This window comes from Polyodon spathula, chromosome 12 (assembly GCF_017654505.1).
Source record: "Polyodon spathula isolate WHYD16114869_AA chromosome 12, ASM1765450v1, whole genome shotgun sequence".
NCBI classification, from domain to species: Eukaryota; Metazoa; Chordata; class Actinopteri; order Acipenseriformes; family Polyodontidae; genus Polyodon; species Polyodon spathula.
In genome coordinates this window covers 23856489-24000667 of record NC_054545.1, presented here as the reverse complement: position 1 = coordinate 24000667, position 144179 = coordinate 23856489, and the positions used below count along the sequence as shown (strand labels likewise).

The following is a 144179-nucleotide window of genomic DNA, read 5'->3' as shown; positions in this document are numbered from 1 at the left end:
AGTTACCTGGTTCAGTTTTGTTTCCCTTTTTGTGGATCGGTATTACGTTTGCAATTTTCCAGTCTGTCGGTACCACCCCTGTGTCAAGAGACTGCTGCATGATCTTGGTTAGCGGTTTGTAAATTACTTCTTTCATTTCTTTGAGTACTACTGGGAGGATCTCATCCGGCCCAGGGGATTTGTTTATTTTAAGAGCTCCTAGTCCCTTTAACACTTCTGCCTCAGTTATGCTAAAGTTATTTAAAACTGGATAGGAACTGGATGACATGTGGGGCATGTTGTCAGTATCTTCCTTTGTAAAAACTTGTGAAAAGTAATCATTTAACATATTTGCTATTTTTTTTTCTTCCTCTACGATTTTGCCATTTGTATCTCTTAAACATTTAATCTCCTCTTTGAATGTTCTCTTGCTGTTGTAATATTGGAAAAACATTTTGGAATTGGTTTTAGCTCCCTTAGCAATGTTCATTTCTATTTCTCTCTTGGCCTTTCTAACTTCCTTTTTGACTTGCGTTTGCAGTTCTGTGTACTCTTTCTGCGTACTTTCTTTTTGGTCCTTTTTTAATGCTCTGTAAAGTGCCTTTTTTCGCTGAATATTTTTTTTAATTGATCTATTAAACCATTTTGGCAATTTAGTTTTACATTTAGATTTGTCTACTTTAGGGATATAATTGTTTTGCGCCTCTAGTACTACATTTTTGAAGAACAACCATCCTTCTTCTGTGGGTGTTTTCTCTATTTTACTCCAATCTACTTCTGTTAGTCTCTGTTTCATACCTTCATAGTTTGCTTTTCTAAAATTGTAAACCTTAGCTTTAGTCATTTCTTTTGGGGATTTAAAAAACACTTCAAATGAGACCATGTTGTGGTCTGAGTTTGCCAGTGGTTCTCTGACCTCTGTTTTAGTTATTCTATCTTCGTTATTTGAAAAGACTAAATCAAGGCATGCCTCCCCTCTAGTGGGTGCCTTCACAAATTGTGTTAGGAAGCAGTCATTTGTCATTTCCACCATTTCTATTTCATCCTTCGCGCTACCCACCGGGTTTTCCCATTTTATTTGGGGGAAGTTGAAATCCCCCATTAGTATGGCTTCTCCTTTGCTACACACATTTCTAATGTCATTGTATAACAGATTATTGTGCTCACCGTCTGAATCTGGCGGTCTATAGCATGCTCCTATTATTATGCCCTTTGAATTTTTGTCTGTTATTCTGACCCATATTGATTCGGTTTTATTTTCTTTGTCCAGGTTTAACACCTGGGCTTCAAGACTGTTTCTTATGTATAGCGCTACCCCTCCTCCTCTTCTGTCCTGCCTGTCTTTCCTATACAGTGTATACCCACAAATATTATATTCGTCCCCATCACTCTCAGATAACCACGTTTCTGTAACACCTATCACATCATAGTTACCTGTTAGTGCAGTAGCTTCAAGTTCTAGAATTTTGTTTCTGATACTTCTAGCATTTAGATAAATACATTTAATGGTTGTCTTACCTGAGTTGTTGTTCTTGTTTTGATGCGGTCTCCCTTCTGTTTTTTTGTTGATTTCTCCCCCCTTCCTTTCTAGTTTAAATGCTTCCGAACCTGCTCGAGGATCTTTTCTCCGAGTAGACTAGTTCCCTTGTTATTTAAATGCAGTCCATCCCGTCTATACAGATAGTCCTCGTTGTAGAATGTGGTCCAATGATCAAGATAGGTGAAGCCTTCCCGTGTGCACCACGTCTTCAGCCATTCGTTTTGATTAATTATTTCCAGCTGTCCATATGGTCCTTTGCAAGGTGCCGGTAGTATACCAGAAAATACCACAGTTTTGGTTTTCTCTTTTAATTTCCTTCCTAGCTCTCTGAATTTGTTTTGCAGGGATTTTGGTCTGTCTCTTCCAATGTTGTTTGTACCGATGTGGACGACTACTACCGGGTCGTCTCCTGTTCGTTCTAGGAGCCTGTCCACGTTTTCAGTGATGTGCTTGACCGAGGCTCCCGGAAGGCAGCACACTGTTGTAGTAAGGGGGTCCAAACTGCGAATTGAACTTGCTGTGTTTCTCAATATGGAGTCCCCAACAATCATGACCTCCCTTCTTTTTGCTGTCTGGTCACCACTGTCAATAGGGTCCTGGATGTTGTTCCTTTCATTCTCTTGTTGTTGGTTCTGCTCATCAAAATTCTGAAGTGACTCAAATCTGTTGGTTGTTTTGATTTCTGGTGGTTGTGTTTGACGAAGTTTCTTTTTTTCCCTGCTTCTGCCTACCTGAACCCAGCTGTTCTGACCTTCTATCTCCCTGGTGGCTTTCAGTCTGTTAGGGGTGATGCAGACTTCCATGTATTGTGGGTGTGCCAGTTCCTCAAGATCCTGTTGCTGTCTCACTTCTTCCAGCTCCATTTCTAGCATACTTACTAGTTTATGCAAATCCTGGATCGCGCGGCACTTTAGGCACACTTGGTTTAGCTCCGCTGGGTTTTCTCGGATTTCCCACATCAAGCAGGTGTCACAGATTACTGGCTTGAAGACCATGTTGAGTTTTTTTTTTTTGAAGTTTAGTTTCTTCTGCAGCTGTCAACCTGCTTTCAAACTGCTTCGAAACTGCTCTGTACTTTTCCACGCCTGTACTTCTCCCACTCGCTGTCGCTGGGAAGACTGCCTCGTTTAACTGCGTTGTTCTGCTGTGCTGTTGGCTCCTCCCCTCGCCCGTGTCTCAAAACGGCGCTGAATTTGAATCAGCTGCTCCGAGTTTCACCTTGTTTGTTATCAGAAAAACACACGCGGCTGTTTGACTTTGAGCTGCTGCTGTGTTTCCCCAATGTCCTCTGTTTTCTGATTAAAGCAATTCAAGATGCAATTTCTCCTTTCTGCTTCGAAACTGCTCTGTACTTTTCCACGCCTGTACTTCTCCCACTCGCTGTCGCTTCCACTTGCTGTCGCTGGGAAGACTGCCTCGTTTAACCAGCAACCCTGAACAGACTAGCTGCTTTCTTTAAATACCCTGCACCTGGCTCTAATTTACAATGATAGCCAGGTGCAGGGGATAATTAATAATAAAACAATAAAAAAAAAAAAGTGCATTTGCACATTTTTTTTTTTATTTTTATTTTCCTCAGCAGGGAGGAATTATCCCACTCCCTGCTCATATATATATATATATATATATATATATATATATATATATATATATATATATATATATATATATATATATATATAATAAAAACACATTTGCACTGGTGGTGAAAATAACAAGTTAGATTATGATTCCCCACAGCAAATGAAATCAGGGATATGTATACATAGGTATACATATCTGGGGATCGGATTATCCAGATCTGATGACATTTGGTGTTATCATTATTTAATGGAAGTTATTGGGAGTATCAGATTCTGGGGGTATATAGAGGTGTCTTTGTCGCTACGTCACACTTCTAGTCTTACCCCTTGAAAATACAAGTAGTTATTTCACATACTATAAAATCATTTTTATATACTTGATACTAAAACTTAATTTGCTTAACTAATGAAACATGGGTATTTAATACCACTAATTATCAACTTTTCCATCATAGCTCTGATTTTGAATTTACAGACAGGGATGTGTGCTACTGACATAACTGTTTGGTGATAAGGACATAAACACACATTCCTGGGCAAACATCCCTTGCTAAGTCCACTTTATTAGACATAGCTAGTTTCATAGACTCCTGATTAGGTAAGGCAAGGTAGATTAGTGTAAGCAAGGCTCAGTAAAACACCCATTGTATTCTAATAACTTGGTACTTACTGATCCTTTTTGAAGCAGTGTGTTTTATAGATGGAGGTTTGTTGTAAAGTAAGAAACACAAGCTTATGTTGAGCTGGTACAACAGCCAAGGCAGATCCTGATTTTGCAATGTTCTAGATGTTAGCACGTAAGCACGTAAGAATGTTCTGTGGTAGCCTTTGAAGAGTAGCAGAGTTCAAACTGTCTGATGAAGGTGTTTGTCAGGGCCTATTTGTAAGCTGTGTGTAATGATGTGTAACTAGACTGAAACTGCTTGTCTGTCTGACTTTATGAAAAAAAAAAAACCTATCGCCAGAAGTTAATGCTATGATCTGACATAGGATTCCTGGAGATTCAGATAAATGTTAGTCTGAAGCAATGTGGTGGTTAAATGTTTAAGAAAAATGCCACAGTTAAGAAACCATCATGAAAAAATCTCCAGAGATCTTCGCTAGAGGTTACTCCCCACTACCCACCAGAAGCAATACGACAAGAGAAACTGCAGCAGTGTGACAAAATGAGTAGAGCCTATACTGTTGAGCAGTAACTTTCACTCCTCAGGCAACACTGAAGCAACACAAAATAAATAGAATTTAATCCTATTTTTTTGCGATTTGTTGCACGTTAACTTGGGCAGAGAGCAATCAGACAACAGCTTCAATGAATGTGGCCCAGCAAGGTGAAGCAGTATCCAGAATGACAGAGGAAACAATAATGCCATGGAAAAATGACAAAGATCATCAGAAACAGATTTGAAAGCTAATATATGGGAGTCTATTTCAATGGCACTGGATATGCCTTGTATGTATGATTTATTGCTATATATACCTTCATAATTATGACAACATGCTGACGAATATGTACCAGTCTTGATCATGGTCAATAGATCATTTGTCAATAGCTAATATTTATAGTTTTATTGATATATCATTTTTCCAATCTGTCGTAACACCACGGTGTCGCTTTTGGTGTGTTGTCATGTCTCTGCGAAAGTATTTTGTCGCCCAATAAAAAAAATCACATTGCGGCTGGTGTGTGGCAGCAATTATGGTTTTGCAGAGCACTTAAATTCTATTTAACCTGCCCATGAGTGCATCTATCTACTGTACATATAATGCTAAACAAAAGTAAGGAAAACTGGGTGGAATTTCTAAATGACAGCTTGATATTGTGTTGATACCGTAAAACTAAATCAAAGTAATTTGGTAAAAATTTAAAATCAAACAACACGTAAATATACATTTTTTATCTAAAGGAATATCAGTTCCAAAATGGACATGTCAAAGAGTATACCTTGAGACAAAGAAGTTTCTCACTTAATACTACCAAATAGAAAATAAGAAAGATAAAGTCATTACGTCAAGTTCTATATCAAGCTTCACATGAAGGACAAGGGTCTGGAATTTTGACAGCCATCTTTAAACACTTCCTATTGTTTAGCTTGGTGAGATGATATTGTTAAAGGAGGCTCTCAAATTACAAAAAACAGATGCAAACTTCAAAAAATGACTATTCGGATGAGTATTCTATATACATGGAAATAACATAGGAACGTGGACCAAATATATCCTATGGTTAGGGCTCTTCGTTTTTGGTTTTTATTTTTGGTCACGTGATGTCCCTTGAAAGTTATACTGAGGTGACTGTTTCTTAATTAAGCTCTTGGAAAAGTGTTGATTGTGAAACAAGATCACTTATTTTTTCTCCCATAACTTGCAGCTCCTTATTTTTAATTCAAACTGAACACAAATGTTCAGAGTTCAGTTAAATTGTTTTTCCCAGATTTAAAATCTTAATCCTTGCAAAAATGTTGCAAATGTGTTATAACCTCATTGCAAAAATAAATTATAACCTGTTTTGCAAATAATAGTTTCCACTTAATTAGGAGTAATGAAATCAATTTAAAGTCACTTGCTGTTTGCTTTCGGGAAATCAATTTATCTTCACTCACTGTTTGCGTTCAGGGAATCAATTTTTTTTTACATTTTCAATTAAACAGAATCATACTCTTAATCAAGTTACGGCAGAAAAAACAAAGGTGAACTTGTTTTACAATCAGCACTTTCCCAAGAGTGTAATTAAATGTCAAAAATTGAGTCTGCTCAATGGAAGAGACATGACCAAAAATAAAAACAGAGAGCTCTACCTGTGATGTAGTAGTTCCATGAAAGTGAAATAACTTCTGGAGTAAATGTTACATTTTTGTCCGTTACTTGTAGGTAAAATTTCCATGTTCTTTTGTTTTTTAGCAGATGCCCTTATCCAGGGCTACTTACAATTGTTACAAAGTATCACATTACAAAATATCACATTATAAAGTATCACATTTCAGAAGACCTTGTCCTTGGAAGAACAAATCCTTTGAGTGGCAGAGTTTTATTTACTCAGAAACTCGTGGTCTTTATGGTGAAATATGGCAACACTATAGACTGCAAGATGAACACGTAGTAAGATGTACACAGTACATGGAGCATTTGCTTTTCCAGATAAAGTGAGAACTTATCTGATGTTGGAAAGATAACCTTGAAACAATCTACAAGTGTAAACTACTCAAACAGTCACTCTTTTATGTTGCTCCAACACCAGTGTATATTGACCGGAGAGTTTGTAATGGTGGCTGTACTGTAATGCTGAGGTAGGTAGGTAAAACGGAGGTAGGTAAGCACTAAGTGCATTTCCTACAGTACTTCCATGCTGCACATTTATTTGACTGCATTATAAACCATATACAAGAGATGAACCTATCACAATACTGTGATCTTATCCTGGGTGTAGTACAGACATCATTCTGTGCAACAATGCTTATCCTGTGTGTAGTACATACATCATCCTGTGCAACAATGCTTATCCTGTTTATACAGTAGTATAGACATCATTCTGTGCAACAATGCTTATCCTGTGTGTAGTACATACATCAACCTTCTGCAACAATGCTTATCCTGTGTGTAGTACAGACATCATTCTGTGCAACAATGCTTATCCTGTTTATACAGTAGTATAGACATCATTCTGTGCAACAATGCTTATCCTGTGTGTAGTACAGACATCATTCTGTGCAACAATGCTTATCCTGTGTGTAGTACATACATCATCCTGTGCAACAATGCTTATCCTGTCATCCTGTGCAACAATGCTTATCCTGTTTATACAGTAGTATAGACATCATTCTGTGCAACAATGCTTATCCTGTGTGTAGTACATACATCAACCTTCTGCAACAATGCTTATCCTGTGTGTAGTACAGACATCATTCTGTGCAACAATGCTTATCCTGTGTGTAGTACATACATCATTCTGTGCAACAATGCTTATCCTGTGTGTAGTACATACATCATTCTTCTGCAACAATGCTTATCCTGTGTGTAGTACATACATCATTCTGTGCAACAATGCTTATCCTGTGTGTAGTACATACATCATTCTGTGCAACAATGCTTATCCTGTGTTTAGTACAGACATCATTGTGTGCAACAATGCTTATCCTGTTTATGTAGTACATCATTCTGTGCAACAATGCTTATCCTGTGTGTAGTACAGACATCATTCTGTGCAACAATGCTTATCCTGTGTAGTACAGACATCACATGTAGTGTAGACATCATTTCTGTGCAACAATGCTTATCCTGTGTGTAGTACAGACATCATTCTGTGCAACAATGCTTATCCTGTTTGTAGTATAGACATCATTCTGTGCAACAATGCTTACCTGTGTGTAGTACAGACATCATTCTGCACAACAATGCTTATCCTGTGTGTAGTATATACATCATTCTGTGCAACAATGCTTATCCTGTGTGTAGTACAGACATCATTCTGTGCAACAATGCTTATCCTGTGTGTAGTACAGACATCATTCTGTGCAACAATGCTTATCCTGTGTGTAGTACATACATCATTCTGTGCAACAATGCTTATCCTGTGTGTAGTACAGACATCATTCTGTGCAACAATGCTTATCCTGTGTGTAGTACAGACATCATTGTGTGCAACAAACAATGCTTATTTATACAGTAGTATAGACATCATTCTGTGCAACAATGCTTATCCTGTGTGTAGTACAGACATCATTCTGTGCAACAATGCTTATCCTGTGTGTAGTACAGACATCATTCTGTGCAACAATGCTTATCCTGTGTGTAGTACAGACATCATTCTGTGCAACAATGCTTATCCTGTGTGTAGTACAGACATCATTCTGTACAACAATGCTTATCCTGTGTGTAGTACAGACATCATTCTGTGCAACAATGCTTATCCTGTTTGTAGTATAGACATCATTCTGTGCAACAATGCTTATCCTGTTTAGTATACAGTATGTGCAACAGGCTTGGCAAGTGGACAGAGGCCCAGAGACATGCTGTTCAGAGACTGCAGTTCAAAAAATATATACTTTTATTATGAATTAACGTAAAATAAACGTGCACAAGGGCAAAACAAAGATGTTTAAACACAAATACCTACAACAAAGAAAACATTCTGTGCAAAACTTACAAAAATAATGGTTTCCTGTGTGTAGTACAGACATCATTCTGTGCAACAATGCTTATCCTGTGTGGACATCATTCTGTGCAACAATGCCTTCACTGGATTATCCTGTGTGTAGTACAAATCATTCTGTGCAACAATGCTTATCCTGTTTATACAAACACCAGAACCCCTTTTATTACAAAGTAAGACAAAATAAACGTGCACCCAAAGTATGTTTAAACCCCACAAAGAAAACAAAAACTTACAAAAATAAGGTTTCCAGGCTGGGCAATGCCTTCACTGGATTATTTTAAGACATCATTCTGTACAACAATGCTTACCTGGGTGTAGTACAGACATCATTCTGTGCAACTGTAGTCTAGACATCATTGTGTACAACAATGCTTACCTGGGTGTAGTACAGACATCATTCTGTGCAACAATGCTTACCTGGGTGTAGTACAGACATCATTCTGTGCAACAATGCTTATCCTGTGTGTAGTACAGACATCATTCTGTGCAACAGTGCTTATCCTGTGTGTAGTACAGACATCATTCTGTGCAACAATGCTTATCCTGTGTGTAGTACAGACATCATTCTGTGCAACAATGCTTATCCTGTGTGTAGTACAGACATCATTCTGTGCAACAATGCTTATCCTGTGTGTAGTACATACATCATTCTGTACAACAATGCTTATCCTGGGTGTAGTACAGACATCATTCTGTGCGACAGTGCTTATCCTGTGTGTAATACAGACAACATTCTGTGCAACAATGGTGGAGAAAGTAAAAAAAAAAAAATTGTTAACTCTGCTTAGTTTCACAGTTCTCGTCCAAAATGTACAATCTCTTATACAACATATAAATTATAATCTATTAATTTATTGTGGAGATACAGTAAAATATCTTGTTGCCTTCTGGTACTGTCTGTCAAATTCACTCCAATAGAAATGCAATCAAAATATGCGACAGGGGTGAGTCCCAAGCAAGCATCAGTTTAAAGGTGTATTATACACATCTGAAATCTGCCTGCTATTCACTGTCTTTGGGATCCTTGGATCACACGGTACAGTACAGTTAAACACATGCCATAAAAAATTGGATCAATGATGAAGTCAGACTAAGACTTCTCGTTTCCAGTTCTTTCATTCATTGATCCCATGGTTTTCCCTCCCTTCTGAATCAAATGTTTTGAATGAGTTCCTCGAGATTAACTGGATGAGCCCAGTGATTTTCTCTTGTCTACCCTCCCAGGAGCAGCCTGGACACTCAGGCTGCCCTTAGTATGACTTCAAATTGCGGCACTGGGTCAAATTGCACTCATACAAGATGGGTTGACTTAAAGAAGTTAATATGCACAGTTGACCCCTTCTCTTATGGTATATAAATGTCTTCTCATAAGCATTTTATGTGAGCAAGAAGACTGTAAAATGTTGAGACAGCAGTCTTATACCATGAGACATGTTTTCTTTACAAAAAGAACACACTAGAGTTAGTGCTAATATATATCTTGTTTTATAATTTCTCTCTCTCTCTCTCTCTCTCTCTCTCTCTCTCTCTCTCTCTCTCTCTCTCTCTCTATCTATTATATTATATATATATATATATATATATATAATATATATATATATATATATATATATATATATATATATATATATATATATATTTCACAATATTTCAAACCTAAAATATTAATCTTAATCTAAGTACTAATCATAGATAAAGATAACCTGATCAAACAAATAACACAAAACATGTTACTTTATCATCATTTATTTATCCACAAATGATTCAACATTCAATATCCATGTGTGATAAAGTATGTGAACCTTTAGATTCAGTAACTGGTGGCACACCCTTGAGCAGCAATGACTTCAACTAAGTATTTCCTGTAACTGTTGGTCCGTCTGTCACATTGGTTTTTAGGAATTTTGGCCCATTCCTCCTTACAGAACTGCTTTAACTCTCTGACATTTGAGGGAATAGACAGCTCGCTTCAGGTCCTGCCAAAACATTTTGATGGGGACTTTGACTTGGCCATTCTAAAATGTGGAATTTCTTCTTCTGCAGCCATTCTTTTGTAGATCTGTATGTTTAGGATCATTGTCTTGCTGCATGACCCACTTTCGGTTCAGCTTCAGCTCATGGACAGGTGACCTGACATTCTCCTCTAGAATCTTCTGATACAATGCAGAATTCATGGTTGTGTCAATGATGGCAAGCCGTCCAGGACCTGAGGCAGCAAAGCAGCCCCAAACCATCATACTCCCACCACTATGCTTGACGGTTGGGATGAGGTTCTTCTGTTTGAACGCAGTGTTTGATTTTTGCCAAACATAACGTTTCTCATTGAAGCCAAAATATTCTACCTTTTGACTCGTTTGTCCAGAGAACATTGTTGTGGATCATCTATGTGCTCTTTGGTGAACTTCAGACAGGCAGCAATGTTCTTTTTAGAGAGCAGTGGTTTCCTCTTGGCTATCCTTCCATGAACGCCATTCTTGTCTTTTTCTGATAGTTGAGCCATGAACACTCATATTAGCCAAGGAAAGAGTGGCCTGCAGATCCTTGGATATTACTCTGGGGTTCTTTGTGACTTTGTGATTTTCCGGATTGTTCTTGGAGAGATTTTGGTAGGATGACTGCTTCTGGGTAGAGTGACTGTGGTCTTGAACTTTATCCATTTGTAGATTATCTGTCTGACAGTGGACTGGTAGAGACTAAAATCCTTAGAAATGGTTTTGTAACACTTTCTAGACTGATGATCATCAATAAATGATTTTCTGTGGTCCTCAGAGATTTCTTTTTAATTGTGGCATGACATGTTTCCACACACCTGTATGGTGATGACCAAACTCACAAAGTTTCTGATCTTTATATAGGATGGGACCTCCCAAACTCACCACCCTACCTAATTATTTAAACACCTGATTCTAATTATCCCCTTAATTGAGCTGATAAAACCAGGGGTTCACTTACTTTTTCACATAATCTGAATCTTAATTACTCATTATTTGTCTAATTCATTCATCATTTTGTTTCAAAAGACATGGAATTGGTTAATATAAATCCTATTGGATGTTCAAGAAGGGTTATCATGGTAAAACTATGGAATTTCCATAATTATCATCGGGTTGTGACAGGCTGACTTCAGTGGTGACATCAGACCAGAAGAAAACACACAGCACTGCGAGTGATATGGTGAGTTTGTTTGCTTGCACCAGTTTATTGCAAAACAAATAAAAGATTTAAACAAAAAAAACAACACATGGTACTTGATGCCAAAATAAACAGACAAACAAAAAGGACTAACACTTAAACAAACAGTGGACTAACAGACAAACACGGTGAGTCAAAACAATTCTATTTACACTCTCCTACTTTGTTTCCCCTCCTTCTCCACACCCGTTCAACACTCACCGAACACACAACCCTGAGTGAGTGAAACATGCATACATTTATGCAGCTGTACAGAGACTCGTTTGCTAATCAATCATTCAACTGGAGTCTCGGTACAACTGCACGTGAATTAAATTACTGCACTCCCCTGTCCACACACTATATACTTTTTAATCTGCACTTGGACTGATGTGCAATCCTTGTGCCTAAATACAAATGTATTCTAAATCAATTGTGCTATACAAACCCCTTTATATCCTGTGTACCAATGACTATACACCAACATTAACACACAACACGCAACATATAACACACAAATACATACAGGGGTGGGCACATCACCACAGGTGTTCACAAACGTTTTCTGGGCACTGTTTGTATATATAGTACCTACAGAAAGTCTACGCTCCCTTTCAAAATGTTTACCTTTTATTGCCTTATAGGCTGGAATTATAATCTTTTTTTTTTCATTTATTTATACATCCTACCCCACAACTTCCAAGAGAAAAAAATATTCTAGAAATATGCAGAAAATTAATTAAAAATAAAAACTGAAATAGCTTGGTTGGATAAGTGCCCACCCCCCTTGTAATAGCAATCCTAAATTAGCTCAGGTGTAACCAATCACCTTCAAAATCACACACTAAGTTAAGTGGCCTCCACCTGTCTTAAATTGTAGTAATTCACTTGATTTCAGGATTTTCTCAGCAGTTCCTGTAGGTTCCCTCTGCTAGGTAGTGCATTTCAAAGCACAGTCACAACCATGAGCACCAAGGCACTTTCAAAAGAACTCCAGGACAAAGTTGTTGGGCAGGTACAGTTGCATCATTCCTTATTGGAGATGCTCAGAAAGCCTATTACGATCTCAAGTCTGATTGTTGCTGAGGATTATGATCGACTGAAGGCTGAAATTCTGGCAAGGGCAGAAGTAACCTCTGTGGTGAGGGCTCAGAGGTTCAATGCTTGGAGGTACAATGAAAGCAAGCACCATGGTCCCAAATGTTCAACCTTATTCACCTGGCCAGGCTCTGGTTACAGCCTGAGATCAACACGGCAACAAGGGGGGTAGACGGCTATTTGCGTGCTCTACCCTCTGGGGCCCTGTGACAGGCTGATGTGTTACATGCGTGGGTAGTCACTGGAAAATACAGACACAGACACAAAGCATTGGTGTTGATACACCGCACAGGTGCGCAGATTTAATTTGAACAGCAAACTGACACTAGGGTACCAGCAATGGTAGCCCTAGTGTCACATTTAATAAAGAAATAAAAACAAAAACAAAAGCTAAAAATAAAAGGTTGCCACACAAAGTGCTGAGTGCTAGTCCCACTACAAGGAACATCCTGCTCCAGGAACCTACTACTCTACGGTAACCCTCACTGTACTGTTTTGGGATCCACATCCCCTAAGCTGACCTACTTCTGTTCTGTTGCTTCCGAAGTCCCAGCCTCCCAGTGACTCTGGGCTCTTCCAACGGTCCTGGCTGAGCAGAGCCTTCACAGGCACCGTCTTGCAGTTTAAAGTGACCCTTGGTAGCAGTTCCTGCGAGCAGATGCTCCCTGCATAGATGTAAACAAACGCAGTGCCCGTCTGTGTGTCAATGGCATTGCCATCGCCCAGAGTTGTAGCGCAGCTGCTTTTTGAGCTCTGCGCAGCATCCCCAGGCACGTCCCTCAGCCAATCTGAACCTCCCGATCATCTTAGCTCAGGGCCAGTCTGCCACTCAGTCTGGTTGCTTAGCAATGCGTCTTTGGCTGCGTGTCACAGCTGATTTAAATCACAGGCACACACACACTGTGTAGGAACCAGCGAACCCACTCCCTGTCACGGGAACAAACACTGGGCACCCACAAACACTGGATGACTTTGTTGCCCTCGTTGGCAACTGGCCGCCGAGGATCTGTTGTGACCACCTGTTTCCATGCCAACTGGGAGCCATGGGCGACCCCCATTCAGAAAGGACTCTGACACCTGGAAAGTGGGTTAGCGAGACTTTGGTTTTAAAAGGGGCGCTGAAGAGGGGTCTAGCACCTTGAAGGGACTTGGGAACATGGGGGTTGTTTCTAAGAAACGTGATGACAGGTATAAAAATGATCTGTGTTATAAATGCTATAGATATGGACACATTACTACAGGGTGTCCAACAGAAGCAGAACCAATGCAATGTCACCTGGGAGAAAATGATAATTGTGCAAAACAATGCAACAGGAAAGGGATTGGTGTACAGTGCAGCGAAGAGGATGTTGTGCAGGAAACTGGGGAACAGACACTTGGTGAGGGTGAAGAGTCTGGACAAGCCCTATTAGATCAGTGGACGTTACCAGGTTCACAGTTTGCAAGGAATCAATTTAATGACCCCACTTAATGTAAGGGAAAGAGTGGTAGAAATTAAGACACAAAGGGAGGGTGATTTTTATATTGTAAAAAATTATCTTCTGTATCAGGTGACTAAAATTTATGGGGTTGAAGTGGAACAGTTGGTTCCGCAGAGTCATAGGTTTACTGTTATGAGGCTTGTGCACAGCCATCTGTTTGGTGCCCATCTTGGCAAAGATAAAACAATACAACGTGTGCTGAAAAGATTCTTTTGGTTAGGTCTGTACAAATAAATACGTTTTTGTGCTTCCTGTCCGGAGTGTCAATTACACATGGCCTAAAACTAAATTTAGAGCCCCATTAATTCCCCTACCGATCATTTGGTAGCCCACTACTGAGATCGGCTCAGGGCCATGAATATATTTTAGTAGTCTTGGACTTTACTATGAGGTATCCCGAAGCTGTACCTTTTAAGAAATACAGCGTCTAAATATATAGCAAAGGAGTTAGTTTAGATATTTACTCAGATGGGGATACCTAAAGAAATTATAACAGACCAAGGGACCCCTTTTGTCTCCAAATTAATGAAAAAGTTGTGTGCGCTATTGAGGATAATGTGTATCACCCATAAACAGACTGTTAAGTTGAGCGGTTTAACCGCACCCTAAAAAGCATGCTAGGAAAGGTAGCAGATAAGGACGGGAAAAAATGGGATATGTTACTGCCATATTTACTGTTTGCTGTCAGAGAGTTACCTCAAGTATCCACGGAGTTCTCACCATTTTAACTTTTGTACTGTAGACAACCCAAGGGTATCCTTGACATTGCCAAGGAGACGTGAGAAAATCAGACTAGTTCAGATAAGAATGTAACTGAACATGTGTTAACAACGAGAGACCAGATTAAGGCAGTCACCCCTATTGTAAGAGACCACATGGAAAGTGCTCAGGCTAAACAGAAGGCAAATTATAATACAACAGCTCAGGTTAGGATGTTTTCTCCTGGGGCTAGGGTAATGTAAGTTGTTTGCACAATGGCAGGGCCCCTATGAAGTGATTGAGGTGGTCAGACCAGTAAATTATAAAATCCGGCAACCGGACCATAGAAGACAAGAACAGATTTATCATGTCAACCTGTTAAAGCCCTGGAAAGAAAGGGAGACTACTTTGTTGGCAGCTGCTGTAAATATCTTAAACGTAAATATAAATATGGGGCCTGGACTAGTGGAACAGCAGCAGAAGGAAGCAGAGGACTTGATAACTTGAAATAAGAATATGTTTGATACATTGCCAGGGAGAAAGGAATGGATTCAGCATGACATGGTGATAGCCCCGGGGGTGAGAGTACGTCTAGTCCTTATCGGGTACCCAGAGTAGACAAGCTTATTGAGAGGTTGGGTAAGGCTAAATATCTGTCCACTTTGGATTTGACCTCTGGTTACTGGCAGATTCCCATAACGCCATCATCAAAAGAAAAAAAAAACTGTGTTTATAACAACCTATGGCTTCTTTCAGTATACTTGGGTTATACAGAGCACCCGCCTCATTTCAGAGGTTAATGGATCGGATGGTAAGGTTGCATCTTTCCTACGCTTCCGCCTATTTAGATGACCTTGTCATTTTTAGTGAGGACTGGGAGTCCCACTTGGGTAAGGTAGAGGTGGTATTGGATACCCTTAGAGAGGTGGGGTTGACGGCCAATCCTGCCAAGTGTCACATTGGGCTTACAGAAGCCAAATACTTCAGATATGTGGTGGGCAGTGGTGTAGTCAAACCGCAGGTCAGGAAAGTCGAGGCCATCAAAAGTTTGCCTAAACAAATGTCAAAGAAACAAGTCAGAGCTTTTTTGGGTATAACTGGGTATTACAGGCGGTTTTTTCCCCGAGTTTGCCTCCATTGCAGCACCTCTGACAGTACTAACCAAGGGCAAGGGCACCAAATATGGTTAACTGGGGGGACAGAAGATCAGATATTTAACACATTAAGGAATGCTTTATGTACCGACCCGGTTCTAATAATTGATTTTAAAGAGCAGTTTATCCTACAAACAGGTGCATCGGAAATTGGCCTGGGGGCAGTACTGTCACAAGTGATTGAAGGGGAAGAGCACCAAATAGGGTATCTGAGTAAAAAATTGCTACCTAGGGAACAAAGGTATGCTATGGTCGAGAAAGTAAAATGGGCAGTAGAAGCGCTCAGGTATTACTTGTTGGGCAGAGAATTTACTTTAGTAACAGACCATGCACACTTACAGTGGATGAAGGAGAATAAAGAAAACAATGCAAGAGTAACTCAGTGGTTTTTATCTTTACAGCCTTGTAAATTCAAGATAGAGCACAGAAATGGATTAAGAGAATGGCAATGCTGATGGGTTGTCAAGAGTTCACTGCCTCTCGGCAAAAGTCACTGCAAACCATAGGCTTGAGCTGAGGGGGGAAATGTGTGACAGAGTGAGTTGTGGGATCTATGGTAAAGTATGTAACAATGCATACATAAGTAACAGAATGAAAACAATCTTATTTCCACAAAAAATAACTGTTTGTATACTGAGTGTTGTGTGTAGTGGGGTAAAATGGCTGCCATCTAAAAGACTACATTTCCCAGGAGGTCATGGTCAAAGTTAATTGTGTAACAGGACACAGCTGTGTCAGGTTCTGTCTGTATAAAGCCAGCCCCGAATCCAGTTCAGGGGAGAGACTACCAGGGAGAAGGTTCTAGAGTGAGAGATGGTTTCTGAAAGATTTCTGTAAGTGCTCCAGAAGAACTGTTTCTTTGTGGAATAGTTGTGCTGTTGGTTAAGATTACCAATCATTTTCTGTACAGGGAAACAGCCTAGCTGTCCTGTCCTAGATAGAGACTGGGGGTTAGTTAGCACTCCTTGCTGGAGTAGGTTTTTTTTTTTTTTTTTTTTTTTTTTGTTTTGCCACTGTACATAATAAACGTACGATACAGCGTTTCACTACAACTACTGTGTTTCGCGGATTTCCTACTGTGGGTTGCCTTGGCCATCAGTCACTGTACCACAAAAAAATTACATTACACTATTCTCTAGCTTAAAAGAAAGTCAAACTTCCCAGAATGCAAGTTAAACAGAATGGTCTGTGTGTTTATTATTTACAGTGCTTCAACAAAACATCCAAAATAAACAAACAAAAGCCTAACTCCTTAACAGAGTACTAACTATAACTGCAATTTTTCCTAACTAACAGTCTGGGCAGCTAAGCTGCTTACTGACTCCAAATACCAGGACTCTTAAGTCCTACCTTGCAAGCAAATAAATAAATAAATAAATAAATAACTCATTTCCTTCAACCAGCTCACTCTCCAACTCTCCTCAACCAACAGGTTGACCCTGCCCTTTTTAAAAGGCTCCCAATTGTTTAATTGATGGCAGCTGTTCAATCAATTACACAAGCACCTTGTCCAATTATGCCGTCTAACATGGCGTCCTGGGAACTGAAGTCCTGCTATGCCAGACCGGCAAGATTACATTTCCGTAAAAAGGGTACAGACTATGCATAATCCGTGGCCCAAAATATCGGCCCACGACCACAATACCCCACACTTCATTACTATATATATATATATATATATATATATATATATATATATATAATAATATATATATATATAAAAATTTGTCTTATATTTGTGTGTTTATGATTTTGCTATGGTGTGTTTTGGATCGACAGGGAGGGGGTTAAATTCCTCCCTGCCAGAAATGCATGTGAGCATGTGGATGGAGGCTTAGTTAGGTAATTGTTAATTTTTGATTAATTGGGCTCCAGCCATATACTATAAAAGTCAGGAAAAATCCTTTGTCTGGGCAGAGTTCGAGAGTACAAAAGACAAACAAATGTTACTGATGTCTTTTTTTTTTGTAAACTCTCTGGACTATCAAACCTATTTGTATTCTGTGCACTGTCTAGACTGTAAAAACCTATCTGTATTCTGTACACTCTCTGGACTGTCAAACCTATCTGTATTCTGTACACTCTCTGGACTGTCAAACCTATCTGTATTCTGCACAGGGGTAACCAATAACTTCACAAGCAACGGCATTCTATTTTTCCAACCATTTAATAAAAACAATGTCAATGGAAGAAAAATCCAGGAGAACTATAATGTCTTATAATGATTTTATTTTCTGCAAGTCACAGCATTAGTTTCTTGGAGAAGTGATTTGTGTTTTCAGATCTGAGCAACTCCCAAGTACATGTGGATGCTAGCTGGAAACATGAACTCCCCACCCCTGCTGTGCCATTGCATTCTTTCCCTTAAAACCATGAATACCAATTCATGCCCAGCCTCTTTCCTGTTATATGGGTGCCATGACCTCGATCTCATAGATTGGCTGCAGTCGATCGCCAAGGTTAAAGGAAGTAAGAGTGTGCAGTGTGTGTTCTGCATGCATTGTTCTTACAGTTTCTGTCCCTTGTTGGTGAGATTGGTGAGTTTAAAAGCTCTATAACTATGGACGCAGACAAGCCCTCTTTTGAATAGTAGTTAAGATGTTCACTTGCAGCATACGTGTTGGCTGGTTTACAACCAGCCTCTACCCTCTTACATATGCAACTTGAAAGTAAAGGAGCATCTGGGAATTGAAGTTTGATCACTTTGCTTTATAAAGCTTTTACAGTAAACAGGGGATATTTTGGATGTCGGCCAACTAAAATGTTTTTAATAACTTTTTTTGCTCTTTGGTAAAAAGCCCTGGTACAGTACATGTCTTTCTAATGTAAATACTTTACAAACTCAGAGGCAGATTTGTCAGCTATTTTAGGGCATATTGTTTCAAAGCTGTGGCCCTTTGCATGACTCAGAAATGTGTTTGTCCATTGTCTTCACCATTATGTTAACATATTTGGGTTAACTGGACAGCAATAATATAACCTCATATGTACATGTTTTATGGTTATGTAGCAGGGCGGTAGGAAAGCCCTGCTGTTTAATCATATTGTTTGATTATTTTTAGAACAGGGTCTCCCCCTCCACCCCTGTGTTATTGTGTATTTGTTTATTGTGTTATATTTGTTTATAGATGTCGGCGAATGCCGTGTGTTATTGTTTTGTAGCGTGGATGGGAAGCCCCATCCACATTAAAAACCTTGTGTTAATGTGGGGCTGTCTGCTAGTGCATTGTTAAACTAGCCAGCAGTCACACAAATTAATGAACTCGTGCAGATTGTGGCTGAGGGGTAACAGAATAATTACAAACTAGTTAAAGCCCTTGGCCACAGTATTTAAGCCTGCAGCTCTCCCTGTTCGGGTTGGCTGTACGGAGGCGAGAGCGAGATATTGATATTGACATTGACATTGATATTAATAACATAGGATCAGTGACAGCAATCTGCCCAGCCTGACCTGTGTGTCGTTTAGTATTGTGTTCAAGATTTGTCTTATTTCAAACCTTTTATCTTGCTCTGCGAGCAAGTGTTTATTTTTGTTTAAATATTAATTTTTGTATTCTTTAATAAAACGGCGCACGCGCCACTGCACCGAACCCACCTGTTGTTGTTCCTCCTTCTGGTCTGAGTCACCGCAACGTAATTTCCTGCCACAGGTTCCAAAACTCCCCGTGGTGTCCCATCATGTGACCTGCCTCAAGCTCATATCATAATGTTGCAAAATAATTTCAAGCAAGAAACCTCTCAGCTAGGCTGTGGATTTATAATTAAAATTGTGAGTGGGAAAAAAAAGATTGACCTTCAAAACCATTGTTTTGATTTGTTTTAGTTTTTTTCCCCAGAGCTGTAACAAAATAAAAGTGGCATTTTTTTTTTTTTTTGAGAAAGTCTTTTTCAAAAAGCATTGAAATATTTTAAATTAAGAACATAAGACAAATAGTCAAGTGATCAGATTCATATTTGTACATCATTAGGCTGCCAACAATCATAACACTACAAAAATGAATGATTAATTACAAACATTCCAGACTATTTTTCAGGTTAGTGAACAGTGTGGTTGATAGAAACTAACCCTATATTTTTTTTACAAACTGTGGCTCTTAACTTCCCGTATGTTCTTGAAGCAGTTCCTGCATTCTATTTCCCTGGGCCTCCCTGCAGCTTGTCTCTAGTCCTCAGCACCAATGGCCTCTCACAGGTTATCATCCTATAACCTGCAAAACATCCTGGGAATGTTCGGAATTCAAGATTCTTAAAATCGCACATGCTTCTTTTTATTCCCTGTACCAGGATTGCTTTTGTAACTCTAGGTCTTTAGATCAGAACTTTGCATACACTTTAACAAACACAAATGAGGTGCTAGAGTTTATCAGTCACTGATATCAGTTCCTTTTCTGTTGTTTTTAGCAGTTTAACTGACAACTAAATAAACAAAAGGGCAGGATTTTCCAGGTTAAAGTGAACCCTCTTGGGTAAAACGTTTCTACATCTTAAATTAATCTTAAAATAATAGTTTTTTGTTTTTTTATACTGCAACATAATGCTAGTGAAAGAACACACTCGCAGTCCTGTTTTAGGTACCTGCGGGACTTTATTAAGGCTGCTCATAAGAACAAGCTGCCCAGAACAAGAGCAACAGCAGGAAAAAGGTTCCATGCAATTGATCTCAACACTGCATTATGAGCCGGCTGCAATACAGGGCTCCAGACCAGAGCTACAACAGTGCACCCCCAGTGCTGATCCTCTTCACGGCGCCAATCCAGTTATCTGTAACACACGCTGGCTCCATTGTTTGTCTTCTGTAATCTTGACCCAACCGCCAACGGCATTTAGTCCTAAACACTCCCCATACATGTGGTGGCATGTGTGTGAAACCAACACGCCACTAAAACAAAGCAAACAACTGGGAATGATTTAGCATGTGCCCCCCTGACCATTGTGATCCCACCAATCCTAATGCATTAAGAGCTGGAACAACTGCATAGTATGTGGCCTAATTGAATAATTTATAAGAAAAGAAAACCACAGACAACACAGGAAACAATTAGGAATGGAAAAATAAATACATTAATGAATAAACTTACCGTAGCCGAGACCGAAATGTATTTTGCAAAAGATTTCAGGTATTTCTCTATTTGATTAAAAAAAAAAAAAAAAAAGCTATAAGATCTGGCAACACTGAACTTTTTACCCCTAACAAACCTTTGCAGGAAACAAATATTAAACATTCCTTCCTAACAGTCCATGCATTTAAACATTAAAAGTTTCGTTTTTGCTTGGCAGTGAACCTTGAACAAGAGATCTGTTTAGTCTTGAAAGCTTTAGTCTTAGATTTGACATTTCTTTGAATTTAAGAAGATTAGCATTATTTTTATTATACTGGTAATGCAACCCTTTATATTATGGAAGGGTCAACATTCCTACAATTCCACTTCACGTGCAATCATTGTAAAGCACAGTCTCATAACAACTTCAGTCCTATTTCATAGGGGAGCAATCATATACATGCATTAGTACATATATCATGAATGACAACCCACATTTTAATTCAACATTTAAAATAAAGTGCACAATACAATTGTGGCAAACTTACCCCCACCCCCTCCATTTTTATTTTAGTAGGAACTAGTTGCAGCATGAAAAAAAAAAGCAGGGGCCGAACCAAATTGAATTCTCTAGTTCAGCTCATTCCCTGGTTCAGCTCATTCTCTGGTTCAGTTCAGCTCATTCCTTGGTTCAGCTCATTCTCTAGTTCAGCTCTTTCCCTGGTGCAGCTCTTTCCCTGGTTCAGCTCATTCTGTAGATAAGCTTTCCCTTGTTCAGCTCTTTCCCTGGTTCAGCTCATTTCCTAGTTCAGCTCATTCCCTGGTTCAGCTCATTCCCTGGTTCAGCTTATTCTCTAGTTCAGCTCTTTCCCTGGTTCAGCTCTTTCCCTGGTTCAGCTCATTCTGTAGATCAGCTCTTTCCCTGGTTAAGCTCATTCCCTAGTTCACCTCATTCCCTAGTTTAGCTCATTCTCTATTTCAGCTCTTTCCCTGGTTCAGCTCATTCTGTAGATCAGCTCATTCTAGTTTGCTCTGTACTTGTTATAAAGTGGCTAGACTGACACATAATTACCATGACTACCAATTTATTTATTTTTTTTATTATTTTGCAATTAAGAAATATTAACACTGGGGCTAGATAGTTGGTGATACAATGTACAAAAAAATGAAAACATATCTGAAAACAAACAGAATGGACTGTTAAAGGGCACCTTCAAATCCATCTACCGAATGAGAATATATGAGTGCCCCGCTGATCCAAACTGACCAATAGAGTCATTACAGAAATATCGAATGAAATGTCAGAAGAATCCACCAGCTTTCTACAGTATCTTTATCCATGAATCAGACAAGATCCATCCAATGTGCAGGATAAAAATCAAATCAGTAAAATGAGGGCAACATGTTTTATTGCTGTAGGTTTTGCTTCACAAATCGTTCAATTAGGTCCATGACTGGCCATCGATGTGAAAGTAGGGTTAAATGTTACTGGACTGTCAACGTAGATAAAATAAATAAATAAATAAATAAAGAAGAAGAAGAAGAAGAAGAAGAAGAAGAAGAAGAAGAAGAAGAAGAATGACTTGCACAATCTTTTTTTTCAATTTTGTTCTCGATGTATTCCAACAAAAGTATACAGTTTTAAAAATGCTGTTTTGTAGGCTCATTTTAGAGAAGCTCATAGGCAACATTATTATAATAGAGGACTATATTTTGTAGAACGCTCATTTTAGAGTGCATATGCGGAAGGATACATACAAAAACACAAAATAAATAAATGTAAAATAAATGAAAAATTGTATTAATTGTGCTATAAAATTGATGTATAAAAGCAATCAGACCCTTACATATAATTCACCTTCAAACCAAATTTAGTACCATTAACTTTTAGGATCAAAAGTTAAGTAGAAGTAGTTGGTAATTTACAGTGCAGTCTCTTTGTTAATGATTAGTCATAAAGACCTGTTTACAGAGTGAGCAGGCTTATTCCAGCCTGGCCACAGTCCAGGTAGCAGCATGCAACATTTTCGGGGAGGGGGAGGAGCAGGAGGGAGACGATATGAGGGAAGGTCCTTGCTACTCTCACTCAATATTTCCACTGTAACTTCTTGTACTGATTAGGTCATGATGAGAGAACAGATTAAACGTGCCACAGCCATTGAGAATGGAGCGATAGATGTACATTCCTGAGGGGAGAGGAGATCAGACAGACTGAGCGGATAAAAGGAGAAGAGGGCTTGTTGTTGAATAATAACGGACAGTTAGTGCAAGCAAGTAATTTTGGAATGTCACCTGAAAAGACTGGGAAGATTATTCAGTATGAAGATATTCAAGATACAGACTGATGTTAAAAGCCATAACTTGTCAGACAATATCCACCCGGGGACTGTCTGAGTCACTAGTTCTTTAACAGTCAAAACTCAGAAGAGACAGAGGGAGACAACAGCATGAGCAAGGAGTTCCTGAAAACTGAAACTGCTTACCATCCATCAGAGCTCTGTCTCAACAGCAACAATAAGTAAGGATTATCAGCAGAAAGTGAAAAGCTGCTGTTCACTCTTTACAACATCTCAGTTTGAGCAAGTGTTTTAGAGAAAGTTTAGGGGGAGAAGACCAGAAACTAAAGCAATGTTTTTATGTTAGCCCTGAATCCAGGATAATTGGAAGAGATCCTATACACGGTTCTTGCTTTGAATTGGGTAAAACTTCATACTTTTTAATGGACAGTTAAACCAGTAAGCCAGTAACTTTTACTGTGTTTTATTACACGTTATCAAAACAGCAGCTGGATCTTCAATTTGAGCCTGGGACTGTATTGAAGCTTTCAATAAAATCCAGTTTAAAAAGTAGGCTAGTTATTTTATTGAACAGGTGATCATATTTCAGGTTTGAATAATTAAAAGGGGCATTTGAATCTATAAAGTCTGTTAGAATTGAAAACTAATAAGCTGCTTTAAGAGGATTGGATATTTACAATTCTTTCCAGAACATTTTATTCCAAGACCTGTTTTTGCTTCAACGCCCCTGTTCAAGACCTATTTGACCTTCCTGCCTTCATTAACTTTGTGTGTGCTTCAGTGAGTGTGCGGTCAACCTTTCAGACATTGGCAGCCCCTAATCAGGAGACTAATTCAATTGACTGGAACTAAAAGTAACAGCTTTGTCTTCTCTTGGAAGTCAGACCTCTGAGACTAAGCCCTGCAAATTCAATATCTGACTTGAGTTTAAGTTGGGAAATTGTAAACTGCTTGCATCTTATCAGCAGTTAAGTGGTTAACTACGAGGACAACAAAGTCAAGTTAAGGGTTAATCTTTTTTCATGTACTTGAAGTACCGAATTGGAATTAACTAGAAACTCTAGCAAGTCAAAAATAAGACTTCCCGTGATGTGACTTTACAGGCTTCCTTTTAAATTAAAAATAAATAAATACTGGTATATATTATTTAGCATTTTAAGATGTGCATCTGAGAGAAACCGACAGTCTCGACTCAAAAGTGGGAATTAAAATAGAAGCACGTCTAAGGAGTCTCGTCTCTGTTGAGCGTGGAGTTGCACTGAAAGTCCATGTCTGGCTTTGCTTCATTCTGAAGACATGCCAGAAAATAAACACTCTTCAGTCGTCAGAAACAGTGGCTCTCTCTCCAGCACAGCCTACCGGAGGATTAAGAGGTGCCTGAGCTTTAAGAGACGTGAGTAACATGAACACATCCCTGTATAGCTCTGTTATATTGGCAAATGGGTCTGACTCTGCTTTGGGCTTCAGGAACTCTATTTTATGCTCAATTAACCTGAAGCAATGGTATACCAAATCATTGGGCCTGATATATAGCTTTTACTTCATAATGAAACAATTAATAAACAACTAAGACTACTAGTTTAGAATCAATAAAATGTGTAATTTTTATAACACCAGGTTCGCTATGTAAGATCTTTTGTTTTTAAATCATTCTAGTATGTACATGTTCAAATACATTGGTCTATTTAATTGATCACTTGTAAATATAAAAAGATGGACAGCATGTGCAATCAAGGCAATTCCATTTTGTTGCATGGATCAACTGTAAATATTTGTTTTATGAATCCGTGATGGAGGTTCAGTCAAGGACATCTAGTTTTGCATAAAAAGCTTATTTATTCTATATCAAGTTGTGGCAAAGCTAGCCATTCCTGTGCTGGCCTTGATGAACCCAGATACACCTCCATCTTGGTCCTGAACTTGTAATGGCTTCACTGGAATCGATTATTCATGGAGTGCAATGGTCCTCCAGGGCTGGAATTGCACATCCTTGCTGTAGACTCTGTAATAAAGTCAGCAAAGAGGACTGTTCTCATTTATCCATATATATTACATTGACTAGATCAGCTACGGTGTCATTAAATAAATAACAGTCAGTGCCATCTTGGAAAAACCGAAGTGACACACAAATAGACATTAAAACTTGTAGATCCGCGCCAGTCATTGTACAACTCGCAAAACGTAAGATCACTGGGTGATATAAAAAAAAACAAAAACAGAAGTTTGTCATTATTAACATATGAGTATATGTGTACGCCACTCATTAATGGGTTCTTAATTTAGGTTGTAAATGATACAATTTTAAATTAACCAATGTTGTTATTTTTGAAATGTAACTTTGAGGTCAGATTAATCATTACCCCGACTCTACAATACACACAATGAGTCATCATAGATAGAAGCAAATGGAAGCACCAAAAGAGACTACCTTAACATATAAGCCCTGCAGCGGACACCTGCCTGCCTTCATAAGGGAACAGCCTGTCTCCAGAGAGGGGTTCACATGATGGCATGAATGCTCTCCCCCACAGTTCAAAGTGTCATACTGACTCCGTAGCCCTGTACAGACTGCACTTAGAGCACTGTGTCCAATTCTGGTCACCACAGTACCACAGAGACATTGTGGCCCTGGAGATAGTCCAACAAAGAGCAACCAGACTAATCCCAGGACTTAAAGGAATGAGCTGTGAACAAAAAAGAATGTTCTTATGTTCTTGCGTATAAACCCAAACACTGACTCTGTAATCACATATACATCCACATAGTGATTGCTACCCTGTATAAACACGTGTCTCCCAGGTGTTTTTGGGCAGAGGCTGGAGGATACAGTTCAGTATGAGCGACGGTACGGAGAGCAGCTGGCGCCCCTGATCGTGGAGCAGTGTGCTAAATTCATCCGGAGCCAGGGGCTGCTGGAGGTGGGGCTCTTCCGGCTGCCAGGGCAGGCCACCCTCGTCAAGGAGCTGCGCGATGCTTTCGATGCGGGGGAGAAACCCTCCTTTGACAGGTACCTATCTGTTCTACACCATCGTGCACATTTTGCATTGTTATTTTGTTCCAACAAAACCTCTCATGTGAAACTAGTATAGCCACCAGCTGCGCAAGAACAATGTGTTACCAAAGTATTCTATGTTTGTGGATAAACTGGTAGACAAAGAACTGAAGTGCATGTGTCCAATATCAGTCTCAAAGAAGTATGTAAGGTATTAGAGCAAGAACCTGTAAACTGCTTTAAAAAAACTTCCAGCGCACTGGAGTCTTCAAATAAATCCCCATGGTTTTTAAAAAGTATGATTTATTAAATGCATGCACTGATAGCTTTATCTGGTATGTATTGTATGCAAAGGTGTCACATGTACTTTCTTCAGCTTTCAATAGATGGCAGCATCAGACAACATAGCAAGACAAGGCGAAGTTACTGATGGGTAGTTTTATTAACCGTTTTTTTTTTCATAACCAGTAACTATTATTGACGTTAGCCGCAAACACCTGTTCACACTTCTTCACAATATGATTACATAATAAAACAAGTTAGCCAGTAACCTACATGCCCCCATTCACATATGTATGTGCTAATGGACTGACAGGCATTAAAAAATCCTTTACAAGTTGGATATATTCTCTAGACAGCGTCTCTGCTATGTACTGCTCACTGGGATTATGCATCCTCAATAAATTAATAAAAAAATGAATATAATAAAAAATACAATATAAAGATTACCAATGAGTACAATTAGGAGTAAGGAACTAACGTAAGAGAGAAATACAAATAATACTAACATATTCAAGCACAAAGCGATACCTATACAATCTCCAAATAGTTTGGCATTGTACTGTATGAGGCTAAAGAACAGTGAAACAAACCAAAGTGCTCCTGGGAAATAATTTCTTACTGCTCCTCCAATAGAACACATCCACACAAGGGCTCCACATGCAGTGTGATGCAATGTCCTCTCCTTTTATAACAGTACTGCACAACTTAGATCAACTATGCGTAGCTGGTGGCGTCAAACAGTTGATCTTTAACAAGTTATCTTAAGCACCAGTTTTTAGATAGATAACTTTAGACAAAACCGTTTTGTAGTTTAGCAAAGAGTAATAAAAAATGAAACCATTTGTTAATATGTTAGTAGGGCAGAAGTTAAACAATGACTTGAATTCTCACTGGCACTGAAATGCCCCTAAATTTCAATATCCATAGATTTAATTGTATACTGTAGTTAGGTTCAGCTATATAAAAAACCTGCATAATTTTGCACGGTGAAGCATAGGCAAGCATTGCAAAGCCCTGGGATGTATGGTAGCATAAAACACATACAAATCAGGATAAACTGTGGCAAATACATAGTTTAACCATAAAAAAACAGGGGGAAACTGAAAAAACTGCAGAGCAGATTTTCCATTCAGATTTTATAAGAGCTAGTTAAGTTAAAGATGTTTTAGTTTCAATTATTTGTTCACGACAACAGTATTTGCAACTTTACCTTAAAAGTCTGTCAAAATTAAAACATTTTAAAATATATTCATAGATTGAAAATCATTATACAGTAACTAAGGTGTACTAAAGTCAATAGCCAGAAAAAAAAGGTAATTATTTCCAACATCTGTTGAAAAAGAATGTTTTGGCAACATAGCAGGTGATGGTCAAGACAAAGGAGTTGGATTCAAGTTTGAAAAAAAGCACTCATAGCAAACTACAACAAAGAAAATGGCTACAGAACAGTATCAAAGGAATATGGAATTCCTAAATCCACAATCAGAGCAATAATCAAGAAATACCATAGAAAGAAGTGGGCATCCAAAGACAATTACAGGTACAGCAGGTAGGAGAATCTTCCGAGCAGCTAAAACAAATCGAAGATTAACAGACAAGTTCTTAAAAAAAAAAAAGATTTAGACGCATCAGGCATAATAGTGCATGAAAGAACTGTACAAAGGCACCTGAACACAGAAGAGTTGTATGCATGTAGACCTCGCTGCAAACCACTTAAAACATAGAACATAACATTTCCTAAAATAAACCGTCTTAAATAAGCCAAGAAATATGAACAGGAATCTGAAGGATTTTTCAATAGATTATCTGCTCCAATGAGTACAAAACAAACCTTTTCCCCCAAAAAGGAGCAGAGTGTTTGGAGAAAAAAGGGAAAAGCCTTCAATGAAGAACACCTTGTACCTGCAATTAAACATGGAGGTGGCTGGATCATGATATGGGGGGTATTTTAGCAGTTCAGACAGGAGACATTCATATGATTGAAGATCAAATGAATACAGCCATGTAAAAAAACATTCTAGTTTTGTAGTACAATGATACCATCTGTTCATAGGCTGATTGGCATTTATATTCTAACACGACAACGACCCAAACCATACAGCTAAGTCAACTCTGGAATTCTTGAAGAAAACGAAGATATACAATAAGTTCTGGAATGACCTTTGCAATCACCAGATCTCAACCCAATAGAAATGATCTGAAATAAAGTTGTAGCCAAGTATAGTGTATCCAATCTGAGCTGAAGGAAATATGCAAGACAGAATGGGTCCAGATTTCACCAACAAGATGTAACGTACTAGGTAAGAATTATCAAAAACATCTGAAAGCCAAAATAAAAGCGGCGAAAGAAGGACACACTATATACTAAAGCAGGGGTGCCAATACTTTTGTCATGAACAAATATTTGAAATTGTTTAAGTGATTTTTTTTAAGATTGTTGTTAAACTACCAGAACTGCCAATAGTTTTCTCTGAGACTGTATGTGTGTTCTAGCCTCTGATTGAGCTGAAGAAGGCTGGATCTTGGGAATTTGATGAAACTTTGCAAAAACATTTTCTTTCTACAATAAAATTAATGTAGGTTAAGCTGACCTACTGTTTTAAGGTACTGACATTAGCTGAGCTTTTAAAAGTGAATGCAGCGGCCCAATAGACAAGAACCACAACTGCATGCTAAATTCATCACCACAAATTAAAATGAAAATAGCAGTAGCACATTGATGCTACAGAACTCCAATTGAAGTCATATGTTGAGGAAAACCAACAAACCCATAGTTTGCATTTGTGCATGCTTGGGATAATTCTGGTTGTATCCCTCAGTTGATATCACATCTCCTGAGCATACTAATATTGACTTATGAAGTTCTACTTTGTTTCCTATTAGTGTCTATTTAATAAAGGCTCCCCTTGTTCCTTTGTGTTTTCAGCAGCACTGATGTGCACACTGTGGCTTCTCTTCTGAAGCTCTACCTGCGAGAGCTGCCGGAGCCACTCATCCCCTTCTCCAAATACGAGGACTTCCTCCTGTGTGCAAAGCTGCTGGCTGGGGGCAAGGAGCAGGTACCACCTGGTAGAAACTGTGGCAATAGTAACAATGAAAAGATGAAGAAGAATGAAGTCATAGTGTGAAGCTCCCAGTGGAGACTTCATGGTTGCTTAATGATTCAGTCTGTAATTGACATTTACTTATCTCCTTCGAAATAGTTTCTAGTGATTTTGTTGTATTTTGTGAGAAATAGAAATACAGTAATATATACTATGAATAAAGTTTAGTTAGGGGAGGTCTAAAAGGGCATGACATTTAGCAAAGGTGCAAACCCCAACAATAATAACCCCTGTTTATTAAAATATACTCATAATATAATATCCTATTATATTATATTATATTATATTATACACAAGTCTGTTCAACTTAATGATGCTTTAGTTCAGTCAATGGTGATGTACTTAAGTCTCAATACCCATATCAAACAAAATTATTCCCTTCCCATAATCCACAGTGTCTGATTATTTTAATTTCTTTAAAGGGGCTGGTGGAACTCAAGACTCTCTTGCAGCACCTTCCGAATGCAAACTTCTGCCTCCTACATTATATCTGCAGGTCAGTGGGCTCTATTAGCTGGATTCCTAACACCTAGACCAGCAACACAGAGGAATAACATGTATACCAAATCGAGAGTCTTATAGCGAGGGTAATCAGGCTTTTTATTAACATACAGAAAAAATTATACAGAGAAATTCACTACCACTAGAGTTTATGATTTAGCCCTAATACAGAGTAACAGATCATGTAAAATACTTGGGTATTATCTCTGGACAATTCATGATGTCACACATGTAACCCTCACCTCACACATTCCTTGACAAGCCCCCTCTCCTTATCTCCCTTTTCTCCAACACAGACTCTCAATATGTCTCGGCCTATCTTAACTTGGCAGCATTCAGCAACTCCTCTCTTAACAAAGAAAAGTTGATAAATCTTGTACAATTTACTGTCAATATGATCTGACAGTGAATTAACTGAATTTGTGAATTTTCAAACCATAACAAAAATAAGGGATCAATGTGTTTTTTTTTTTTGTTTTGTTTTTAAAGGTACACTAATGTAATGGGAAGTTAAAGTCGCATGGTCTTCCTATATAACAAATCCACATGGACTTCCTATATAAAGAATTCACATGGTCTTCCTATATAAAGCACACAGCATTTGAATCTCTTGCTTCTTTCTTGTTTTAGGTTGTTAGATGAAGTTCAGTTCTACTCCCACCTAAACAAAATGAGTGCCCAAAACCTGGCTACAGTTTTCGGACCAAACATTCTGCGCCCCAAGGCCGAGGACCCTGAAACAATGATAGGAGGTACAGAACGAGAGGATTTATCTCTGAATCTCACATGATGTGTTGTATTTTTAATATTTATCAAGTTGAGACAGCAATTAATGTACTGAATCCAATTCTCACCACAGCACTAGAGGGTCATCATGGTCCTGGAGAGAGTCCAACGAAGAGCAACCAGACTAATCCCAGGGTGTATTGACTGAGCTGTGGAGAAAGGCTGAATAACTGAATGTATTTAGTCTGGAACAAAATATAATCAGGGGGGCATAATTGAAGTCTTTAAAAATCTTAAAAGGAATGGACAATGATAGGATTTCCATGCAGTTTAGAAACTTCAAATCCCCTCTCCATTGTGGTCAAAATGTGACGTAGCAGCACTTACCACGCATGTTCCTCACGCTACGGGAAGTGCATAGCCAAAATGTATGGGTAAAAAAGGAGAGTAAAGCTGTGCAAAATAACAAAAAACAGTTTTTGCATGGAAGAGTGTCTGAAAGCTGTGCCTTATGTTCACGAGACTTCAGCAACGAAGATCCCATTTGTGATGTAATCTTGTGCAACTGTTATGTACTATAATAACTAAAGGCCATATCAAGCAATTTTTTATTATCTGCTGGAAGTAGCCCTGGCAAGCTTCCTTGACCAAATCGGAAACAATAAGCATACAGTACGAGGGGTTTAGAGACTGCTTCATTCAGGATTTTTTTTTTTTATCTGACATTTATTTGACATTTCAAATTATTGCAATCTGACTCATAAAATACTGAATCTTCTACATATTTAAAAAATGTAGCCCATTGCAAAAAATACATAAATACATACATAAATAACGAAGCCCTTTCCAAAGCACAGAAAGATTTTTTTTTTATTTCTTTGTGTTTTGTCATTGAATATCTGATTGCTTTAAGCCTCATCTTTGCTGTCCCTTAGCAATACGATACAATTAATGTTACACTAGCATTAATTTACATCGATCACACCAAGGCAACAAAAGTTACGTTTGTGCCCCAAAATGTATTAAATTAGCATAGTTGGGAATTCATGCCAGTGGTCTCCTGTATTATTGCTGCGGCGTAACAACAGTATCAGGCTTGAGTGACCATCTATAGAGCTGAAGTAAAATCTCTTAAACAAAAGTCATTGAGCAAGATTCATTTTAGATGAAGGAAAACATGAAAAAGAAAAAAAGTTGCTTCCACAAACTTGTTCAAAGACAAATGCAGTGCTTAACATTAGCTTGTTGCAAGACTTACAGAACGAAATTCCAGAAAGTTACAAAAAGAAAAAAGGTTTGACCTTATTTAACATGAGCCATGACTCATGCCTCGCTTACTCTGGTTAATTCTCTTCCTGTTCAAAATGGTAGCATTGTCTAAATATAAAACAGAAAAGTTAAATACATTATAACCTCTATCGTTTCAACCTGGCACAGTTACATAGAACAGGATCCAGACCCTAATTACACAGTGTGTTCAACACTGATTTCCAGGCAGTGGGGCCCAGTGACTTTGCAGCTGAAATTCCATGTCCAGTCCCTCCTTAAAAAGCCTGTTGCTTTGTGTGCTGCAGGCGGGGCTTCCTCTGACTAACCTTATGGGACACCGAGGCCTTGTTACCACCTCCAGATTAGCCATTGAGCTTGCACATTGCCTTTTAACTGGGTCTCTGTATGTTGGTCTTCCACAGGGACGGCTCTGGTGCAACAGCTGATGTCAGTGCTGATCAGTGAACACAGAACGCTGTTTATCAGAGAGACCAGCAGAGGTGCCCCTAATGCTGACAGCAGCCCAGCGGGACAGCGGTGCCGAGCCAGGATCCAAAAGGAAGACCCGACAGCTCCTCCTCGCGTCCTCGATGGCTCCCAAGGCTGTGAAATTGAGAACGGCCTACTAAATGTTAACGGAATCTGGGCACGACAGCTTTCATTGCCTTTCACAGCCAGGAAGGGATCGTCCAGAAATTTAAAACAGGAAGACCGGCCAGCCAGCTTACAGTCCTGCATACCTTCTACGGGCCACAGATGCCAATCAAAGATGGAAAACAGGGGGAATGAAGACCCCTCCCCTGGTGGTGTCAGTGATCATTTGTATGACAGTTATTGCCCAGGGTTGGCATGTGCAGTTGGCCAATTCTTGGAAACTGAAACAGGGATTGAAACAGGAGCTTCTTCCATTCCTGCTACAACAAGCTGTACCACAGCTGCCCAGAATGGGCCTATTCCAACAATCACACAAAGCAGCTGGGTTGATGACTGCCATGAAGACACTGACAGCTCAGCAGAGCGGAGGCTGAGCGATCCCCATGAAAGCACATTTTCTGTATACGACAATATTGACATTGCACCGTTACCAACTCCTCCCTCCCCACCACCACCAATATCTAACCTGGAGGACATGACCAGTGTGGGCAGCATCTCCTGGTCCAGCTCCTCCTGCGAGATCCTCCTGGAGGAGACTTCAGAGGCTTCCCGCTGTTCTTCTTCCAGGACTGCGGGAGGGGGTTCCATGGAGCCCAATCTCTCCTCCTCCCTATCACTCCGACCCTCCTCAGCACTCACTGACAATCTAGGGGCAGGAGTTGTGAGCAGTGGGAGCAGTGAAGTATGTTTGGCCATGCAGGACAATAACCCTGGCAATTCGCCGGCCACACATTGCCTGCTAGCTGGCCTCAAGCAGCAGATGGCCAGACAGAAGGCTGAGTATGAAGCTAAAATCAAAAGGTAAGAGTTTCTTGAACACTACCTTTAGCTAAAGAATCATCCAAGGTAAGTTAAATTGAAAAACATTGTAGGCAATGCTTTCCTCATCACACATTGCTGATAGTTCATGGTTGCATGTTTGAAGTTATTTGCAGTACATCTTATATGTCACCAATCATAGTACAGTCAAAAAGATTGTGGGACACTTCCCTTAATAACACTTCTCACAGTAAAAGATTAGCAAAGTGTAATAAAACACAGTGAAAGCCTGGTAAAGCACTGGCGAGCATTGTAATGCCAGGACAGGTATGGTAAAGCACAGGTAAGCATTGTAAAGCCAGGGCAGATATGGTAAAGCACAGGTAAGCATTGTAAAGCCAGGACAGGTATGGTATAGCACAGGTAAGCATTGTAAAGCCAGGACAAGTATGGTAAAGCACAGGTAAGCATTGTAAAGCCAGGACAGGTGTGGTAAAACATAGGTAAGCATTGTAAAGCCAGGGCAGGTATGGTAAAGCACAGGTAAGCATTGTAAAGCCAGGGCAGGTGAGGTAAAGCATTATAAAAACATGGCAAACCAAGGCAAAGTAAGTTAAGTGAATAGTGTAACCATGGGGAAAGTGTGAAGAAATTACTGTGGTAAAAATGTACAAGGGTGCCAGGACAGTTTTTAAATGAATCTGGATGGACTTTCCCAACTAATCCCTTAAGGACATCTACTATCATTCCACAGTCTATCAGATTGTCTTGTCCATCGTGATTGAAACTGACTCAAAAGGATGATGCAGTTTGTATACATTACAGAAAACACATCCTGCAATAACCAGTCTTGCGTGTCAACAGTCTATATATAAAAAAGAGTCCAATGCATGTCCAGTGCAAAGCATTTTTAATTATTTGTCCAATCCTTGCATTGTCTATTTGTCTTTTACTCAATCAAAACATGCTAGTTTGAAGAGGCACAACTAAAAGTTCCTAGTTAAAGCTAGCAATGGAATTAGTAGACAGTATTTCTTTAAATGAATAAGCATGTAAGTCCTTATCCTAATGCTTATTAAATGGGCAAAATACAGTGCGTCTCGCTTGAAGAGTATCTGATATGGAATATTGTTTATAGCTTCCCTTCTAACGTCTGTATTTGAGATGGAAGGGAGTGATGTAAATAATTCCAGTGGACACATAACAGGAGTAGCTCTATGCATGCTTCTGCTTTCAGCAATGCTGTATTTATAGCAGCAGCTGTTGTGTGGGAATGAGTTCTGTGACACTTAGAAACAGGCTTACCCTGCAATACAAAAAGCACCAATCAAATTGACTGGATCAAAAATGACCTCATTGGTGAGTATACAGTACTAGATCTAAAGTTTAACATTACTTATTATATTTTGGATTATACACCTCACATAATTGGCTCAAGTCAGGTAGTTGCTTTATTAACATTGGGACATGATAAATTAACAAATGTCAGTACTTCAGTGTGTACTAAAAATATTCTACTAGAGGCACTGCCAAAGATGTTGGTTACACAAAGAGCCATGTGTCAGCAGTATTACCTCTTACAAAAAAACATGTAAAGTTTACAAGAAGCATGTGCTGTCTGTACTGTTATATTTTTAAACATATTGCCGACTCTTGTCATTTTTAGTCACACATCGTGGGTCATAAATCAGCCGGGGCGATACACTTCTCAACGTTTACTCAGGAGTGATCACCAGGTGAAAAAAAAAAAACATCTCAGGAAAGCAGCGTATCCAGATCATGCTCCCTTCTGCCACAGTGCTGGGTTTCTGTTCCCACAATACACCACCCATTTCAATCAGAGCACCAGCATTGTGGCATGAACTGGATACACTGCAATGTTTAGAAGAAAAAGATTTCTCCTGTCAAACGTTCCCGAGTAAAGTTGAAAATAAGAAATTCCCAGTTGATTTACCTTTGATGTGTGACTAGAACGATAAGGGTTATGTTGCTGTGATACGGTCAACGCAGGATACAGCAAAGGGGGGTTTGCAACACTTCAGTTAGGAAATGCTTTTTGTTAACTTTTGATTTAAAACAGTTCCCTAGTTTATATACCTATGATGTGTGAATAAACCAAAATAATCTAAACTAACTGTGAATATGTTGAAAAAGAATTGCTGCAATATGGACGACAGCCAATACAGCAAAGGAAAGTATTATGTGTCTTGTAAACACTGCATGGTGTTCTGTAGCACTTTGAGACCAATGGCTTCCAGAGTGAGTTGTACATTTGTAATGTAATTGACAGTGTGGAGCAGCGCAATGAGGAGCTGGAGCTGGAGGTGAAGAACCTGCATTTGAACCTGGAGCAGCAGAGGAAGTGGTACAACATTGTGGAGATTAAAATGAGGAACGCAGAGCGGGCGAAAGCAGACGCTGAGAAACGCAATGCCATGCTGCAGCGAGAGATGGAGGAATTCTTCAACACCTTTGGGGATCTCACCAGTGAAGGGAAGAAGACTGAAAGAATTGTTCAGAGCTTTTGAAAACAAACAGACAATCCTTCACGGTCTCCAAAAGGTTTTTTTTTTTTTTTTTTTAAATGATTTTATACTTGATCTCAGCCCATAATCTTGCTAACCTGTAGCTCAAGACCTCATCACCAGAACACCCAGGCTACACAAGGAGGGCTAATGAAATACAGAACAAAGCTTTTTATGGAACTGCTTTCTCCATGCAGAAAGGTGCAACACCTAGAATGCCTAAAATAGCAGAATTAAAATGCACATGGCAATTTATCTCACAGCTGAGTGCTTGATGACATGTAATCACTAAAACCTTGGTAAATAAGGTGACTGCAATGTAATGGGTTTTGGTTAAATATTTTACATATTAATAATAAAAAAATATATAGAATTAGAATCTGGTTTGCTCTGGCTCATTACTTCCATAAACTGTGTGTAATCTCTGGTATTCCCATAGTACTGGATATTTTACATATAATTCAAGAATGCTTGTGTATATAACCAAAAGTGTAGCGTACAAATCCAAGGGGGTTTATGACGAGGTTGTATAATCATGCACTGGTGAGACCGGAATTCTGGTCACCACAGGACCAAAGGGACATTGTGGCTCTGGACAGTCTCACGAAGAACAAGCAGGCACATCCCAGGGCTGAAAGGAATGTGCTATGAATATAGGCTATACAGTACACCCTTGCTATGACATTATTATAACGAACCTAGTCCCTGGACCCCAAGTAAAAAAAAAGAAAAAAGAAAAAACTCAACTGTTGTGTCTTAATAAAAAGCATGTGCTGTGCAACTGCCTCGAAACGAAAATCATTTTATGTTGCAACAAAGCTGGAAACTGTATTGATCGTTTGAAAAAAAGAGTAACGCAGGCATATCTCTCATGAATATAAGGTGTTAAAAAGTGTTTTTTGGCTTGTTCAGCAACCAAGTGAAAAAGCAAAATTTATTTAAAAAAAAACCTGAAGATTTGATGAACTTTTCATGTCGGGTTGATTTGGAATAACAGCTCAGTTTGGGATTCTTACATGTTGGATTAAGATGTGGTGCACTTTGAAACGATTCATGTCAGATTGATTTTGAATAAAAGTTCAGCTTCAATTCAGGATTTTTGCTTGTACTGCACACATGAAATTAACAGGTACATGTAATTGTACTTTTATTTACAATCTCATCTTTTAACTTACTCCAACAGTTTAGCATTCATTTTGTTTGTCCTTTCGCTATAACAAACTCCTCTATATAACGAACAAAAGGCTTGGACCCCAACAGATTCTTTATAGCAAAGGTGTATTGACATATCGATATATATATATATATAGCAATATATTATATAGCATATAGTATATAGATATATATATATATATATCAACTTTGATACCTGGAGAGGAGGCTCGCAGCGCCTTTAGATTCCCACTATGAGCCGAGGTCATCAGCCCATATTTGTTTTATGACTAAATATGTTTTTTATATATTTTGTTTAAATGTAGCTGGCACAGAACAAATAAATAAATAAATAACTTTCTCACTGTGGCATAGAATTCACAGAGGAGTCCGTTGAGCTTGTGAACATTGTAGTTATCTACATCGTAGGGTTGGATTTGTTTAAATTTTATGAAGTCAGAAAACACTGCAAGCAAAGTTTTTATGATGATTTTAGTGTTTTCAACAATTTTCCTTAGATTTCCAACAACAATCCCCCACTTCCCCTCTCACTTATAACTAGACACGCTAATGAACATTATAAAAATCAAATGAGCAAATTATAGGTTGGTTTAACTGACGGAAATAAGATTATATTTATGGCCTATTATAATCATTTTGAATTTACAATTCCTTTTATAAAATACAATGCAAAATTGGAACCGATTCAGCTGCAGTAAATATAGAATTAATGTAAATTGATAATCAGTCACAAAAATGTAGGAATCAAGTACAGTGCCAAATGAGAGCTATAACAGGCCCACTATGAGAAAGACTTTAGAATGGTAGTCAAAGGCAAACAGAATGCTTGGTACAGGGTCAGCAATAGGCTATGATGAGGTTATATAATGCACTAGTGAGACAGCTCTTACGGTTCAGTTCTGGCCCCCACAATGCAAAGGAGCTAAAAGGAAGTGTTATCTTGATAGGCTGAAAGCTTTTACAACCTAGAGCAGGCATTGATTTAAGTCAACAAAGTTAGCATAGCTGAGACTAGGACCAGCGTAAACAGTGAGTGGAGACAGACTCAGGACAGTGGGTAGGAGGCACTGTTGTGTGCTTATGGAATAGGTTACCAAGCTGCATTGTTGCTACTGAGTCATTAGGTTTGTTTACACTGGCACAAATACTCAGGATTGAGAGGATAAGAGGATGGATTCTGGGCACTTTTTATCAGTGTAAACGCGTACGTACATACTCTGGAAAGATTGCAGAAAATACCCAGGGGGAACTGCAAGCTAACCAGCAACACCATCACAAGCAATTTCTGCCATAAGTTTTTAAGACAATTAATTAGTAAGTAATGCTATTAAATATTTATTGACACACATCCTATAACCAGTAAAATAAAATTAATTATCGCTCACCTTTCCACATTTCTTTCAAACTGCTTGCACTGGAGATATTTTCAAATGATGGCGCTCATTTATATCGTCACTACAGCAGGGCATCGGCTTTGTTTTTTTTCTTTCCCCCTCAAAGTATGCATGCTCAGAGTCTGCTCCTGAGAGAAGTACCCCCTGCTGTTTCAAGTGTAAATGCACCGTTCTGGTACAGACTGTCCCAGAATCTTGTCGGAAAGATTCTGCAACGCTAATGTAAACACACCTATTGGGATCCTTTAGGAACTAACTACTAGACTAAGTTCTGAGATCCATCAGCTACTGTAATAGAAACCGGACCATCATTGATGTGCCAAATGGCCTCCTCTTTCTTATGTCTTTCTAATTTTTCTGTACAATGTACAATTTCCAAACCCAACTTTATTTTCCACCAGTCTCAGATTTTTACTTTGAATGTAAAATGTTTCAAATGGTTTTATTTGATTTTAAGATTCTGGAATGTTTTTTTTTTTTTTTTTTTTTTTTTTTTCAAATCTATAAGCCTTTTGAGTACTCCAGGTCAGTGGACTATTATTCCCCGTTCCCACCTGGCACTTGAAAGCATTTTGAAATCAACCCTGTTTCTTTCCACAGGCAGCTGAGCTGGTCTGGGACGGACAGGCAGGCAGTAACTGGTCACCAATAATACATTTAGAATGTATATAAATGATATGCAGGCAGTCTGACCTTTTGAATATCAGCCTTTTTTATTGTCTTGGCAAAGACCCAACAAAGACTGTTAAAGGTTTTGTGGTTGCTATAGTTTATTCACATCACTGAAAGCAGTAACATACAACACAGTACAGGCTCTACTGCACCTGCTTTACAAACAGCATCACACAAGAGGAGAGGCAGGCTACACAAAGCATCAGGGCCTAATGGTGTGACAATGAGAATACTGTATTAGAGAAAACCCTTTACAGCTGCAACCCACATCGTGTTCAGATTTAGAAAACACCTCATACATTCCTTCTGTGCACTCCAAGAACGTAGACCTTTGCATATTCAGTTTGTTTACATGCCCCAATTGTTTTATTTATGGGGTACAAGATTCCAACATTCTAAAATCTACTTGCCATTACAGCACTCATAAGTCTCAAAGATAATTCAGCTTTAGTTTATATGCTGCAGTTCCCAAGATCTTATAAGGTACTACCCTTCTTGCAACCTAAAAGAATAAATACAAGCGTGCAGTTAATGTCAGGTAACCTTGTAGAATTGTATAATGTTTGAGCTTGGGTTATATGGGTCAGTTTTATGAAATGTATCAGTACTACCTATTGTGGTTGCAGGCAGTTATCTGGTTTGTGATATAAATACATTATTATGATTGTTATGCCTTCATGTGCTTAATTTATTGAATTGCTGATTAGTTTTGCCACCACAACATATGATTAAAGATATTTCCTTCCTCATTAAAAATCAAGTTCACCCTGGTGTTCTGACCTAATGATACAGAAAATTGTATAAAGATGATTGTATAAATTGGATAAAAAGATTGATTATGGATTTCTTATGGTAAATGCATTCACAGACAATAGTCAGGATATTCAATTTGAATCAAATACACATACCAAGATTTCACAATAATTATTTGTTACCATTCAGTGGGATTTAAGCTTAACATATGAATCCATCTAAGATGCATGCCGTTCTGAGGCTCCAGTTTTTTAGTCCTGTTTCTTGCTTGTAGCAGGCCATGTTATTCACCATGTGACTGCGCCTAAATCTCAGCTGGATCATGTGAAACTGACCCCACCTGCACTCTATCTGGGTGAGTACATGGCCAAAAACCCAACCTGCTCCCAGCTGGGGAAACAATCAACTCTACCGAATCCCCTATTTTGTTTTTACAAATGGTTTGAGTTGTTCTTATGATCTTTTTGTGCTGTTTTTAGTTACTATTTTCTGAGGTAATCACAAATAGAGTGTTTTTTCAGGTCTGCATTTTTTTTGTCATCCTAATTTATGGGGTCTCAAAGTTAATGAGGTCCACTTTGAACCAGGAATAATGAAGCTCAGCTCTGACTGTAATAACAACATAAGACAAGCAGCCTGGCAGTGAACTTTACTCCTCTCACACAATGGAAACCAATTTTTGGTAGTTTAGTCTTGTCAAAGTTACAAAAAAAAAAGTTTCAGACAACTCTCATTTTCATTGATTAGATCATGAGTTACACCAATGTAGAAAGTCCCAGTTCAAACTTGTTCAGATATTCTTTAAACATTCACAGTGCAATTTAACAGGTTGGCGATACTCTTAGAATCACATAAACGTCAAGTGCCCCATACTGTTACCATGAAAGCCGCTTCAGAAAGTGGCTTTACAGACTGTAAACAAACTGGAAAGCTAACAGGTTCTGACTTCTAATGAACCAGTGTACTGCATAAAAAAAAAAAAAGTATAATATGTAATACTCCTCCAGGAATCATAGTATAGTGTACAGCTGAACATGAATGTGGTATACTGCAGCTTCAAGAGGAGGCATTATACCTTCAAGTTCTGAAACAAAATTCCAACATACCATTACATTAGTACAGGTGATACAGTTCAGACAAGGATTCACACACACACACTAAATAGTTTATACAGTTGACTCAATTGGTCCATTTACATGACAGTTTACCTTGGACATATAAAGTTAAATAACAATGAGCTAAATATGTTGGCAGCGTGTTTTGTGCAGACTGGTATTTATTTAAGTATGTTATTTGCATATCCACAAATATTTAAATTAGACAAAGACATTAGACATGCTGCTTCATTATAGTCCCAAACAAAGGTGTATATTGAAAAAAAACCATAGATACCATTTTAATGATCAGTAACACTGTAAAGGGAAATCCATCATAAACTGATTTGAGGAAGGTGAGATTCCCAACAGTTAGCTCTCTCAATCCCATAAGTGAAGCTGTGATTCGTTAGGGCTCATAGGGAGTTCACACTGTAGCTGGATCTACTGGCAGGCAGTTCAGCAACAATTTTAAAAATTGGCAAACTTTCCACCGTTTTATCAAGGGGTTCACAATCATGAAGAGTGAAGAGTGAACCATTAAGCATGTGCTCCAAGAGCACTTCGGGTGGATGTCAAGAAAGCGTTACTGGGTACTGGGAATTGGCCCGGGATGGATAATCCACTCCTGCTGCACCCAGATGTTTTTTGCTTTTTTTTTTTTTTTTTTTTTTTTTTTTTTTACTGCTGTGTTTGCAGTGTTTCAGTCTGAGAAATCTAATTCTTGCTAATTCTGCTATAAACAGTAACACATCCCACAGGAACCTGTGCATCTTTAAGCAATTACCTGATGGAAAAGGTTAATAAAATAAAGTTTACCTTATCAAGTTTAGAGCAGATCAGGCAGTGATCGTATTGCTCAGATTGCTGGCTTGGTCATTTAAATACACCAGTATTAGGTGCAGGGCAAGCACATTTTTCCAACTGCACATTATAACTAGGAATCAAACTGATGATACTGCAGAAGCTATAGACAATTACAATATAATCAGCCATGGAAATGTGAGGACAATTTCCTAAGAAAGTAGCAGGACACAAATGGTTGGAATACACAGTAAAGCAGACCAAAGCTCCCCAAATACACCACAAGGGGGAGTGTTGCAGCTAGCAGAGAAAGCATGTCAGAAACAGGAAGCTGTACAGTTACAAATACAGGTTATCAACATTTTGAATATTTGTTGCAATTTCAGGCATTAGTTTTACAGTGTAGACAATTTTTAGTTTGGCTACATTTAAAGTTTACCATGTAAAGAAACACAAGCCAAGAATTACCTCAAATCACATTAATAATTCACAAGGTAAATAAGTCTCAATGTATCAAAGCTAATTCCAGTGTGGAATTTTGTCTAGCTTCAAAATTAGACAAAACCGCTTGGAAAGCAAAATCCACCAAAGTTGTTTCTAAGTTATTTTGTTACAATACTAGTGTATTTTGATTCCACAAAAATATGCTACTTTCACCCAGGAAGTCAATAACTTGGATAAGGTCTGGGTCGGTAGCTGTGTATTTGCAATCAACATTTTTGCAATCAACATTTGGCAATCGCATACATACTTATATAAGCAATACTTGAAAAACAGCTACTTAGTCTAATTCTTGCTCAAAACTGCCAACATTTGCTTCCAATGTTCAACAACATGCTCAGATATGCTCTTTTTCAGGAATAATTTCCACTATAATTGGAATAACAATGTTTCAAATTGTAAAGCCATCCAAAAAAGAAAATGAAAATCGATAATAAACATGCTTTTAAAACAGTATCTGGCCTATCATTTGCGTACCAGTTCCCTGTCGTTTTTCTATATAACATTGACTGCCAGCATACTTTAGGTATTCGGGTTAGGAGGTACACTGTATTAAGCCACGTGCACCACAGAAAGCGTGAGGCGCTGATGTCTGGTCTTAATAAGTAAACTTGGTGGCTGGAGTGATCAGGTATCATCACAGTAAAAGTTATAATAATATATGTTAATGGGAGAAATAAAAATGTATCAAATTCTTGGTTAATATCCTTCTAAATGTGAAATTGCCCTATGATGTCTTTTCATGGTTTCAGCTCACTCAATCTGCAGAATGTTTTAGTAACCATTATTATATTAAGTTTTTATTAACAGGTCTCTTGATGATTAGTAAAACATTCTGCTTAAGCAACAAATATTATTTAAGAGTAAAAGGAGAATATAAAACAAGGGTGATTACAGAAAGTATGACTATAATGCATTTTTGTTTTTACTTTACTTAATTAAGAGAGTCATATCAGTGCTAGGTTTGATCAGTGGAAATGCAGCCGCCGATTCCCAGAGTTCACCAGCTTTTCAAAGCAGTTCTGTCACCTGGTCATGTACTTGATCCCTGCGAAATGTTCCCACGCAGTCTTGCACAGACTTGGTTGTTGAAGGTGTGAGATTATCATGCATGGACTGTGAGAGTCAGCAGCACAGACATGAATGTTTAAGGATGTCTGGGCAAAGTTTCAATGCAATAGGTCCCCCACGCAGTATCCTTCAGTTGGCCTACACAAACAAGTCTATATTCAGTTACATATTAAACCATGTTGCAGGGGCTCCCCAGTGTGAAAAAAAGCGGTTGACTGACAGCACACGCTTTGGAGGACAGCATGTGTTCGTCTTCGCCACTCCCTAGTCAGCGTGGGGGTGGTAGCAGTGGTAAAAAACAAATGACGACTACTAAATTAAAAAAAACAAAACACAAGCTGCATGACTGGAGGTGATTAAACTCGAAATGTAAACAGCCTGAACAATCCCATTTTGCATCAGCATTACTTCATTCCACAAACAGAACCTCTTGCTTGTATTAAATATCATATTTATTTTGAATTGCATATATATATATATATATATATATATATATATATATATATATATATATATATATATATATATATATATATATATATATATATATATAAAGAAAACGCTATGATTATGATTCAAGACCTGGCATTTTATGCAGTTTATATATATAAACTGACAGGTCTTGAACCATAATCAGAGTGTTTTATTTTTCTTTATACTATTCCAAGAGCCTATTCATGTCATCAGTTACTAACTCTAAACCACGGTTCTCCCGGTGTCCTGTCTGGTTTTTCTTCCAACTGTACCCTAAATTACTTAATTGGACCAATTAATACTTAATTGGTCCAATAAAGTAATTTAGGGTACAGTTGAAATAAAAACCAGGAGGGACACCGGCCCTCAAGGACCAAGATTGGAGACCCCTGCTCCAAACCAACACAGAGGGTGTAGGAACATGTTGCAATAGACTTTGGAAGTGATCCAATGGTTGAAGTGCCTTTGATTCCCTCCCATTGCATTCCTTATGCCAATACATAATTTCTATTGTTGTTAAAATTGGTAAGGCATGGTCATTCTCCTTTGGAAATGCTCTTTGCATGCTTAGATTACAATTTTCCTATGTCTGCATCAATGAAGTGCTGGTACTCAATATGCAAAATGTTAGACTGGGTACCTGAGGAAACTTAAGAGAACTGATGGTAAAGAAAAACATTCATTCAACTGTTCTTAATCATTTTCAATTTACACTGCCTGTATACAGACTTGCAGGACTGAGTTCCACTAAATTATATGAGGCGTTTAAGTTCAAGTGCAGATTTACAGGATTGTATGTTACTCATTAAGGCAAGATTCATAATGCAAGGTTTAATGTTCTCAACAATGATCCAGCAAATTCTATAAAATCCCTATATTGATATGATTGACTATCCAGCAAGTTCTATAAACATATATATATATATTATATATATATATATATATATAATATATATATATATATATATATATATATATATATATATATATTAATATATATATATATATTTCCGTAAATGTAATATTAAAATTTTAGTTCCTGTAGGCAGGAGTTGTCCCAAACCAAAAAGTAACTATCTCACTTTACTCGACAATAGCAAATGGCAAAAGTTGTTTTTGTTAAGTGATAGATAAAGAAGCACGTTTTTGACCAGATAAGGCCAAAAAAACACACATATATATATATATATATATATATATATATATATATATATATATATATATATATATAAGCTACTGTTACAAAGAAAGCTACTGTTACAAAGATAAACGATATATAAGAAGTACAAGTAAATAAAACAAGTTTTCCTGCTGAAAAAAATAAACCTCACATCAGATAGGAAAGGATTTCTAAATTTGCAAATATGATAGAATAAAAAATGATTAGTAAGTTCTTTGCTTCATTTATCTACAATTGTAAGCATTTCTTCTCAGTTAATATTTTTCATAATCTCTTATCAATGCCGTAGTTCCTGTCTTAAATTTTGACAAGTAAATGAGGAAATTGAATTTATAAACTGAAGCACTGGCAAAGGGTCTGGAGATTTATGCTGCACCCCTCTAATTTTACCCCCAATCACCTAAAGCAGGAACATGAACTTCCTGGTTTTCTCTCAAGTCCCTTCGAGGAACTCATGGTCTGGGCTGGAGAACTGCTGTTACCTGTGGCAACAGAAGGGACAAACTAAAGTTCTGGAACGGTAAAGCTTCATTTTGCGTTTTTTGCATAGGTTCAAAGTAATCAAAATACACAAATGCCCCCATTTATGAGTGGATATGTATAACGACTGAATGTGGTAAAGGTAAGAGATTAGAAAATATTTTAGCAAGAATTCAACATTTTAAAGACAGTTCTTCAACAGAATTCCAGAAATGTGGTGGTAAGAGAAGGGTTATTTGGAGTATGTGAAATGTCAATGCCTGGCGCAGTAGCAGACAGGTCCAAAGGGCTGCATATCCTGAGGAAGTGTGTCTGCCCAGCACAGCTGCACTAACATCCAGCAGCAAAAAGGAAAGCTGCTTTTGCATTCGTACTGCATTCTGCTTTAATTACTTAAATCTAAACAAGATCTTAGATCATGAAATAAGTCTAATTGTTTCTCATTCTTTCCTCCTCTCTCAGAGAAGAAATGCTTATTTAAATAGCGAAGTACACATTTTGCATGATCACAATGCACATGCGTGCTAACTTTCCAGAAGCTCCCTCCTGTTACTGCTCAAAGATATCTTTGGATTTATATACTGCGCTCTCTTGTTTTTTCACGATTCGAGAATTCAGAATGTTTTTTACCTGGGGAAGATCTACCAACATTTAAAAAAATGTCACGATAATACAGTGTCTCAATTCGAATGATTCTGACAAGAAACAACCCCCTCAGACTGATTAAATAAAGTGTGTGTGTGAACAGAACAGATCTGAGACCAGTCTCGTAGAAGTTGTCTGGGGGACTGCTCTGAGATTGCTTGTAGTCTGAATACAACTTGAATCTCTATTCTGAGACTGCTTGTAGTCTCAATACAACTTGAATCTCTATTCCCAGATCAATTCAAAACTAAAACATGTGTTGTTTTCTGTCTTTGAAGCCCAGTTATTTGTTTAAAAACATGCATTTATACGACAATATGGTTTTACTTTTTTAAACTGTCAAGTGCACACATCCTGTTCCGATGCAATACATTCCGATGCATGTAAAATGTTACACACCCCCATTCATTTCCTTGTGGAATGATTTAAAAAAACACGTGTATATACAAAGATGCTATTCATCTACAGCCACAAAAAATGTGTTTACTTGCATGATTTTGTCTTACTTATCACTTACTTGTGATAATCAAAACCCTGCAATATTCAAATGTTTTTTTTTTTAATGTTTTGTAAAAAAAATTATTTGATTTGTAGATGTTACGTCTGTATTTGTATATGTGTGTATTTAACACACACAAAAGTGTCTGTCAAAGAATACAGCCCAAAACAGCAAAAGATAAACCCCCACCCTCCCACAGTTTTAACATGAAGTCAAGTGCTGAGTGTGTACTGTAATATTGTTACAATGTAAATGAAACTTCAGGCAATTTTAATCTAATTAAGTAAAGCATAGGCATCTCTTTTGTACAACATGCACAGAGACATATTTCACTTAAAATTATAGAACAACAGACACTTCTCAATTGATGGCTTGGTAGCACATTTCATATTTATAATGATGTAAATAAAAAAAAAGCTTTTAACTGCAAAAGCAGTTTGCCAAGCCTGAAACTGACAAGCATAACTGTTCTACTACATTTTCATATACAGCAAACATAGTACATACACAATATGGTTCAGCATAGTTTCCACAAGTGAACATTTAGGTCCAACACTGAAGCAAGAGCTTTAGTTTTGTTTTATACCCCTGTGTAAAGCAGTGTCTCTTTGGGGAGGGGGGGTTACTGGCATTCCTCCAGGTTCCCAGTCAGGGCATCGATGCTGCTGCTGTCGGTGTCTGAGGCCAGCGTCTGCTCTGTCGACATGGACGAGATGTCATTGATGGAAGAGGACTGGGAAGCAGTGGCACTTCTGTTCACTGCTGCATCTGCACCAGGGGAAACATACATTGTAATACAGGCTGAGGAAGTAGGACAGCCCTGCAACCTAGCATGTGCCAAAACTCGATCAAAGGTTAACAATGCTCCAGTGATTCACAGAGCAGAAATCACATTTCATATTTCAAGTGTTACAAAGCCCACTCAAGCCCACTTTGCTGCATCCTGTATTGACCATATCACGGGAACATAATCCTGACTGTTTTATTCACGCATCAAAGGTAAATCAGCAGTCTGATGGTTTTGTCTCCCTAACTTGCGGTAGCGCCAGAGCTACTGTGACACTTCCTCCAGAATCCCCAGTGAAGACTAGCGACTTTAGAAGTGAGTAGTTTTTCGAGATTTACGATTATACTGTATTTACAGTATAATCGTAAATCTCGAAAAACTACTCACTTCTAAATCTTTTGTAGTCATTTTTGTATTACTTTAGTATAAATACATGTTAATTTGGATTCATGTGTTGTTTTTTTCTGACTTTATGTGAATGAAAAGACACACATTTGCCCGTTTTCCCATTGGAAATAATGGTATTTTGAAATATCACTGTCCTGGTCACAAAAGCAAAGTTTGTGGGGAATAATAGCCATTTTCTATACTTTTGAGGCATAAGCAATTAGGAAATAACACTTACTACCCAGGAACAAAAATTGTGTTACATAGTGTTATTCTTACTCGTTAGCAGGTCTAATCAGCCCTTGTCCTCAAGTAGCCCTTAATGGTCGTAGTTTTTGTTTCTATGAGAAACTAAATATTTGTTTTAAACATGCAGTGCACATTTACTGACAGCCTGAGACTGCAGTGCAATTACAGTGGTGGGGGTAACTGTGGTTTGAGATTTAAAAAAAAAAAAACTGCTCTATGCTATTAACTGACTGGTCTATTCAAACCAAATCCACAATTTGAACAGTGCATTGACAAAATGAAAATCATATCCCTACTGTATCTATTCTGCTTGTGATGTTAAAAAAAAAAAACCTTCAGCCTTTAAACAATACAGTGAATGTTTAAATGTATGCTGCTCTAATTCTCTCCATTTCAATGTCCAACAGAAATAAACAAATCATTAAGTAAATTACCAAAACAAACCTGATGTCTCTTCTTTTGCAACCCCGTTCTTGTTTCTTTCCTCCCAGTCCATAACTTCTTTGTAGATAAGTTCTGAAAGATTGCAGAAAAACACACTGCACTTTCTTTCTGACAAAGTTCCCCAAGTCGTGTGCTTCAACCATACCATACTTCAATCATGGTGGGAATATGGGGGGGAGGAAAATGTTAAAGCCACACTGTATATTTCAGAAACCTTGGCAATTTGAACTGCTCAGTGTTTACATTACCTCCCCTTTGAAACCCACATACCGACCATGAGGAGTCTGGGAAAGACTCATTTACTGATTTGTATTGCCAATGCATTGCGTGGCTGTAGTACAGTATACTATTTATTACATATTTATTTATAAATCAGTACAGTTAGAGATAAACAAGGATATGTGAAAAGGATCTGCAACATTGCTATGACCAGTGGCTAAAACAATGTGCCAGTGAAAATGTACAACTGGGCAACAGCATTTACAGTACTAGACTTGAAGAATTATACAAAACTGCTGTGTACCACTGAAAACGCAGTATCTCCTGTCAATATACCCTTGTATAGGCAGTGTTGCTGGGGCAGCTTTGTAAAATGACTAAAATGTTAGGTTATTATTATAACCCTGGTTCCCTGAAATAGAAATTTAACCATTACTGATGTACGTGAAAGGGAACCAAAGGATATAACTGTTTTTAAATAGTCAGTGATCACTTATAAAAGTTTATCACAGTAAATGTAGTTATAGTGGAAGTGCTGACACACATCTCAAATTGAAGCATGCCACTCTTTCAGATCCGGCAGGACAGAATAATGCTATACACTGCAGATGATCTCAAGGGACATGTTGCCTGTTAGTGCAACTTTTAGAAGCAGATTTGCTTTTCAAAACTGTCCTGAGCACCGTCCAGGTCATATGATAAACTTTGGCAATGGCATCCAGAACTACTGCAAACAATTACAATATCTAAAAAGGTAAGGAAAAATTGAAAAATTAAATCAATGAAAATGTCACTTGAATCTTTACATAATCTGGTGAGTTTACTGCTGATGATTGAACATACCTTTCCATTGCTCTATGCTGTGTTCTCTCTCTTCCAACTGCTTATCAGAAATCTGTGGAGGAGGCTAAAAATATGAAATATCAAAATAATTGGCATAAGCATTCATTCAGTGAAGTCCTAATAAAAATGAAAAGCTGCTGAAATTATTAATTTCTAGCCCCACACTTTCACTTACAGTTACAGCAGTGAAACTAGTATGGAACTTGAACTTAATTCTTTCGCATTCTCTTTCTAGATTATTAAAACTGTCTAAGTGGCTGTGCAATGACATTCACTCATGCTTCAAGCTGCTGTGGTAGAATAATAAAGTAACAGCAGGCAGCAATAGGAAGGAAGTGGTAAAATACAATACTATTAAGACTAAATGCAAAGCATACTTACGGCGTCCGCTTCTGCAGGATCATACCAGACGTGTATGTACGGATGGCTTAACGCTTCTTGCACAGAAACTCTCTTTTCCGGGTCTATCACTAGCATTTTGGATAATAGATCTCTTGCTTGGCTTGCTATAGGAAGCAAACACATTTTAAAAATACAGCAATGATGCATTGTAATGACTAGTTGAGAATAACAATGCCCTTGGGTCTGGTGTTAAAAGAAGTTAGTAGTTTAAAGCAGGGCATCGGCGCACCGAATAAATACATTCTAATTGTTACACATGGAGCGTTCGAATTACAAACGAGAAATGAAAGACATATTAATGAAAGAGTCTTACTTTTCAATTTATCGTGCTCCGAGTCAGACGGGAAGGCCCAGTCAGGGAAGAGTTCTTCAAAGTGAACTCCTGGATACTGCGGTTTGTTCATCACGTAATTCCGGACCGTTTCCATCAGTCTGTTCATGAACTCTAATGAAGGTGTGCCTAGCACCTCGATTACTTTATTCCACTGATCAATATCTGAGAAAACTAGTTCAGGAAAACATATTGCAGTAGAATACACTATACAACAGGAGGCTGCGGTCAATACCATCTGTTTGTGCTTGAAAACGATCTGCAATTAAGGTTTTAAATAGCTTTGGGAGCTAGTCCAGCCAAGACCTTTGGGAAAGGGTCTGAAACACAGGACTGGCTGCATGAGTCATGTGATGGCTATATTAACCTAATAGTATTATTTTATATGACCTAAAATATACTAAAAGTATGCCAGACTAAGGGACTATTGAAGCCTCTAGTTCACTCTTTTATAATATACGGTACAGCAGCAAACAGTACATGGAAATACTGTGGAATGAGTCTAGAAAACAAATAATAAATCAATGACTTAATAAGCAAAACAATTAAAATTATAATTAAACTGTTACAATGCTATTCTTGCCTAGGATGTACTGAACAAACAATGGGGAGTTAGTAATAATGTTGCATGGTGGCAGGTTTACTTTACAGAGATCTGTGCTGAATGTGAAGTTCTCTGACTATCGCCCTACAGGTAAACACCAGCTACCCATTACTTGTTGTGAATTTACAGATCATAAAAAGTGAGTGACAATGGCATTGGTGACAGTCAGGTTCCAAGAAGGCCTCCCCTCACAGCTCTGGGAGCCCACTTCAACCTGACCTAAACAACCTCAGCCATTCAGTCCTTTGAAATAAATAATAATATTATATATATATATATTATATATAATATAATATATATATATAATATATATAAATATATATATAATATATAACATGCTGTATAGTTGTCAGGCTCTGGCTGTCAAAGTGTAAACATAAAATTAAAAATAAAGAAGGGGTTAAAATTTATAAAATAATAGTTTAACTCAGTGTAAAACTCTGTTTTTGCCTCTGCTGACCGCCTTCCAAATGTACCTGCTGCGGAACAAGGCTTTACAGGATTGCCATCTAGTGGACTTTGTTCACATTTACACATAATTAGAACCCACAGATTTATCTGCTCTTGATCCAGCTTGCGCTCTTTTTTTCTAAGCAAATACCTCACCCACCAATCTGACTTTTATGACTTCAAAATCCAGCACAAAATCCACCATTTAACAAAAAGCTTAGATGTTTTAAATGACAGACCATGCGACTTGTCAACATATACATATATACATACAAGGTACACAACAAAGGTCTGCAGTGTGTAGAGTTAATATCTGTATATTTAGCAAGGGTGTGGTGGACAAACATGGTACCACATCCACATTAAGATATTTAGCATACCTCCTTAGCTTGGATGCCAAATGCAAGTCCACTTTAGTAGCACTTTTGAATGAGAGCTATCTGGATAAGCAAATGTAAAGAATAAAACACAAGACATATAGAAACTGCTGTGCTTCAGATGTGCTGGCCTGGTTGTAGAATGACTGTGGAAGGATACGATCGGTGCCTTGAAATATCACACAGCCTTTAACCATTTCACCCATGATGCAACCCACTGACCAGATATCAACTGAAAATACATGAATAAATTGAATAAAATGATGAAAAAATACATGCTTTAAAAAAAAGCAAAAATAATGAAAACAACAATTAATTGAAATAAATCATACTGCCGTTATATTTTGGTAGCAATAAAATCTTATAACTATTATCTAAAAACTTGCATAGTTTCGTATCCAAATTATACAGACTATTTTGTGATAGTCAAACGGCCTTTGAAATCATATTGGGAAAATGCATTTAAAATTAAATTAGAAAATGATAGCTGGAAATTGATCAATAAAAATGTGTGTTCATCCACAAAATGTAAAACTGTTCAATCCAATATAAAATACTACATAATGTTTACTTTAATCCTTACAGATTATATAATTGTAAATTAATAAAAAATTATTTTTGCTGGAAATATAGCTAATACAATTCTGACTTACCACACTTAATTTGGTATTGCACTAAAGTTAAAAAAAATCTGGTCAGGTGTTTTCTTTCACATAAATCAGATATATAATACTCATATAAATATCTCTCCTGATCTGGCTATCCTGGGAAATAGATACAGTGCCTATAGAAAATCTATACCCCCTTTCAAAAATTGTGTTGCCTTATAGCCTGGAATTAAAATCCTTTTTTTTTTTTTTTTTTTATCTACACATCCTACCCCACAACTTCCACAAATTTGTAAAAAATTAATTAAAAATAAAAACTGAAATAGCTCGGTTGGATAAGTGTCCACCCCCCCTTCAAAATCACACACCAAGTTAAGTGGCCTCCACCTGTGTTAAATTGTAGTCATTCACATGATTTCAGGATAAATTCAGCAGTTCCTGTACGTTCCCTCTGCTGGGTAGTGGATTTCAAAGCAAAGACTCAACCATGAGCACCAAGGCGCTTTCAAAAGAACTCCGGGACAAAGTTGTTGAAAGGCACAGATCAGGGGGTGGGTATAAAAAAATATCAAAGGCCTTGAATGTCCACTGAAGCAGGGTCAAGACGATTATTAAGAAGTGGAAGGTGTATGGCACCACCAAGAGCATGCCAACAGGCTTTTTTGGCCAAGAATGGTCAAAGTGTGCATGTGAAACAACATCCCAAGCACTCCACAAATCTGGCCTGTATGGTAGGGTGGCAAGAAGGAAGCCATTAAATGAATGAAACGCTGAGTCACTGACACAACAAAATGTGATAAAAGTTCAAGGCGGTGCAGACTTTCTATAGACACTGTACTTCTTATCCATGATGTGGACTACTTCTTACTCTTAATTCTTGCTAAAATAAATGAATAAATAAAAAGCAAATTTTTGTACCTGAAAGGATACTGAACCTACACCCTTCTGTGGAAAAATCTGGCTTTAGAGGCAATAACACTTGAAAAAATACACTTCATTTATTTAGATAAATGGGTAACACTTTAGTTTAGGGATCCGATATAAGTGATTATAAACAATTTATAAACATGTTATTAATTATGCTATTAACAATTATATAATATGAATAGAAATAAGAGTATTATTATACACTTTTCTCATTGTTTTTTTGAGCTATTGTTTATAATCGCGTATAACGGATATAGTCTGTCTTTTCAGGTCTGTCTGTCCCTCTATCTGCTTTTATATGTCTGCCTTACCAATTGCATGGGGTTGCTTTGTTTTTGCTGTTATTTCACTCCATTTTTTGTGAAAGGAAAATCAAACTGTTAAGGTTACAAATCTAGTAAACAAAATAGGCACGTGTCTGACTCCTTTAAAGAGTGCTAACCTATATTTTAATATCCATGTTCTAACAAAAACAAAAAAGTCAACTGGTCCTTTACTTACACTGGAATATGCAGATCTTTCAAAGTGTGCTTATTCGTACCTAAATCACTTCACACACCGTATTCAAACTCGTTCTAATAATCTAACTGCAATCAAAGTGCACCTACTGCAAAGTTACAAGGATATACACATGTATTTATTTAACCTAGAAGAAAGACTAATTACAGGGGACTTGATTGCAGTCTTTAAAATCTTAAAATGAGTTACTTTACACACAATACAGTAACCAGGACTAGAGACACAGTTAGAAATGAAAGGTATAGAATAGGTTACCTAGCCATGTTAACTTGGCCCATTGTGCTGGATTCTTAAAGCATTTTCATGCAAACTATCAACTGTTTCAGACAGATTCACCCCAAACCCAAAAGATTCCAAACAACAATAAACAATAAAGACATACCATTCAGGAGTCTTAAACTCAATGTTACTTTTGTAATCTGTATTTTATCCTTTTAGGAAAAAAAAAAAAAAAAACCGCTCATAACAATTTGAAGTAACAAGTGTTGAGAATGAAGCTTTGAGAATCTAGCCAGTAAGTAAAGAGCTTCATATAAGAAAGGCACAATGATCTGCAGCAGAACCCTAGCAGTGTAACAGAACTGGAAGGTGAACAATCGAAGGTGGGTTCACAGTGTCTCACTGCTGTGGATTGTAATGGCGCTAGTTTTGTAACATTCCCAATTTCGCTTTCCTTGCACAAACAATGTCATATTAAAGTAAAATACGCAATCAATTGTTCTGCATTGCTTTAAGGTTGTGGTCTGATTAGTTATTCAGTGATACTTACGTGAAAAGTCTTTTTGCTACATCAGATTGGTGGTTTTCTAACTGACACTGTATATCAAAACAAACCAACACCCACAATTCACAGACTAGTCCCGCTCTGCACAGCCTGACAAAGTAATCCACAGGATCAATGTCACAAGGTGGGGCTATGCAATGTTAAGCCAGCCCTGGCTGATGAATGGAGTCATTTTGTTATTGTTTTGTCTTGGTTTCTAGAACCATAAGAAACAAAACAGATACCAAAAGTATTTTTATAACCTCAGTACTGATTTGTCAATAAAGGGAACAAAAAGAGCATTTACACATAAAACGGAATCATACAATGTAATGCAGTAATTAAAAAAAAAAAAAAAATACATTTATGGCAAGTATAATGTTGACATGGTTTGGGAAGACCGACTATAACTTTGGAACAATATTAGCGTCTACAGTGTTAAGACAATGGTGTTTGTCAGGTGGTAACTTTGTGCTGTAGAAAACATGACTCGTGGTACGAAAAAACTTGGAAGGTGGAGACAACAACTGTTGGACTACAATCAGCCAAGTGTAATATCTTTATAATACATCGTAGACCCTGATATTGATGTGATAGAGTCATATGAAATTCCATAGTATTAGTAGTTTGTATCTCTTGTATGAGATGGAAATATCGTCACATTAAAAATAGCTTTAGTTTAATTATTCTTATTTAGCTGTATATTATAAACATATAGGAAAGGGTCCTGTGTAAGAATATACAAGCTGATTTTCACCCAGTAAGTGATATTCAATAGAACTGTTTAAAAGTATAATGTCAGGTTTTTAAAGGGACACGTATACACACACGTTATATATATATATATATATATATATATATATATATATATATATATATATATATATATATATATATATATATATATATATATATATGTTCAAAGCAGCAGTGCAAATTGGCCATCTGACTATATTTGTGATTACATGTTTTGAACTGCAGAGTAACTGTAAGGATACAATCCCTTCCTGGAAAGATGATTTTGTGGAGAATCATTTCCGCCATTATGCACCCAACAGACCATAAATCCACTACCAGGTGTAAGTGTGCAGTTTGACAAGAAACACAAATCCACTTATCACACTGTATACAATCAGATCATTCAATATTGCAAAGTTGCCCCCAGTTATTTCCCAGAGTTTCTGCTTACCGTTTTCCTTGTACTTCATACCGAGGATGACTTCTGGCGCTCTGTAATATCTCGTTACTACATAGGGGGTCATCATAAAATTTGTGCATGCTGTTCTTGCAAGGCCAAAATCGAGGATTTTCAAAGTGCAATCTGATTTTACTACAATGTTACTCGGTTTCAAATCCTATGAATGAAACAATAAGACAAATAAAAAGTTTTAACAACATGCATTTGCAACATGCAATTGGTGTTAGGATGAACATGGACTTTATACATGTGTACATCTATCAGGAGTCAAATTCAACAAAGGTCAAAGAGAAAAACACTGTAGAATGGATTTTATTTATTTCAGACCATGTTAGTGAACCGGGGACCTCCTGGTTACAAGCCCTTTTCTTTAACCACTGGACCACACAGCCTCTTCTTATTAGCAACTAATGCATCCTATGAGATTAACAGGTTAGATGTGGACTCCTTAAAACTTCCACGTTTTCCACTTTTGTTTTAAATCCATAATGTTAATTGTTAAATTGTCTAAAATTGTGCAAATTGGATTAGTAGCAGAGATTTGAAATGGTCAATTTCCCTTTGTTTAAAAATGTCATGAATAATGTATACATTGCATGTGATCTCTGGAAAGCACTAACATGGCCTGTTTGCCTCTGAACAAATGTAAAAATATGCAATGTTTATCCCAGCACTATAAACAACAAATTCAGTATCAGCACGAAAAACAATCAAATGACAGGGTCATTTATGTAAATAGATTTCTCAGACATATACTGGTATTTAAAAACAAAGGACCATGGCTTACATGGCAAGCATTAATAACAATGTGACAATCCAGTATTTCAGATGCATGCACATTTTAAAAAGAGATGTGTATTACTGTTATTAACGAAGGCTTGCTATATCTAATCTGATCATCAAAAGAGGTACATTTAATCTAGCACATACACACACGATTTGCATTTCTATTTTTCAATAGTTTTTTTTTTTTTTCCACTTTGTGCCCTTATGTAGGGCCTTATGAAATCCTTTTAATTTATTTTGTTCTGATTTAGTTTTTTTTTCCGTTTTTAAAAAATGTAATTCAATGTTTCTGTCTGCTATCTACAGATCTCATATGGTCTAAATATTGCATAAACATATACTTTACAGAAACTGGATAGTTAAAAAAAAAAATTAGCCAGGCTTCATAGACAGCTAGTATGAAGCAACATGATGGAAGGGAAGCTTTAGTGCACCATGCATTTCATGACAATTTGAAAGGTGACTGAACTCTATTCTGTGTTTTCAGGGAAATGGCACCATTGGCTAAACATTTCTTTCCCACATTTAAATCTTCAATGGAAAATTGAAACAATCCCTTAACTCACACCTATAAAAGACCCTGGAAGTAATATAATCTTCAAAGGATAAACGAGTTCCTGTTATACAGCAATCAGCAGCCCCCATAGGGTGGTTCGGGGCTGGGATGGCACACTGGTTGGAACCAATGTTTAGTGTTAAGATTGGGTTGAGTGACTTTAGTAAATTAACATTCCAGAAGAGAGGGGGTCAACAGGGAACTGTCCTTGTTCTATTGGAGCAGCCAGGAGGGGATGAAGAAATGTGTGCAAAGGATATAAGCTTTGGACAATTCATGTATTTCAGAGCACTGACTCATGTGCTTGTGAGCAGTGTCTCCTGCATAATGTAATAAAAACAATGACTGCATCAAGTTTCTTTATTTTACCATCTACTTTATTTTTACTCAAGTTACTTTTCAGCATCAGCTTTTTAAGCTTTTAATAACTAAAATTGTGGTTTATACTGCTTGGGAGCCTCACTGATTCTCTTCATACTTGATGCGATTCTTTGGATGGATTTTGACATTAAATTATCTTTGCAGGTATTTGCTTTGGTCCAGTCAATTGAATGTTGACAGCATTTGCAGATCATCATATCACCTGATTCGTAGAAGTCATTAGGGAACTGACTTCCTTGCAACTCTGGTGTTAGTTTTTCATTCCTAAGCTTTTTAGCTGTGGATTCTCCAGTTGTAACAGGGCTCTTTGACATTCTGATAGCTGTTACTTGTGCGGTAACTTTACTTGCAGTGCAGTGAAAAGCGCACTTTAAGTTGCGTTTCTTAGCAACATAGTTAATGCCTGCCCCGCAGCCCAGTAGCTACGACTGCCTCCCCTGTACTGTACAAAATGCGTGCACATTTAAAATACGAAAACAGCACTGGACTCCCCTTTACTCTTTTGAGTCCGTCCGTGTTCTCGTAAACACGGAATTCATAGGTAGTGAATAGTAGTAAAAGTAGTAAAAGTAGTATACTGTACAATAACACTGTACAGGGCAATATTGAAAACATTTAAATGTAGGAGTTATTTGCACAGTAATGTTGTTTAAATGTAGAACAAAACATACATTCTTTTGACAAGATGTACCCATGTTAATAGTCAAATAACCAATTAGACTGCATGTACTCACTCTGTGTATGATGCCAGCTGAATGGAGGTGTCTGATACCACACAAGATCTGATAAAGAAGATAGGACATTCTCTCGTGATCTAAATCCATATGGATAACCTGACACAAGCTGGCATCCATAAGTTCCATAACTAAATACCTAGACATTGAAAGAAAAACAGAGTTTTCATTTATACTCATTTTAAAAGTATCGCTACACTCTTTTTAAATTTATTTTGTATTTATTATTATTAATAGTGTGTGGGTGCTAACATGAAGCCAGATAATTTGGTTTCCTGAAAGGTTCTTGGTTGCATATCAGTTCAATTCTTGCAACTAAAGATTCTTCACTCAGAATAGCAGACTGTTCCAGTCCAGGCAACATATATTTAGTTAAACAGAAAAGTCAAACAGTCTTAATAAGCCCATAGAAACATATTCAGACACTCATGAATTAGTTGTCTTTTAGGTTCATTGACAAAAAAAATGAAAAAGTGAACAAAAACATAGCATCCCTTGTACAACCAATTTTATATATCCAGTCAGACACACCGACATCTGTGACATGTTAAGAGACAAGATGTGTTAACTCCACTAACTGTTGTTTTGCAGTTTAAAAGGTGTCTAAAAGAGTATTTAAATATACAGTGGATAACTAGATGCAAAAATGATATCAGTGGAATTGATTGCCCCACTCTCTATAGGGATTCCAGGTAGGAATATTCTACGATATACTCAGTAGAGAATCTGTATTTCTTGGGATAAACCTGACATTATAAAGGCTTTACTTTTAAACTGCAGCACTTACACCACATCAGGAGGCCTCCAAATCTGATAGCAGTCTATATAATAATAATAATAATAATATAATAATAATAATAATAATAATAATAATAATAATAATACTTGTACCTGATTTATCTGGATACTAATTACTCCCACTGTCAAATTTGGCAATATTGTGTTGAAATACACATTGCTTTTGTTTTGTTTTTCTTCACTGGTCTCTGGCCCCATTTATTTATTTTTTTTTAAATCAGACGGCTGGTTTTACAGACCATGAGTAGCTCTACACTTGGACTACCTAAATTAACATTACATATTCCAAGACTAGTGCTAACCTTGGTCTCTGAAACCAGCTGAAGATAAAACGTCATGATGTACTTACAAATCCTGGAATTCTTCAAGCGACTTCTGTGGTGTGAAAACATTTAGCAATCTAATAATCTGTGAAATAAATGGGGCAAAACATTCAGTCAAATATAAATAACTTTGTATTACTGCGTAATGAGTTCAGGTTTTGTGAAATTCAAAGAGGACTACTTACATTTTTATGGTTGACACATTTTAGAAGAACAAGTTCTCTATAAGCCCTCTTTGCATGGGTTTGATTCTGAAAAGGACGACTCAGCTTTTTGACAGCAACAGGTAAACCAAGTACTGTATCAAGTGCAGAACTGCAAAAGAAAAAAAGAAAAATTAATACAAATACACAAGTGAATGGTATGTCTTTGCATACTGTTATGGTAGATAATTAAGGACCTTGTAACCCGGGCGAGGAGCCCTGTACAGTATTGTTTGTTTATTTTTAGAACAGGGTTTCCCCCTTCACCCCTATGTTATTTTGTATTTGTCTATAATGATTTATTTATTGTATCTGACGGCTTGTTATTGTTTATTTGGGATTTAGTAACGGCATAGACGTATGTTTTGTACTTGTGTTGCAGTGTGGATGGGAAGCCCCAACCACATTAAAAACCTTGTGCAGAAGGTGTCCATCACCTGCATTTAAATCTGCAGCTCTCTGCACTTCGGGCAGGTGTTCAGAGAAGGAAAGGGAGAGCGAGAGAAGAGAGAAATTAAAAATTTAAAAATATATAGGATCCGTGAAGGCTACTGCCCAGCTGGACCTGTATTTTGTGTTTGAGATTTATTTTTGTTTAAACCTTTTTTGTGCTCTGTGAGCAGTATTTTTGTGTTTAAACCTTTTATTTATTTTTAAGTTTAAATAAACGGCGCGAGCTGCGCCTTCTGAACTGCAGTACTTGCCAATTTGTTTTGCTTCCTGCATCTGGCCTGACATCACCACTCACATCCATCCTGTCACAGACCGTAATGGTGTAAACACAATCATACTGAAGTGTCATTCTGGGATCGTGATCGGGTAAACACGATAAAAAAAAAAAACACACTTAATTTATGTGATTAAATATGACTTTTTTGTGAATTTTTATAGGAAGAGAGTCAACTACAGCCAAAAAACCCTAGTCCTGGGGGAGCATCCCACTGAAAAATGCTTGGTCCTTAAAGGGTTAAAGTTATACATTTAAAAATATACATTGCACTTTTTATTTATTTGTTTTATATACTGTGCCTAATTATTATTTCCCCATCCTGATTTTCAATCCAGCACACTTTTGTATGGTATTTCTATTACAATGTGTGTACAGCTAGTTTTTACAAGCACTGTTTACTGCCTCACCAAACTACAGAAACCAAAACTAGCATTTATTTAAGGATAGCTCTATTCTCAAACTCTAGTGAAGCCAGTACAGCCCCTTTCCCATAAATATGTTTGGCTGTACCTGACCTTCAACTCAGTCTCGCAGGTTTCCACAAGCCCAAACTTGCTACCGCCCACTTCTGATAAAACTCAGTTAAACTCATTTCACTGGGATTTAAAAAAAAAACATAAATAAATCACAGGAAAACAGCTAAATATATCTTAGTCTACAGCTGTATTATTTGGTATCCCCTGTGCATTTCAGGCAATGCTGCTCCTAGAAACTTCCAGTGTCTACCTGTCCCCATTATCACACACAAAGGGTTTGATTAATATTGGGTGCATTTACAGTGAGAAACACAGGGGATACCAAATAATACCGGCTAAGATATTGTCAGCTGTCTAATCTGGTATCCTCTGTGTTTTTCAAAGTCAATACCAATCTTGTGTGTATAAAAAAAAAATATATATATATAAACAAATACGGTATCTGTAAACAAAAACATTATATGTAATACATTATGCATTTTTAACATCATTTAAATGACTCGTGTTTATTCCAGACATAACAGCACAAGCCACAGAGCAACAACATTCGTGAAAACCTTTGTGATCATTTATTTTCAACTTTCAAGTTTTGAAATAGAAAAATATATAAAAAATGGGCTACTTTGAAATCAACAAAATCGTTTATAAGTAGTCAGGGTGCAATGTTAATACATTAAGCATTAATTATTTAAAGACTGTTTCAGCTGCGCATGTCAAAGACGTTTTTAATGAAAAAAACTATAACTGATTATACATATCACAAAGAAATCATGCCTCCCTGTCGAAAAAGTTAGTAAATAACTGCAAAATGCCGACAACTGCTGCATGTGCACATCACTTGTATTTTACCTCAGACACGAGCAAAAGAAAAATTAGGACGTGCCTGTGGGACAATCTAATTTTATGCATGCGCAATGTGCCAAGGGATACAGGTTTCTGAGGGGATACTGAACTGGTTACAACACCTGTTAACTTACGATGTAACTCAGAAATGACTTCAGATAAAACTTCCACAAACACACCGTTAGCAAAAATTCTGCTTGTCTTTGAATTAATCAAAATATTTTGAAACCACACTAAAATTTACAAAATGGTATCATCCCTGTTATTAGTTTCTAGCATATTTCTCGCTAGAATCTTTTTTTGTCTAGCATAGTTCTATAGCTGCGTCGCTGGCTGGGTGAAACTGGCAGAGGACTTTGAGGACTCTCTCCAGTTCAGCGGAGCATCTGAGCACCACCTCACTCTGCTCCACCACCCCCACCACTGGGACCGGGTCAAAGGCTGCCTAGACCGCCGGACATGGAGATCAAGGTTGTCCCCCAGCCGAGGTAGAAGTGCTTCCCCTGCCTTGTTGCCTTACTCCTATGCCCTCCTTTCTCCCTACCTGTTTTAGCTGCCACCAGCTGGGTCATCAGGCCAAGTCATGCCCATCTGCGATGGAGTGTGACGTGGCCGCATGCAATCTGACATCAGAAGCAGGTAAGCGAAGGGAAAATAGTCGGGAGGGGCCTTGCGCTGTTAATGTAATTTTAGGAACTGTGAAAACCCATGCATTAGTAGACACAGGGTGTGGTCAGACCTTAATTAGAACGTCTCTATTGGGTGGTATGTTGTGGCAGCCACAAGGTCAGGTGGCTATCTCCTGTATCCATAGAGACACGGCAACATACCCCACAGTCAAAACATACTTATTGGTTGGTCAGATAAAACATCACCGAGTAGTTGGGGTGGTGGAAAGGCTACCACATCCAGTAATTATGGGTCGAGACTGGCCAAACTATAAAGAATTGGTGAAATTAATGACAGTCCCGACCGCACTGTAAAGCCGAAAGGGAAATGATTGGTAATGTTTTTCCCTTTCAAACTGAAATGCACTAAAGTTTGAGAATAGAGCTATCCTTAAACAAATGTTAGTTTTGGTTTCTGTAGGTTCGGTGAGGAAGTAAACAGTGCTTGTAAAAACTAGCTGTACACACATTGTAATAGAAATACCACACAAAAGTGTGCTGGATTGAAAATCAGGATGGGGGAAATAATAATTAGGCACAATATATGCAGTAGGGATTCAAGGAAACACAGGTACATGGATTAGGGAGTGGTTAACATGTAGAAAACAGAAAGTACTGATTAGAGGAGAAACCTCAGAATGGAGTGTGGTAACCAGTGGAGTACCAAAGGGATCAGTATTAGGTCCTCTGCTATTCCTAATCTACATTAATGATTTAGATTCTGGTATAGTAAGCAAACTTGTTAAATTTGCAGATGACACAAAAATAAGAGGAGTGGCAGCAGCAAAGGTCATTCAAAATGATCTAGACAAGATTCAGAACTGGGAAGACACAGGGCAAATGACATTTAATAGAGAAAAGTGTAAGGTACTGCACACAAGAAATAAAAATGTGCATTATAAATATCATATGGGAGATACTGAAATGGAAGAAGGAATCTGTGAAAAAGACCTAGGAGTTTTTGTTGACTCAGAAATGTCTTCATCTAGACAATGTGGGGAAGTTATAAAAAAGGCCAACAAGATGCTCGGACACATTGTGAAAAGTGTTGAATTTAAATCAAGGGAAGTAATGTTAAAACTGTACAATGCATTAGTAAGACCTCATCTTGAATGCTGTGTTCAGTTCTGGTCACCTCACTATAAAAAAGATATTGCTGCTCTAGAAAGAGGGCAAAGGAAGAGCAACCAAAATTATTCCGGGTTTAAAAGGTATGTCATATGTAGACAGGCTAAAAGAATTTAATCTGTTCAGTCTTGAACAAAGAAGACTATGCGGCAACCTGATTCAAGCATTCAAAACACTAAAAGGTATTGTCAATGTCGACCCATGGGACTTTTTCGACCTGAAAAAAGTAACAAGGACCAGGGGTCACAAATGGAGATTAGACAGAGGGGCATTCAGAACAGAAAATAGGAGGCACTTTTTTACACAGAGAATCGTGAGGGTCTGGAATCAACTCCCCAGTAATGTTGTTGAAGCTGACACCCTGGGATCCTTCAAGAAGCTGCTTGATGAGATTCTGGGATCAATAAGCTACTAACAACCAAACGAGCAAGATGGGCCAAATGGCCTCCTCTCATTTGTAAACTTTATTATGTTCTTATGTTTTCTCCTCTGTTTCACCCGAGAAAAACAAATAAAGAGAGAAGGATGAGAAAATGGGAGGGAGCATTAATGAGACAAGGCTGAGGGCTGGTGGGAGTCTGCTATAATGGTAAAAAACGCCAGTCAAAGGGGGTCGGAAGGCAGTGTGACCGAGAGTGCAAGGTTACTGGGCCATCAAGGGCAGATGTTACTCCTGCCCCTCTCAATATACTGGACATGTGGCACTCAAGCGCGGACACAGCGGGGCCAAAACAATGACCCCTCACTAGTGCACACTTGGGGGCAGGTCCGGTCTACTGAAGGTAAGGATGTTGAAGGCGCTGGGGCGCTAGTATTTCCACATTTCATTATCAAGGGGCAATTACTGTATAGGGTAAACCTTGCTACGGGCACAGTACAGCCTGTAACACAATTATTGGTTCCCTCGTCTTGTCGGCTGGAGGTCATGAGGCTGGCGCATGACTTTTGCGGGGCACTTCGGAGCAGACAAGACAAGGGAGCGAATATTGGCTCAATTTTATTGGGTAGGACTTCATAAAGATGTGTAGAAATATGTAGCCACATGCCCAGACTGCCAGCGAGTAGCGCCGCACCACCCCTTTGGTCCCACTGCCGATTATTTCCACTCCTTTGAATGCATCGCAATGGAGTCGGCCCTTTGCTACCTTCTGACTCCAGCTATACGCATATATTAGTGGTGGTAGATAACGCAACACGATACCCAGAGGCAGTTCCATTGAGGTCCACTAGTGCCGCTGCAATAGCCAAAGAATTACTGCAGATTATGGCTAGAGTAGGGATCCCCAAGGAGATTTTGAGTGATCATGGAACTAACTTCTTGTCCAACACGTTATAGCAAGTACACAAAATACTAAAAATAAGTCTCATCAGGATGTCTGTTTATCATCCACAGACTTACTGTTTGGTGGAATGCTTTAATCAGACTTTGAAGTTGATGCTGAGAAGGTTTGTAAATCAGGAGCAAAAACATTGGGCATCGCTTCTTCTTTACCTCCTTTCGCAGTGAGAGAGGTGATGCAGAGTTTGACAGGGTTCTCCCCCTTTGTGCTCTTGTACGGCTGACAGCCTCACATCATTCTCGATCTGTTGAGAGAGTGGTGGCAGGAGCACAAAGGCTCGTCCAAAATGTAGTGCAGCATGTGCTCCTACTTAGAGATCGCCTAGATTTGGCCGGTCATTCAGCCCAAGACAATCTCAGATCGGCTCAGCATCGACAACAACGACTAGACCTGTGCTTTAGGTCTTTTTGAGATGTCAGACAGGGTCCAACATCGGACTGGAAAGGGAAAATTGCAGTGTCGGACCGGGTCCGACATAGGACCGCAAGGGGTTAAACCCTACTTTCTCAGATTTACACAAAACTTGTTTCTTATAGTTGTTTCAAGCAAAATAGTTCATATTTACATTTTTAGACTGATCCGGTCAAGGGGTCAAAAGTTAGAGAGGTCAAAATGAGGTTGATGATGGGGGGGGGGTGGGGGGGGGGGGGGGGGGGGGGGGGGGGGGGGGGGGGGGGGGGGGGGGGGGGGGGGGGGGGGGGATTGCACAGCAAATTCAAAAAAAGTTATAGAAATACATTTGAAAGAAAACAAAGGGAAGCTACACCTTTAAGTTTTTTTTTTACCTTTGACCACTTTTATGTGACATGGATATGTTACTAGCACTGCTATTATAGTAATGAAGTACAGAAGGTTTTGCACTTTGAGAATTGCTGTTGAGTATAATAGGTGTCAGGAATTCTTTCAATCCAAACTCCTCCCCCAAGTGAAGGAAAAACTTCCCCACCTGAGGAAAATTCATTACTTCAGTGATGGTTGTGCTGCCTAATACAAAAACCAGTTCAATTTGATAAATCTCTAACTTCAGATGGCAAAGGCCCTTGTGATGGTATCGGGGAAACAGTGTAGGGGAATAATTGCATAGAACCATTCCTGTACCGCTACTCTGTACTACCATTATACACCGAGTTATATGCTTTAAAACAATTGGAATTTATGAAATATATTAAACTGCAGGTACATGTCACTGAAAACCAAACTGTGGATGGTGTGACAACTGAGCTGGCTCCAGCTTATCTGTTAATTATCTGGTTGATCTTTATTGTGTTACCTTGTAAATACCTGTCCCCTCTGTTGTTGTTCCCCCAACTGAGCTGTCTCCAGCTTATCGGTTGATCTTTATTGTGTTACCTCGTAAATACCTGTCTCCTCTGTTGTTGTTCCCCCAACTGAGTTGGCTCCAGCTTATCGGTTGAAAGGGAAACTGAACACCTGGTGCAGTTGGCTCTTTTAGTTGCGGACCTGAAAAGTTCCACGACAACAGTCAAGCAAAAGACTGCAAAAACGAGCTTGCAGAGTCCCACTGATGGCCAGACTGCAACCCCTGAAGACATGTATTCATTCTGCAAGACTGCCATGGACAGCATAACCTTCATCTTTGTATTCCGAAAAAGACACCATGGCCAATGCTGAACGCTTAAAACTAGGTTAAAGTCTACATTAACCATAAAGGGCACTAACTAAACTTACATAGATTTTTGGGAGGTTTCTGGGGATTTGCAGTGTGAGTTCCAATAAAACAACACCTCCCACATTATTACAATCCCTGAACCCTTAACAAACTTCAGCCCCTCCCTAGTAGTTTTCATTTGTATTATGATGCCACTGATCTTCCGCTGCCACATCAAGGTGTATATTCACAATTTATTTAATATAATATCATTAGTTATTTGATTCTTATGTATTTTGTGTGCATTTCATTAGGTATTTTAGCCTATTTTTCTTGAAATATTCTAATTTCTTTTATAATGTGTCTTCATCCTGACGGCATTAGTTTACTCTGATTAATCTACTTTTTTATTTAGTTCAAAACCAATTTCTTGAATTCTTCTAACTGATGTTGTCTATAGCTAATTTTATCTTAAATCCAAGAGATATAGCAGTACTTAGAGTAAGTAGCAGGGTTCCGAAAAATATAGTGTTACACATCCCCAGGTGTTGCTACAACAGTTTAAATAGCATGACTGTCATTTTTCTTTTCATTGTTAACTTTTTACACTTACAACTTTAGTTTCAAAGCTATTTTCAATATGTCTGCTCTAGTGCACGGAGAGTGTAAGGATTATTGCCCACATTGTCAAACAAGTAGCACAGCAATAACGATTCATGATGTGGTACGAAAAAAAAAGCCAGCGCACTTGTTTTTTTTTTGTTTTTTTATCGGTCTTCCTGCAGTGATTTAGAGGACAGAGCTCAAACCCCAGTGCACTACAGTGGTCACTTTGATCTTGAAAAGATTGGTCTTTTTAAAATAATTTATTATTATTATTTTTATTTATGTAAATGTAACAATTTTTCACAGAACAACCGTTCTTTCGGGCCACTGTCAGTCAGACACCTGAAAACAAAGACAGATGAGCTGCGTTTCCAGCATCGGTTATTTCACATATTATTACAGCTATGTAAGTGGCTTCCTGTACTTCTACTTTTATTGCGTCTAGCAGAACCTGAGACACCAAAGAGATTAAGTTAGAGGTACCCGAGAATACTGTGGCTCTTGATCCCTTAACACACCGTCGTAAGAAATCAGAAAACGTAACTTGCTCAATGTGATGTATTGTATCCCTACACAGGGGTCACAATAAAATGCATACTGTATGTTTTGTAGGTTTAAAAGTGCTGTGCTTATAAAAGCAAACCTGCCACTGCTCACTTCTGCTAATATCTCATAGGTCTAATTTTTAGTGTTATAGAAACTTATTGGGCAACATCGAACACATTTTTTGACCTCTGACTTAAGATGGCTGCCATATTGTGGTCATGTGACTTTTGGTGTCCAGGTGATAGGAATACTTGGAGATAAGAACATAAGAAAGTTTACAAACGAGAGGAGGCCATTCAGCCCATCTTGCTCGTTTGGTTGTTAGTAGCTTATTGATCCCAGAATCTCATCAAGCAGCTTCTTGAAAGATCCCTGGGAGTCAGCTTCAACAACATTACTGGGGAGTTGGTTCCAGACCCTCACAATTCTGTGTGTAAAAAAGTGCCTCCTATTTTCTGTTCTGAATGCCCCTTTGTCTTATCTCCATTAGTGACCCCTGGTCCTTGTTTCTTTTTTCAGGCCAAAAAAGTCCAATGGGTCGACATTTTAGAATTCTGAATGCTTGAATCAGGTCACCGCGTAGTCTTCTTTGTTCAAAACTGAATAGATTCAATACTTTTAGCCTGTCTGCATATGACATGCCTTTTAAACCCGGAATAATTCTGGTGGCTCTTCCCTTTGCACTCCTTCTAGAGCAGCAATATCCTTTTTGTAGCGAGGTGACCAGAACTGAACACAATATTCAAGATGAGGTCTTACTCATGCATTGTACAGTTTTAACATTACTTCCCTTGATTTAAATTCAACACTTTTCACAATGTATCCAAGCATCTTGTTGGCCTTTTTTACAACTTCCCCACATTGTCTAGATGAAGACATTTCTGAGTCAACAAAAACTCCCAGGCCTTTTTCATAGATTTCTTCAATTTCAGTATCTCCCATATGATATTTATAATGCACATTTTTATTGCCTCCATGCATTATCTTACACTTTACTCTATTAAATGTAATTTGCCATGTATCTGCCCAGTTCTAAATCTTGTCTAGATCATTTTGAATGACCTTTGCTGCTGCAACAGTGTTTGCCACTCCTCCTATTTTCGTGTCACCTGCAAATTTAACAAGTTTGCTTACTATACCAGAATCTAAATCATTAATGTAGATTAGGATAGCAGAGGACCTAATACTGACCCCTGTGGTACTCCACTGGTTATCTAACTCCATTTTGAGGTTTCTCCTCTAAACAGTACTTTCTGTTTTCTACATGTTAACCACTCCCTAATCCATGTACATGCATTTCCTTGGCGTGAGATACCCTGAGATACTGTATCTATATTGAGTACAGTGTACTTTGTACAAATCACAGTGCATAGGTCAATTATGGGCAACTTGACATTTTTTTGGATAACCAAATGTTGACACATTACCAGAATTTTGCGAGCCCTGCTACAATTCTGCTCATCCAGTTGAATATCAATCTGGGTTTGTCCAAAAGTTTTGAGGCTCCCAATGTTTTCTGAGAAAGTTCTTCTTGAAAACGGATTCAGAAACAAACAGACTAAGATATCTCCGTTGTCTAACATTTTTTTTTATTTATTTTTTTGTAAAAAGTCGAAATATTACTTTGAAGTGACTGGAAAGCTGAAAACCAGGGCAGATCTTTGACTTTTACATTGGTTAAACTTACTCAAGACCTTCAGTCGAGGCATAGAAAATACCTTCAACTGTTTATGTCCCGCCTTCGCTCACTTAAATCATTACCCGAAAAAGACCCGGTTATTTCTCACAGCGGGTACCTGCTATCAGATTGTCTACCCATGCTGACCTACATATATATATATTATATATATTTATAATTAATTATCTTCAGTGGTCAGTCAGCAGCAGGAGGAGGAGATGAAGAGCTAGACAAAGTTGTGGGATCAAATGCCTACTACCAGGATAAGCACTGATACGACCTTGCATTTTAGAATCTATTATTGTTGATTTTATTTTATATTAAAAAAAATAATAATAATTATGCATGATTAAATTGTAAAAAAATTTAAAAAAAATCTGCAATCAACTCTTTAGTTGATTAGTCGGTCAGATTAATCTTTTAACACACACAGGTGCACTCCACTTATAACGGATCCTGTTAGAAGGGAGTTCCATTTACAACGTATTGAGGAGGCATGTCCTGGCAAACCACATTAATGGGGATGGGGAATTACCTTGCATCACCCTGAATCTATACAAGTACAACACTACATTAACAACAACAGCAGCAGAATATGGCTAATAGATCCCGCAGCATGAAACGCACTTAACATAACTGTATTCAAACTGATATTTTATTATTATTATTATTATTATTATTATTATTATTATTATTATTATTATTATTATTATTATTATTATTATTATTCCAATGTTTCCGTACTGAAAAAGGTTACATAAGTCTACAGATCTGAAGGGACTAAATGTATGTGTATTATAGTACTTAAATATGTACCATGCACTTAAAACATTAATATACGTGTGTTTTTTGTTTTTTTAAATCATTACCCGAAAAAGACCCGTTATTTCTCACAGCGGGTACCTGCTATCAGATTGTCTACCCATGCTGACCTACATATATATATATATATTTATATATATTTATAATTAATTATCTTCAGTGGTCAGTCAGCAGCAGGAGGAGGAGATGAAGAGCTAGACAAAGTTGTGGGATCAAATGCCTACTACCAGGATAAGCACTGATACGACCTTGCATTTTAGAATCTATTATTGTTTTATATATTATATATATATATATATATATATATATATATATACACACACACACACACACACGTGCTCAAATTTGTTGGTACCCTTACAGCTCATTGAAATAATGCTTCACTCCTCCTGAAAAGTGACGAAATTAAAAGCTATTTTATCATGTATACTTGCATGCCTTTGGTATGTCATAGAATAAAGCAAAGAAGCTGTGAAAAGAGATGAATTATTGCTTATTCTACAAAGATATTCTAAAATGGCCTGGACACATTTGTTGGTACCCCTTAGAAAAGATAATAAATAATTGGATTATAGTGATATTTCAAGCAGCTTGATGTTTCTGTGACAACTGTTGCAAATATTATTAAGAAGTTTAAGGTCCATTGAACTGTAGGCAACCTCCCTGGGTGCGGCTGGAAGAGGAAAATCAAACCCAGATTGAACAGAAGGATAGTGCGAATGGTAGAAAAAGTACCAAGGATAACTGAAAGAGATACAAGCTGAACTCCAAGGTGAAGGTATGTCAGTTTCTGATCGCACCATCTGTCGCTTTTTGCGCAAAAGTGGGCTCCATGGAAGAAGACCCAGGAGGACTCCACTTTTGAAAGAAAAACATAAAAAAGGCAGACTGGAATTTGCTAAAATGCATATCGACAAGTCACAATCTTTCTGGGAGAATGTCCTTTGGACAGATGAGTCAAAACTGGAGCTTTTTGCAAGTCACATCAGCTATATGTTCACAGACAAGAAAATAAAGCTTTCAAAGAAAAGAACACCATACCTACAGTGAAACATGGAGGAGGCTCGGTTATGTTTTGGGGCTGCTTTGCTGAGCCTGGCACAGGGTGCCTTGAATCTGTACAGGACACAATGAAATCTCAAGACTATCAAGGCATTCTGGAGCGAAACGTACTGCCCAGTGTCAGAAAGCTCTGTCTCAGTCGCAGGTCATGGGTCCTCCAACAGGATAATAACCCAAAACACACAGCTAAAAGCACCCAAGAATGGATAACAAAACATTGGACTATTCTGAAGTGGCCTTCTATGAGTCCTGATCTGAATCCTATCGAACATCTATGGAAAGAACTGAAATGTGCAGTCTGGAGATGGCACCCATCAAACCTGAGACAGCTGGAGCAGTTTGCCCAGGAGGAGTGAGACAAACTACCTGTTAACAGGTGCAGATGTCTCATTGAGAGCTACAGAAAACGTTTGATTGCAGTGATTGCCTCTAAAGATTGTGCAACAAAATATTAGGTTAGTGGTCCCATCATTTTTGTCCATGTCATTTTCATTTGTTTTATTATTTACAATATTATGCTGAATAAAAAATCAAAAGTAAAGTCTGATATCTATTAAATATGGAATAAACAATGGTGGATGCCAATTACTTTTGTCAGTTTCAAGTTATTTCAGAGAAAATTGTGCATTCTTCGTTTTTTGTGGAGGGGTACCAACAAATTTGAGCACGTCTGTGTGTGTATGTGTGTGTGTGTGTGTGTGTGTGTGTGTGTGTGTGTGTATATATATATATATATATATATATAAATTTGCTACAGAAACCGATTCTGGCAGCAGATCATTAAACCATTAGGGATGGTCTACAGCAGGTACTTACCAGACTATTCCCTGAGCTCCAGACCCTATTGCCCGCAGCTGCTGGTAGCGTTTCAGCACCATGAATGTTGAATCTCCCACCTGCACGCTGTGAAACTGACTGTCGCTGTCGCTCATCGTGTATTGCTGGATGCTGAAGACCTCAGTTTAAAAAAGTTACCTATTAAAGAAAACAGAAAAAGCATGCTGAAAAGAGACCCACATATTATAGCAATGATTCCAATAATGAGAAAAACCCCAGTCGAATGAAGTTTGGTACTTTTCGATATATTGCTGTCTAAAAACCCGACCACACAAAGCTGTAAAGACAAATTATCATTAGTATTCACTAGGTGTGGGCCAGTATAACATTTCCACAGTATGATACCGTCAGAAACTAGAAGCACTGTATAAATCCTGAAAGTTATAACATAAACGCTTTCTAAAAATGGAGAAATACTGTTGTAATTCCCAAACATAACACAGAAACTTTAGAAATCACACTTCCTTTCATGCTTTAAACTTGAAAGCCAAAATAAAGCATAGCAATTGTATATTTTTTTTTTTTTTTTTTAAGACAATCACAATTTTATCAGAAATATATTTGATATTTGAGTTTCTTTGTTTTAGACATGAGGCCCAAATACATCAAGCAAAACTAAAATAAAAAAAAAAAAGTTAACGCAAGTTACTGGATTTATATCTACAGTTCATGTGACACTGCACAAGTAGCCTTCCAATGTAGTTACTAATTAATTTATTACACATGTAGAGTTCTTCACTTACAGGGGTGTGTAATTTCTGAAAATGGGACAAAATGCTAGAAAAATCTACTTGTCCTTCTTAATTTACTTGCCCCCTCCCTGTCGCACCAAACACACACAAAAAAGTAGAATATAACTGGTTTTGTTTTTATTTAACAGTGAACTCAGTCAATCAATCAGTGCTTAACAGGTGCAGATCTAGCCTTGTAGTCTGACTGGTTCACTACATTCTTCAAGATATACAAAAGCTTCCCTGTGACCCCACCTCAATCCAACAAATGTATAACATACTCTAAGGAAATGTTCCTTTCAGTGCAGTCTGGAACACATTTGCTAGTAAATGTAAGTAACATACTAAGTATAGTAAGCAATACTTGGAGTTATTCAAATATAAAGATAGCTTCTGCCTGTTTTTTCTATTAACTCTATAGATGAATCCAGCGCCTGCTGTATAGGTGTTTTAGTTTATTGTATCACAGATATGAAATCATTGCCAGCTATTACTGCTGCTTTGTGGAATTCTGATTTTTTCTTTTTTTTTGTTGAGAATTTGTGTATTCATCATGTTACTTCATTCCATGTCTCTGCTGAAACTCAACATGGGGGCTGCACCAACGAAGAAAAAAAACAAAACAGTGTTTCAGTAAGGCAGCGCCTAAGAAATCTGATTATCTATATGAAGATGATGCGATAGTATTCTTAAAGTTTTGCTGTAATTCCTGTGATCATGTATGAGTCAATACCATTAAATATCATAATGCCAGCCATAAACATGTAGAAAATAAGAAAGCAAATAAGACGGCAAAGCACTGCATTCATTTCTATGCTGAAAAACTAAGACCTAAGACTTGAGGCTCAAGGCGGAGCTTTCCTGAAGTAAGTAAGCTAAATTAATTGCATATTTCATTATTGTTTAGTGTAATTCTTTCCACCCAACCTGCCTTTAATGAAGCTATAATTAGCAACTTTACACCATGGCCGTTTCTTAATTGAATTTTTTCTTTGTTTTTTAAAAAAATTCATTTAGTCGTCTCCAATTTTTTACCCCAGTTTTCTCCCCAATTTAGTGTGCCCAATTATCACAACTGTGCTGGACAGTTAATTTTTTGAACTGTTGTAATTTAATTCTTTGGTTTTCCTCCTCTGTATGCCAGCAATGAGCCAAGTGATGTCTATAAATATTATGACAGGTTTGAAGTGCCTTCATGTGCTTCAGTTACTATTACAGCAACAAAAGTCTGATTGGGGAAAAAGAAAAAAAGAATTGTGGTATTATTTAAATTTACTTATTTTAACTAGGAACATTATATTTATGTTGAAATGCCATATTTAATTATTAATACGGTGATAAAAAGTGGAAACAAATGGAATTGGCAATTTTTGAAAAATGGAATTCGGTATTCCCAAGAATGGAACAATCAGTAGCCCTAAAGATGGTTACAACTGAAGGCAGTGCAGACGCCAGTAGTATAAAATATAAATATGCAGGCCAGCAGTTAAGCATGCAGTCTATATCTATGGTAACAACCGACAGGGCTGCATAGGATCAGAGGATGACTCAAAATCTGAGGCAGAGCCACAATAAATGTCTTGTTTAAATTTAAAGTAAATTGTAAAAATGCTGAGATACTTGTGTTGGAATATTGTTTCAAAATTGTATAATGCAACAAAAATATATTAAAAAGGTTAAAGCGTGGCCGAAGGTTTCTCACTGATAATTTACTCTTTCTCAGTCAAAACGCCAAGTTTCTCAGTATCTAAAACACTTAGAGGGAAAGCTGTTCTAGGGTTACAGGACACCCTATAGGCAACAAGACACAAATACTTTATCTTTGCTGTATCTTGTGCTGTAAGTGATATATCATTCAACATAATGTTTTAATATTTTTACTCATTCATCACTATTATACATGGAATAGTGCTAAATTAGAGAATACTAAAAGAAACTTAAATTCTATGATAAATGTTTTGAGTAGAAGTCTTTTTCATTTGAAGACATTGAGAAAGACTTCTAGTTGAAATGTCTGTCTTTCTTTTAGTATTTCTATTCACACATCACAGGTCGTGAATCAGCTTGGGAATAAAACTGAAAACAGCGTCCAACAAAATAAAGAGGATGCAACTTGCAATTAGTTTGCAACTGAGCTACCTGATTCTGTTACCACCACAGCCATTCATTCAATACGAGCATCAGGAGATATAAATTACGAGTGTTAGTTTTACTGCTTAATATACTCAATGTTTAAACTTTTAACATTTTGGGATTTTCTTAAACCAAGAGAAGCCCTCCATTAGAGTATTGTTACTTTTTTTATGATACACAATGGCATCAATGTGGATGAGACTACTTGTGTACAGCATTACTGTGGCAGGGCAGAAATCCTTTCCTTTTTATAATATCCACCCTTACTCAGGCTCCACAACAGTCGGATACGCGATGGACTGACTGTATATGATAATAAATTACTAAAATGAATACATTAAAAAATATGAGTTTGGCGACATTTGTCACGTGACTGATAACTAGTATTATTCAACGTCTAACCCCTTCTTTGGGGTTTATACTTTTAGACCTTTAAAATTCCCATCCCTAGTGTTTACCCATCGACATCCAATTACTGTACTGTATTGTTTTGAATGACTTGAATTGAACCCTGTGACAGGGTAGCCGAGTGGTGACGTCAGGCCAGATGCAGAAAGAAACACAGGCAAGGTACTGAGGGGCAAAGGATGCGGCATGCGCCATTTATTTTTAACAAAAATAAATAAAACATTTAAACAGAAAAACCACTTGCTCACTGAGCAGAAATTAAAGTTGAAACAAAAACAAATCACAAACACAAAACAAATCCCATATAGGTCAGGGTGGGCAATCGCCTTCACTGATCCTATCTTTTAGTTTTGCTTTCACTTTTAAACTCCTTTCTCTCCTTGCTCACTCTCGTTCCTCCTCTCGAACACCCACAACCGGAACTGAGAGCGCTGCAGGGTTCTATGCAGGTAACCACCTCCCGATTTAGCAAGAAATTAATCACTTAATTAATCAGGGCCATGGCCACCTTCTGCACAGGTTTTTAATGTGGATGGGGCTTCCAATCCACGTTGCAACACATACAGCTCTTCGCTGTCACATAAATAAATCTTAAAACACAAATACAAAATAACACAAATGGAGACACAGGGGTGGAGGGGGAGACCCCATTCTAAAAATAAATAAACAAATAAATGTACAGGGCTCCACACCCTGTTACAAAACCCCTTTTGAATTTAAAAGATAAGGCTGCTCTAAACATGAAAACAAAAAACGCCATGGTTGGTGTGCACTGGTAGCCTATGTTACTGCAAATAATGCAGACTGTAAACAGTAAGCAAACTCAGTTTAAGCCTTAGCGACCCATTTATTCAGCGCTTGTTAGGCACGTCAGGTCCAATTTATTTTCACACGCACTATTTAATTTTTTTTGTTTTCAGAGTAAAACAGGTTTAAAAGGCAGTGTATGGCAAAAAGGACATCAGCACTGCATCTCCAGCCAAGCCCCACCCCTTGTTCACTGTATTTTTTTTTTACCTCTTTATAGACATGCATACAAATAAATCCTCTACTGATCACTCATTTTATCACAAAACTCCTCAATAATGCGATCCAAGTCATTATTTTATTACAATTTTTTCCGGCTCCTATCGGTCTCACTCGGCCATTGAAAAGTTTTCTTGGCTTTTTCCAGAGAAAAAACAACTAGAGACGTGTGCTTTACATCTTTTTGATGATGTCGGGCAGGGTCCCACATCGGACTAGAAAGGGAAAATTGTAATGTTGGACCTGGTCTGTCATAGAACCGCAAAGGGTTAAAAACACACAGTAGAAATACTAAAAGGCACACACAATAAAGCAGACCTTATACTTACACTGATTTACCTAGGGATGCCAGTATGTTGCAACAATGTTGTTAAAATGATATAACATTAACAATCTGACCTATAGCAATTGTTATGTTAGTATTTTCAACAAACAAAATATATAGGAATGAACTATTAATGATTATAAGGGAAGACAGGGTTAAGAGAGGACCATTAATAATTACATATTCTAAATTATTAAAATTATTAATTATTTCAAATTAAACATAAAGGGGTCATAGATACATTAAGGGACATTGCAACCTGTAAAGCACATGTAAACTGTGCAAATATACTGGTAAAGATAAGAGTGAAAATGACCTTGTATCATCATACAATACATCTTGGGTCAACCTGTGTCAGTACCATGAAATAGTTCATCAAAAGCATACATTTACTGCAGATGCAGAATACTGGCACCAGAGGCAAGTAAGTTCATGTTTCCATACAGTGAGTCAGTACATGTAGTCTCACTAACTTGTTCAATGACCAACTTTCATCACAATTGGAGGAATGGATCTCAAGATATAACCAACTGTAATATGATATTGCCAAGGATATTCACTCACTATAGGAGATCATGATGCCTAGCTGGGCAATTTGCAAATAACTGTCAGTTGCTGTCCTGGCTTCATATTATATGGTACAAATGAAGAATATTTACAAGTTATACATGTTTAAGTAAATATTTGGGTTATTCTGCACAATAAAAATTGTATTATGTATTTTTTTTTTTTTTTTAAGTTTTGTACTACAGATCTCATTTATCTTTTTTGAAAAATATTCATATTAAACTTCAAAGTGCCACTTTGCACACTGTTGTACTGCATAACCAACACCCAAGGTAAAAACTGAAATCGAAATATTAATGAAATATGGACATATTTAAGAAATACATTGTTCTCAATGCTAATTTAGTTTGTACAACAACCAAAATGGCTGCCTTGTTTGTTAAAATGGACAAGTGGAATTTCTCATAACCGACACCTTGGCATTTATCTCACAGCCGACACTTCATCAAACAGAACATATCTTGCTTATGAGAAGTTAGTGTTGGTTATGATTCTATTGTTTAAATCATTTTATTTGTTTCAATCCTTAGATCAATTATTTGTTGTTCAATGTTTTTGTTTGTAGTTTCTAAAACTAATTTTACGTTCATTATATTATTGAAACAATTTAAATTTAGTTATACATTCTCATCGTTTGTATTATAGAATGGTAGAGGTTAGTGGTAATTCAAAGGGCAGGATGTTGCTATTAGGTAGATTTACAATCTGTTATCATTTTACAGGCTAGGAAAACTAAAGATAATGCAAAGAAATGCAGAATGTACAGAGAGAAAAGATCATACTGAGAAACAAAGTGCATATTTAGAAAAAGAAAGAGAAAGAAGTAAAAGGAAGTATGTGCCAGTGAGTGAAGTGTCAGATAGAGAACAGAGGCGTAGAAGGAAAAACTGGAAAAAGGCTTCTGCCAAAAAACAAAAGAAACAGCAGCTAATGAAATCAGCCACATTTACTCCACCTGACACACCTGAAACACCACAATCATCATCACCAGAATCTGCAAAACAGAATCATGGTAGTGTAGAAAGGCCATCAGCATCTAACAATGGAAAGGTCTTAAAATCTGCAAAACATGCAGAATTGCTTAAAAAAAAAAAAAAAAAAAGACAAGACAGCTGGAAGGGACGTGTCAAAATATAAAAAAAGATTGTACAGGATTAATGCAAAAAAGTTCCCCTGGCAAGGTTACGGAGAAAAATAGCAAAGTAGGCAAAAATTGTCAAATTATGTCAAAATGTACGCTCAGTTCACACATTATATACCATTCTGGATTGTTCCACCAAGACTGGCAGATAGGTAGACGAAGTGTGACAGAAAGACAATGATTCTTGGTGGTAAATTTCCCTCTTGTCTTGCGAGGATGCTAAGTAATGGGAACAGAATACTCTGACTATGTGAACTGACACTTCATTCCGAGGATTAAAAGGAAGTCGGTCATGTAGAAAAGAGACTGAGTTTCCATACACTAACTCATTGACCTGGATGGCAAATGATGTGCAGCTATAAATAAATGGCCAAGAACATTTTAAAACGGCTGAAACCTTCAGGTTTCCTGTGGGTTACTAAAATACAATAATATGGTGATCGCATAATCTTGTTTAGTTTTACTTTGTTTTGACATTACATTTATAAATGTAGGATCTCTAGTGATCCTTGCTAATTCTTTGTGGATGTCTCTTTACCTCAAGCCACCATGGGAACAGTTGAACAAACTTTATTCCAATCCTTTGAAAAAAAGAGAGTGCTCTTCTGCTCAAGACTAATTTTGAGATCCTAGGCAACTGACAGTTCAACTTAGGTCAGCAAAATTTCAGCATTCGATCACATGTTAAATAAACCAGCATTAATATATACATGAACCATTTTGTTATTTCAAGAATTAAAAAAAAATGTTTCAGAGGTAATGACTCATCTTCTTGTTCTTTCATCTGATTTATTGTTTTTAACTGAAAGCATAAAATTGGTATCTTATTATCTCGTGCAGAATGATAAAGGTCCATTTAAATGTATGTCTTGCTTTCTTCCCAGTTCTTTTCTTAAACAATTTGATAGCTATTAGTTATGACAGTTGATAATTATTTGGTTATGCCATAGATGTAATCCATAGCAGTTTGATGCATTTCATGTTTTTGTACAAATTGTAGTGATGAAGTTAAAAAGCAGTTGATTAAAATATTAGTTGAACTCTATGTCTGTGTATGTAAATGGATTATGTAAGAGCTAGCCCATGAACCTGAAATACAGGAAGTCTTATTTGTTTGTCTGCATTATGTGAATGACTAATTTACTACAATCTGGTCTAATAAGCTTTATTCAAATTAACTTGGTTATTTTATTTGCAAGGTATATCATCATTTTTTTTTTTTTTGATCATAACCAACACCAAGATGCCATAACCGACATCAATCATTAATAACCGACATTTACATGAAAATGATTTATGCTAAATATATCAGGAACACTTATAAAATAATGCTATAGCTATGTTCTACACTCACAGTTCTTAATATTTATGTAAGTATTTTTATAATACATAATGGGTGGTTTCATAAAAAAAAAAAATTATCTAATAAAATTCATAAGAGGTGTTGGTTATGATATAAAGCCTGAAATAAAATAAAAAATAAAGTTTGTATTAAAATTTATTTTGTGAATTATAGAGACTAAAGAAAAGCATTTTAGAAATACCAGTTTTATAATACTTTTTTGCAGCAGAATCTGATTTAATAGGTTTTTATATTAAGTGTCGGTTATGAGATTCTAAGGGGTTTATTTGTAAAAATTAAGAAAAAAATCTATACAAATGAACAAAAATATAAATATTTGGATGCAAAACTTCAGTGTCTGCTGAACAGGGAAGTGTTTTTAAATAATAAAATAATTATAATTTTTTTTTTTAGATTTTGTTTTTTAGCCCAATTGACAGTTATTTGCAAATTACCCAGCTCCTTCTGTTTTTAATGTTATTGGTGTGTATTGCTTTCTTAGTAGTTAAAATTAAACACTGCAGTTATCTTAACTAATAATTATAGGTGTCAATGGTGGTATTGTACAGTACCAATATTCAATGTTTTTATATAATACAACATTTTCTGTACAGTAGTTAGTTTGTTTTTTTAACCCCAACCACTAAAATGTTTTTAAACAATGTGGATCAGGTTATCCACAATTTTAATGGTTTTAATCACAAACCAAATTGCACACATACAGTGCAAAGAGAAGACAGAACAGTTAATCTGAAGTGCCAGAGTGTCTGACAGTGACTGGCAAAGTCCATCAGTCATTCTCTTGTAACCTCTACATATATTTCACCTTTATAGATTTTATAGCTATTTTAACGTGAGCATGCACATCAGTGGAGGCCATTCCAAAATGATTACTTAGTCTGAATCAACATGAAACGGGTCAGGATCATTTTATATTTTGAAAAGAATGCTTTGTAACCACCTGTAGCAGGGGGAGGAGGCCGGTACATGTATTTGTTTATTTTAGAACAGGGTACCCCTCCGGCCCTGTGCAATTTATTGTTTTGCATTTGTTTGTTTATTATGATTTATTATGCATTTAAATGACGGCGAAAGACATGGTTATTGTTTAAATTGTATTTATATGTGACGGCGAAGGCCGTGTATTTTTGTTTTGTTTGAATATGTTCTGGCAGAGGCAAGGTTGGCAGCTCTGCCAGTTCCGACTTAAAAAACTTGTGCAGATTGTGGCCAAGGGGTAATGAAAGAATTGATAGATAACCCCTCGGCCATAGTAAATAAAAGCCTGCAGATCTCTGCACTCTGGGCGAGTGTATAGAGGAGAGTATGGGAGAGCGAGAGAAGAGAGAGACATTTAAAACGAAACTTAGGATCCGTGAAGGATATTGCCCAGTCGGACCTTGGGGGTTGTGTTATTGTGTTTGTGATTTGTTTTTGTTTAAACCTTTATTTAACTCTGTGAGCAAGTGTTTTCTGTTTAAAACTTTTATTGTATTGTTGTGTTCAAAATAAACAGCGCACACGGCGTCTTTATGCCCTGCAGTACTGTCTGTTATTCTTCCTGTTTCTGGCCTGACGTCACCACTACTGCAATCCCTGTCACACCATTGATCAAAACAAATCTGTATTTCTTAAATTGCTGGTAACCATGCTTTAGTAAAGAAGCTTGCACCAGGCTAGTCAACTGTGTAGCTCTGGGTATGAATCAGGTAACCAAAGCTCTGGGCTCACAAACAGTAATAAAACAATTCAATTAGGACCTTGTGCTCTCCCAGACTTTGCATTCTTCCATAATTTGACCTTCTGTATACTCTTTACCAGAGACCAGACATTGTTAGTTTACATTTTGCCTGCAAAAAAATGTTTTCTCCTTCTGAATCATCTTGTTATTCATTCCCTAACTTATCCGTGCTAGCTGCTTGCAACGGGAGGGGGGTTATACATGTGACCTCGGCAATAGCACCGAGAAAACTGTTTTTTTGTTATGGATAACATTTTACATGTCACAGATAATATTTGTAAACGTTTAAGCCAATATACTGTACCTGGTCAACTGCACAAATATAATTAATACAACACAGCATACAACATTTTGGTACAACCAGTGCCTGAATTGAGAAAATTTAACAAGGGGAACTCCACAAATTTCATGAAAGATGCACTTATTATAATTGGGCATTTTGTCTGTCGGCAAGTGGTAGTGTCCGTTTCGAGTTGAAGTCCAGTTAGTACGCGGTCTGTGGACCTTCTGAAATGATTCTTTTCAATTAAAAGTTCTTTGCAGTTATGTTGTATATTTGTAAGTAATCTATACAGACAGTAACTTTAAATGATTGCTGCAGGAGTATAGAGATTAAACTTTTTATCAAAAATAAAAGATAAAATCAATAAAAGTCCCATCATAAGGACTCACAGCTGTTCTTAACATTCTGGCCTTCAGATTTCTCACTAAACAGTGATTTTTTTGTCAACCAACTCTTGGTGTAAAAATGTGGAGAAAATGTTTCTAAAGGGCCCACACATTTTTAAAAAGCAAAGATGACAGGCTTTCCAGTTCCAAAGATGCCTCAATTCCATAACATTAATCTGACTGAATCCCCTTTCACAGTCTGCTGTTGACACTACAAGTGCATTTACTGCTTTTAGGAGAGGCTTAAGTTTGTCTGGAAGTGCAGATACATTATGACTTGTATGTTGTATATTTTCAATATATCTGTGGCAGGCTGGTGAGTGGATAGAGGCCCAGAGACAGTCTGGAGTTCAAAAAAATAACTATTTCATTATAAATAAACACAAAAATGAAAGGGCACAAGGGCCAGAACAAAGCAATTTAAACACAAAAAGAAAGACAAAAAGCAAAACTTACAAAAATAACAATTTCCAGGCTGGGCAATGCCTTCACTGGATTCAAACTTTCCAAACAATCAAAAAAACCAACCTGCTTCCTCAGCTCCCTCCTCCCAAATGAAAAGCAGAAGCCTCCTTTTATGTCAGGTGGCTGGGCGCTGATTGATCATTAATTAAACTAATCATCTAATCAACCCCAGCCACCTGAACACAATGAACCAAGGCAGGTAGGGGAATTTAACCCCATCCCTGCCAATTTCTAAAGAGCAGAGCTGTGCTCTGCCACAATATCCCTCATCCTTTTTCATGCTTTGGTAGTATTTAGCTGAAACTAATCACACAGCTGGTGAACGTCATTTTTAATGTCACATCCTTGAGGCCAATTTGCTGGTTGCAAGAGTTTAATGTTCTCTGTGACATTTGGCTGTATTTCTCTTAGCTTGGTTCAAAATTGGAGGAAAGCACCCCATCCACTGTTCAAGGTGGTTGGCCAAACTATTCAAACAGAGAGGCATTACTAAGCAGCGAAACACCTTTGAACAGCAGACTGGGCAGCTTTATCGGCTTCCTTTGTGTGCAGATCTGGGTGATCAACCATTGATGCGCAGACCCGTATATGCCAGCAGAGAAGAGAATGAGCTCTAGGCATTGTAATTCCTCCCTCTTGCAACATTAAGGAAAAGATTGACGATTCATCAAGAGCATTATATAGAAGTCCTACATTTTGAACAAAACTTTTACTGGAGATCCTGCTTGCTAGCCCAAGGTACATGTTTCTCTCAGAACTACTGCAACTTGCATCTGTTGACGCTTTTGTGAAATGTGAGCCTAGTGACTAACTTTGCACAAATTGTACCTCTATCTTTTTTTTTTTTTTTCTGCACAAATCAGCCAAAGATTTGTGACTGTGAACAACTGGAACTTGGTACAGATGGTATCCCCCCTGATTCTACCTCTGTCACTATCTCTGCCACTGCAAAGACACAACATTAGATCACCCACTTTGATTTTGCTGTTACTTCTACTCTTGATAGAACGTCCAGTGCTCTGTCCCGCAGGAACCACCTTCTGATAGGACTTTTTGGTAGCAGACTTCGGGAATCTTAAAAATATATATCATTACCATTTGCGTTTCCTTCTCACGCCTTGTTGCCTACTGGCCATGTTTCAATTATTTTCAATAATAAACACTGCACACTGGTACCCATTGGTAATTGTAATATTTTACCAACAAAGTATGCTATTTGTAAGATTTTACCATGTGCAATAGTACAGAACGATATTTCCCCATATTGGCTTTTCAAAAAACAGCACAATAACGTCAGCTGTATTTTTTTAATGTATCCATTGCCATGTAATATGTAGTTCTCCATTTCTGAAAGAATAGTGTAAACATACATATGTTGTATTACATAAACATAAATACAGCAAACGTTTCCCTTACTGACACATTACCTAGTACTCTGCATTTCGGAACTGCATACAGCTGCACGATTTCTTTTTCAAATGTCTTCAACAGAAGGCACCAGCTGCATCAAACATCTCTACTACCAGCTCTGTTGGTATTAACATGTAATTTTACAGTTCTAATAATGATGTCCAAAAAAAGATTATATTATTATTTGTGTTTACAAATGATAATGAAGAACTACGAATGCAAGATTGATTTTCACACCTGTTCGTTTTTTTTCCCCAGTTGGATGTCTATTGTAGCTTTCATTTATACTTCGGATTTTTTAAACTCCAAGGGTCTTTACATTGGGTATTCCTCGTATTCATTTTTCTCTTCCTACTTGACATTTTATTAAGTCTTGATGAAGTACAGCGTGTGAGTAATGCCAGGTTCTCATTGCTGTTATTTTTACGGCCTCTCAAGCTTGTCCAATGAATACTAACACGTTTTAATCAAGCCGGCGCACGAACGCCGAGGCATACTAGTTTCAGTATATACCGTTTTTTTTTTTTTTTTTAATGAAAAAACAGATCTGACTGGGCTAAAAACCAGTTGGTTAACTATTTCCGTCTAAGAGGGGAGCATATTGTAATGTATCTCGGCAGATACAATATCGTTCTCATACAACTATCGGACTGTATGAAACCAGGGAAACAATTTATTTTCCTGTTAACAAGGGGAGCACTGTTCCCCGTCAATTCGAGCCCTGGGCACAGCATACGACGTCTTGTATTTTACTGTTTTCTTATCACAGTATAAATCAGTAGTACTACACGATACTGTGTAGGTTACGTCAAAAGAGAGGTTCGGATACCCCAAAACGAGCCTGCGCCGGCTCACACGTTAATTCATTTCATTCAATTCATACCATTGTCACTGCAGTGCAAACACAGCTGCTCGGCTACCGCCCGGTACATTTTGCAACAGCCTGTCATTTATCCACATACCGTGAGCGTATACAGAGGCCAGATCGAGCGTTTCTGATGGGCGTCGTACACTACACTAACATACTTTTCGTACTCAGCTGTATGTTTGACAGCTCCATTTCCAAAGCCGCCTCCAGCTGCTACTTTTAATTACACTTCTTGTGTCGTGGACTGCACTGCAGATGGCTAAATTTAATTATAACGCCCTACCTTCAGGTTCTTCTGCCTGCACTTCTCCCCTGCTCACTCGAGTTATACACGGCGGACCTCACTCAGCTTCAACATTCGCAAACGAGCTCTTTACCCAATGACAGACCGCCGACTTCCCTCCCAGCAACAAAATAAACTCGTAAGATTTTTATTATTATTATTTTAGTGTTGCTTAGTTTGATTACGAGTTACTAACTCCTCTCACTGACATGATTGGCGCCGGATGGTCAGCAATTCGAGGGCGAGCAGGAAGCGTCTTCACGTCATCACGCTTTGCCAAGCTCACACTGGTCGTGTTCTTGTAAACTGGCTGCGCTTGTTGCGCCTGGCTGCTGTCTGTTTGACGTCACCCGCAACTACTAGTAACGCCTTCTCCAAACCTTCGGGACATTTACCAGCGACTTCACTTATTTATACTCTAGTTACATAATTAATGACTTATTCTATGTTTTTGATATATATAATGAAACGTAATTACATTATTTAAGTTACCACAATGTATCACCCATCTGGATTGTATTCATTTAATTTTTAAACGTCCTATAGTTAATTTTCGGGTTATCCGACTATACAGTCAGTTTGATGTAATTGTTGAACATTACATTTGTTGCAATAGTATACATTACTTATCATGGATTAGTATATTATGTTTAATTTACTATCAATTACTATTTTATATTGATTAATTCATTTATTCATGTAACACTTTTAAATGTGTCAGGAATTCACGGTGAATTACATATGAACAGACACTAATTTTAAAATGTTCAATTTATTTAATAATACAGCGCTGACAAAGCTGTTCATCCTTCTTTGTATACAGATGACATGTCGTTTCCCCCACTAACCAGGGGGCAGCAGTTGTTTTAGTCGAACTGCGATTGGCAGGTCACTCATGATCTCTGCATAGTCTATTTGGTGAGAGCTGCGCTGGGCTGTGCAAGATCTGCAAAGATTTCAGAGGGTGGAACTTAGTGACGTCAGGCAGCAGCCCTCGAAGAATGAGCATCTGTGCAGAACTGCGGAAATGTGCGCTATAAGAACACGACCACTGTACTGCGTCTTTTCTGTTCTTCTGCCGCAGGATTGGGACTGTCTCGTTGATGCCAGGAATCACTTAACTGAGGTCTGTTCGGGGTGGGGCCGCTTTTAATCGAGTTAAGGTTATTTGCGCCCTCTGCTGTGTATTAGCTCACTCTGCTCCAAACTTAAACAGAAAGCGCCGATAGTGATTAATTATCAGTTCATTACGTTCTCTAACAGCACTAACAGCATTTACGGGCAATTAACAGAGTGAGATTAAAAAACTGGTTATCGTACCAGGTGGTAAGATTAAAAATACAATAATATTAAATCCTGATAAAAGTGACGCATTCATTATTCCGGTCACAGCGGGTCTCAAACCGGAAGACACTCACGTGACTCGGCAGGTTGGCCACAAGTCCAGACTAACAGGTCGATGAGCGCATATTATATTCTTTAACAATATATGCCCCTTCACCACTGCATGAATTTAATGACGTTAAGGAAAATAACCGCCCTGAACACAGCAGTTGAGATTATTTTTACATAAAGTGTCTTACGTAATTGCAGCTGACAAAATAAATACATAATTCATAACACGTTTGGTTATATAACTCACATGTCCAGTTTTACTCTGTTATTATTTAAAAGCATGACCCATGGTACTGCACTAGGTTCACTTGCACTTGTTTGATCATTCACCTACAGGGTGACATTTGCCCCACTGACATGCTTTCAACAAGTAACAAGCTTTGACCCAGAAGACACTGCAGGGTTGGAGTGATCCAGGAAGTGCAAACAGATAACCCAACAATAAACCTTAGAAACCGAGAGCTTCCTTTAGTTAAAGTAGTACGAGATAAAACGTTAAAGCAAACAACACAAAACGTGTGCTATAACATGTTTCTTTCAAAACTACATTGAGACCTATGTAGCTAATGGAAGTACACAACAGGTATGACTTATGGAATTATTTGTTAGCTAGAATTCATTTAACATTTTATTAAAGTCACCCTCCGTCTATTATCACCACATTGAAATCTCCCCGCCAGAATACAAATGGGAGTCAATGTGGATGAGCTTAATACCTCTGTGCTCAGGGCTGGCGTTCTAAAAATCTGCACTTCCCCTTCAGGTCTACCGGTAGCACAGATTAACAGACTGATTTGAAAAATAGCACCTCCCCTCCAAATTGACTACCACAACTGAGCAATAGGTAGGTAATTTGGAGTGGCAGAAATGACATTTCAAACTGGGCTAACCTGTGTTTTTAAATAAAATGTATAGGTTTTAACACAGTAAAGCCTGGATAGCTCATTATGTAACAAGATTAATCAATAACTCGATTTAGTTAATATTGAAACATTAATACAGTGATCCCTGAATGCTGTACTCTTGAGTCATAGTTTATAGACCGTGCTAGCATTTGTGTTCCGCCTTATAACAAGACTACTAGTGTTAGTGTATTGGCATTATGGGGTGAATGGAAGCCATGACCGTACCGCCTTATAGCCTGTTCCGCAGTATAAAGGGCTGCCTGATAAAGCCGGAGCACCGTAGCTTCAAATTAGTCACAAAACTGTTAATCATAGGCATCAATTGGATTTTATTTTTTAAACGAATGTTCTAGCATCATGGCTGGCAACGATTTGGGGATGCTGTTTGTGCATTGTGGTGATTTCCTTTCGGACAGAAAGTTTCAAGCAATAGTTACATCATATGTAATAAACTATAACATTAATATTATGGGTCAAATATAAAAAAAAGAATCTCACTCTACAGTACAGACCATTGTAAACCGAGGCTACGTTTACTGTGTTTTCCCAGTATTGCAGTACAGTTGTAATTTATCTTTTAGAATAGTGGATTTAACAGTACATCTGTGGTCAAAAGTCTCTGTATAGAATGTAACGATTTTGCTTCAGAGTCCAATGTTACGTTTATTGTTTAATGTTTAATTTATATATATATATATATATATATATATATATATATATATATATATATATATATTTTTTTTTTTTTTTTTTTTAATTATTATTTTTATTATTACATCTCAATTCTAAAATTGTAGTTGATGCAAAATATTTGGCCATAGCTGTCAGTAAGTTGCTGTACAGTTTTGAAGTGTTCGGAATACGAAGTAGAGAAATACCATATGGCATACAGAATACTGCTGTTTATTTTTTTGTTTACAACCTTCGTAGTATAACTTCAGTACATTCTCTTGTTCTTGCCGATTCTGAAAATAGCAACTTTGAGGTTATTTGACTAATAACGGCCCAGAAAAGCATTCACTTGTTTTCAAGCTGACAAGCTCACCCTGAGCTGATGTGGTATCATGGTACTGTAATGGGTTCAGGTAGCATTCTACCAATGGCTTACCCTTACAATTTACACACATCGTGTAGCTATCAATAAAAAGAAAGCAATGCATGTAAAGAGTTACCTAGACACCATGATTTAAACCACTTGTCCAGCAGGTTTCCATACAGGTTCCAAGACAAATAGCACCTTGATAATGGGCACTGAAAAGCCAACTGTTGCCATTGTATGCCTACTCTTGAAGCGTAAAGCAGCTGCAACATGCGGTTTTGTTTTGCTTTTTTTGTATTGTGATGTACACAGTGTGTGTATTCTTCCGCACTTGGGCTATCATTACTGGTACCCTAGTGGGGGCCATCAACCACTGCTACTGCCTGTGTGTGTGTTTAATTAATCCTGGTCGCCTGAGCGGCGCTTCAGTCGCAAACCCTGTTAGGAAGCACTCCTCCTCACACCCATATAATAAGTCAACTATGACACAATACAGATTGTTTGTTTTGCTGCGGCAAGCCCAATGTTGAAATGCTGAAACCTTGCTTCACCGAGCTGTTTTTATCTTCCTGCAGCTTCGGGTTCGGAATAAGAGCAGCAAGTGGTTTCAGTGAGGAAGGAAGCGTCATGCCTTTGGGAATGGAAACACTGCTAAGATAAAAGGACTCTTTATTTTCTAGTTGGAGCTCCCTTTTAATTGAGCTGTCTGCTGTGACCTTACAATAAAAAACAATAATAATAATCCTTTTAATCCTGGTATATAAATGTGAACCATAAAGAGTTTCTTCAGGGTAATTATCACAGGTCGAAATAGTGCTTTAGGACTCTTTTTGTTTTGTTTCAGGCCTGTTCTGGGAAAAGAAAAACATATGGTGTAATGAAATTCATCCCTTTCAGGGTTTTATAACAAGAACTAAAAGTTCCCCATTGTGAGTTTTTAACACTTCTTTAGACAGTTCACGCAGGCCCATCGGTCTCATATCAACTTCCTATCAAACCTGCTCAGGTGCTTTTACACAGCTTAAATCAATCACCTAAACAATTCATTTCGATGTGGCTTTCCAGCTGTTTTTACCACAGCTCAGAAGACAGTCCCTGCAATACAAACGCTGGGCTGTAGGCTTTTCTAGCTTTGTGTTTCTGCCCCTTCACAGTAAAACCCATATCTCAATGTAACTGGAACAACATTAAAAAACTAAATTAACACAGATGTATCAACATATTTTTTATTTTGCCTTTTTGAAAATTCACAGAACCACTGACCCCGTCATTTATATATATATATATATATATATATATATATATATATATATATATATATATATATATAAAATATGCTATATAATTTACATCCTTTTTTAAAATAAAAAGCATTATTTACTTACATAGGCAAACCAGTTATCAAAGCTTCCAGTATGACTCACAAAAACACATATATAATAACATGAACAGTAAAACACTATCACTAAAAAAGGTAGGAAAAATAACTTAAACCTTTCCCTTTACAAAAAGTTATAAATTATGTAAAACTTTTTCAAACTATGAAAGCTCTGTTAACATAAAAAGGTTGAGTTAACAGAGCTTTAAATATTGCACAATATAAAACCTCTATCCTTTGCAAAACAAGTAAACTGTTTTTTTTAACCGTAAAGCCTCTACATCTTCATTCTTATTTTTTACATATTTGTTTTTACATTTTTTTACATATTTTTTCCCCAAGAGTGTACAATATTTTCCTTTTGAGGAAATGTTGACAAATATTTTAAACTATATCGACTAAACTGCATTTTTTCAAATATAATGGAATGCCTTCATAAAAATAGTATTTGCACATGTTTGAGTGGTCCCAACTAAACTATAACTATTGATTAACCTCGGAATTTTTCAGTATAAATCTTTAAAAGCTGAAACAAAGGGCCTAATAGATAAAGCACAAAACGGCAGTTTAAACTGCATAGTATTTCTTCAAATTGGTTTGCTTCATTATCAAAGCTTTTTACAATCTTTTAATTTTGTCTATAACTATTTTTTAAAATCTTTTGATATTTACACAGAAAAGCTGTTTATTCCAGTTTATTCACAGGATTACTCCACAGTAACAGACTTCGCCAGGTTTCTTGGACAATCAACCTGAATAAAAAACACAAAGACGTTAGTGGATCAGTTTGGATCAGCATTGTGTTGGCATTTAAACTGACAGACGGTACTTCTAGGTACAAATGTTTAACACTGTCATTTAGGGTGTCAACATAAACATCATGTTAAATGTCAATGGCTGTATCAGTTTACCTTTGAGAAATACTGTGCACTGGAACTCAACTTAAATCTGCCCTAACATATCACCTATCTATTTTCAGTGTAGTTTAAATGGGATACATAAAAAATACTTGTTATGCAGGCATTCTAACTAGCCGCCTGAAGGTTATCAACACTAATGCAGAAGGACCCTTCGGGGTGTATCAAATACCAGAAGTGCACTAAAGGGGTCCTTTGCAGTTTTCTCTTAATGTAAAACTTTCTCCACCTACGATAGTGTACACCTTTCAAGATCTTTTCAAGATGTCTATGCCTAGGTATCGGTATATTGTGATTACAGGTCACAGTTTGAGCTGAGACTCAACCTATTTTGCCCTACCGATTTAGTTCAACTTACATCATATCCCCGGAGTACCGCCAGGTGGAAGGACATCAGCTGAAGGGGGATGACACTTAGGATGCCCTGGAGACAGTCCACAGTGTGGGGGATCTCAATGGTCTTGTAAGCATTCTTCATACTCTCAGGGTCATCCTCAGAGCATATGATGATGGGGCAACCCTATAGAAGAGAAAGCGACAATGTCACACTTGTATTACACAACACGTACACTTTGGCAGGTTTCTATGCTGTTTAGAAAGTCGTCACTCTCTCGCCACTGTCATTATGTGACGTAGCATGCACATTCGACGTGCTGTTGGAAATGTGCGTCTAACATCTGACTTTAAGGGATGGGTAAATCATCTCACTAAAAAGCTGTATTTGTTTTGCATGGAAACATGTACGGAAGTCGTACATTATGTTTACGAGACTTCAGCAGTGCAAATCCTGTTTATTCAGTGTTTCAGATTATTGGCATTTGACTCATAAAAAGTTCTATATAGTTAAGCTGTTTTATAAGCAAGGCTATACATTTTTTGCAATAAATCTTTGCAATAAATACATAGCCTCAATACAATGGGTTTCTTACCTGGCGTGCAATGACCTGCTGCAGGGCGTTCTGGCACTTGGAGTAGCAGGCATCCCTCACAATGATCATGATAACTGGCATGTGTTTGTCAATGAGAGCCAGGGGGCCATGCTTCAACTCTCCAGCCAAGATCCCTTCCGAATGCATGTAAGTGATCTCCTTGATTTTCTGCAAGTCAATGCAACACTCATCAGTACAGCTCCTTCACAGGGCTCTCCTTAAATTATCTAAAGAGGTTAGTCCATTTTCCACCATAAAGTTGTATACAATCTAGTGATGTTAACAAGGAGGGCAATAACCCAGATGGAAGTACACAGATTGTTTAATTTATTAAGAGACACCTGAATGTGAAGTATACTGTATAGGTTTAAACTACACAACTCAGATTAACAACTATCAAGTCACTATGAGATAGACTTATTATGCATTGACTTGTGTTAAAATAAGATTTTTAGAATTAGCACAAAGTGCATTATTTCAAAGAGTGTGATTGTTCGGCAGTGTGACACCTACCAGGGCTCCCTCCAAGCATGTGGCGTAGTTAAACCCACGGCCCATCACAAGAAGAGATCTCTGCTTGTACAGCTCATCTGCAAGCTCCTTAATCTTACTATCCAGAGCTAAAACTGCCTTGATTTGACCTGCAAAAAAAATAGCGTTGTTAGTGTTCTGTGTCACTTTTATTGGTAATCACTGGAAAGCGAAAACCCGAAGCTTGGATTTCAGATCAACACTAGCGATGCAATCAAACAGGTTGTAAACAGGCCCCCTGCAGTTTTTACAAGAAACACATTACCTTACCTGTATCCCAAGTTATCCACATCGCAGCATTATTTTTTTCAAAATATTCCTGATTGTTGTTATAGTTAATTCACACTTCATATGTAAACCTACTTGGGAATGATATATTTTCAACTTTTACTTGGAAACTTTCATACAGGTGCTCTGTATCACTTTAATCCTACACAGAAACAGAGGAAACAGTGGTAAGTAGGGGAGGCTTCTTTACAGGGTATGGAAAGGGTTAATAAGACCTGACTTGGCAAAGCTTTGAGATCTACTAGGCACCGGTACTGATGTGCTGAATGGCCTCCTCTTATGTTCTGATGTCATACTTTTGCATTTAAAGGATTTTTTTTGCAATTGTCCACAGGAAACAGATTCCATGCTATTCTGGATGGCTGTAACAATGTTTGCTTTGTTATACTGCAAACTCTGTGCATGGGGTATACAGTTAAACAGTGAGTCCTGTACACAGTGAAAGGGTTAGCAGTCACATGAGGAGGTCGCTCACCTGGCAAAGCCTGCAGGCTGCTGATGATTTCCAGCCTTCTTTTCTGCAGGGAAATTCTGTCTTCGGACATCATCAAGCCGAACATGACCAATGCCACAAACTGGCTAGTGTAAGCCTGAAAAAGATACACGAAAAAATATTTGAATAGGCACCCAGTGTATGTCTCCTACAGTAAATCAGACAATTCACAAAGATTTACACATTTAAAATAACGTGGTGTTCAGTTTTGAATACAAAAAATTATCCAGCAAGAGCGGGACACAAACCGCAAACCATACGGTTCAAAGAGTAATGTGTTACCAGTCAACTAAAGAGCAAGCTCTGTAGTCGAGAGGCAAGTCTTACATTAACTCATTAGCTGCAAGGAGGAGATTCATTACAACAGGACAGTGTGATATTTCCTTTTAGGACTGGAACTTCACCTATCTATGTCACAGTGGGTCATATTCCTAAAACTTGCATGCTAATGCTCTATAAATACAGTTTCTCAGTCTAGTGTTTCAGGTTTCATTCTCTAAGGCAGTGGTAGTACTGTTTAATGTGCAATGAAAGTCGGTGGAGAGTCAGGTGACATTTGTATCCAATAGCGTGTCATGTAGCGATTCCAATCTAGCTGTGGGCGTTTAGAAGACTGAGATACAATGTGGGAAGCCATTCAAGTGTATACATAGTGTTTTACATTATTATTATTTTGTTATTATTCGTTTTACTTGTTTTACAACGGGAGCGATGAAGATTTCTAAGTTGGTTTGGAGGATTTCGATATCAGTGACAGTGATGCTGACTTGAACAGCAGCAGGGGACTGGGTGTTTATTACTGATCCCTACCATGATGCCAGTCCTCCATCATTTGATTTTGCACCTGTTTACACAGATGTGCATCCCGCCATGGAACTTGATGTTTGCGTTCTCCATGGAGTGCTTTTTGGCTTTTGTTCCCAAAAAGCTAATCACTTACCTTTGTGACTGTGCAAACAAAAAAGCATAGAGCAAGTCGATAATGGCACACGTTCTGATGTTTGATTTTTATTTGATAATTACTGTTTACTGATTATTATTGTTATTAGCGTTATTAGCAGTGTTTTTGTTTTCACTGCTCAAACAAAAAATAAAAAATGTGTTTTTAACTCTATATTGAACATGAGTTGGTAGTACACGGGAGACTAAAGGGTTAATGAAAAAACAGTTTAGGTCATTTATTTGTATTTGATTCATCATATGTTAACATTTTACAGCAATTACAGGTTTGAAAACATTATTATTATTATTATTATTATTATTATTATTATTATTATTATTATTATTATTTATTATTATTATTATTATCATCAAAATAAGGTACCTAGGAAGGAGTTTCATTGTTACATCTGGAGTTGATCCTTACATAAATGTATCTTTTTATGTGTCGTTTTCAGGGAAATCAGGGCAGTTAACATATTTTGCTTCATAATAACCAAATATATTTTACTTAAAGTGCATAATACATACATTATAAGCAGAAATAATGGAAGAAAACTTCATAGTGTTACATTTAAAGTTTAATACACTGTTGATCTACAGTAAAATACAAATTACACAGAAACTGTGTAGGCTCTGCAATGTTCTCCCTTGTTCTTGTGTATTTTGCTGCCATCAAGAGATAACAGCTACTGAGTAAGTGCAAGATTCTGTTATAATGTCCGAGACAATTTAAACAAAAATTTAACAATGATAGCATTTAAAATGTCTTGCTCGCAAACATTTCATGTCAGTATATGTCTAGCAGCTCTCGTCCACATGAAAATGTTGGTATGCGGCTCCTAGGGTCAGCAAGTTTGGCTGCCCTTGGTCTAGGGTATGTGTTTAAGGAAAGTTGCTCTTTACCTTTGTGCTGGCCACCCCGATTTCAGGTCCCGCATTGATGTGAATTCCACAGCTCGTCTCTCTACAGATAGAGCTGCCCACAGTGTTTGTCACCCCGACAGTGAGCGCCCCGCGATCCTTGCAATACCTCAGGGCCATTAGGGTGTCAGCGGTCTCACCTGCAATTGAAAGCATATGGGTTGATAAGACGTCCTGTCAGTTTAGAAGGGGTGTCCCAAGACGATCCCTGAGCTTATACCATGACAGTATTGTGGGGTTTTAGAAAGTGAGGCCTGTGGAGGCAGAGACTGCAGGCTGGCTGTAAGTGTGTACCTGACTGGCTGATGAAGAAGCACACATCGTCTCTGAAGACTGGTGTGTTTCGGTCCAGGAAGTCGCTGGCCAGCTCCACCATCACAGGCAACTCGGTGAGCTCCTCAAGAATCTGTCGTGTCTGGAGTGGGGAAAACGCATTGTTACATCCTGACAAATATCACATGTCAAGGAGAAGTACGGCAGTGTTGAGCGCACTGTTTGATCTGTATTCAAATGCAGCTTACCGCTACTGCGGCGTGGAAACTGGTGCCACAGCCAATGACAATGAGACGGCGACACCTTTTGATTTCCTTTAAGTGGTCTTTCAAGCCTCCAAGGATAACTGGAATAAAAAAAAGGAAAGCATCAACTAATGCAAAAGAAAAAAATATTTTAAAAAGTATTATATGTATTATTGCTTTTTACAAAATAATCCCTTTTGATTCTGTATTAAATTTGACTGCAGAAATAGGTTTCATTTAGGTTTCTGCTCTATAGCAGAGCAGGACTACAAACTGGTAACACTGATCTGACAGTTTCTTTTTTGGTTTTCAAGTAACATATCCACGTGTCAAGTGCTTGTCTCAATTGTATGGGAATGTTGGGGAGGGATGGGATACAGCATACAGTAATGAATTTGTTACCTGTGTTGTTTTCAAAGCAGACTCGTCCTCTCATGGTGTTGACGACTGATTCGGGTTGTTCAAAGATTTCCTTTTGCATAAAGGCTTTAAAGTTACCTTCAATGAAAAAAAGAATATAAAATGTGATTGCACAAACATTTCAGTGGGGAGCGAGCTTGTTTCTCAAAATGGAAAGTTATTGTACACTTAGTACAATAACTTATCTTCAACACCTTTTGCATTGTCAGATCCTTTCATTGCTCAAGATTGATAATATTTTTCACACATTTATGCAAAATCTATGCAATGTAATTTTGCTAAAAATATCTATAAAGGAATGATCACCAGAAGAGGCCCAGGGATGCCACGGGGGGCCGTCCTCATGTCTATCAATATTGAGCAACGGGTCCTGCTTGTGATCAAGTGCATCCTGACCTTTCATGATCTGCTGCATCTCCATCTGAAGGGTCTGGATGGCTCTGGAGGGGTCGTCCCCAGCTAAGCGATTAATGCGATGGATGGAGAGCTTGCCCTCACCCACTGCAGCGATGTCGTCATCCTCCAGGTAGATCACCTTGTTGGTGTGCTCAATGATGGCACTGAGGAAAACAACAAGGAAATCAGATCACTCAGGAGGTACAAGCGCTTTCTACACTAAACCTAGGAGTGGCTGTTTCATACAAGGACTCTATTTTTTATTCATATTAGTTATTGTCAGTTTAGTACTGGTGAAGGGTTAGGGTTAGGTTAGGGTTAAGGCCTCAAGAGAGATTCCCACAGCTTCGCAAGGTAACTCAACACCCTCAGCCAGTCAGCTATGGGCCTCTCTCAAGCAGAGTCACAAATTATGCCATATTGCATGGTTATGTGACCTGAGACAGATGTGAACCCAAGCTATTAGAAACTATGACCATATATAATATGTTTTTTTTTTTGTGTATAATGCAGTTAAACATTATTTTAGAATTCATTTTCTGAGTTCTACATAATGCAGGGTGTGCGTTAGGCCTCTTTAATTTACAGGCTGCTTTTTGGTGCCCCCTGTGGAATTACATCAGTTTTTCTGAAGGGGCTTTGACCACAGTGAGGGTAATACGTACGCAATAAGCCACGACAAAGTGTGTGCACGGCCGTAACTAGCTCTGAGGAGACAGAGGTCGTGTTCTTGATTGGTTTTTTGCATCATAAATGCTGAGGCTCATGTAAAAATCCTGGTAAAGTACAAAAGACATTTAATTTTCTCTGTTGGTTTACTGTGTAAAATAGATTTGGAGGTTGAATAGTAAATACCAAGCAGTCATATAAATACTGCAGCTAGAGCTTGAAACCTAAGTTTGACCTCGTGGAATGGCCCTGGGTGTGTGATATACTCTAATATCACCACGCCCCGGGAGCGTTGCAAGCCACGATGAAGTGCCTTATTACGCTTATAAAATGGGTTAACTAAATTGAAAAACAAAAGAAAACATTTTAAATTTACAAAAAAGTCTAAAACTGAGCTAAGAAAAAATAGTTCCATATACAGTAACTTAAAAAAAAAAATCCTTAATTGAAAAAAAAAAAGCGATTTATAGATGTTGAATTGAACATTGCCACTGAAAGTGCAGTTTTTCTTTATTTGATTTGTTATACTTCTTGTAATTCTTGGTTTGTTCATTAAATTTAAAAGTAAAATATTGCTGCCCATTTTCATCACGACACAGCACAAATGACTCTGTCTTTAGTCACGCAGACCCTTCTTTACAAGATCTGCAACAGTATCAGGTGACAGTGCTGCTGTTTTTTTTTTTTAAATTGCCATTTGTTATCTGGGGAAATGACAGGTATCCTTACCAGATTAGCGCTGCTGTTTCACAGTGACGAGACAGACGTTTGCATTATGGAATAATCGGTCACTTATCAAACTGACTTTGTGGTTTATGGCTGGATAACGTGGAGAACTACTGGGCCTGTGTTAAACAATTTAAAACAACGCAGGGCACATGAGATGAGATAATACCATCGGACCAGGATGAATTTATGTGGAGGGAAAGGTACAGCAGGAATTGTCAAGATGCTTTTTAAATACTCTGCATCACAGATCACACAGCTGTGCAGACGGGGCAGGAGATGCAACCGACAGAAGGAGGAGTACAGACATACAGTAGACCGGGGCCAGCAGCAACAAAACACCCATTTAACCACAACAGGCTCTTTTGTCACCCAAATCTTTTTTTAAAAAGCGTAGTTTCAGAATGGGATAGGAAAACGCTGCAGCTCTGGCAGAGTTCAGGGAGAAGGGCCACAGCACTTTTGCTTTTTTTCACTACTTGAATTAGAGTCAGTGGTGTCGCATTCAGACTAATTCAAACTTTCACCTACATTTCGGTTTCCCAGAAGATTAACATTTACATAAATCAGGTTATTTTTATTGTGATTAAATAGCAGTTTTTTTTTTTGTTTTTTTTTAAAGGCTATGGCGTATGGATATCACTAGTGATTGGCCCCTTTTTGAAAACAAATGCTGACACATGGTGATGTATTGTAATATCAACACCCCTATGAGACCTGTTTTGACCAATCAGGATAGAGTATTTCAAAGACCCATTTCATAAATATATATGAAAATACCTGTTCTGTTTAAGAACCACCCAAATGTTTTTTAATAAATCTGAAAGTTGTAAGATATTTATTTAATAGTGAGTTCAGGGAGAAAGGGTACAGCGATCAGAATGGCAAGTTTGATTTGAATACTTACTTTTGCTTTTTTTTCACAACTTGAATTAGTCAATGATGTTCCATTCAGACTCGTTCAAAATCTCACATACACTTCAGTTTCCCAAAAGGTCAACATTTTCATAAATCTGGTTATTCTATGGCGTGGTTTTTTGTTGTTGTGTTTTTTTTTTTTTTTTTTAATTCTAGTGGCGTATGGATATCTACCAGTGATTTGTCCCTTTTTGAAAAGTGCCAACCCACTGTTGTAATATCAACACCCCCATGTGACCTGTTTTGATCAATTGGGATAGACCATTTAAATTACCCATTTTATAATAATGTAATATTAGAGTCAAATTGGTAACAATGTATTGAAGCGAAGGATATCAATGTATTACCAAATGGTATCAACATATCATTGATGTATTATTGATGTATTATGTTGTGCTTTACCTGGCATCAGAAGCAAAGTAATATTCCACTGCTTTCAGGTCTCCAACAGAATAGAGACAGGTCAAACTGTCAAGTCTCTGCTTCCTGTTAGCATCCTTTTCATTGTTCTCATGTTTAAAATGACCTAAAGACATAAAAACAAGATGCTATAATTGTCTCCTATGAAATATTATTAATGAGGTTTTATTTGATTAAAGAGGATGGCACAGTTAAAGCCCCTAGTTTTGGCATTGTTTGCTTGCCATCCCAAGTGTAAGATAGCCTTCTTCTTGTAAGAAACACAACCCAAGATGCAAAGCAAAACTGTTTGTGAAGATCTTATGGCAAACTGTTTCATTTTCTGCCATATATCTATATGACTTTGTTTATACACAGTACTCAAATATTATTATTGTATTGGAGCACTGTGTATATATACATAAGCGATAACTACAGGGCATAGTGTGTTTACAAGGATACACATCCTGTAGTTACAGCTATTATGTGACAGGTGCTTTGGTCTTGTGATCTCTTTGTGATGTTTGTTCGTCCAAGCTGTGCAGTTTTCATGATAACAGGACTTGGAAACCCAATTAAAGTTAATTAAAGAGATTATATTTGTCACAGAACATATAATATATAGTTAGATTATCAGTTGGAATACAAGCCACATTAATCAGGTCATGCAATAATACTTATATGCAACTAGTCAAATTGGAAATGTTGTTCCACTTTTATTGGTGTCTCCATTTCAAAAGTTTTATTTCTCAAGGTACCCTGCTGATTTATCATCTCCCTGGGTTTATATACACACAACCTGATTTACCAGCCAACAAGGGCCAGCTATTAGAGGCTGCTTTGCAAGGTGCCTCCCTGCTCTGGGTTTTACTAGCTAGTAGATTTAGGTGAGAATGAATACAGGTTGTACTCTGTGGCACTCTAGATGGAGATTATTTACAAAGATATGGCTACATTAAATAATTGCAAATCACGATAAAATACACTTTCATTTTTGTGGGATGCAGCTGTGTGGCAAATGTATGTTTACACACACATGCAGAATATCAACATGCATGTTACCATTGAAAGACACTCTGCAATAAAGATTCAGTGTAATTAATAATTTACTTCAGAGGAATGGTTGTTAAAGAGATAATTGTACTCTTCATCAGAACAAACAAAGTTCAAAGTGATATTGCTTGAAGGAGATAATCACAGGGAATAACCAATGAGGCACACCGATTTACCCATGATCAGAACAGGATAGGAAGGTGCCCACTTTAAAATAGCATACTCCACCTATGCTAGCACCAGACTCCTGTGACCCGGCTGCATCATACACCTTTAAAGGAATGTCACTAAAAACTGACTTCGGGAATGCTAAAAAGAACAAATGGATTAGTTTAGGCAGCTTCACCTGGATCCAGAATGACACACATACACACAGCTAGGTGAGGGCTGCACAGCCTCGGGTGGCTCGTTTGAAATCTAATAAATGTAATAAAATGCTGTAACCTTGCAAGTGTGACATAGGCAGGTATTCTAACAGCGTAAAGACTTGCTGTTATTGCAGACACAGGCAGGTATTCTAACAGCGTAGAGACTTACTGTTATTGTAGGTAATTGGAATTTCCTCAGTGGACAGGTCAGACTTGCTTCTCACACCGATCAACAGGGGGCTCCCTCTCCTGTTGGCACAAAAAACAAAACAAATACCTTGTTAGATTTGTTATGGAAACGTAATTAGTTATTATTGCATGCGCTCGAAAAAACAATTAGCAAAAAAATCTTCTAAAACCTCTGAAACACACCCTGATACAAGATATATTAGACCTTGTATTAGTCGTGGGAAAGACAGTTATCTTCCCCTGGATGTTTCACTTGTTGCCCACGGTATTCCGTGCCCTTCCAATCCACCCCCTCACTCCACTCCCTCTTATTTTACAAGTGCCCAGAACCACCAAGACTTGGTCTTGGCTGCAAGTGCAAAGGGGCAGAGACTTAATCACTTTACTACTGCTTTACTACTACTTTATAACCACTTTACTACCACTTGGCTCATTGCCCAATCTGTTATCGAGTAGTCTTACTTGCAAGGTAACCTATATGCCTCTTAATGATGTATAGTGTTGTGGCAAACACGACATATCGATATTGTCCGTTTAAAAGAGAACTAATTGCGTATAAAAGGGGAACAATTAGCTTGTTGAGGTGGGCTCGCTGGAGGTCACTTCGGGTGCTGTATGGAGGTTGGCGGTTCCTGTTTGTTATGCAGTCTGGGATGGAAGGCATTGTGTGATGTCATCAGGAAGTTTTGGAGCTGAGGGCTGTGACTGTGATGGTGTGTTCGAACGAAAACAATTTGAAAAGAAGAAAGTTATCTATATTATCAGCGGCTGCATGAGGAAAATGTTAACTAAACTACTTGCCAAGTACTTGGAACAAACTACGTGCCGGAGACCAGATGAACAAACAAGGTTAACTAACCTGTCTGTTCCAGCGGAACAGGTTGTACAGTTTTGAACATGGGTAGTTTGGTTTTAAGTTATTGAAAGGATTCCCGCATCGTTGTTTCGATTACTAAAGGGAAATTGACATTTCTGTGAGTGGTTAAATATCCAATACAATCTCTAAGGAAGAGAAAATAACTCGCACATAACTGACTTGCAGCATATTAAATGAACATTACTCTGTCTATCAGAACTGCTAAAGTATTACCGTCAATCCTTGTGTATTACAGACTTGTGTGTTGTTTTCTTTACTTTACTATTTTTCCCTTTATTTATTTAAATATTTATTTATTTTGTTTTGACCAGTAAATAATGTTAAATATTGCTTTATAGTATACTGGTGTTTTTTGTTTCTGTATTTTATTTTAGTAAATTGTTAATTAACTTTTGCTTTGTTGATTAATTGTTGGGTATGTATATTGCGTTGTGTGTTTGTTGAGACTATTGAAAACTGGCTTGCAGTTTAATAGTGTAATTTGGCTCGTGAGGGTATATTCCCGCAACCACTGCCGTTGATTACTAAAGAGGTGTCTTTGGCAACACAATGATAAAGTTAGTTTGTCTCTTTGAAGGACTGTATTTAAAGCAGGTTTCCAATAGGGATGAAAAGCTTTTCATTGTCTTGTACTGTCTGTTACTACCATAGCAATTAACTGTTATTTTTTTTTTATTATGTTTGGTTAATTAATATTTTGTTCTGTATATGTTTTGTTTCTTTATTTTGTAATTTGGTTTAATTAATAGGTAAATGGACTTGAAGCTGGAGCCATTTAAATATATATATATATATATATATATATATATATATATATATATATATATATATATATATATATATATATATATATATATATATTTTTACCTCATAAGCAACTTGTTTGGTTGTTCAATTAATTAATGGTCCCCTTTTTCTCTGGTTGATTATACAGGACTTGATTAGGATGATGGGTTTTCTGGTCCTGGTAATGTGGTTAAGTTAAATAATTTGATAGGACATTTATTACTATCTGGCACCCTAGAGCTTGATGCTGTTACAGTGTGGCTTACTTTCTGGATTTTTTCCACTTCCAAAGCTCTTTACAAACAACTCCCCAATTATTCCCCTTGTCTAAACCATGCAAGGACTGCTCTACACACATAGGCTTCAATTCTGCTGTCTCCTGAGTCACAGCCAGAGCACTCTGCATTCATGCAAGGCCCTGGGCCAGCTCTAATGAATAGGCCCCATTCACAAGAGCGCACTGGTAGAAAGGGAGGAAATGAAGCAATCCAAAACACAGTGGCTTCAACCAGCCCACACATTCATCACTAAAAAACATTTTCATATTTCCTTCATTAGCCCAAGTAGTCAAGCGTCATAAAAGGCAATAGATGATATGAAAGACACTTTAGGCACTTTCATTTAGGACCTATTTCAATACAGCTGCTATAATGCTGAGAGAAATTTGGAAATGTCTTGTCAGAACATTATTTACAGGATCTGAAACCACACATGAAATTTATAAAGATGTTTTTTTTTTTTTTTTTACTGTTTTTGTTAAAGGACAGCTAATATTTAAATGAAAATGTCCTGTTTGCTTTTATTTATCAATTTATTTCACATAACTAACCAGGGCAAATGTAGAGTTCATAACATTAGACCTATTGGTGTTGCCTGTAAAATCTTTTCAGTACATTTGGAAAAAGGCAATCCTATTTAAATGTGTAACTTTCTGTGCTAAATTAAGCTTTAATTTGTCCTTAAAGCAGGTGGTGCAAAGTAGGCTCCAAAAGGAGAGTCACACTAGCTGTACGGTAACTACCTATGAGGAATGTATACAAACTTGAATGTCTCCTTTATGACACAGGCCCACACAAGAAGGAAGCCAGGATTGAGGACTGTGGCTGGCAGGCACATAAGAAATTATGTTTAGCAGAAAACTGACTGTGGGGCTGCTTTCTTACCTCTGTTTTCTTTATTAACATGATTAATGGTCTGGTTATTGAGAATGTGCAAATATTGTTTTAGTACAACGCCACAGATCAACTGCTGTACCCTGTTACCCTTCCAGTACACCACATGGACCACTGGCATGAGACTGACCTACACTGCAGCACAAACACTTCAACGGTGTTATCTGTGTAATACCGGGTGCTTGAGTCAAAACCTCCTCAATGGTAGAAAAGGGGGGAGCAGTGGTAGTGGTGATAAAACTATAATAAGAAAATAAAACATTGATAGGACTCCTTCAAAGGGACAGTCAGAAACAGACTTGGCAGTAAGAGGTGGGTGGTCTCTTTGATAACTGGGTGGCCTTCGCTCATGATTGCAATGTAAAAAGCACCGTGCTGACTAAAGCAAGAATGTTTCCAGGGACATGGGAAGTGCCTGCTACTGATAAGAGGACAGCAAGTGAAGACACAGAGACTGGGTGCACCACGACTACAGGCAGAGATAAACACTACAAAGAAGAATACGCAAAAACACAAACCTGGTGGCAATAGCTTCGCCTGGATAGTGGATGCTCTTGAAAACCAGTGCAAAGGCCCCCTCCTGTAAGAAAAAGAGTGAAACGAAGCCTGATTCAAAAACAAAGTAATCAGACCTTTTTTTCTTGAAAGCCACTGCCTGTGTCTCCCCCATTCATCTATTGCTGCTATAAAATAATTCTCCTAGACTCAAGCCAAGGTGAGGTTACTAGCTGATCCACAGTGAAACAGTGGAAAAATACCACCACTAATACTACCACTGAAAGGACAAGGAATTGACAGACTATTGTAAGACAACTACATGGGAAGGTTTGAGAATGCACTGCAGGATAGGTGGAAATGGTTCAATACTGCAGTAATAATGCTTTTCAGAGGAGGCTAGGTGGAAATGGTTTAGTACAGCAGCTAGTTGTAACCCTCATTTCAAAGCATTTGCGGCTACCAAACAATTCCTGGGATTAACACAAATTGTAAACCAGCTTTTACACTCAAACATAAGGAAATCATTATTTATACTACAGAAAATGAAAAGGTGGTCAAAATGTAGGCGTATAAATAAATGCTTTTGTTGAACATTACAGCCTAAAACACTAATGGCACCATCTGGTACTTTTTTATTAGCTACAATCTATTTTACCAATTCTTTATTAGAAGGTAATAGTGTTCGGTTATTTTTATATATGACGTATTTATTTGACAAGTCACGTTTTCTGTTATAGTGAAATACTGAAGAATACTGACGACCCTAAAAGCAATATTCCTTTAAAAAGGACATGCAATGTGTGTCAAATAGCTTTGTTTACACACATGACGTAGGTGTACTCACCAGCTGCTGAATAACTCTCTCCACAAGGGAAGAGAAGCTCACGTACTCGCTCTCCCAGTTGTCAAAGACATACTTGATCAGTTTGGGAATGACTTCTGTGTCTGTTTCTGATTCAAACTCGTATCCCTTTGTCTGCTGCAATAAAGAACAGCACAGATTCAGGCCACATGTTATTACGGCAGGGTGTTCCTCCAGGGGACCAGGTTACAGGTGGCTGTGTGGTCCAGTGGTTAAAGAAATGGGCTTAACCAGGAGGTCCCTGGTTCAAATCCCAGCTCAGCCACTGACTTACTGTTTGACCCTGAGCAAGTCACTTAACCTCCTTCTGCCCCGTCTTCCAGGTGAGACGTTGTTGTAAGTGACTCTGCAACTGATGCATCGCACACCCTAGTCATGTATCTTGTAAAGTGCTTTGTGATGGTGATTCACTATGAAAGGCGCCATATAAAGATTATTATTATTACAGTGCCATTATACTTACCAGATACTTTTTCAGCTCCTTGTAGTTGGTGATGATTCCATTGTGAATCACAACAAATTCTTGAAGAAAAAAAAGCAAAGTATTAAAGTTTGTGGATTATCTTAACATGATCTGTATAAGACTTTTGAATCTGTGATTGCTCCATTTTTGTGATTTCAAAATGTATACAGTGCATGGTGCAGTGCAAGACAAAAAGTATAATCACATTCAGTCTGGGCTCATGTGTAAACCAACATTCTGTTGGCCTAAGAGATTACCAATGGGAAATAAAGTCGCAGGTCCTGTTCTTGCACTACTCAAATCAATGTGTTCACCTTTCCGAAAATACTTTATTTGTTGCTGGTTTTATATGATTTATTGCAGAAAATATGCCTTTGCTTTTAAATCAACAGCAAGTTTATCCAATTTTTATGACACTAACTGTAATGGTTTTGTCTGATCTGTACTTGAATTTCAGCATGACTGTATGTGGTAATGCTTTCTGCCATCTTGCTAGGACCACTGACAATAAGACGAATATCTCAATGGGTTCGTACCCTGGTAAATACATCCAATGAGCTGAACAAAGTAAATGATTACTGGTGAATAACAATGCACAAACTAATTACGAGATAGATACCATTGTTTTTGTCGGAGCGGTGTGGATGGCTGTTGACTGCGCTTGGCACACCATGTGTTGCCCAGCGGGTATGTGCGATTCCAAAATGTGTGTCCAGTTCTTCCTCCAGATCCATGGTATCTTGTTCTGAAAACAGATCACTGTGCATTACAACACTGGGACAAAGGATATAAAGCAAGTCTGTATTTGCACCTTTCCAGTTTTAAGTGGTATTGTTATTTGATTGTTTCAGAAGGTCAAAAGATAACATCTGCTCCTATGTGTAACTTCAGACTAAAAACGCAGAGGTGAATAGAGGTGAACTCACTGTAAAGCTCTTCGTCCAGCGCCTTCACCTTGCCTTTCTTCTTGACCAGACAGATACTGCTAGTCTTCTCATTACTGTTGGGTCCATCAACAGCAACTCCTGATGACGCCAACAAGAAGCACACAGTTTAAGCTACTTGCTTACCATTAAATACAGGCAGATGTGAAATAAAGTTTTAATAAGGCTTGCACTGTACACCACATGTCCTGTTGTAATGCTATGAATTGACCATGCTTTCCCTATGCTGTTAGGGCGGTAATTCAATATCCTCTCAAGCCTTTAACCTCTGGAGGCCTGAGTTTGAATCCAGCTTTACAAGTAAAATGAGCTAGCAGTCAACACAAACCTCCAGGCCCACATGAATAGTCAGGATGAAGGAATCTGTCGGGGATGCTCTTGTGGTGCTTCTGTCCTGCATATTCATTTATAAACCAATACATACCTGCCGAATCATAGCCTCTGTACTCCAATCTCTGGAGCCCTTTCACCAGCGTCTCAAAAATCTCCTTCCTGGTACGGGGAACTCTGTAGTTCAGGTAAGCAAAAATTCCTTTACAAAAAGACAGACAAGAAATATTAAAGACATATCCATATTCACATGTGTTTAACAGGCTTACTGATTGCAGAACTACATTTCAACCGCCTGTTGCAAACATTTCTACAGACTTCTACATTAGCATAGTTCATCAACCCCTTTGACCAATTAAAAAGAGCTCTAGTGTAAAAGCTGAATACCGAATTGGTCCCAGCTTTGTGAGTACAGCTACTTACAGTGATTCTAGGCAGTGTTTAGTTCCAGGGGGACCTACAGTAAGTGCATATGATGCTGTCTGTAATCTGCATTGTACCTGAACATTTAGCGTTAAAACAACTAAATGCACAACTGTTTGTTTACATTACAAAACTATCAATCTTCCACTAATTATATGTTAGGACTGTTCTAACACCACTATAAAAGTTCCTAGGTCCTCTAACTTTTCAATGCATCAGTGAAACGGGCCGCTGCTACAGCATGAGATACAGTGCTTGCAGTGTTCTGCACAGGTAAACTAAGCTGCTTGTTCAGACGCCAGCTCACTGTGATACTGCCAGTGGCAGAATGTTCTGCCAAGGTAAAAATTAGGAATTAACCTCGACTGCGGACCACAGCTGTTACAATACGTAGTGAGTGGTAGAACTAGTAAAATCGTTTCAAGCCTTTTTTATTATTATTATGGCAATCAGAAGTTTTCATTGAGACTTGTTAAGTCAGAATCATTCCATTCTATTATTATGAAGGGATTTTGAAATTCACAGTTCTGGACTATTGTATATGCAATTGAATTGTCAGTGATATGTGTCTGATGCAATAGTTATTTAAATAAGGTTATTTTTTAAACTTGAACAACCTTAATAATAAACAGAGATTATCGACTGAGATGTGAGGTACAATCTAGAACATTCTACCATTCAAATCAATCGGGTTGTGCGGGACTATATGGTGTTCAAGAAAGCAGTAAATTGACTTAACATATCTCAAATAAACATAGACCTTACTGTATGCACACAACAAGCAAAGTAACTGGGACTATTTAAGAAAAAAAAGTCACCATTGAAAAATTCAGTGAAATCCGTCGATATTTTAGCATATCGTGGCACTGTTAGCAAGTGCGTCATATCTACAAAGTTATTATTGGGACTGTATTCACTATACTGAATAAAAGTATTCCAATTGTTCATTATGATAACCAGAAAAACATATTTAAATTACCAGAAAAACATTGACCAATTATCAACGAAACTGTTCGTCGATACTTAATAGATTTTTTTACCCCCCGCCACCCCCCCCCCCCCCCCCCCCCCCCAAAAAAAAAAATACAACTTCACTTCAATAGTCTGCAACATAACAAGCTCAGCCTCTTGGCGCAGTTGCTGCTCCCCACACAACTGTTTCGGGACCAGATCCAGATGTACGCCCGTAGAGTAACTCGATTGCTCAACCTATATACTTGACTCTAACTTTATACGGTATTAACTATGTGATCCACTGCAACAACATAAATTCCTAGAGTTTTTAAATAATTAAACTACATTTAATAATCACAAACGGCTATCTATTAATTGGGTAAGTAGCCTACTTTATGTATTTTAATAACATTAAATAGCAGAATCTGAGCATAATCCCAAGAAAATGACACGTCACCAATATTTTGGACTAAATGTATTTTAAGCATATGTTGCCCCTATGGCCTATAGTGTATTTACAATCAACTTAACAGCCCATTTCCAGCTAGCCTTACACTTAAGAAAGCACTGGTCTGAGCTTTGGATCCTCACAGTAAATCATTACTGTATGTATTTATCTGTCCTTAACCACGTCAGCATCCAGGATATTTATTTGACTTACCGCACATTGTTCAGACAGCCCTTGTTCGCACAGTAATGAGCCTGGAAAAATAAATATTTTCTTGTCAGAAAGCTCTCCACTTGTAATCCAGTTGCAGCCACTTTTAACATCGCAACTCGCACGGAGGTGGTTATATAGAGCTTGTTCCAGCTGTTCACCCCTCCCACTCTGCCCCACAGACAAAGTTTCCAGGACAACGACTGATCCGCCAATTACAGACGTTTTGAGTGTTCAAGGGAGTGTAGCGCTTGAGTCTTTTGGTGCACAAACTTGAAAGTCAGCTTTGGCTACACGGTACACTATTCTGGAAGCACTCTAACTGGTATTTCCTGTGAATCTCGCTAGGTGCACTTATGTACCTGAACACTGACCATTTAAATGTGAGCCGTGCTTTCAAGCATTACACTGTATTCTATTGAATTTATTTCTGCAATGGAACACTATATAGTGATTTTAGAGCAATTGCCTTTTATTGAAATTCTTGCTTAATCATGAGCTATTTACTGCCGAATCATAGTCTTTTCAGCTGCATAGCAAACATGTAGCACCACATAATTGTGAAGAGGACTCCCTTGGCTAGAAAGCCTCACAGATGCTTACATATTTACCGTGACATACCCTGACCAAAGCATGGCAAGGTATTAAGCATAGGACTAATGGAAGCATGGCACTGACCTTCTGTGGAAAGCAATGGCACTGTGAATGCTACTACATGTTCACATTGACCAAGTCAGATTTCATATCAGTGACACACATGCAATATTATAATTTCATTGCTGAAATAACTGTCAGCAATAAAGTATTTTTTTCCCTGTAAGTATTTCCATAATCTAATCGCTAATGCCCACAAACTTGTGACAAACCTTGAAGTATAATGTGTAAAGAATATTGTGTCACAATGTGTGTGGCACTCCCAGTCCAGTGATTCTGTCGGAGGCTGCGTCACCTGTCTCATTGGAATACTGTTCATGTGTCCCTGTGGGTGTGTGGAGTTTACTCAGGAATGAGTGACATCAGACCTCTTAATTTAGACATAATCTTTTATTGTTGTAATATATAATTATTTTATATATATATATATATATATATATATATATATATATATATATATATATATATATATATATATATATATATATATTAGATATATAGACACACACACACACACACACACACAATTGTGTTACAAATTGTGTCAGGTTAACATCCCTTTGTGTTGCCCTTTTAAAATATCACAAATGTGTGTGTAAGCCAATGTTCCTTGTATTTGGTTATCTCACACTAATAACACCGTGTAACAATTTTTTCATAAATACAGTATAATCGTTAATCTCGAAAAACTACTCACTTCTAAATCTTTTGTAGTCATTTTTGTATTACTTTAGTATAAATACATGTTAATTTGGATTCCTATGTTGTTTTTTTCTGACTTTATGTGAACAAAAAGACACACATTTGCCCGTATTCCCATTGGAAATAGTGATATTTTGAGATATATCACTGTGCTGGTCACAGAAGCAAAGTTTATGGGGAATAATAGCCATTTTCTATACTTTTGAGGCATAAACAATTAGGAAATAACACTTACTACCCAGGAACAAAAATTGTGTTACATAGTGTAATTTAATCCAAAAGTGGTTTCTTCAAAACAGGGTAAAAGTAACCAAAACCAGTGTGAATATTCCAAAGTTTAAATTACTACCACCAAAAAAATGTCATTTGGCAGATGTTGTTGTCACTAGACCACTGGTTTTGCTGCTGGCAAGTAGCAGCACAAAACAAATTCTTAATATACCCGTTTCCCTTTCTCTAAACTTAAGGCAGATAGAAGATATTCTCCTTCTTCAGCACTAAACTACTGTCAGCAGTCTTTTGGCAGTAGAATTTGCTCTGGTAATAAGAAACCACAAAAAGGCTACTGCCGGCAGAGTTTCTACTGGGTGTAGTCACGATACATTTTTTAAATGCAGAATAGGGGGGTGCCAGGGAGGGGCCCTGGCCCTCCAAAATGTCCCTTTGGCTCCCACAGATCCACTTTCCTAAACGGTTTAAAACAATCATATTAAGATTATTATTTTTTTAAATCTCTAAGAGAGTGAAGCTGGGTGGGACAAATACGTATATTATCTATCTATCTATCTATCTATCTATCTATCTATCTATCTATATATATATATATATATATATATATATCTATCTATCTATCTATATATCTATATATATATATATATATATATATATATATATATATATATATATATATATATATATATATATACACCCACTCAGTTTAAGCTCACATCCCACATCCAGTTTAAGAAGCCATTAAAATTAAGAGAGTGTGTGAGAGAGAGGAAAGTAATGTAGACAGTTAAGAAAAGTTAACGGGAGAGATTATAAACAGTTATTAATTTAGGTTAGGGATTTAGTTTAAAGTATCAAAGTTTGACTGCCAAGGAAATAATTTTTTTTTGCCATCCATTCATTTTATTTAGTTATTATTTGCGTACATTAAGTTAGTTTTATTTACTTCTGGGCCTCCTTGCTAAAGTTCTGCTGCATCTCAATGGATCAGTTTCTTATTCAACAAAATAAAGAGCCTGTGCCTTAAAATCTGCCATTGCTTCTTGTTCTTCCAGTGCAACAGCTGACAATGTTAATATCCTAGCCAGCCTGTTTTAAAAGCTTATCCACGCCGAGGTATGTTTGGTCAGAGAAGCTTTAACGCAAGTTGGTTTAAAACACGTCCCTGACTCGAGTATTCCGTAACAAAACATGCCTGCTTTTGTTTACCTTGTCGCATTTTCAGGGTCTAAATGACAAGGATACCGTGTCTACAGTACATGCGTTTAACAATTGGAAATCTGTGCTTGAAAGTGAAAAGGGTTTTCACAACCATGTCATGCTCATTTACAAGCTGTTGCTGCTTGGAGTGAGTTTAAACACAGACAGGCAACGGGAGAAACCATTGCTTCTCTGTTAAGCCTCAAACCAGTGGAGAAAAACAGGGACTATGTTAAAAGCATTTGGAGAGATAATACGTTTTCTTCTAATCAATGAACTTTGTTGGGATAGTGATAATACAGATGATGTGGACTGTTTTACAATTGTGTTTTTTTTTAATACACTCTACAGAAAGATCCCAAACTGGCATAGATAGTAAATACTATATCACAAAATGCAAAGTATACATCAATAGATATACAAAGTGATAGGTTCTTAACCAAATTAAAGAGAAATATATGCAATCTGATTCTAGTGTATCAAAAGTGATGGGACACAAGATAAGTGCAAAGTGGAAAATCTGTCCATCATGGTAAGATTTGTTATTGATTCAATACCTGAGGAGCATCTGATTGGCTTGCTTGAATTGCATCATTTGGATGGAGAATACATGACAACTCAAATACTTCAACACCTCTCTGAAGATGATTTTAATGCTGACATCATCAGCCAGTGCTACAATGGTGTATTAGTGATGAATGGGGCTAATGGAGGTGTGCAGGCTTTGCTGCAAAGAAAACTAGGAAGGTACATTCCATACATACATTGTTACAACCATCAGCTGCACTTAGTAGTAGTGCATGCAATTCAAAGGGAACCATGTGCAAAGAGATTTTTTGATCTTTGTAGTTCTCAGGCCTTGGTGGACGCAGCAATTCCCAAAACTAAGGCTCAGATGAAGTCTCCACTTAGCCGGTTAGCCGGTTATTACTGTCGCTTTATCCCCAAGTATGCCTCAGTGGCTAATCCCTTAGTTGACCTCACCAGAAAGAGCATGCCAAATTCAATTAAGTGGTCAGAAGAATGTCAGGGTATTTGATATTGTTAAGCAGAGACTTTGCCAGGCCCTCACTCTCATCACTCCAGACTTCAGCAAGAGATTCATCCTCCACATCAATGAGTTAGATGTTGGCTTGGGTGCAGCCTTGTCCCTAATGGTAAACGGAGAACATCCCTTTTTGTACATTAGTAAAAAAATGCTCCCTTGGGAGCTCAACTACTCCGTCATCGAAAAAGAGTGTTTGGCCATCAAATGGTCTACTCACTCTTTGAGATACTACTTGCTGGGGCACTCATTTGATCTCGTCACTGGCCACGTCCCACTTAAGTGGTTAAGCACTATGAAGGACAGCAATGCCCGAATAACTCTGTGGTATCTGGCATTGCAGCCCTTCATGTAACATATGGTACACCGTGCAGGGAAAGACCACCAAAATGTTATAAAAATTAAAAGTATAAAAATGTTAAAAGTTATTTTTCCCGGGAGGGGAGAGTAATGGGAAAGGTAGATTTAGCCGAGTGTTCCTTCGGCTCCGCCCTGAGCGGTCGGATATGTGACAGAGATTGAATGATGCTTCCTTTTACCTATGAGGGCAACAGAATACCCTGCACTAAAAGGCATAACACTTTATTCCTGTGGGTAGGTTGAAGTCGGATGGCTAGAAAAGGGACTGAGCTATGGTACCTGAACTCATTGACCCGTACGGGAAACAGCCTGGTATCTATGGATTGGAGGAGTGGATGCGCTCATTAACCAAGGGGTCATGAGCGAGGGTATAAAATAGGGACATACCAAAGTAATCTGCTCCTTTGTAAATGGCTGGATTTGACCTTGCAGGAGTAAAACATATTGCTGAAAACTGTGAGTGTTTGTCTTGTGTTTGTTAATGTCGGCTGTAACTGTTGTTTGTCTCAATAGACTACCAGTAACACGATCCGGAGCTGTAGAGCAAGCCAGCATCAACCTGGACATCACTTTCACCCCTGCATTTCACAGAGTACTGTAATTAGTCTGTGTAAAACCTGGACTTTTGGTTGCGGTCAAACCCGGGGATTACAAATTACAAGTGATACACGCCTCTGTATAACTCTAGCATTTAATATTTACAAGTGTTTGCCTTAAGGCTCAGGAGATTGTAATTATTTCAATAAACACCCTTGCACCTGGAAGCAATTGTCTGTGTGATTAATCTGTTCTGCACTACACTCACCTGTATTCACTCACCACTTTGCCACAGGCCCTTATAAGTTTAAAAAAATAATTATGGGATACCTTTTTTAATACCAATGTGTTACCCTGAATGAAGTCAATGAGAATTATTAGCGAGACCAGCATTACCAGCAATGGCAACACAATGCATCTAAAACAAAGACAGCATTTGAACTGGTCAACTGAAGAACTCCAGCCATTGTCTGTATCGTACACCCAACTGACACTTCAATGGCAGAATCGTGTGATTTTTTTATGAATTTATATAAAAACATAAGAATGTTTATGAATGAGAGGAGGCCATTCAGCCTGTCTAAGCTCATCCGATTCCTTGTAACTGATTGATCTCAAAATGTGGTCAAGTCTTAAAGGATCTAACTGATTCGGCCTCAACAACATGACTAGGTAATCAATACCATATCATACCTCTCTCTGTGTGAAGAATTGTCTCCTTCCATCCTGTCTTAAGTCTATCGCAACTTACTTTCCAATTATGTGCCCATGCATCAAGTCTTTAAAATCTTAAACAAGATTTTAAAGATTTGATGCATGTCCCCACTATTCTTCTTTTTTTTCTATGTTAAATATAGTCCACATAACAAAATCACCACATAACATGGTCAGTGGCTTTTCGTACTGTGGGGGGGTGGAATAAATTTGTCCAGTTAAAAATAGTTAAATAGGTCTAGTCTGGGGATCTGTTTGTAGATATTTTGTAACACTTTGCTGTTTGTGCACTATATTTTTTTGGAATTGTTTTTAACTATTTATAAATGATCTAAAATGTCACTTCTACATTAGTGGCTTGCAAGTGCACTTTTGTCCTCAAGGATGCCATTAAAAAAAGAATGTTTCTACCTTTTTAAGAAGGTGTTAGCTCAGATGCTTCCTGTGCTAAATCTCTAAGGCAGAGAGATCAATTTTTGCAACCCATCTGTTGCAAGCATCTGTCTCTGCCCTTGGAAATACTGGCAGGGATGGAGTTAAATTCTCCTCCCTGCCCAGGTTGATTGCCCCAGGTGGGAGCAATCAACTAATGTAATTATTCAATTATGATTTAGCCACCTGACATAAAAGGAGGAGAGTTTTTGGGAGAGGTTGGAGAGAGAGAAGGAGAGCGAGAGAGGGAGAGGGGTTGGGGTTGGGGTTGGGGTTGGGGTTGGGGTTGGGGTTGGGGTTGGGGTTTTGAAACCAGTGAAGGCAACGCCCAGCCTGGAAGATTTGTTTTGTGTTTAATTGTTTTTGTTTTGAAACCTTTGTTTGGCCCTTGTGCCTATTTATTTGATGTATTTCTGTTTATTTTGTTGATTAAAAGCTTTATTTTTGAACTTTGAAACTGTTTCTGAGCCTCACCCTCTGTCATCTTGCCACCCCCTCGTATAGTCTTTCTAGGCCAATTCATCTGAATTATAATGGGCTGTGTTTGGATCAATGTTAATTTATAGTCAATTACCACTTCCTCAAACAAGTGTTATTTAATCCTATCTATAACATTTAAACATATGCTCTGTTAATTGCACAAATGTACAGTTGGAAAAAAATCTGTCATCAGTCAATACAGCTGAACATTGATCTTATTAGCTGGGCAAGATGCATACTGTTGCAGAACTATCAAAGAGATAATGGTCTCATCAGTTCTTTTTTAAAAAATCTTATTCTGGTTTTAAATTCCCTCATGTCTTATAACAATTTCTCCTGGTAATTTTGAATTGTATCTTTGCAGGTTTTTCATGATTTTCCCATGCTTACCCTTTAGTTTATACAGCTATGGCCAAAGGTTTGCATTCCCTAGAATTTTAGGATTAACACATAATAAAAAGCAAAAATAGGATTAAAATGTAGATCTTTTATTTAACATCATGTAATCAAAAAAAAACTGTTAAACAAAGCTTTATAAATCATGCTGTAAGAATACAACGTGCATGTAAATATGCTTGAAGGATGTCACATGCAAGTAAATGGTATGCAGTTGTATGATATGACATTGTATAGCTTTTCTGAAAATGGATCGTTATAGTTTATACACTACTCAAAACAAATCCAAAAATAAACTGGACATACTGTACAGTCAATTAAGATGTTAAGTCATTGTGGTAGGCAGGCATGCCGGTGTAAGGTGAGTGTGTGTGTGTGTGCGTGTGCGTGTGGGCAGGTATTACTATCAATGTGCAGACAAAAATTGAGAAAATGTCCCCACAAAGACAGCAACCCCTGAAAAAACAACATTGTGGGGACGTCCCCACTTTTTAAGAACTAAATATGCCTTCAAAATGTAAAAGTGCCAAAATATTTAGTTTGTTGTCGACTTTCACCCTGTGTGGAGTTATGTCTCACTGGAGTTAGAAATAGTAAATAAAAATATAATGAGAGTCAATGAGAAACCCCCACAAATACAGGAATGCAAACATTTTATTTGTTAATGTGTTTTGTTTAGTGTACTGTCTTTGTTAATTAAATGTGTGCGATAGCGCTTCACTGCAGCTTTCTTGTCTCCGAGTCTCTCTTCCTGCCGGTAACAGCTTGGTCGTGGTGCTACCTTGTCACAGTCATTCTCCATGTAGTCCTTTTGCAAGCTCTTCAGTAAATGATGTCAGGTATCCCTGTTTAGACTTCACAATCAACCATTAGTCCACTGGCTGCTCAGATGATAACACTGTTTGTTGTGGTTCGTTTGGAAACCATGGTTTCTAGATGCCAGGTGGTGGCATACAAACATTTTTAACTGAAGTCCAGACTGTCAGAGCTGTTCAAATGCTGGAATGTGTTTGTTAACTTCATTGAGTAAGAGCACTCCCTTGAAATACTCATTTAATTTTATTTTTTGTAGTGTGCTTTCAGTTAAAAATACTTCTGACAAAGACATTCTTAAACTCCTCTGTGGAAATGATTTGCCATCAATGGAGGTGTAGCAAAATTGACATTGTAATATCCTTCCTCATATTTCAAATAAGCTAATGATGAGTTCCATCGTTGTACCATACGTAAGCAATAAGGCACTACAGGGTGTGGGATATACTCTAATATCCACACGCCCCGGGTGCATTATAAGTCATGAGGCGAAGCACACCCTGAAATGCCTTAGTGCACTAATAAAATGGATCAACCAACATTACAATAAAAAAAAAAAAAATAAAAAAAAAAACCACAAACAAAAAAAAACTTAACAACATGTTTTAATGAACAAAAAGGTAATTTTTATTAAATATCCTTCCACCTCTGCCGAACCTTAGAAAAATGAATATTAATGAATTGAACATTGCCATTGAAAGTGCAGTTTTGATTCGTTACACTTCTTGTATTTCTTGGTTTATTCATTACATTTTAAAGTAAAATATTACTGCCCATTTTCATCATGACCCATGTGACCTGTTTTGACTGACCCATGTGACCTGTTTTGACCAAATCAGGATAGAGTATTTAAAATACCCATTTTATAATTTATATATACAGCACTGTACACCACATTATAAAATGGGTATTTTAAATACTATATCCTGATTGGTCAAAACAGGTCACATGGGGGTGTTGATATTACAGCATATCACCATGGGTCGGCAGTTTTTTCAAAAACGGGCAAATTACTGGCAGATATCCACACACTAGAATTTAAAAACAAAAACGGCAGATATATTGGAATTTATCGCATGACCGACGAGATTTATGTAATTTATGTAAATGTTGAACTTTTTGGAAACTGAAGGGTACATGAGATATTAAATTAATCTGAACCGGACACCAATGATTAAAGTAGCGAAAAAAAAAGCAAAAGTTTTCAAATAAATTCAAAACTCGCCATTCTGAACGCACTGTTCCTTCTACCTGAACTACTGCGTTTCCCTATCTCATTTTGAAAATAAATAGATTAAAGGGTTAAAAGATGTTTTGTTGCCGTTGCTCCCTCTGTCCGTTCTTCGGTCTGCCTGCCTGCCTGCTGCCACTGGACCCACCCCCTGCGCAGCTGTGTGATCTGATGCTGAACATTTATAAATTCATCTCGACAGTTCCTGCCATACCTTTTAAATGTGTCCAGGTACGATGGTGTCTTCTGCTGTGCCCTGCAGTGTTTAAAATTGTTTCTTAACACTGGTCCAGTAGTTCTCCACGTTACCAAGCTGTAAATTGCAGTTTGATAAGTAACCGGGCATTCCATGCAAATAACGTCTTTCTCGCCACTGTGAAGCTGTAGCACAAATCTGTTATGGATACCTCCTGTTACTACCCCGGATAACAAAGGATGATTTAAAAAAAAAAAAAAAAAAAAAAAAAAAACGCACTCTCACCTGATACTGTTGCAGGTCTTGTGAGGAAGGGTCTGCGTGATTTAAAGGCACACTCATTTGTGCTGTGTCATGATGAAAATGGGCAGTAATATTTTATTTAAAATGTAATGAATAAACCAAGAAGTGTAACGAATCAAAACAGCACTTTCAATGGCAATGTTCAATTTAACATCTGAAATTATTTTTTTAATTAATACATTTTAGTTTTTTTTGGGGGGGGGGGGGGGGGGGGGGGTTATGTTTAAGGGACTTTTTTCTAAGGTCAGGCAGAGGTGGAAAGATATTTAATAAAAATTACTTTTTTGTTAATTAAAACATGTTTTTACATTTATTTTTTTTTTTTTTTTTCTTTCTTTTTTTAATGTTGATTGATCCATTTTATAAGCGCGATAAGGCACTTCAGGGTGTGGGATATACTCTAATATCCACACGACCTGGGCAGTTAAAAAGCACCTGGGGCGTGTGGATATTTGAGTTGATCCCACACCCTGTCGTGCCTTATTACTTACACATGAAATAAGAAATGCCAGATTCCTCCATATACAGTATAGGGCCCTGTTGTGTATTACTGGTAAACTTTGTTAAAGTGAAACACTTTGTTTTGGGGTTTTAGAATGTCTTGTCATTCTAAAAGGTCCACACTCAACAGCACAGCAGTTGGAAACCGCTGGAATAAAGTAATAATCCTAATCACTTGCTTGATAGTTTAAAGACGGGTGTACATCTTATCTGCTGGGCTATACAGCAATGCGAAACATGTGCACTATCGTACAGCTGTTTCTCTTTCAATTCCCTTTTATCTGAAACACAACAATAAAAAGGTGTTCCATTTGGTTTCACAGGGGCCAGCTTGACTTTTGTTCTAGTTTACTTGGACTTAGAAGACTTAATGCCAAGATTACTTCGGTCCAACCCTACAACAACTGTTTTAACAAACTAAAATACATTTATGACAGATATGAACGGACTACTGAGTATATCCACACTGCATCACCGCTGAGAATATCTGGAGAGCTACCTATTTCATGAGTGTTAATAAGCCCTTCTATGAGCCAACACTGGAACAGTTAACATGGCTTCAAGGCAAATGAATCATCTCTAGTTTCTAGAGATTTATAGGAATTATTTGCTGTATGAAGTCTTGCCAAGTCACAAGACTCTAGTCCCATTCCATGACAGTCTAGTGTTCCTTCAATTATGATGACTTACAGGTGCATGGCTGACACAAACATTCCCCCATCTCATTAAATCCCTTAACAAGTCATTTCCCATGATGAACTGTAATCTCTTCAAAAATCCCTCAACAAGTATAAACAATGTTATCACTTTGTTTCATTAAAAAGTATTTCTTTAGTAATTAACACATCTATTTATTATGCTTTTTTGCCTACTTTTGTTACTTTCTAGCACATAATCACTTCCTGTATTGTTGGTCACATGATCTGATTTAAATTGACCTACAGTTCAGGAAGTCATAAGGCACCAGAACTATTCCATCATTATAGATCTGATTTTTGAATATTGCAAGTATAAACAATAAATGAACAAGCAAATAAAGGTGTCCTTTGACAATGTTGGTAGATAGATTTCAACTCTTGTTTATCACATCTTAAAAAAACAGTACAAGCATAAAGTTATTTTGTAATCTCAGGAGTTTAATATATCAATCTCTAATATCAAGTTCTGTATGAACTTTCTGGACTGAAATGAAAATTACACATCTTAAGGACTTAAGTTAACAAAATAATATTGCAATAACACAGTACAACAGAAGAAACCCAGTCAGAAACATCAGCTGAGCCGATCAGCTGATATGCACACAAAAAAATGTAGGATGGGTGGCCAGATTATGTTTTTAAATGCCATCGACAATGGGGGGCTCTGGTTGGTTCCACAATTCCAAGGGTATGTATTTATGAAGATGATTATAGAAGTATACACTGTAAAAGTGATAGAGAGGTGTGGTTCAGCTATCACTGGGTTAGTAATGCATTAACATAGACTTTGATCAAATTCATATGTGAAACTCTGTTAATACCATGCATGTGAAGATAAAGAGACCATAATCACCTCAACTCATAAAAAAATGGCACGCTATTTCATTACTCTCTTATAATCGGAAAACACGGGTGAATTAGGACTGTAAAGCTTATCACCTTATCATATCCCTTTCAACTGTTCAGGCAAAGGGGAATCTGCCCAGACAGTGAAGAGGTCTGAGTCACCTTCTCATATCCCTTTCAAGTTTACAGCACTAAGTTTGCACAGCAGTTTAGTTTCTCACATTTACTATTTTCCTTGTTAACAAGTTCTGCTTTTATATAGAAGTAATTGGCTTCTTACGTAATTTAGAAGAAAACCTGTTCGTTATACAGTAAACTTGCAGTTGGCTGACTATGTACAAGGAAATGATCTCTAAGATTCTGCTTGATAGTGCCTGTGAAAAATTAAATCAATCACAAAGAACAAAAACAAAGCCATATATTTGTATTGGCCATTCAGAATGAAAAGAGAATGCAGTAATAAAAAAAAAAATATTTACACTGTCTGTTTACACAGTGAATATTTTAGATAAAAGTGCAGCTGTAATGTGTTGGTGGAGTCACATCATTTACAAATACAGTGGTAGACATGGGTGAAACTACCTGGTCAAACTAAATAAGAAGTCAATTAATCCCTTATAAAAGCCAACCTTGGTAAAAGTGTAGTGAAGCCTGTTAATAAACATTCTAAAATATGATCAATAATAGTGAATGTGTAATCATGGGATGAACTAAACTGCAAAATTTTGGTACACAGCCAAATGAGCAGAATTCAAATCCAAGGAGGTGATCAGGGGGCTGTGTAATGCACTGGAGAAACTGTCAGATGAAGTAATGTGTCCAATTCTGGACACTTTAGCACCAAAGGGACATTGGGGCCCTGAAGAAAGTCCAACAGAGAGCAACCAGAGCAACCAGAGGACTGTGCTAGGAAAAAAGACTGGAAGACCTGAATCAGTACTTGGGGACAAATGTACCACAAGGACTGGAATGGTGCCATGGTGTAACATTTGCATATTATGACATCACATTGCAGTTCATTATAGTGCTAGACAGTGAGTTGTTGTATTAGGATCACTGTAAATCTCAAAATTAATTTCCAAACATTTCACAAACAACATTGATTGTACAGCTACTCTTAAATCCATTCATATTTTCACATGTACACCTGAGTACTGAATATATTGTAGGGCCAGCACCACACCAATTGGAGGCGCTGGTACCTAAATACCCAGGGCAAGATTAATGTTACCAGATTAACCATTCAACCCAATTTGACCCGTCCTTAGCAGGACAAACCAGTAGCCAGACTATGCCACTGGGAGGGGCCACACCTGAAAAATATTAATAGAGTTTAACTTGACCCCAAAAATGCTTAACAGGTTCTTTAAAACAGAGGAAGGTGTTGGTTTGGTCAACCAATTAGTGACAAACTAACAGTTATTAAAAAGAAACCCATAAATGTCAAATACAAGGTTTAAATCTTAAGAATATCTAGCATTTGATAATCCTTGATATAACACACAATCCAATTACTTGGAAATATTCAAATCTATATTCCGTAGTACAGTCGGTGATGCTTTATCGGGACGCCTCGGGAGAAGAAAAAATACCTTGAATAAGCGGCTGTCCCAATTAAACGAGAGGCATTTCAGACAAACTTAGTAACACTTTTTTTGTTTCTTAATGAAAAGAAAAAGAATGAAATCACATCACAGTATGATTAAATGTTATATGCATCATTTAAGTCATACAAGTCTTTTTTTTTATCCCTAAACAAAAATAAATCGCACCTGTGATGTTGATGCGCCAGCTTTTTTCACGAGAAATCACAAGAGACTCCTCCTTCTTCAAGAGTTCAACGTGGTTTACGCAATTTATGCAAGTCACAGTGTAATCACGTACTCACTGCACTGTGCTACACGACCTGCCTTGCTCAGAGGAGCAATCTCCGTTTGAAAATACTGTATCTCGATTAAACAAAGAGACGTCCCAATTAAACAATTTAAATAGCATGTACAAATTGACATTGCTGGGTCTGCAATATATCATTAGTAATTAAATCAATAAATACACCATAGCACGACCACACACAAATAAATATATTGTATAGTTTAGGCAGACAATAGAAGTAGCACATTCAGTCATAGGCAACACCAAACTGGTATGATGAGGTTAGTCTAATTAATATCACGCAACTAGCAAGAAAAAATGTTAGACAGCATCAAACAAATGAATCAAATAGTCAGTTACTGTAGACAATCTAATGCTGGGTAGCCCCACTACACACCAAACACAAGTGCAATAAAAATTTACTTTAAAATGTTGCCACAATTAAATAATGAAATAAATTATAAACATAAAAACAAAACTAATCAAATATGGATAAAACCAGAGCAGACATCCGTATCAGGAGGGTGTGTTCTATTTACTTCAGGGGTCTTTCTTCAGTGAATAGAATCGACAGCTGTAATATTTAACGGGACCCTTGAATTCTGACTGAAGGGCGTTGTTTAAAAGTTTGATTTTTTTTTATTGAGTGAAGAGTTATAGGCTTTATCAGTGTATGTTTTTGTGTGGTTTTTTGGGGGGATTTGTTGTTCATTAACAAATGTAGTTCTTTATTTTTAACAATCAAAGTTCCAGGGTACAGGACAAATTAATATGGCTTTGTTTGTATTAATGAGTGCCAGCTGTAAAATAGCTAACTTGAACTTAAAGATCAAACCCTGTTTTCAGCCTGTGATCACGTAACGTCACAGCCCAGGCTGCCTACCAGCAGGAAATAGACCCAGAGATAGAAAGCTGCAGTTTTAAAGCACTTTTGTGCACTTTATTAAACAATCATCACAAAAACACCTAAACAAAAAAAAAACACAAACACATAAAATAAAGGTTCAAACAACAGAATTAGGCACTTAGGCTAAGCATGAATCTTGAGCCGCACAGCCAGACTCCTACAACAAACAGGCTGTTGCTTCTTTTTTTTATGCACGTGATCACTCCCTAATTAGCATTAATTACCTAACTGGGGAATGACCACACTTGTGATTGCTGGCAGGGATAGATTTAACCACATCCCTGCCAACCTTACATTCCCACACACACAGTACTTACAGCAGCAAGGGGGCGCCCGTTTAACTGCTCTGCTTGGTTGCATGGGGGGATGGGAGAATCTCAGAGATAACAGATGCAAAGGAATGTGAGGGATCTTGGTTGTCTGGGGTGTTGGTGGGCTTGGAAACGTGCCACTTACACAGGTATAGCGAGGAGGGATCATAAATGACTTCATTAAATGGGTGTGAAATGAAATGAATGCATTGTCTGGTGCTCAGTTCTATCAATCTCACTGCAGCCCAGAGTGACGCAACTCTGTTCAATACAAGTGTCTGTTCTACTCTATACCAATAAACATATATAGTTGACAAAACTCATATTGTTTATCAGTTTCATTATTTCTTAGAGTTGCCAATTATGTTTTGTATTTTCATCTGTCCCCAATTTGGTTATGCCCAATCGTAGTGTTTTACTGAACTGTACAATCTCAGGACAGATCGTACCAATTTTTATTTTACGGTATATTGTGGTGTATTGTAAAAGATGATATTGCTTTGAGGTGATGCTTTATCAATTCTAACACTGACAAGGTTGATCCTCACAGGAGTAAAAAGAAACAGGACGCTTGTGTTTGAAATTTTACACAAGATCCTGATCTCCTATAAAAAAAAAAAAATCGGAGGACCTTTGAGAAATTATCTGGGAACAAACAAATGGTCAGTTTGCAATTGGACTAAAGTTCATCAATGTTGGTAGAAATTATGAATCCACCTGTTAATGTGGCGATTTTCAGTCCCCCGAGAATCAAGCTTTTGGAAACACCTGCGTGTTAATGACAGTAACTCTGAAGCTTTGTTGTTGTTACACATTTTTCTTCTGGCCCTTTCTATGGAGGAAAAAATTCACCTTAATATCCCAGGCACTGGGATATCAACAAAATATTATTAGTAGTAATGGTGATATCAGAAATTGAGGATTAAATGTTACAATGGCTTGAGAAAGGAGTTTGTGTTTGCACTTTTTTTTTTAAAACTCCATTTTCCTGTCTCAGTTAAGAGGTATTCTCGGTGCAAAAAAAGTTTGGTAAGAATTGATTTTGGAATGCTGTTTTGTAAATTGACTAATACAGTGCTGTCTTTTCAACACTGAACTTTTTTTCAGTCATTATTTTTCTTTTTCTTTCTATAGTATAGGTGCAGTAGTCATGGGTATCTAGGCCCCCCTCCCCTGGAATCTGAATTTACAAAAATAGAACAATAATTGTAAAGTGATTTTCAGGAAAATTAATAGACTAATCTTTAAATCTGTGATGCATTTCTTTTTAAATGTATATTCCGTTTTTTTTCTTTTTTTTTTTTTAAATAAATACATAAAAACAGACTACTCTAATTTTCCCTGAGAAACATCCTAACTCTCTTATGTGTCGCGACGAGTTTTACACACACTAGGGCTTGTGGCTTTTAATTCAGAAACCAAAACACATTAATCGGTGCTCAGGGTCATTTTAAAAGGGAGTTAAAGTTAAACACGATGAAAACACAGATGCTCGCGAGTAAATGACTCCTGAGATTAATATTATGTTAAATTAAGGCAGGGCTACAGAAGGTCACGTGTGCGTGGCGACTCATTAGCATTAGCTAATTTGCATACGTTTTGCATCGTGTTTTATATCTTTTATGCCAGTTCTGACAGCGCGCGTGAAGATGTCAGCGCATAGAGTGAAATGAAAGTTTGCTGCCAAAATTTTCTAAACCTCATTCCGTTTAGAAAAACGTCCTCGATTACACATGTACCAGTACAGGAAGTTGAACTGATCACAGCGAGCGATCAGGAAAAAAAGACATACTGGAAAAAACACTGTGCTGCAGGCAGTTCTTACTGTATATAATTCATTATATCTTAATATTTTGTCAGAAGACATGCATTTTTTTTGTTTCAGACTAGATGTAAAGAGATATTTTAAAGCTATAAAATTGAATGATCACCATATTACTTTTCTTCTGTATGCAATAGAATGCTAAAAAAGCAAACAAATTTATATATTAATTATTTTATGCAAAAACCAATGAGGTGTGTCTTTGCTAAAGTTCACAAAACAGAATTCAATGTACATTTATCTTTTTCAGTCATTAAAAAATGCTTAAGGACAAATATATAAATACATATTGGTCTTGTTAAAATGCATTAACCTGTAATTTGACCTTTGACATTTTGTTGGACTCATAGAATGCATGTAAAATGACCCAATCTTAATTCATTGTTTGTAATTTACTTTACACATGTTAAATAATAAATAGTGAGAAAACAAAAAGAACAAAATCTATCTCTTAGTTATTTTTAAACCCTTTCCTTAGCCCTACACTAACCCTCTCAGTAGGTGGTACACAGTAGTACAGAGGAGTCATCTATTCTTGATATAATGTTCTTTTTTTTTTTTTTTTTTTTTTTTAATTCAGTAGTCGACAATTATTTATTGCATATTCTCCCAATTTAGAATATCCAATTATTTTTCTTATAATCAGAGTCAATATGGAGGCTAAGGTTACCATTGTTCATTGTCGTTTGGGTTTGAACCAATTCATGCAGATATGGCAGGCTTTGCTGTATTTATTTATTCTTTTAAATGCAATGCTTGTACTCATCAAAATCAACATGAAAAGTGAAGGCCAACCGCACTGGTCACTGTTAGACCTGGTGCAGGCAGGCAGACAAGCAGGCTAGCAAGCAGGCAGGCAAGCAGGAAGGCAGGCAGGCAGGCAGCCAGGCAGGCAAACAGGAAGGCAGGGAGGCAGGCAAACAGGAAGGCAGGCAGGCAGGCAGGCAGGCAGGCAAACAGGCAGGAAGGCAGGCAAGCAGACAGACAGACAGGAAGGCAGGCAGACAGGCAGGAAGGCAGGCAAGCAGACAGACAGACAGGAAGGCAGGCAAACAGGCAGGAAGGCAGGCAGACAGGAAGGCAGGCAAGCAGGAAGGCAGGCAAACAGGCAGGAAGGCAGGCAGGTAGGCAAGCAGGCAGGCATTCAGGCAGGAAAGCAGGAAGGCAGGCAGGCAGGCAGGCAGGAAGGCAGGCAAACAGACAGGCAGGAAGGCAGGCAAGTAGACAGACAGAAAGGCAGTCAAACAGGCAGGAAGGCAGGCAAGCAGGCAGACAGGAAGGCAGGCAAGCAGGAAGGCAGGCAAACAGGCAAGAAGGCAGGCAGGCAGGCAAGCAGGCAGGCAAACAGGAAGGCAGGCATTCAGGCAGGGAGGCAGGAAGGCAGGCAAACAGGCAGGAAGGCAGGCAAGCAGGCAGGCAGGCAGGTAGGTAAGCAAGAAGGCAGGCAAACAGGCAGGCAAGCAGGCAAGCAGGCAGGCAGGCAGGAAGGTGTATGAGAGCATCCCCTCCCTTAATATTAATTCCTGACATGAATACCCCCAATGATTTACTCCCGTGTCTCTCTCAAGCAGAGAATGTTATTTATGCCAAACTGTATGGTATAGAGTCATTATGTTTTTACCCTTCATTGCGATCACTGCAGAAACCTGTGATCTAACATTCACATGTGTCTTTTGTTAAAGTATTTGGGAGAGGCTTTTTTCAATATTCACAGGAAGTAGATCATTGCAAGCCAAGGGGTCCCGGGGCTGCTTAGGGCTCCTAGAAAATCTTGGCGTTTCAAGTAGAATGACTCTTTTGGCAGTGTGTTCTGCAGTGAACAGCGTCTCATAAATGCTGCTCTTAGTTGAACACTGCATAATGTGAATAACAAACTCCTACTGTTACTTTCTCCTGCACCTATTCCCACAATATCTTTTCAACACAATTGGGATTGATATTTATTATCCACATATTGTGGTTCATTAATCAACTGTTAAACAAACCAGCTATATTCCCCTATATTAGTTTGTATAAACTTGGATCAGACTTTTGAGATGACTGTTATTCATGGCTGCTTATTCAAATGACAGCTTCCCTAAGCAACCATGTTGAGCATGTGTTGATGGCAAGAACAAAACCAGCAGCTCCACTGAAACCTGGAGGAAAGGGATCAGTCTGAAGACTGCTGTAACACAGTAAAACAAACCAGCCCCATCTGATTCTCCCTCCCAATTCTGTGGTCCACAGAGGCCCATGGAAATCTGAAACTTTCTGGCACTAAAACTGGGAGAAATGTCAGTTCGATATTGATGAATTGCACGATGCAGGCCCTGCTCTTAGCTGTTCTGTGGTCTGAAATTCCAGGAAATCGTGTTAGTCTCACCACAACAGAACAAAATCCTCTGCACTATGTGCAAAGCTATAAGTGAATCAATGTAGGATTCATTGACATTATCACTATTCTAAAAGTGGCATTGCGCAACTACACTTGCAATCAAACTTCCCTGTTTAATCATTCTTCTCATTCAAATGATCCCTTGGACTTTTAAACAATCACATTGTTTAACTGTGTTTTACTATGAGAAGGATACAAGGAGTCCTGCATCCAGTCCTGCATTCTGACCTGCCACACAACTTAGTAACTCACAAGCCAATTTCCTTTTCTGTTGTTAATATTTCATCCAACTGGTCAATAATATTTCAATAATATTTGCCCTGACTGCAGAGATGTCAGGATCATAGGCATTCTTGATACTGCAGACACAACTATTAAACACACAATAATACTGAATTTAGAAATACTAAAAGAAACTCAAGTTCAGTGAAACATATTTCAACTAGAAGTCTTTTTCAGTCCCTGCTTTTTTAAGTGCTGCCTTTTTCCCATCAATGTCTTTATCGGCCTCTTTAAAGACATTGAAAAAGACTTCTAGTAGTTTCTTTTAGTATTTCAAAATTGCTGATAGTGCCCTTTCTACAGTTCATTGAGTGTTATTAAGTGTTATACCCACAGCTACACACCCTGATCTCAAGCCAATCCCTAAACTCAAGAATGTGGTCAGGATATGTAAATGGTGTGAAGTAGCAATAACCCTTCCACCCCGCATACCACACCTGAAGAAGAAACAATGTGATCATACATCACTGGAAATCAATTAATAAAAGCAGCTTTGTGTGTTGCTAGGCAATGGGAATATGAAAAGGAAAAGTTATGAAGAAATGTAGGTACCGGCCTAGTTTAAATAGCCATTTATTTTTAGTTTTGTGGACATCAGATTTTCAGACTTCTTAACCAATTGAATGTTTCATGTTTATTTGGATGTTTTCGTGTTGTTTGGATGTTTCATGTTGATTATGGATGTTTCATGTTGTTTGGATGTTTCCTGTTGTTTAGATGTTTTGATTTGTTTGGGTGTTTCATGTTGATTTGGATATTTCTTGTTATTTGGATGTTTCCTGTTGTTTGGATGTTTCGTGTTGTTTGGATCTTTCTTGTTGATTTGGATGTTTTGTGTTGTTTGGATATTTCGTGTTGTTTGGATGTTTCATGTTGATTTCGATGTTTCGTGTTGTTTGAGTGTTTCATGTTGATTTCGATGTTTCGTGTTGTTTGGATGTTTCGTGTTGATTTCGATGTTTCGTGTTGTTTGGATGTTTCATGTTGATTTCGATGTTTCGTGTTGTTTGGATGTTTCATGTTGATTTCAATGTTTCGTGTTGTTTGGGTGTTTCATGTTGATTTCGATGTTTCGTGTTGTTTGGATGTTTCATGTTGATTTGGATGTTTCGTGTTGTTTGGGTGTTTCATGTTGATTTGGAGGTTTCCTGTTTGGATGTTTTGTGTTGATTTGAGTTTTTCATGTTTTTTGGACGTTTAATGTTGAATCGGGTGTTTCATGTTGTTTGGTTGTTTCTTGGGCTGGAGCAGGGTTTCTTGGTGACCGTTTTTATTCCACTTCAATGAAAAATTACATAGAAATCACAACAATGTATTTGTATAGCTTATTGCAGGTGAGTTCTGGCTGAATACATAGGATGTCACTGTAGCAGGCCTGAGTGTTAGGGTCCCTTTAGGACAAGTGTTGAATGTGGCCAGGCATTAATTGATTTATTGATCATCAAGTAGCCCCTGGCCACATGCTATAAAGAGGAGCTTTGTTCTTGGCAAGCAGGAGGTGAATCAACTGGGAATCCTTGCAAAGGTGTGTACAACCAGGGTGAGCAAACAAGGTAACAACCCATATGCCAACCAGGGTCCTTGGAACTGGCATCACTGTGTGTGTAAGTTACAGTGGAAGTGTGAAATCAGTGATTAGATATAATCTCTAGTGAATGGATAGAATCACTAAAATTGGCCAGTGAATGTGTGAAATATTGAGAAAACTCAAACATTGTATACATTTACTAGGGATTGTATTGAATCAGTGGTAACACATGCGTCGATGACTCAGGATTAGGGCCGACGAGAGCCGTCATGTGCTCGGGGAAGGATTTGCATGTCTGTGTGTCATGGAGAAGGGTGCCTTTATGGAGGGCAGAATGACCAACACCAAAGTACCTTGCAAACTCCATTCCCTTACAGCAGATATTCCTGGAACTCCGCTGCCTACTGACCCAATCCCTGCAGATGATATTCCCAAATCCAAAAGGAAAATGTGCTCCATCTGCCCATCATCAAAGGACAGAAAGATAAATGTCTCCTGTGCCTTGTGCAAAACTCCCATTTGTCTTCAGTGCGCACATCACATGTGTCCAACATCTAAGCAATTCAACTGCTCTGAAACAAGATGCAGTTTTCATTTGCTAAAGTGTCATTTTTGTTAAATGGATTTCATTTGTCTATTTCTTAGACCAAATAAATAATGGGTCCACCAGAAACATTAATAGTACTCAATTAGCATTTTTTGGTGGATCGTAGTTACGGGTTAATATGTTGTTAAAACAGCACATACAGTACATGCTAATAGCAAACATATACCAGCATGTGGTGAGTGAAGCTGCTGGAGTTTTACAAATTGCTGAGCACATCATCCTTAGGGAATAGCCTGAGGCCTGTTGGGTCATTTCCAGGCCAGACCCATTTTAATTAGAGTCAGATGCCTAAAAGAAAACATGTGTGACATGAAGTGGAAAACGTTAGTTTACCTACAGTAAACCTGGTTCCCTGAAAGAGAAGATGGCCACCAAGTTTTGTTATGGGATATATGCGCCTGCCTATTGGTATGTGTCACTGAGCTCTTTCTATCAAAGCTGCCGATAGGCCCCCTTCCCTCGGTGACCTCCTCAGTCCCACCTACCGAGGGTATATAACCATCACGCAGGGAAGGACCTTTCTCTTTTCGCGATGAAAACGTGATGACGGTGGACGCGACCTCGCGGTTGGTGGCCATCTTCTCAACAGAGGGACAGAGCAAGCTGTGAGGGTAAAAAAATAATAGTCATCACGGCAACGCGAGTAACTGATTTTGTCTTGTTTTCCCAGCCCACCGAGTATGCGGGCTGAAACAAGTCGGCATATGCAACACAACAGCGGGGCTCAGCAGAGCTGGGTCCAGGGGAAATCATACTACCTTTTCTTTTTGCAAGGCAGTAAAGAAAAACACATATACACACATAGCAGCAAGGTTGTGAGGGTAAAATAGCAGTCACCAATCGCAGCGTGTGTAACTTTTTTGTTTTTAAAACAAAACGATAAGGGGCCAGCAGAGCTGAGTCCCGGTGGAAGAATCACGCTTGTATTATTTTTAAGCTGCAAGGCAGTAAAGAAACGTTAGGTTATTACCATAACCCTGGTTCCCTGAAAAGAACCAATACGCAGAGCAATACGCAGGGTCCTCCACTGTGTCCACCAGTGTGACCAGTGTGCAGCCAAACTTCCCAAGCAGGATGGGCACACTTCTTGTGTGAGGCACCTAGGACCAGACCACGCAACCAGGGCACTGGAGGGTGATTTGGACTGCTTTCCCTGCCAGTTGTTCTCCAAAAGAACAAAGCGCAGGAGGGCAGCCCTCTCCCCAGTGGATTCTCTCTCCTTGGGGCAAGGAAGAATGAGATCATGACTGACAGAGCAGCCATTTAGTAGAGATATATATTTACAGCTTTGCCAGTTTCATTTCTTCAGTTAACAAACAACGCAATTAACAACACGCCAAAAAGCAATAAAACAACTCAGTTAACAACACACCAAGTGAAAAGCAATAATCTGCATGACAACACAAACAAATACTTACTCAGGGCAATGAACAGGGAGATTGAAAGTCTACTTCCTTAAAGGGATTACATTGTTCTGTTTGAAACTGGAGATAAATCCATCAGCTTAAAAGTGTCCCATAAAATACTTCTTTACATAGGCAGCATCAGGGCTAAAATAATTGCAAGATTGTGGTAGAAAATCATAAACTCAACAAAAGGGTGCTTGAAGGAAGTTACCTACATTGTCAGAATTGGGAATATGTAGGTTTCCATGCTGGCATAAATTAACCTACAGATTCACTTTGATCCAATGAAAAAATAAAAATAATAACAGGGGTGTAGCAGGGGGAGATCTGAGCTGACTCTGCTGGCGTGTTCACAGTGCTGCAGGAAGAGGGCAGCAGTCATCCAATAACCTCCTGTGAGTCATGGCAGTGACACAGGGAGGTGGGAAAGTGGGTGTATGGACTTTCCCCCTCTCTAAATGGCTAGCAGGCGAGTCTTGGGAGATTGTTAGCCCTATAAGTTAACGCTCTGCTGTTTCCTCAGGTCTGCCCTCTTAGATACTCTGTGTGTACAGAAGCGCTGGTCGAGGACCGAGAAACCAGCTGGGAGAAACACAGCAACGAACAAGCCAGAGAGTGACAGCGGGAAACCCTTGAGCAGACCCCTGAAGTATTGTTTAGAGCAGGCAGGGAGCTGCTAGAGTAGGTCGGTGATCCGGATCGTGCGGGTAGCAGCGACCGGGATAACGCTGCCAAGTTCAGCATCTTTTATTTGTAGTTTTATTACTGTGTTATTTTTCCTTGTTCTTTTCGCCTTCTGTTTTCATTATTATTTCTTTGAGCACCTGCGAGTGCGCCCGCAGTTAATTCTTACCAGCTTTGGTATTTCCGTGGTGCTGTCTATCATCGTTGATAGGCAGCCCACAGACAACAGTGCCTTCTGCCTGTGAAAAGAAACAAAAAGTCCTGAAAATAAAACTGGGCACCTGGGTGGTGTTCCAAGTACAACTGTTCTGTCTTGTGTGTCAGTGAATCACCCACCACCCTTCCACAAGGGGTTTATAACACAGTTAAACGTTACTGTAATGTTATACTTGCTTTCACAAAAAACATCATGATATTTAAACAAACTTCTTCTAGGTTGTAAAATACAAACATGCAACACAGTCATTGTTCCAGTGGCCTTCCACCGGGCATTGATACAGAGGGTGTAAACAGGCAAAAATAATCCAATATGCCAAACGAATGTGCTGCATACACCATAGTAGTGTCTTACTTTTATATAAAAAAGCATGCATTGAAGTAAAGGTTGAATAAATCTGGCCCAGTGTGAGTGAATTAGGTCTTTTTCTTTTCAATCCAAAATTTAACAACTTGTATATTCCACCTTTCTTCTAGGGACTCCCTCAAGCAACCTTTACCCTCTTAGAAATAGCTCCTACATCAGCAGCACTTATATCTACTGATATTTGTCAAAACTACCTCTACCATAAAATATACAGTTAAACTATTATCTTATTAACAGAAACAAAAGCTCATGTGATATTTTTTACAACTTAACTTTAACCTCTGTTACCTTGACTACACCAGACACAGATAAATAAAAACTTTAAGTGATGCCTGCAGTAAAACAAAGTGCCAGCTACTTCAGTCAGTGCCTCTTTCACGCATCATGCCCTTTGACCTTGAATTCTCAGACTTCAATGAACAAGACATGTCTCACTTATCTACACCTCTCTGAACACATACCAAACAGGACATGTAGAAGTGTACTAGTTTTGGCCCAGTATGTGTGCGTATAGCCCCTGAACTGTAGTGCGTGTCCGACGACATCATCTCGACCACTTCCTGCGCCAATACATTTACCCTTACCAAATCACAAAGCAGAAGTGACAGGTGGTCAACATTGGCCAATGAGCCGGCAGGAGTAGCAAACAGTAACTGTAGTTCAGCATCTTGGTGCACTTTTATTTACAAATAATTACAAATAAACAAAAAATAGTCCTCAGAGAACTAAACTTTTCTTTCAGCAATTTCCCTAACTAACACAGTACGACTAAGCCATTTCCCTGTACAGATTTTTATTTTACAAACAAAACACTTCTTGTATTATTGAAACTGAACAATGCCTCCACCGAAATATTATTCTCTTTAAACTGACCCTATTTAGGCTTGGCAGGGCCTTCACTGAACAATCTCTAGGCACACTTTTGCCACACTCTCTAGGCTCACTCTCTAGGCACACTCTCTGGCCACATTCCACACTTTAAATCAATCAATTAAACATTTAAACAATTATGCCCAACTTAGTGGGTGGTGCCCACATTCCAATGCCTTCACAAAAGGACGGGGGCCCGAAAGAGTGGTAGGGGCGACTGGAGAGCAAGCAGAGGTGTGACACCTGGAGCTAGAGCATTGACACCTGGTTCACCACGGGAAGTCAAGTAGGAGACATGGAGGAGCAGTTGTTACATCTGGTGATAGTGCAAAGACATGTAGGGCATCAGGGGGAGTGAAGTGGGAAACAGGTGGAGCAACTGTGTCTGTAGGTTCAGTGATCTGGGAATCAGACCCAGTGACAGAGGTCCAGATGCAACGGCAGGGTGTCTAGGAGCACAGGCCAAGGAGCCTGAACTACCGGTGCTGGATCGATGCAGCAGTTGGTGGTCGGGGCTGTGATGGAGGAAGTCTTTTCACCTCCTCCTCCTGCCTGTTGAAGATGGCTCCTCCTCCCTCTGCTTTGTGGACAGCTGACCTTCTCCCTCTGGCTCTGGGACAGTGGTGCTTCTCCCTCTGGCTCTGGCGGTAGCAACTCTGGCTCCAAACTACAGCAATACTGGCTCCAGCAGCAGCAACTGCTCTCTTGCTGTAGGCATTTGGCCTCTTATTCCGCAGCAGTGGTCTTTATCAATGCCCTTAACATTTCTTCTATTTTTTTCTGCAGTGCTTCTCCCAGGCCCCATGTGTGGTAAAGTGACGGGCAGTCAAGGCTGGTCAATGGCAGGAGTAGCACTTTTATTTACAAATAAATGCAAAGAAAACCTCTCTCCCCAGAGAGAACGAAACTTAAACTTTTCTTTCAGTATTTTCCCTAACACAGGATGGCTAAGCTGTTAGCCTGAATTTTAAAACGTATAAAAAAGTAAAGTTTCATTATGTTTTAGATATGCTTTATAAGAAAATGGATGGGTTTCCACGCATCTTAGAAAGTTGTCAGTCTCTCTCCACAGTCATTATTTGCGAACATAGCAAGCACATATCACGCACATTAAAGAAATGAATTGTATTTTTGTTATTTTTTTATTTGTGTAACGCTATTTTGATTTATTTATTTATTTTTTTTATTTTAAAAAAATTGGTGGCCTGCCAAAACAAAGTAACGTAAGGGCGTAAAGGCCCGTACTCCCATACTGCGTCCCATTTGTACTGCTGAACTCGTCCTCGTGATCAGCACGACGCCACGTTCTATCCAATCATCTCACACAACACAATTGATCACAATAGAGCTGTTCAGCAGTTTTACAGCTACACCCTTTCAACAAGACGATGACTTCCGGTTCCGTCCGACCAGCGAGACGGACCATCCTGTGAAGGCGTACCAGCAGCCTTACTTAGCGCCCCTCCAGGTTGGGAGGTAGATTTACAGTTCAGATTAATTTTCTCCCATTCACAATCCCTCACAACGTTCAGAAAATATTGACGTAGACAACCAAAAAGGCCCTCAACATCTGGTATTGCCATGTATTAACAACCTTTAAAAGTGTCAGGCATCATTACAAACCAAAATTCTATAACCCATGGTAATTATCTTTGTGACGTGTCATGTAGAACAAATAACAGATACAGAATGATAAGAACAGACATCATGTTATATAAAACTGTACTGGGTGTAGAGTCCGGCTCGGGTGTGGGTCAAAAAATTTTAATTTACAGGTCTGATTTGACAAGGTGAAACAAAAGATAAATAATGTAGTGGATAATAGTTTGAGAGGTAAATCAGATGTGTGGAATTATTTTGGAATCATAGTGTCACGGGTGACCCCGAACCAGTTATTATATGCAGTAAAACATTGGATCCTTTTGCATGGAGAATCTCAGTGGCTAGGACTTATGGCTCCTCGATTGAATCAGATTCAGTTGTATTGAGTTTGCCCACTGATGATGATAAACAAACTACAAGTTGGGTGCCTGCTGATATGAAAAACAGTGAGTTTTGACCCCCTACTGTATTCTGGAGTGTATCTATGTGAACAGAAAGAGATGAATGAAAGAAACATGTACCGGTCTAGAATATTTGTGAGAGGCACAGAGTTGGTTCTGAATAACGAAATAAGAGCTAATCCTCTTGTCATGTGTGGATGTGATAGATGCAGAGGTGAATCACTCCTGACCGGGCCCAAGCCATGTCCAGCTTGCAGTCATTTAGTGAGACACTGTAAGATTCTGTTTGAATGTAACGATTCCGAGGGAATCTCTTTCTCTCATCCGAATGTGAATCCACGGGATGTAAAAAGAGTTGAATGCATGGGTTGTGAGGAAAAAAGGTCACTTAGTAAAATGGGCACATCTGGGAAAATTAGAATGTGAGGAAGGTGTCCCTGCTAAATGTGTACAAGTGTCTTGTAGGTACAAAGTCAGGGCCATGGTGACTCACACCTGTGATGCGAAACAATGGATTCGAGGGCCCATTGTCGTGTTCGCTGAATCAACCCGAGCTGAACCTGAGACCGAAGTGGAGTCCTGCTGGGAGCAAGCTGAAACCCTGGACATGGACTGGAGGATTTAAAATGAAATGTATTAATGCAATAATATGTGTTATAACCCTTTGTAGTGTTTGTATAATCTTTAGTTTGGAAAAAGTAGTGTTTGTATAACACTATGTAACACAATTTTTGTTCCTGTGTAGTAAGTGTTATTTCCTAATTGCTCATGTGTCAAAAGTATAGAAAATGGCTATTATTCCCCACAAACGTTGCTTTTGTGACCAGGACAGTGATATTTTGAAATTTACCTATTTCCAATGAGAAAACTTTTCGTTCACATAAAGTCAGAAAAAAACAACATATGAATCCAAATGAACTTGTATTTATACTAAAGTAATACAAAAATGACTACAAAAGATTTAGAAGTGAGTAGTTTTTCGGGATTTACGGTTATACTGTAAATCACTTTCATGAATCAGCCCCCAAATGTAGTCTCCCATCATGTTCTCGTTATACTGTCCTTGGTAGCGGCGTTCAAAGTCCAGTATATCCTGGTGGAAGCGCTCGCCTTGCTCCTCCTCCTCATCCCGGTTATATTGATAGGGAATGCCAGGCAGTGTGATAATTACAGTAGGTTACCATGGATAAACTCTATTCTTATTTAACACTGATTTACAAAAAATAGATTAAACTGCTTTCTAAAAACGAGCTAAGCAAGGTTGTCTAGTCTTGTTGTTACCATTTTTTCTCCATTCATTTAATTTCATCGCTGTCTTGAAACTCAAATCTGGGTTTCATACACTATGCTTTTATCACAGACAAATTAAAAAAACTAGAACTGTACACTGCAAGGCCTTATATCCACCTTGGTGTTGGGTCTCTTGGTTTATCATGTGACTCCTAGATTAGATTACAGCCTTATTGAGACTCAGGGGTATATAGTCCTCATCTTCATGTGGAGTATTTTCCATTTGTAATAAGGCACTGTCAAATCAGTCCTAACCTGACTAATTTCAACAAATGGAAAAAGGGAGCTTCCAATTAGACACAAGGGAGAAAGTGTTGCATTCTGTAATGGTCCAGGAGAACCCTGGGAGTGAATCAGCTCTGATGGGGCCCCGTCAATGTAGGACTCCCCTAGGGTTACTATTGTGGTTTTTATCTGAGGGGAGCAGCCACAGACCAAACTGGCAAAACCACGCCTGGTGTGCAGATGAGTTTCACTCTGCGAATCCAACAGAAAAGAAAGAAGCTTTGTTCCTCTAAAAATATATATATATATTTGGTTTCAAACTGGATGTTATGCGGTTTTATGACAGTCAGTGAGTCTCAGAGATAACATTCACTGTGTAATGAATCTCCTCCAAGCAGCTGATGAGTCATTAATATTGACATCAGCATACTGGAACACATGTACTTACTTCTTTATTACAGAGCTTGTGTCCAGCCCTTGCATTCCCATTCCCATTCAATCCAATGAGCTGCGATACCAATTAATTCCAGCTGGATGATCTCAAAGGGTGAAGCTGCAGGATGATGCATCAATCCAAAACACACCTAATCTATATATAGCACAGAACATAGTTCACTGTTTTCTGACGTCATATGCCCTGCCACTCCCTTTTTCTACTACTTAATAATTGCAAAAAAAAAAAGCTTGACTATTTTAAAATATTATTTCTAACAGTGCTCTACCATTTCCTAGCAACTAATTAATCTCAAAACTATGTGAAGTCTTAAAGGATCCAAATGATTCAGCACCAAAAACATGGTTAGTAAACCATTCTGTATACCTACCACTCGCAGTGTTTCCCTTGATGGCCTTTTCCTGTACAGCTGAGTGGTCCCCTTGTTTCAGGTCCTCTTCATTCAGGCTTGTATTTTGACATATGCTCATTAACGTTACTGAGGAGGGGCAGCATTCACACCAGAACCCACTCCTGTCCAGGCAGAACTGTTTTGTGTGTGTTTCACTCACACCAGAACCCACTCCTGTCCAGGCAGAACTGTTCTGTATGTGTTTCACTCAGCAGAACCCACTCCTGTCCAGGCAGAACAGTTCTGTGTGTGTTCTATTTTACATTTACTATGGATTTTATGCTCCTGTAACAGAATTGGATTTAGTTTAAAACACTTACTTAACGTATTGATAACTTTATTGAGATATGTCAAGATAAGCAAGCCTGTGTGGGATGCAATGAGATAACAGAGAGAAAACTAAGTGTCTAATGCTGACATTGCGGCATATTTAATTGTAAGCTTCTTCACTGTACTGCAGTTAGCATTGTATGCATATTCTGTTAGTAATGTGTTATCAAAATAATGGCCACAAATCCATATAAGTCAGATAGAATAGTGATATTAAAGTTCAGAGTTTTGTAATTTGTTTTGTTACAAGCTTAATAAATAACACTATGTAACACAATTTTTGTTCCTATGTAGTAAGTGTTATTTCCTAATTGCTTATGCCTCAAAAGTATAGAAAATGACTATTATTCCCCACAAACTTTGCTTTTGTGACCAGGACAGTGATATTTTGAAATTTACCTATTTCCAATGAGAAAACGGGTGAATTTGTGTCTTTTCGTTCACATAAAGTCAGAAAAAAACAACATATGAATCCAAATTAACATGTATTTATACTAAAGTAATACAAAAATGACTACAAAAGATTTAGAAGTGAGTAGATTTAAGATTATACTGTAAATCACTTTCATGAATCAGCCCCCAAATTTAGTCTCCCATCATGTTCTCGTTATACTGTCCTTGGTAGCGACGTTCAAAGTCCAGTATATCCTGGTGAAATTGCTCGCCTTGCTCCTCCGAGTACGCTCCCATGTTCTCCTTGAATTTATCAAGATGAGCATCAAGGATATGGACTTTGAGGGACATCCTACAGCCCATTGTGCCGTAGTTCTTCACCAGAGTCTCAACCAGCTCCACATAGTTTTCGGCCTTGTGATTGCCCAGGAAGCCCCGAACCACTGCGACAAAGCTGTTCCAAGCTGCTTTCTCCTTACTAGTGAGCTTCTTGGGGAATTCATTGCGCTCCAGGATCTTCTTTATCTGTGGTCCGAGGAAGACACTGGCTTTGACCTTTGCCTCAGACAGCTTAGGGAAGAAGTCTTGAAGGTACTTGAAGGCTGCTGATTCCTTATCTAGAGCTCTGACAAATTGTTTCATAAGGCCCAATTTGATGTGCAGTGGTGGAATCAGCACCTTCCGGGGGTCCACCAGTGGCTCCCACTTGATGTTGTTCCTCCCCACAGAGAACTCGGTGCGCTGTGGCCAGTCCTGCCTGTGGTAGTGCGCCTTGGTGTCCCTACTGTCCCAAAGGCAAAGATAGCAGGGAAACTTGGTAAAACCGCCTTGGAGACCCATCAGGAATGCCACCATTGCAGCCTCTTGATGCCATCTCATAAAAATGCAGATATGTATCCACTTAGGCAGCTGGAACTAAACTGAACTGGTGGGCTTAAGGCCCCTGTATTTATACTACTATTTATATTACTGGAAAGTTCTAGAAAGTTCTAGAAGTTACTCCAAGTTTACTCAGCACTGAATCTAGCTGGAATGTTCTGGAAAATAGGTAAATTTCAAAATATCACTGTCCTGGTCACAAAAGCAAAGTTTGTGAGGAATAATAGCCATTTTCTATACTTTTGAGGTATAAGCAATTAGGAAATAACACTTACTACCCAGGAACCAAAAAAAAAAAAATTGTTACACGGTGTAATCTTTAGTTTGGAAAATTATGTAAGTGTGTAATCAAAAGTAACGCTTAATGCTGTTTTAGTCAGCAATTGTGAAACTTATGTATTTTCTTTATATAAAATCATGCAGTAGAAGCTGGTACAGTTTGATACAAGTGACTAGTTTTGGGCAGTTTCTTATCAAGATGGGCTTGATTCCCAGAATTGAATGCTAAGTTTCAACAGCACCCTTTTTAGCCTAAGAAAATGTTGTTAAATGTTGAAATAAGGTTTAATATGCTTGCTTTTTATTAAAAAACTATTTGTGTGTGTAAGATCCTATGCTTAACACTGCCTGTTATAATAATATACATGAAATTGTTTCTCATCAAGATAAATTTACATTTAAAATAGTTAGTAATCGTGTGCCTCAGGGAATAAACTGTTTAGTTTGACTCTGAGTTAAAAGATGATGCAACATAAAGAGATGTTTTTTGAAATATAAAATAAGAAGCTTAAAGAAATAATAAAAAGTAATTTTAAAAGTAGAGGATAGGTTTTGAAAAAGGTAAACTCTAGGTGAACTTTCTTCTCGAATTTTCTGTGAGCCTGTTTTTTAGAAAGCCGTGCCTGGTAAAGGGAGGCATAGTTGACACGCAGAGCGAGAATTCTTTTATCAAAAAGATTATAGCGTCAAGGTTAACATTTAACGAGGGAAATGATCTTCTCACCCTAGAAGAAGGGGGAACATTGCTAAAAGACATTAATTATCACTGGAAATTAGGAAGATTGGTGTACCACTAGCGAACCGGTTTTAGCGGGCTTGTGTGCTACTGAAAAAAATAGGAGGTCGTCCGCAGTTCAGCTGAATTCGTGCTGTTAGGAAACTCATAGGACAGAGACATTACAATCTTACACTTAAATAAAAAACAAATAGAATATCCATGAAGACAAACTCTATATTGGAAAAACATAAGATTGAAGTTCCCTATAATATCTGTTAAGCACACGCCTGTAAAGAGAGAAGCAAAACTAATTTGAAGAATAGAATGGCATGAGGGAATATATACTTAGACATTAATACATATAATCAATATAATCATAACTAATAGTGTTGTATATATTTTAAACAACACTCATATACTCAAAGTAACATTATTCTTTTTGTATACATATTGTGACCAGAGACGTGGCTGGTCACGAATGGTAAATATATGGGTCGTAGCATATTATGCTATACAGGACCAGGGCAATAGAAAGTGCCGGATTGAGCAGGGAAAGACTACATCTCCAAAGAGACAATGCGGGAGGTGTAGTTAATAGGGCCGACAAAAATGGCAGCCACCAAAGAAACTACAAGGCCCAGGAGTACATAGGGTTTAAGTGAAATGTAAACCAGCACAGCTGCAGGTGTTTAAGAGGTGTTAGTTTTGTAAGTGGCTGGGCTGGTTGACAATAAAAGGAAATTATCTCTTTTGTTCAGGGTCGAGCTGGGGGAGGCTTATGGTGATTGTGGTTAGACTTTATGGAGAAAGGAGAAGTTAAGGAAAAGACAAAAAGAAATACAGAGGAACAGATTTAAAACTGGTAAGTAGCTTAGCTACCCAGTGTATAAGATAGATACAAGAGAGAGAGAGAGTGAAGTCAGATCTCCTAACAGAGATAGATATTGTTTAGGTTTTGTTTTGTTTGGTACAAATAAATACAGACACCATGCTGTTTTATTTCATTTATGTGGTCCTGTGATTCTATCTTACACCAAAGAAGACAGTCGAAACGGTCCTGCAAGTGACAGACTTACCCCGGTGTGTCACATATGGTGGAGAATGCGGACACTCCTCTCCACTGATAAAAGATAGCGCAAACACAGCAAAATGGAAGCGGTGGTACAAAGCCTCCTACAAGCGGCGATGTCTCAGCAAGAGGCAACCCGAGCTCAGCAAGAAGCGACCCGGGTGCAGCAGGAGACCAACCGTTTATTTTTGGAGGAGCAAAGAATCACTTCCCAAGCACTGAGACAGGAGGTACATGAGTTGGATCAAAAAATCCTAGCTCTCAGTACCAGAGAACCCCCTCACTGCCTTCCTATCAGGGCTAACAAGTTCATCCAGAAAATGACAGAACAGGATGACGAGGAGGCGTTTATCAAAACTTTTGAATGCATTGCAGAACGGGAAAAGTGGCCACAGGACCATTGGGCCGGGATTATAGCTCCGTTCTTAGTGGGAGATGCACAGAAGGCATACTACGATATGGAACCCAAACAAGCGGATGATTTCACCTTGTTAAAAGCAAAGATCTTGGCCCGGTTCGGAGTGACCTCAGCGGTACGAGCCCAGAGGTTTCATGGGTGGGCTTACCAGTTCAACAGAGCACCACGGTCACAAATATGACCTCATACATCTTGCCAGGAAATGGCTACAGCCCAAGGAGTGTAGCTCGTCTGCTATTGTGGAACGAGTGGTCATGGACCACTTTCTTCGTGAATTACCCTCCAACATCAGACAATGGGTCGTACAGGGAGGTCAGACAGATGCAAACCAGCTTGTTGCATTGGTGGAGCGATACCTCGCAGCAGGAGCCCTTATGAAACCAATCAGAGTGGACCAGGGCCCTCAGAAGAGAGACTCTGCCTATACCGGTAAGACTGTTTCAAGTAAAATGGGGGCAGAAGGGCAGCGGCATGCTGCGAAGGGACTGGACAGTAATAATGAAAAAATTTCTGGCCGTCAAAGTCAGAATGGGGCGCTAGACCAAAATCGGGACTGATACAACCACATATAATTTGTTTTAAATGTCAAGGTCCAGGTCATTTTGTTGTAAATTGTCCATTAAATGTTGAACCCTTGCAATGTAATGTGGGGGAGGGAGATGGTTACGAGGGACTGTATACATACACAGTGGTGTTGGTGCTGACAGGGGTCAGGTCGGAGGAAAACCCCTGTTGTAGAGTAAACATAGGAGGTAATAATGTTGTAGCTTTGCTTGAATCGGGAAGTATGGTTACATTGGTCTCGACAGATTTAGTCAGGCCCACACAATTGATTAAGTCTGGGGACCTTGGGATTACCTGTATACATGGTGACACCCAGTCATACCCCAGCACCATGGTACCGTTCGAGACGGCTGTAGGATCTGTGTGATGGCAAGCAGTGGTAGTACCTGTAATGCCATATGAGGTAATCCTGGGGCGAGACTTTCCATTGTTTGAACAACTTTGGAACAAAATGGGCCTATTGACTTCGCCCAATATTTCACAAGAGGCTGACATTGAACCTCAGAGTGAAGAATTGGCAATGTTATTACCTAATTTTGAGCCTGACCGGGCCAGTACCGGAACAAACACACCGGTGGTTATGGTGGGGAATGAACCGGGACCGGAAGTTCCTGGTCCCTTAGGTACAGGGGATGGCAGCAGAGGAGAGGAGTTTCCAGTACATGGTGTAAACTCTGATAATTTTGGCACAGCACAATTAAGGGACCCTACGTTAGCAAACGCGAGGGAAAAAATAGAAATGATAAATGGTGTATTGGTTAATCCTGCTAGACCAGTATATTTTCCCCATTTTATAAGCTACAACAAATTGTTATATTGGGTAGCGAAGACAGGGGAGAGTGTTACAGAGCAGCTGTTAGTGCCCCAACCGTATAGGAGGACAGTGCTGGATTAATCACACGGTCATATACTAGGGGGACACCTGGGAGTGGAAAAAACCCAGGAACATGTGACACGCACATTTGATTGGCCTGGTAGAAACAGCAGTAACTAAGCATTGTGCCTCCTGCCCTGAGTGTCAAAAAACAGCTCTGTGTAAGCTCTGTTCAGAGTCTATTAATCCCCCTGCCTATTATAGAAACTCCATTTGAAAGGATTGGAATGGACTTGGTTGGTCCACTCCCAAAATCCACTAGAGGGCACCAAAACATTTTGGTGATAGTGGATTATGCTACCCAATATCCCGAAGCTGTACCACTGAGAAATACGTCGGCTAGGAGTATTGCGAAAGAGCGGATGTTGTTAATCACCCAGGTAGGAATCCCCAAAGAAATTCTTACAGATCAGGGAACCCCGTTTATGTCTAAAGTAACCAGAGCATTGTGTGACCTCCTGAACATTAAACAATTGCGGACCTCAGTTTACCACCCACAAACGGATGGGCTTGTGGAAAGATTTAATAAGACATTAAAATCTATGTTAAAAAAAACATTGAAACAGATGGAAAGAACTGGGATTGTCTATTACCGTACCTTATGTTTGCTATTCGAGAGGTTCCCCAGGCATCGACAGGATTTTCACCCTTCGAGCTGTTGTACGGGAGACATCCCAGAGGGTTGCTAGATATAGCCAGAGAAACATGGGAACAAGAAAACACCCCCTATAGGAGTGTAATTGAACACATTACTCTGATGCAGGATCGCATCGCAAAAGTGATGCCGATGGTAAGAGAGCATATGAGACTAGCTCAAGAGGCCCAGAAACGATTGTATAATAAGGGAACGAGAATAAGGGTGTTTCAACCCAGAAACCGGGTACTAGTTTTAATATCGATGGTCGAATGTAAATTCCTGGCAAAATGGCATGGACCTTATGAAATCCTCGAGAAAGTCGGGGAGGTAAATTACAAGGTTAGCCAACCAGGGAGACGAAAACCGGTTTAGATTTACCACATAAACCTGCTGAAACTATGGGAAGACAGAGAGGTCTTGGTTTCCCTGGAGATGGCCAAGCCAGTGCAAACTCAGCCAGGCAGAACCCAGGTAAAGATATCTGACACCCTGTCTGTCCATCAGCAGCAGGAAGTTAGAGAGTTCCTCACTAGAAACAGACATGTGTTTGCAGAGTCTCCCGGGCTCACTAACGTGATATTCCATGACTTCATCACAGAGCCGGGGAAATGAGTTAATTTA

The 144179-nt window shown here is 38.1% G+C and overlaps 3 protein-coding genes across 8 annotated transcripts; 1 reads left to right on the top strand and 2 right to left on the bottom strand.

Moving 5' to 3' along the window:
* The first annotated feature begins 22943 nt into the window (after positions 1-22943).
* Positions 22944-36752, top strand: LOC121323804 (rho GTPase-activating protein 24-like). Its single transcript, XM_041265022.1, has 7 exons — positions 22944-24583; positions 25990-26197; positions 29391-29523; positions 29991-30064; positions 30700-30821; positions 32487-33519; positions 35768-36752. The coding sequence occupies exons 1-7, from the start codon at positions 24487-24489 to the stop codon at positions 36003-36005; spliced, it is 1905 nt and encodes a 634-aa protein (XP_041120956.1). The 5' UTR covers positions 22944-24486; the 3' UTR covers positions 36006-36752.
* A 9795-nt stretch (positions 36753-46547) lies between these two features.
* On the bottom strand, positions 46548-85353 carry LOC121324174 (mitogen-activated protein kinase 9-like). 5 transcript variants are annotated; one of them, XM_041265727.1, is made up of 13 exons: positions 84172-85352; positions 83952-84052; positions 71956-72114; positions 59614-59743; positions 59455-59513; positions 58308-58446; positions 55842-56007; positions 51996-52067; positions 50387-50569; positions 50053-50177; positions 49672-49735; positions 48610-48681; positions 46548-47510 (listed from the first exon to the last, which is right to left on the bottom strand). In XM_041265727.1, exons 3-13 carry the CDS (start codon positions 72069-72071, stop codon positions 47365-47367), a joined length of 1272 nt encoding a protein of 423 aa, XP_041121661.1. In that variant the 5' UTR covers positions 72072-72114; positions 83952-84052; positions 84172-85352; the 3' UTR covers positions 46548-47364. The 5 variants fall into 5 exon arrangements, with proteins under 5 accessions (XP_041121661.1, XP_041121662.1, XP_041121659.1 ...); XM_041265728.1 differs by lacking the exon at positions 83952-84052 and having other exon boundaries at positions 49672-49723; positions 84172-85353; XM_041265725.1 differs by lacking the exons at positions 51996-52067; positions 83952-84052 and adding an exon at positions 55651-55722.
* Positions 85354-89768: 4415 nt separating this feature from the next.
* On the bottom strand, positions 89769-108590 carry LOC121324250 (glutamine--fructose-6-phosphate aminotransferase [isomerizing] 2-like). 2 transcript variants are annotated; one of them, XM_041265923.1, is made up of 20 exons: positions 108450-108590; positions 106506-106613; positions 106064-106162; positions 105757-105882; positions 105138-105196; positions 104657-104791; positions 103833-103894; positions 100460-100539; positions 100151-100231; positions 98873-98996; positions 96158-96321; positions 95744-95839; positions 95345-95442; positions 95118-95238; positions 94806-94963; positions 92943-93057; positions 92162-92289; positions 91649-91816; positions 91078-91239; positions 89769-90554 (listed from the first exon to the last, which is right to left on the bottom strand). In XM_041265923.1, the coding sequence occupies exons 1-20, from the start codon at positions 108454-108456 to the stop codon at positions 90510-90512; spliced, it is 2136 nt and encodes a 711-aa protein (XP_041121857.1). In that variant the 5' UTR covers positions 108457-108590; the 3' UTR covers positions 89769-90509. The 2 variants fall into 2 exon arrangements, with proteins under 2 accessions (XP_041121857.1, XP_041121858.1); XM_041265924.1 differs by lacking the exon at positions 100151-100231 and having other exon boundaries at positions 108450-108588.
* Between the last annotated feature and the right edge of the window lie 35589 nt (positions 108591-144179).

What these genes read in the sequence shown, in the direction of transcription:
- LOC121323804 (XM_041265022.1), top strand. Translation starts at nt 24,487, where the DNA reads ATGCCAGAAAATAAACACTCTTCAGTCGTCAGAAACAGTGGCTCTCTC. An exon ending in GTGCCTGAGCTTTAAGAGAC is followed by an intron (nt 24,584 to 25,989) that starts GTGAGTAACATG and finishes CGTGTCTCCCAG; the next exon opens with GTGTTTTTGGGCAGAGGCTG. An exon ending in CCCTGAAACAATGATAGGAG is followed by an intron (nt 30,822 to 32,486) that starts GTACAGAACGAG and finishes GGTCTTCCACAG; the next exon opens with GGACGGCTCTGGTGCAACAG.
- LOC121324250 (XM_041265923.1), bottom strand. An exon ending in GCTGGACGAAGAGCTTTACA is followed by an intron (nt 105,883 to 106,063) that starts GTGAGTTCACCT and finishes ATCTGTTTTCAG; the next exon opens with AACAAGATACCATGGATCTG. An exon ending in CTGCTTTGAAAACAACACAG is followed by an intron (nt 95,443 to 95,743) that starts GTAACAAATTCA and finishes TTTTTATTCCAG; the next exon opens with TTATCCTTGGAGGCTTGAAA.
- LOC121324174 (XM_041265727.1), bottom strand. Translation starts at nt 72,071, where the DNA reads ATGAGCGACAGCGACAGTCAGTTTCACAGCGTGCAGGTGGGAGATTCA. An exon ending in GGAGCTCAGGGAATAGTCTG is followed by an intron (nt 59,744 to 71,955) that starts GTAAGTACCTGC and finishes TTTCTTTTGCAG; the next exon opens with TTCTGCACTTGATACAGTAC. An exon ending in TGCAAAAGAAGAGACATCAG is followed by an intron (nt 47,511 to 48,609) that starts GTTTGTTTTGGT and finishes CCCCTGGTGCAG; the next exon opens with ATGCAGCAGTGAACAGAAGT.